The following is a 144179-nucleotide window of genomic DNA, read 5'->3' as shown; positions in this document are numbered from 1 at the left end:
AGGAGGGGAGTGTCTTCCATAATTGACTACAAACTCGCATTCAGGTCAGGCTCTATTCTGATATACTTTTTACAGTCCAATCAATTCCTGATGGATAAAAACAAGAGACTATTTAGCAGAGATAGGCCACTTCTATTAAAATGAATGGGAGACATTGGAATGCCGAAGAGATCTAAAAAGGAAGTCCCGCCTTACAGGTAGAAGAGCCAGTCACCTTTTTAATACAGACATTGCTGTCAATCAACCCGAGAACGTGCATGCGCTTTAGCTATAAAAGCCAGGAAAACTACGTTTTTTAGCATAATCTGAGGTTAAGAAGCACAATTTATGATTCCAGTGTTGTCAGATTTTACTGCTGATTTGAAATATGTTCTTTGATCATAATCTTGACCAACCGTTTTTGAGATTTCGGTCTTTCCATGCCTGGAAACAGCTTCCCGGGAGCATTCCAAAGATGGCCGCCAGTGGACTGACTTGCTTGAAAGAAAATCAAGTTCATGATCCACGTCAGGGAGTCAGCACCAGTGTTAATCGCCATTTTGAACACCACATGAAAGCATGCAAAAACATCTCATCCTGCGTTTTAGTGATAGTCAACACTTGACGTGCTTCTGTGGTAACTAAAATGTGCCTTAATTAGGCTGAAAAATACTCTAATCTTGTTTTGTACAACAAAGCGTTAAGAGTTCCTTTCCCCATCACTTTATCACTGACACTGGATCACTGCTATGTGTGTTGTGAAGTGTGCGTGAGAGTAATGACGATGAACACATCGCAAAGTTTCCACCCTCACAACCAGCGTTTATGCTGGTTTATGCTGTATTAAAAGTAATCGCGATTAAGAAAATCAACATTTTAAACTTTTGAAATGAATCGCATGCGTTAATGTGTTCATTTTGACAGCTCTAATTTTAAAACCTGAAAAAGTTGCATACTTTAAATATCTTGTTTAACTTGGAAATACAGTATGTCACATTGAGAAAGTAAAATGGGTTGCTAAGCTGTTACATGTTGACTTTTACATGATTAATGCTGATATAAAACTGAAATGTTCAGTCTTTTTTTTATTTTATTTTTTTTAACAATAGCACATAAGATATATAATTGCATAAAAATGATTAAAATTATTATTTTTTCTAAATCTTTTAGATAATCTTTCATAATAAGAGCTCATGTTTGGCAATGAATGTTTCCTTTTCTTCTGAAAGTTTAGTGTTATATTTAATCTTTGCCAGTCAGTGTAATGACTTGACCATTGCAGTTTTGGTGCTGTTGACTGTCGGTCTCGCACTCATATTGTGCTGTTTTTTCCATTACTCCATGGTGGCTCACATGGCCCGGGAGCATGTGAGAGGCAGCTGACAACAGCACGACCCAGGTAGAGGCATCTGTACACAGGCTTTTTCTGGAACATGCCGCGCCTGTGGCATTCTTCCTCCACTCGCTCAACATCTGTTTCATATAGAGGGACAAGAACAACGTCCTTGAGGAATATGTCCGTTGTATTCATTAATCTCTCTCTCTCTCTCTCTCTCTCTCTCTCTCTCTCTCTCTTTGTCTATCTCTCTCTCTCTATACAGGATATATATATATATATATATATATATATATATATATATACATACATATATATATATATTTTTCCCTCCACAAAAGCATCAGTCATTGTAATGTCAATTGTTACACTTGCCTTATAACATACTGTAGCAGATGTCTGGCTCATATGTGCACTCGTAATTAGACTTAAAGGAATAGTTCACCCAAATATAAAAATTGTGTCATCATTTACTCACCATCATGTGATTCCATACCTATATGACTTTCTTACTTCTGTGGAACACAAAAGGAGATGTTAGACAGAATGTTAGCCTCAGTTACCATTACCGTAACATTCATTGCATAATTTGTCCATGCAATGAAAAAATACAAAAATTGCTGTCTGCACACTGAATTAAGACACAGACTAGAAAAAAGGTCTAGCAATAATACGTTATTTATTACGTTTTCATTTGCATGGCGAAAAAGTGAAAAGTGCAAGTGAATTAAAAGCCAGACCAATAGGAGTAAACATTTCAGCAGTGCTCCACGCACCTGAAGTAATAAAAGTGAGACAATACGAGTTTGAGCGCAACAATACCCTCTACTTTCCATGCAGTTAAAGCAAATGGTGACTGAGGCTAACATTCTGCCTAACATTCCTTTAGTGTTTCACAGAAGGAAGAAAGTCATACAGGTTTGGAACGACATAAGGATGAGTAAATGATGGCAGAATTTTCATATTTGGGTGAACTATTAAGATGAAACATGGATTGTGACATTGCATGCAGCCTAGAATCACAACAGATCTATTAAAAGCCATAATACAACACTATAAGGTCATTCAAGGTCACAGTCACAGATTTTCAACCTAAAAACACAGTTTTGTATTAACACAATAACATGTTCTGTATGGGGAATATGCACACTTATGAAACTACTAAATCTTATTTGGTACCACTAAAGCTCTAATGCAATATTTCAGTGATCCTCTCAGCATATGGGGAGGCTGAGTCCATTCCAGCAGGTGCGTGAAAGGGAAAGCACTGCGATGGCTGGTGACGGGCGGTACTGCAACCGTATGTGCTGGAACCCAGCCAGCCTAATTGGAGCACCTGGATTAAGTCAACCCCCTCAACCTACCCATTAATGCTACTGCTCTGTTAATGCAAAGAACAGTTCTAAAATGAGATGATGAAGACTGAAACAGCAGGTTGAGCCATGAGACTATTATTCGGCTTGTCTGTTTAAGAACTAGAAGAGAAAAGAGGTGAGATGAGCTGGCATGTTTAAACATTTTGATTCACCTGAGTTCTTTTTATTTTAAACAACCCTGTAAATTTGCTAGACGAGCGCCTAGTTATGGTACAGCCATGAACCAATGATTTGCCACTTGCTAGTCGATGGCAAATGACATTATGGGGAGGAACATTCTCATTCTAGAGAGCATATTATTGGACAAAGATCTGTGTAATGCAAAATGAGTCATCAATATTTTTTGGTCCGTTTTCCCCAAAGAGTAGTTTTAAATGTGGATATCTGCTAAAATTTAGTTTTGTCAACTTTTAGGAGTACACTGGTAAATAGATGATCTAAAAGATAACACACAAGGACTAAAAGACACAAATGTTGCCTCTAATTTTGATTTAATGGATTTCTTTATTTAAGAGGGCTGAGGAATTGAATAAGTTCCAATGTTACAATTGTTTTGTCTGTTTTATTTATAGGCACCAAGGGGTAAAGGTTTGGCTGGTTAGCATAGTCCAGTTAGCCCCTGTTGGTTGCTGCCATAACTACACTGAAAAAAATACTGAAGTAAATATAGCAGAAAAAAGTAAGTACTTTCTACACTTTCTACACTGAATAAGTTAAAGCGTGAACTTGAAAATATTAAGCAATTTCGCATTTGTACTCAATTCAAACGTGTAAAAATGAATGCTGTAGCTTATACAATTAATGAGCTTGCAAGGTTTCACTGTTTGCAAGTTGATTTACACCATTTGTATTGTTGATTTTGTTGTTAGGGTTGGTAACTTCTTATTTGTGAAGCCTGAAGTTCATTTTCTACTCAAAATTACCCGTTCATGATCCAAAAAACTATCTGTTGATTGGTGACGTCATCGTGTTTTATGCACTAAGTGTTGAGGTCTGCATGCGCAGCTCTGAATCTTGTTTCTTTTACCATTAAAGCATGGTGATGTTGTCTAACAGACCACATAGTATGCATGAAACTTCTATGTGAAAGGCTTGTGTGTGTCATGACTAAGTACATTAAAAAGGCATTGTAATGCTAGTACACTTTTAAAAGCTTGGCTAATTCAAGGAAATTGTTTCCTAGGTTTTTTTTTAAGTAAACCCCAACTTTTTTTCTGTGTATGGCATGTGGCCATACAAAAAAGCTTTCTTTATTGACGACCATTCAAAAGTAATTGTGAATTCTGAACATATAGTATAAATTGCTAATATATCATTTTATTATATAGTAGAAGTTTCCTAAGTGCATAATTTTTAGATTTCTCTTAAAAGTATTACATTTGTTGTTTTTTTTTTCCATCTGCTGTCTTTGAAGTCTCAACTCAGGATAGTTGCTAGCTGGGGGGTGGGGTGGGGGGGAGGTAGCAGCATGAAACATTTACATGTGGGGGTGGGGGTTGTACTTGCATGTTTTGATTATTGCGGGGGGTTACCTCCACCCCCCCCGGAATCTACGCCCCTGGTCGCTAGTGAAGGGCATGGAATGGTGCACCTTCTTGTGGTGCCATCAGCCAATAAACATTGTCACAACATAATTTTCCTGCAACTCCAGAGTATTCAGTCTGTTGGCATTTAATGTTCCGGTTACTGGCTCAAAAGCATTTGTCCTTCCCGTGAGGAAAAATGGCAGATTTACAATTGCATACTTCTGGGGTGCCCAGTGCCAGCCGAGCAACTGCAGTTGAGATCAATGGAAATGCAAACAGATAGCTCTCTTTAGGTATTATACCTGTAGGTCTCCTCGATAGACCAGCCTGATCTCATTAATATACGTAGCTATATGTACATTAATATTTGTAACATTTAAATGTACATGCTTTTACACTTGAATAGACACTAAAAAGTTCAGTATAGATGTTTGAAAGCATCTAGAATGTAAACAATTTTACATATTTACAGCTTTAGAAATGTAAAATATTGAAAAAACCATTACAAATATATTTGAATACATGAATCTATTGTAAATATATTTGTAATTTTTTACTGTTTTATAGCTATTTTAGATCCCTTAACCCTACCCCAACCTCTAAACATAACCACTTTTCAACAATATAAAAAGATGTAACAAGTAGATTATTGTACAGTGACGACAAGTTTTGTTACAATATATTAATTAGTTTGGCTTGAAAAAGAACTGATCTACTATTTAAACTACTATTACTTCTTCTGAGACTAAATTTCTAACACTAACTCCTCCTACAGTTTTCAAGCTACATGCACCAAACTTTGCACAGATCATCAAAATGATCTGGAATAGTGTTATCTATCTTTTCTAATTGATCTGAATTATGGAATTCCCGAAGCAGACTTCCGAACAGGCCCAAATTCCCATTGACACCCATTCAAGTGTGAAAACTTTTCCTGTAATAACTCCTTTTGAGGATTTAAGCTACATCCACCAAGTTCATCACACCCCTTCAGGCTGTTCTGGCTTATGCTGTAAAGCAACATTCTAGCAACATGCTAAAACATGCTAGCAAAGCCTAGCTAAGTGCCAAAACATGCTAGCAATGCCTAGATAAGAGCTAAAACAGGGGTTGGGAACCTATGGCTCGCGAGCCACAAGTGGCTCTTTGTCAAAAATCAAGTTGCTTGCCGGGTGTTTCACTATTCCCCAACACATGATTGTTTAAATTTTTCTAGATATAATTTTCCTGAAGAAAGTGTAGGTGCGATTGCAAAGCTTGAAGTCAATGACACTGTTTTGATTTCCTTTCTCTCAAATTTGTCGTACAGCCTACTCCTTGTGAACAAGGTTTGAAATTAAATGTCAAATGCAGATTTTTCGTGCGCTGTGGTGAGTAATTCTGCTGATGTACCAGCCACTGTGGAGGGAGACCTGATAGATGTCTCGGAGTAATATATGTCAAGAAATTAGACACAAAGATGCGCATTTGAAGAACAAATGAAAGAAAAGCTGCCAATGCACGTCTGATTTCATATGTGTGCACAGCAGTGTTGTCACGGTACCACAATTTCAGTAGTCAGTACTGATACCAGTAAAATTTCACGGTTCTAGATACCAATTTTGGTACCACAGCACAAATATGGTAATATGACAATGTGCTATTGAACACACCCATTTAGCCTATTTAAAAAGTTAAATTTCAATGTAAATAATAAATTAAAAGAAATGCATGTTTCCTTCAAGTTTTTCTCAATCAAGGATGCACTGCTTAAGTGTTTTTAAGCAGCGCCCTACTGAAATCAGTTTTATTCTTTACCATATCATGTTTTTCTTTTTGTTATTATTATTATTATTATTATTATTTGCCAGAACTCCATGTTTTAGAGTTTAATTTAATTTCATCATCAAAATGGTGTCTAATCAATTCATTCTTAAAACTTTTAACAAGTGAAAATATTACTTTTCAACATGTCATTGCATTTTTTTGCCAAACTTTTATTCAACAGCAGTTTTGCTTATGATATACTGCTTAAATGTTGTTGTTATTATTATTATTATTATTATTATTATTATTATAATTACAGTGAATATTACATTTTACTATACAGTAAATTGTAAAATGAAAAAAAGTATTTCTGTCACAATTTCTTCAATTTGTGGGCTCTAGCTTATATTTTGAAACATGCTTTTATTATGACGTGAATTTTTTTTATCTGAAGCTTCACTTTCCAGATAAACAGTTTGCAACACAGAGGCTTTTAAGTCACGTCTGTAATCTCATCTCTTTACACTGGCCTTTAAGTCAGACAAATGAAATGTAGGTCACAGTTTTGGAGTGTTTGTATTTTGTGTTTTAGATTACTGGTGTTTGTGTTTGGTCATTTTCAAATTTTATGTTTTAAATTTTATTACTGTGAAGCACTTTGGTCAACTCTGTTGTTTTAAATGCAATATAAATAGTTGAGATTAAAGTGCAAATGCTGTGATTTAATTATATAAATATATAGTTTACATGTGCTGCGTGGTTCACAGTAGATTAGTGCTCTGCTCCGTCATCTGATACAATGTGTCATGAATGATTCTCAATATCTGTGGAGTTTCCAGTTTATGAGCGGTCGGATTTTCCACACTAAGATTCAGCCTTTAGCGGTTTAATAAATCACACTAGGATATGTCATGGTTTTAATTTGATTAATTATCCATTTCAGTGTAAAAGGAGTAACAGAGCACGCAATCAAAATGAGCATTTTAAAGCAGTCTTGTGTCAGTCATACTGCGCGCTGGTACCGTTGTTGTGAAAAATGTAGTCTCCCCTGAAAATAGGGTCACCCTCTGACGTCACAGCAATTCCATTGGCTGAGGGACCTATTAATGGGTTCTATATTCAATGCCTGTGTAGAAATCCTATAAAATCGTTTTATGATGTATGTCGATATAACTTTGTAAATACGATATTTAATGACTTTTAACTATAAGTTACTCATAATAGTATATAACTAAAGTTATAGATTGTGAAATTAAAGATGTCATTGTTTGTGTTTTTCATTTAACCTAAACTTCAATGACATGCTATCACGGTAACATTATGTTTTTGCTCACGCATTACAAACGGTGACCCCCATGGGGATTTTACCGGGTTATGTAATTTTGCCTCACAAAATTTGTATAGAAGCACCGGGCTTGAGCAATCCAATGGTAAAGTTGTTGCGGGGGCTCACGTAGGCGTACATGGACTGTTTGAGTTTAGAGGGATTGACGCCGGTTGGCGCTGTCGTGTGCGGGGTTAATGCACACATTTTTTCTTTTCTCTGTTTGTTTTGTTCGGGGGGAAGTTTGGGGTTTGATTGTTGCACTTATGGGGAACGTGGTCTGTGTAATTTTGTTTTTGACACACAATTTTTTCTTTTTTTTATTATATCAAAATGTCAAATGTTAATATGAGCGGATTGTCTCTCTCCACGTGGAATGTGAATGGGTTGGAGCATCCCATAAAAAGAAGAAAGGTTATTTCTTTTCTTAAGCGTAAGAAATATGATATAGTGTTTCTTCAAGAAACGCATCTTTCCCAGCAGGAAGCTGAAAAATTTGGAAAGATATGGGGTGGACATATTTTCTTTAGTGCTGGCTCCAGTAAGAGCAGGGGGGTCATTACATTGGTAAGTAAACACCTACAATTCAAATGTCTCAAACAGATTAAAGATAAATTAGGGAGAATCATTACTGTTTTAGGAGAAATTCAGGGGCAAAAGTTGATTTTGGCTAATATTTATGCACCTAATGCTGATGATCAGGGCTTTTTTATAGATCTCGAAGGGATGTTGCAAGCCGCTGGCACCCCTCATGATATAATATTGGGAGGAGACTTTAATCTTTTGATGGACTCAGTCCTTGATCATAGTGAAGCAAAAATGTGTAAGCCCACTAGAGCAACATTGACACTCCATAGGATGTGTAAAAATCTTGGTCTTGCTGATATCTGGCGACTTTTGAACCCATCTGGTATTGACTATAAATGTTTTTCACCAGTTCATAAGATTTATTCTAGAATAGAGTTTTTTTTATTTTTATATCTAAGTCTCTCATCTCATCTGTTGTTGATTGTTCAATTGGAAACATTTTAGTCTCAGATCATGCCCTGGTGAGTTTAGAGATATTGCCACATACGGAGAAAAAGAAATCATACAACTGGCACTTTAATGTATCCCTTTTGCAAAATCCTGATTTCCAACAGATGTTAAAGACTGAAATCAGTGTTTATATGGAAACCAACTGGTCCTCAGTTTCCTCCTTTGGCGTAGCCTGGGCGGCACTTAAGGCAGTTCTTTGGGGTCGGATCATACAGTATGCCTCATTCACCAAACAATCCAAAGCACAAGAACTCTTGGAGTTGGAAGAGAATATTAAAAGTGCAGAGGCAGAGCTGAAGTGCCAAATGTCATCTAATGGCCTCAGAAAATTGACTCGAAATACAGATATAATGCTATTTTGTCGCGGTGGAGTTTTGGTTATTCAGGGCAAGACAGTCATATTTTGAGTCAGGGGACAAAGCAGGGAAGCTTTTGGCTAGATATATAAAACAGAAAGAGTCTTTTTCTACCATTCCCTCAGTGAAATCTGCTGGTGGTGAAATATTTATCTCTGCTATCGATATTAATAATGCTTTTAAAGAATTCTATCTTGATCTCTATAGTTACATGTCTTTGTCTACTGATGAGGATATTAGAGACTTTGTGGAACCATTAAAACTCCCTAAACTGACAACGGATCAAAACAATTCTCTTGATTCTGAGATAACCTTGGAGGAGCTTGACGAGGTAATTAAAGCCTTGCCTACAGGCAAGGCTCCGGGGCCAGATGGTTTTGCCGCTGTATTTTTTAGATCTTATGCTACAGAACTGGCTCCACTTTTGTTGGAAGTTTATACGGAATCATTAAAGAATGGAAAGCTTCCTCCAACCATGATGCAACCCCGGATCAGTCTGATTAGTCTGACAAAAATCCAAGCGAGTGTAAGAGTTACCATCCAATTTCCCTGATCCAGCTAGATATAAAAATTTTGTCAAAAATTTGGGCTAACCAATTAAGTAAAGTTATGACATCTCTTATACATATAGATCAGGTAGGGTTTATTCGGGGCCGCAGCTCTTCTGACAACATTAGGTGTTTCATCAATATCATGTGGTCAGTAGCGAATGATCAGACTCCGGTCGCTGCCATCTCACTTGATGCCGAAAAGGCATTTGATATGGTAGATTATCTTTTTAAGATTTTGGAAATGTACGGGTTCGGGAATACTTTTATTGAATGGATTAAGTTACTTTATAGACACCCGGTAGCGGCGGTACAAACAAATGGACTAATTTCAGATTATTTTTCTCTGAGTAGTTGCACTCGGCACGGTTGCCCTCTTTCCCCATTATTGTTCTGTCTTGCCCTGGAACCATTAGCAGCCGCGATAAGAAGGGAAGATGATTTTCCAGGGGTGGTGGCGGGAGGTATGGGGCATAGACTTTTGCTTTACGCAGATGATATTTTATTATTCATCTCTGACCCCACTAGATCTATGCCTTGAGGTTTTCAGGATATAGAGTCAATTGGTCTAAATCCGAAGCTTTGGCTCTGACAGCGTACTGCCCAGTAACGGCTTTTCAGCCGGGTACTTTCCAGTGGCCCAAACAGGGCATTAAGTATTTGGGCATCTTATTCCCAGAAAAATTGTCTGATTTAGTTAGAGTTAATTTTGACCCCTTAATAAAACGGTTTTCGAGCGATGTGGACAGGTGGACTTCATTACATTTATCTATGATTGGGAAAGTTAATGTTATTAAAATGAATTGTATTCCAAAATTCAATTACTTGTTGCAGTCTCTCTCTGTAGATGTCCCCCTCTTTTATTTCAAGCAATTTGATAGCATAGCGAAGTCCTTCATTTGGAATGGTAAGCGTCCCAAATTACATTTCAATAAGTTACATAGGCCGATTGACATAGTTGGGCTAGGCCTACCCAAGATTTTATTTTATTATTATGCTTTCAGTCTCAGACATTTGGCTCAGACATTTGGCTCATTGGTCGCTTCCACCTGAGAGAGCACCTCCCTGGTTCTGTATAGAACAGGAAGTTCTTGCCCCTATTTCACCATTGCAGAGCCTCTCTATCAAATTAATCAGAGAAGTTACATCCCATTATCTCGCACTTGAACTCGGTATGTCCAGACTGTTTAATTCGGACACTTTTTTAAATGTTGCCTCGAGCATATGGCTGAACCCAAAATTATGCATTGTAGCAAATTAGCTTAAAAAGGGAATTATTTATAATTAATTATAACTGGTTATAATCAATAATAAATATTTAGATTGGATCTTAGAATCAACTGTAGCAGAATCGATATTACAATTATTTGATCTGTCCGTCCAATATAAATATGTAGCAAATTAGCTTAAAAAGGGAATTATTTATAATTAATTATAACTGGTTATAATTAATAACAAATATTTAGATTAGATCTTAGAATTAACTGTAGCAGAATCGATATTACAATTACTTGATCTGTCCGTCCACCGAGCAGACAGTATAATTATTTATCAATTCTAGGAAGATTACTTTCCTGGCCAAGGAACCATAGCCTTCCTACTTATACAGTGCTAGCAGTAGTTTAGCATGTAGCAAGGAGCAACATTCAGTGACTTTGAATTGTGAGCGGAACACAGAGACAATCAATTGTGAATATAAGGGATTTAATAAATGAAACTATAACTAACATACAAACAAACTAAGCAAAACATACATATATAGAATGAAGGAAAGTAAGGAAAGGAGAGAGAAAAGCACAGAATGGCAATATTTCACATCAGTTAACCACAACCTAAATGAGAATCATCAGAGGCACAATTCACCTTAAAAGGGGTTCAAACTTAAACGCGCAACTAATCAGTTGTAAATGGTTACTTGCATTGGTTTGTTGCTGAATAAGAGTCTTGATGCGGTAGACGAGGTTCTCGACGATTTCTTTAGGAGTGAGTTGAAGAAGTCCACAGGAAATCCACAAAGTTACTTGAAGGTAAACACTGCCAGAAGGTTAAACTCAAGAGGAGAGTTTTGGAGTGTGTTGGTCTCAAGAAGAAGAGTTTTGAGCGATGATTAGTCTGCGTTCTGGAGTTTTGATAGTTCATTGCCGCACCCATTTTGTGGGTGGAGTGGCCAATCAGAGGCATGCATTTTGAGCGGGAGAAACATCCTTTGTCTCCGTTTATGGCCCATTCGCATTTTATTGCTGATCTGGACCGCTAGTGCAGCTTTTAATTCAAAACATAGTAAGAATTGTTCGATGCATTTCACGATCACATGGTGTACATTATTGTGTGAGAAATAAAGGGAAGATCATTTTGATACCAAGAAGGTAACCTCCAGACGATATTAAAGCAGAGATACACTCATACACATGAATATAGGCGTTTAACGTCTAACTAATACAAGTAAAGGGTTTTAACCAAGTTAATATAATAGGGGAATATACATACAACACATGCATATAGCAGATACATTTATAACTGCTTACTATGGCCCAAATAGAGAAAATGTCTTTAGGTGTGTGTGTGACGTGTATTGGAATTACTGGAGACAGACAACTGCTCTGGTGCCTGGCACGGGGGTCACCCATTATGGTGTGAGAAATAAAGAGAAGATCATTTTGATACCAAGAAGGTAACCTCCAGACGATATTAAAGCAGAGATACACTCATACACATGAATATAGGCGTTTAACGTCTAACTAATACAAGTAAAGGGTTTTAACCAAGTTAATATAATAGGGGAATATACATACAACACATGCATATAGCAGATACATTTATAACTGCTTACTATGGCCCAAATAGAGAAAATGTCTTTAGGTGTGTGTGTGACGTGTATTGGAATTACTGGAGACAGACAACTGCTCTGGTGCCTGGCACGGGGGGTCACCCCCCTTTCTGTGGAATGTGTTTGAAGCTTGATGGAGACACTCCAGAGGCGACCTGTTTTAGCATCCTTTTGATAGTGATAAAGACCATCTGCAATTTAGCACCCATATAAATGTAAACGCGGAGGCCAGGTCAGTAATTTATATGCAAATGTCAAAAGGCTAAAAGGTTTTTTTTCAAACAAAGTGTAATTAGCCATCACTGATCTTACACAGACGTTACAGCATCAACAAGTCCCCTTTTTCTGGTCAGAGTGGATTGGGAGGGGGGTTACTACACTCGGTGACCTATATGAGAATGGAGTGTTGAGATCCTTTCAAAATTTTGTTAAACTTTTTGGGATTCCTAGATCTCAGTTCTATAAGTATTTACAGCTGCGCCACCTGCTCTGTACTGTATTTGGGAGTGGTTTACTCCCCCCTAAAGTGGCAGAGTGGTGGTTACTGCTTTTGGAAAAGGTCATGAGGCATCAGTGTATTACTCCCTACTAATTCAGAGTCTGGGGGATGGAACTTCAACTTCTCTTAAGAGATTATGGGAGAAAGATCTAAACTTGGGATTGGAGGAGGGAGTGTGGGCTAGGTTCTAAAAAATGTCAAATCTGCACTAGAGATGCAAGGGTTCGCCTTATGCAATTTAAGATTTTACATAGAGTCTATTGGACCCCCACTAGATTGCATAGGCTTGGTCTTAAAGACACACCCACCTTCTGGCGATGTCAATCAGAAGATGGAAACACAACCCATGTCTCTTGGGGATGTGTTAAAATTCAAGAATTTTGGTTGAGGGTCCAGAGTTTTATGGCGATGTATTAGGTACTCAAATTTCATTTTCCCCAAACTCTGTATTTTAGGTGAAGGGGCGGTCATTGATGTAGGGGATAAATACATGAAGAATTGGATCCTGGCTGGAGTTATGATAGGCAGACAGGTTATCCTTAGAGGATGGAAGTCAGCTGGAGCCCCTCCTTTCATGAGTGGTACGAGGAGATGGGCAGGGTAGTGGCTTTGGAGGAGTTGTCATATAGAAGGCTAGGCAACATGGATATGTTCATCAGGAGGTGGGGTGGCTATTTGGCCTTTTTGGAGGGGGGGGTTAATGTTCAGGAGGAAGGGTTGTAAATAATATAATGTGATTCTATATATTATTTTTATTTTTTTATTATTATTATATTTATATATGTTATATGGAATCAATAAAACTGTTAATAATAAAAAAGAGCTACTTTAACAGAAGACATTAAAAAATACAATTCATATAACTTAATTAATTTACAAAGTTAGCTGTAGTTTTATATCTTTGCAGTTGGTAGGCTACTGTCTTCAGCCTAAATAACTGCTATGGACTAAACCTGAGTAGTCTACCTGGGTCAGATGAACATTCAGGTAAGAACTGCAGCTGCCTCAAGCCTGAGGAAGTTTTTACTGATGCTTCATCCTCTTTTTCAGCTGACGATGTCTGTGGTGTTTGTGTTTGCTTTTTAAAAAACTGTCTGATATCAGAGGAGCAGGCAGAAACAAATCCACGCATACCTTTACCTGCAGGCTTTTGCGGGCGGGAGCAGGACAAAACGTGAAAGTTGCGGGCAGGAGCGGGAGAAGATAAGATATACTTTTTGTGGGAGCGGGCGGGAGCGGGACAGAATCTCGTGGGAGCGGGAAAATCCGTCCCGCGCAGGTCTCTACACCAGATTAAATCAGTGCTCGGTACTACCAGTACTGCAGAAACACTGTATTGTTACCTACTTTTTTTTTTTTTTTAGTATCGACTTGGTAACGAAGTACCGGTACTTTTGACAACACTAGTGCACAGTGAGCTCTGCTGCTCACGAGTGCATGCGAGCACTTCTCCAAGACAGGCACAACAGTTTGCAGAAATAGTGTTAAGAGAACACTGCAAATGATCTCAATCCATCTCAGAAAGTGTTTTGAGTTTAGTTTGCTTTATTTCTACAGAGAAGTTTGTGAATCAGAAGGCCTGGATGAAATTGAACTTGGCCACCTATGAACCGGATTACAAAGCTATCTGTAAGACCATGCAAAGCCATAAGTCACACCAGTTGTGAGTAGCCTTAATATAGGGAAGAAGGGCTGGGCGATAGGATGATATAATAGGACATTGAAAGACGATGATCGACATTATCGGGAAATGGCAAAGCCATGGATGTGGGAAGTCGGCAAATATATTAAACAGTAGCCCAAGGTGTGAAACTAGCACACGCCACCCGCCAAATGCGACGAGGCTCAATCCAGTTAGCAAGCTCCTCGTCCAAATGCAGGTATTTCATGCGCGGGTAATTTTGCTCATCTACCCGCAACAGGCAGGTGACCTGTAAGACATTTCTGTGTGACACATGATGTTAGACACAAAGACATGTGCTTGAAGAAATTTGATTATATTTATTATATAAGAACAGACAAAAGAAAAGCCATCATTGCTTGTGTCTGATTCGCTGTTTGTTCAGAAGCGTGCAGCGGGACCCTGTCTCGTGGAACACATGCATGTAAAGAGTCTCTTTTTTCTCTGTTTCATTCATCTGAAAATTGTTTGCAAGAATAATGTCATCTATTAGAATGCTACAAATGATCTCCAACCATCTCAGGAGGTGCTGTGAGTTTAGTTAGCTTTATTTCTATGGATCAGTTCGATCTTACGCATTGTGAACACAACTGTGCAGGTTCAATAATATATCATAATGTGTATATATATATATATATATATGTAGAAACAAAGTCGAAAGTGATAAAATTATAAAATAATTCAAGACATCTTGAACCTAAAATTAAGTTCTATTTTATTTTTTTTAGGCAGCATTAACTGTTTTACCAAAATGCAATACAAACACATTCGATAAGAACACACATTTGGCAGCATTTTTTTGGGAACACAAGGGAATTCATTAGGCTTATTTATTCTGATTATTATAATTGTCTTTACATTTATAATTGTCTTTAGTTCTTAATTTGTAGGCTATTAGTATTTTTTCACCTGTTGTCATTGACGGATGCTTGCGTGCTTGGGGAGGTGGTTACTGTATATATAAGATTTTTTGATCACTTCTTTATTTTAACTGCTTTTTTTGTATAGTTTAAAGTGCAATTTGAATTTAAAATGTCTTTTGCTTAAGTTTTTTTTGTTTCAATAAATGAATATGTAGGATTATCCATGAATGAAGCCATCAAATGAACACAACACCACATACCTTGTGACTTTAATGCATAAATCCACGGCCATATCAGGAAACGGAGACTCATGAAGACAGTCCCAAGGCCCGAAATCAACATAGACCTAAGACTGTGACATTTGTTTCTTCCCCCCGGGACACCTCCTCTAGATTAGTGTTAGATTAGTTTTATGTTTAGAAAAGCAATAAAGTTTGTCTGTATTCAAAGATAATTTGACTGTGGTATATTTTGATAAATAATCTCATCCCTGTTTTTAAAAGATTTTGTTTCAAAGCTATACTGCAGTATGTGTGATATTATTTTCAATAAGCCATGAGAATAATATTACTCAAATAAGTTAATTAATCATAAATCCCTTATTAAAGCTAATTCCTTACAATAGGAATTGTGAGCGGATACAACGAGACATTGTATTACGATTTTAATGGTGGAGAATTTTATTCAGACAAATAATCTAGTTATTTATCATTTATCTTATGTTAATCTTATGTTTGTTTTTGTGTAGTCTATGGGCATAATAAACACTTTATTTTATTGAAAAACTTAATTAGTTTTTGCTATGGCTCTTTCTAAAAAAATTCATCAACCAAAAATTAAAAAATTGGCTCCTTATTGAAAAAAGTTTCCCAACCCCTGTGCTAAAACATGCTGGCAATGCCTAGCTAAGATGCTAAAACATGCTAGCAATGCCCAGCTAAGTGCTAAAACATGCTAGCATATGCTAGAACTAAACTTTTTGTAAGAATATACGCATTCTCATGTGATCATGTTGGATAGACACAGTCAAGAGTTGACAGGAAATTATGGTGGGGAGGGATTGGGAAATGTCACAAAACAGATTCAAACTCCCACATGAGCACCATTGCTCAATGTGTTGCAGCACATACACCAACTACTAGGCCACAGTTCCTTTTACTCCTGATTGACAATTGCTGTAAATGCAAAGTGCAATAATGTGGAAGTTCATGACAAAGTGAAAAAGTTTGTATGCACATTGGTGATTAAAATGTGATCCAGATATCTGGACCTTGTATTCTTTATGTCTCCTGCTTCACTGGAATATCTTTGGACTAATCTTTTTCAGGTTTCTCCTGCCTACTTTAACAAACTGGCTTGGCATGGCAACCACTATATAACTGTCTGGAAAGGCTATCTAACTACAGTTGTGCTCAAAAATTTGCATAGCCTGGCAGAAATTGTGAAATTTTGGCATTGATTTTGAAAATATGACTGATCATGCAAAAAAAAAAAAAAAAAAAAAAAAACGTTTTATTTTTTATTTAAGGCTAGTGATCATATGAAGCCATTTATTATCACATATTAGTTTGGCTCCTTTTTAAATTATAATGATAACAGAAAACACCCAAATGGCCCTGTTCAAAAGTTTACATACCCTTGAATGTGTGGCCTTGTTACAGACACACAAGGTGACACACACAGGTTTAAATGACAGTTAAAGGTTAATTTCCCTCACCTGTGGCTTTTTAAATTGCAGTTAGTGTCTGTGTATGTGTAATCAATGAGTTTGTTAGCTCTCACGTGGATGCACTGAGCAGGCTAGATACTGAGACATGGGGAGCAGAAAAGAACTGTCAAAAGACCTGTTTTGGGGGTGTGTGAGCTCTAAAAGCATGGGGAATCTTGTGAAAATTGATGGCAAGATGAATGCAGCATGTTATCAGAAAATACTGGCAGACAATTTGCATTCTTCTGCACGAAAGCTGCGCATGGGACGCTCTTGGACTTTCCAGCATGACAATGACCCTAAGCACAAGGCCAAGTTGACACTCCAGCGGTTACAGCAGAAAAAGGTGAAGGTTCTGGAGTGGCCATCACAGTCTCCTGACCTTAATATCATCGAGCCACTCTGAGGAGATCTCAAACGTGCGGTTTATGCAAGACGATCAAAGACTTTGCATAACATGGAGGCATTTTGCCAAGACGAATGGGCAGCTATACCACCTGCAAGAATTTGGGGCCTCATAGACAAATATTACAAAAGACTGCACGCTGTCATTGATGCTAAAGGGGACAATACACAGTATTAAGAACTAAGGGTATGCAGACTTTTGTTTTTCTTTGTTGCCATGTTTTGTTTTATGATTGTGCTGTTCTTTATAACCTACAGTTGAATATGAATCCCATAAGAAATAAAATAAATGTGTTTTACCTGCTCACTCATGTATTGTTTTAAAATGGTACATATATTACCAATTCTCCAAAGGTATGCAAACTTTTGAGCACAACTGTATCTGTCACCCAGAATGTTCCAGTGCTTTATTCTTGGTGCATTCAACCCAGTCAAGGAGGCAGAAACCCTCGCCATAGTCAAATAAATCACTTGCTATGAGACAGAGGGAGACCATCTGTAAATATTTATCTGGAATCTATATAATTAAAGGGGCAAATGCATTCAGTCAAATGTGTCAGGTGCTTTGCAGAACTGAATAATACAGTGGAACAGCTTGGTCAAACATTTGTTTTAGATCTAGGTGGCATCACTCATTGTAGATGGATGACTGGGACAGAGGGTGAGGAAATTCAATGGGGTGGTTTTTACATTGCCAGCACTCCTCTGACTGAGCCCAACTTATCACTGCTAGAGGGAAGTTTAGGCTAGGAAAAACAAAGATGTATCATATTGAAGGAATTATTTTGTTGGCCATTTATCTTGTATCCATGGGGCAAAAGCTGAATATTGCAGATGAGTAACACTGCCCACATGTACTAAGTCAGATTTTCCACAGTATATTCTTGAATCTGCGTCACTTCCTGCCCAATAGGCATTCTGCTTTTGATCTACAAGAATATGTCTAATGCTTATGAGAAATTTAGATTTTTTGTTTTTCAATTACACTTTTACAGTAAGGTTCTATTTATTAACATTAGTGAATGCATTAGGCATCATCAATACATTTTTACAGCATTTATCAATTTCGGTTAACATTTACATTTACATTTATTCATTTGGCAGACGCTTTTATCCAAAGTGACTTACAAAAGAGGAATAATGCATCATAAGCGATTCATCTTAAGGAGACTGCAGCATAAAATGTGCTGCATTACAAAATTTCACTAGCATCAGAATAGTAGTATCCAATACAGATTAGAGTGCAACAAGAATATTTATAATTCTTTTTGTTCTTTTTTTCTTTTTTTATGAGTGCATGGTTAAGTGCTCATGGAAAAGATGTGTCTTTAGCCATTTTTGAAGACAGATTGTGAGTCTGCTTCACGGATGCCTTTTTGTATTTTAGGTGTGCTAGAGCAGATCCAGTGACTGTTCTGTATGCCAGCATCAGAGCCTTGAATTTGATATGTGCATCAACTGCCAGCCAGTGAAGAGACACAAGGAGTGGTGTAACATACGTTCTGTGGTGTAACATGCACTCTGTTTGTAACATGCGCTCTGCATTCTGGATCATTTGCAGGTGCCTAATTGCACATGCAGGGAGGCCTGCAAGAGAGCGTTACAGTAATCCAGTCTAGTTATGTGACTAAACAAGCAGTTGTGTGGCATGTTCAGAGAGGGAGGGTCTTATTTTCCTGATATTGTTGAGTGTAAATCTACATGATCTTGCTGTCTTTGAGATGTGGTCTGTGAAATTGAGTTTGGTTATCGATGGTTACCCCTAGATTTCTGACTGTTTTGGTTCATATTAATTTATAAATATATTACTGTATATTGTTAGTTCATGTTTGATCAACCTGCATTAACTAATGTTAACTTGTTCAACTTTTAATATTAAAAATGTATTAGTATAGGTTGCAATGAACAATAACCAAGATTAATAAATGCTGTAATGCTATTGTTCAACCTAGTCTTATTATAACTACATTTTTGCATGCCGCAAAAAGTTTTACGTGCCGCTTTCTACATTTTGCTGAAGTTTCCTGGTGAAATGAACACTAGAGGTGCTACAACAACTGTACGTTTTGTTCACTTTCACACAAATCATGGGTACTATGGCTGTTTATGACTTTATAAACACTTATTTTTCGCTCTATTATTCACACCCTATTTTATTATATCAAAACACTTTTACTCTAACGTATCATTTGAAAAACAATTGATTCAATTTCTAAATTAATTTTTATGCTATTTTAAAGACCCACCTACATTTACACACTTATTTCAGTGTCATTAACTTGCGCTGTAGCTCAATTGATAGAGTGTTAGTCTTTGGACTTGGAAACCAAGCTTCAAGCCCAGCCTAGGACACTCAAAGTAAAAGTGAAGTGAAAGTGTTATACAAGCAACACGAAATGACATGGTTGCTTCAGTAAATGTGCTTTTCATGTTGAATTAGCGTCATGGTTACTGGTGTAACCTCCGTTCCCTGATGGAGGGAACGAGACGTTGGTGTCGATGTAGTGACACTAGGGGTCACTCTTGGGAGCCCGAGACACCTCTGGTCTTTGATAAAAGGCCAATGAAAATTGGCGAGTGGTATTTGCATGCCACTCCCCCGAACATACGGGTATAAAAGGAGCTGGTATGCAACCACTCATTCAGGTTTTACGCTGAGGAGCCGATATAAGGTCCGGCCATTTCAGCGGGTAGTTCAGCGTTGTGGCAGGAGGGACCAACGTCTCGTTCCCTCCATCAGGGAACGGAGGTTACACCAGTAACCATGACGTTCCCTATCTGTCACTCACTCGACGTTGGTGTCGATGTAGTGACACTAGGGGTCCCTATACAAAACGACACAAGGCTGAACTGTGTTACGTGAACTGGCGGTGTGTGGTGGGCAGACTTGCTGTGTGCCTCATAGCCAGCACACCAGGTCGACACGTAACCTCCCCCAACACAGTTATGAGTGTCGAACGGCCCTTTTTGGGGACAAGTCGACTACCCAGAGATAGAGACAGGCTTAACCCAGTCATGGCCTCTTTCCCCTTCTCTTTTTCCACTCCCTAAAAAAGAAGGGGGATTATCCGACTGGGCCGCCAGGTCTAGTCAGGGGGTGTCCCTCCCAAGGGGAGGACACCGCGGAGACCACACCTCGCCCCAAGAGAGGGGGGGATATTTAAGTGGAAGAATACATCACATGGTCTTTCCAACCATGTGGAGAGCCTTCAAGGTAGATCCTACCCAATGGGGGAGGAGTTACTACAACATGGAGACTGAGGGGCTCTGCCCAAGGAAGACGCAGTTTGCCAGTAGGGAAACGAACTAGCGGAAGATATGGATCGCATGGGGTTAGACTTACAGGGAACCGCCACATGCGGAGCACCTACCCCAGAACCGGGCTCTTAGTTAGCGCGTGTACTGGGCCGGCAGCGAGTCTCTCCGAAAACTCGACTGCCATAGGGCTCGGAGGAAGTCAACCAGGGAACAACCTTTGTGAACACTACTGGGAATTAACAGCGCACGTCTTCAGCTCAAAAGGAGGTGGAAGGCGCTATGTGCAAGCGATACACCCGGCCGGCTATCCCGGGCTTATCCGCTTGTGTTGCGTGCCACTACCTGGGACGAAACCGGTTCCACCCGGAGGTTGTAGAACCTTGCAAAGGTGTTGGGTGCTGCCCAGCCCGCTGCTCTGCAATGTCTGTTAGAGAGGCACCTCTGGCCAGGGCCCAAGAAGCCACTACACCACGAGTAGAATGGGCTCGTAGCCCTACCGGGGGCGGCATGTTTTGGGCGAGACATGCCATAGTTATGGCGTCAATGAGCTAGTGGGCGATCCTCTGCTTGGAGACAGCGCTTCCTTTCCGCTGTGCACCGAAGCAGACAAAGAGCTGCTCAGAGAGTCTAAAGCTCTGCGTGCGATCCAAATAGATGTGCAAAGCGCGCACCGGACACAGCAACGCCAGGGCTGGGTCTGCCTCCTCCTGGGGCAGCGCTTGCAGGTTCACCACCTGGTCTCTAAAAGGAGTGGTGGGAACCTTGGGCACATAGCCCGGTCGGGGGTCTCAGGATCACGTGAGAATAGCCCGGACCGAACTCCAGGCACGTTTCGCTGACAGAGAACACTTGCAGGTCACCTACCCTCTTGATGGAAGTGAGCGCAGACAGGAGGGCAGTCTTCAAGGAGAGTGCCTTAAGCCCGGCTGACTGCAAACTCAAAGGGGGCTCTCTGTAGACCCTGAAAAACTACAGAGGTCCGATGAGGGAACAAGGCGTGGCCTGGAGGGATTCAGCCTCCTGGCGCCTCTTAGGAACCTGATGATCAGATCATGCTTCCCTAAGGACTCACCGTCGACTGCGTCATGGTGTGCTGCTATGGCAGCAACATACACCTTCAAGGTGGAAGGGGACAGCCTCCCTTCCAACCTCTCTTGCAGGAAGGAAAGCACTGATCTGACTGCGCACCTCTGGGGGTCTTCCTGATGGGAAGAACACCACTTAGCGAACAGACACCACTTAAAGGCATACAGGCGCCTCGTAGAGGGAGCCCTAGCCTGAGTGAATGTGTCTACCACCGCAGGTGGGAGACAGCTTAGGTCTTCCGCGTCCCGTCCAGGGGCCAGACATGGAGATTCCAGAGGTCTGGGCGCGGGTGCCGGATGGTGCCCCTTCCCTGAGAAAGAAGGGCCTTTCTCAGGGGAATTTGCCCGGGGGAGCTGTCACGAGGAGCGTGAGGTCCGAGCACCACGTCTGGGCGGGCCAGTAGGGTGCTTACCAGGACGACCTTCTCCTCGTCCTCCCTGACCTTGCACAGGGTCTGTGCGAGCAGGCTCACTGGGGAAAACGCATATTTGCGAATGCCAGGGGACCAGCTGTGTGCCAGCGCGTCTATGCCGAGGAAGGCCTCGGTGAGGGCGTACTAGAGCGGGCAGTGGGAGGATTCTTGGGAGGCGAACAGGTGCACCTGTGCCTGACTGAATCGACTCCAAATCAGCTGGACCACCTGAAGGTGGAGTCTCCACTCTCCCTTGAGGGTAACCTGTTGTTACGGCGCGTCCGCCGAAGTGTTGAGGTTGCCCGGGATGTGAGTGGCTTGCAGCGACTTGGTGCTGCTAACTCCGTTGGAGGAGACGGCGGGCGAGTTATGACATACAGCGGGAGCGCAGACCGCCTTGGCGGTTGACATATGCTACCGCTGCCGTGCTGTCTGTCCGAACTAGCACGTGCTTGCCCTGGATCAACGGCCGGAACCTCCGCAGGGCGAGCAGAATTGCCAGTAACTCGAGGCAGTTGATGTGCCAACGCAGCTGCGGACCCGTCTAGAGGCCGGCAGCTGCGTGCCCGTTGCCAACAGCGCCCCAGCCCATTTTGGAGGCATCTGTCGTGACCACGACGCGCCTGGAGACCAGTTCTAGCGGAACACCTGCTCGTGGAAATGAGAGGTCGGTCCAAGGGCTGAAAAGATGGTGACAGACCGACGTAATGGCCACGCGGTGTGTCCCGTTGCGCCATGCCCGTCTCGGGACTCGAGTCTGGAGCCAGTGCTGAAGCGGCCTCATATGCATCAACCCGAGCGGGGTGGCCACCGTCGAGGACGCCATATGCCCCAGGAGCCTCTGAAAATGTTTCAGTGGAACCGCTGTTTTCTGTTTGAACGCCTTCAAACAGGCCAGCACCGACTGGGCGCGCTCGTTCGTAAGGTGCGCCGTCAAGGAGACTGAGTCCAACTCCAAACCGAGAAAAGAGATGCTCTGAACCGGGAGGAGCTTGCTCTTTTCCCAGCTGACCCGAAGCCCTAGTCGGCTGAGGTGTGAGAGCACCAGGTCCCTGTGTGCGCACAACACGTCTCGAGAGTGAGCTAGGATTAGCCAGTCATCGAGATAGTTGAGAATGCGAATGCCCACCTCCCTTAACGGGGCAAGGGCAGCCTCTGCGATCTTCGTAAAGACGCGAGGAGACAGGGACAGGCCGAAAGGGAGGACTTGTACCGATACGCCTGACCCTCGAACGCAAACCGCAGGAAGGGTCTGTGTCGAGGAAGGATCGAGACGTGAAAGTACGCATCCTTCGGGTCTACCGCCGCGAACCAATCTTGATGCCGGACGCTCGCTAGAATGCATCTTTGCGTCAGCATCTTGAACGGGAGTCTGTGTAAGGCCCGGTTCAATACTCGCAGGTCCAAGATTGGCCGCAACCCACCGCCTTTTTTGAGTACAATGAAGTAGGGGCTGTAAAACCCCCTCTTCATCTCGGCTGGAGGGACAGGTTCTATCGCGTCCTTCCGTAGGAGGGTAGCGATCTCCGCGCAAGGTAGCAGCGTTTCCATCCTTCACCAAGGTGAAGTGGACACCGCTGGACCTGGGCGGATGCCCAGCAAAGTGAATCGTGCAGCCGAGTCGGACGGTCCGGACCAGCCCTCGCGACGGACTGGAAAGCGCAAGCCATGCACCCGAGTTCCGCGCAAGGGGGACCAAAGGGACAACGTCATCGGATGTACCGGCGGATGGGGCCTCGCAGCGGGGCGGAGCTTGAGGTGCCACACCACATCGTGGCCGTGCTGAGTCCGAGGACATCGAAGCACTTACCTGGCTCCTTGTGACCACCCCCGGAACAGCCTGGGACGGGGGAGGAAGAGGCCTGTCCTCATGACCCGTGGAGACTGTCACATCGGGGGCGGATTTGTGCCACAGCTGGGCGCTCAGGGCGGGAGACCGCCGCTGGAGCGCCAACCTGCCAAATGTAGTGGTGGACGGTGGTCGTGATGCCAGCCGTACACACCGAATATGTGACCCAGGGAACAAGGAAACTACTCTTGCGGAGCTCTTGAGTACTGCAGCCACTTGGGCATGCAGCGCAATTAAATGCAAAAGGTAACAAAAAGAAGATCTGCTTACCAGCTCCAGAGCAGAGGGTTTCGTTGTCCCTGGGTCGCCTGTCTCAGGGGCGCTTCGAAGACCTCCGTGGGTTCTTCGTGCCGGCTGTGAGACGGGTGGCGTCGGCTTCCTGCGGTGGGCTCCACGCCGGGGCCGGGCCGGAGGGGCGGGCGGTAGTCACCGCAGGGGGACGCCCTCGGCGATGAGTAGATGGGGGGATCTTGAGCCACGCCGGGGCAGGACAAGCCGGCTAGCATCCATCTACTGCTCTACCATCGAGAACTGCTGGGCAAAGTCCTCGACAGTGTCGCCGAATAGGCCCGCCTGGAAAATGGGGGCAGCAAGGAATCGTGTCCTGTCGGCCTCACCCATCTCGACCAGGTTGAGCCAAAGGTGGCGCTCCTGGACCACTAGTGTGGCCATCGTCCGCCCGGGAGACCGTGCCGTGACCTCCGTCGCTCGGAGAGCGAGGTCGGTCGCCGAGCGCAGTTCCTGCATCAATCCCGGGGCGGAACTACCCTCGTGCAGTTCCTTTAGCGCCTTGGCGGACTTGCAGGAGAGCCATGGCGTGCAGGGCGGAGGCGGCTTGTCCAGCAGCGCCGTAGGCTTTGACCGTCAGAGACGACGTAAACCTACAGGCCCTGGACGGGGGCTTTGGGCACCCACGCCAGGTGGCGGCGCTCTGCGGGCATAGGTGCACTGCGAGCGCCTTTATCCACCGGGGGATTGCCGAATAACCCTTGGCCGCCCCACCATCGAGGGTAGTGAGAGCGGGGAAGCTGAAAAGATCGGGACCGGGCAGTAAAAGGTGCCTCCCGCGATCTTGTCAGCTCTTCATGCACTTCCGGGAAGAAAGGAACGGGGCGGGGCGTGGCTTTGAGCGGTTCAGGGAAGAGCGGTGAAATCCACTCTAACCGACGCTCGCGGCTGTCCGGGAAAGCATGTCGTCATCTCTGCGTCAGCCTGTGACTGGGCGATCGACCCCGAAGGGAGGAGCCCAGCCGAGGCTTCCGACTGGACGAGCCCGCTCTCCGATGCTGCGCTCGAGAGCTCATCACTTTCGCGGGCTCCGAATAAGAGGTCGAACTCGCCGTGAGACGAGCCGGCGGACTCACCCGGAAGCCCGATCGGGGCAGACGAGCGTGCTGGGGAATGGGAGTTCCGCGGGGGGATACCCGGCGGAGGCGGTCCCATTGGGGTCCCCAAATCGCCCCCAGTGCTAGCCGCACTGGCCTCAAACCCGTGGGTAAAAGGACCGAGGCGGGAGCCTCTGGGGTGGCTCGCTTCTTTACGAAGGCGAGCCGCGACCGCAACGTTGCCATGGACACATTCTCGCAATGAGAATGTGACCATCCACGAACGCTGTCTCCGCGTGAGCCTTTTTTTTTTCGAAAGACAGTGATCGTGACCGTTAGAAGGCGAGAGATAATGAGCACAACCAGGAATAACACACAATCGGAAAAGCATCTTTAAAAAGACGCGTCTTTAAAAAGACGTTCCGTGTGTGCGCTCTTTTAGAGAAATATATACTCTTTTAGAGGGGAAAAATGCTCTTTCAGAAAATATACTCTCTAGTTTTTCTGCCGAAGCGCCCAGGGGCGTTCTCTGCAGTGCACCAGTGCAGAGGAGGGAGAAGCCGCTGAAATGCGCCGTCAGATCCAGCAGGTGAATGAACAGTAGTATTCAGCTCAATGAGCATGACCGTTCGGCTCCGAAGAGAAAATCTGAATGAGTGGTTGCATACCAGCTCCTTTTATACCCGTATGTTCGGGGGAGTGGCATGCAAATACCACTCGCCAATTTTCATTGGCCTTTTATCAAAGACCAGAGGTGTCTCGGGCTCCCAAGAGTGACCCCTAGTGTCACTACATCGACACCAACGTCGAGTGAGTGACAGATAGGGAACTTTTTTTATCAGTTAGGTTTTGGTGTTGGTTAAGGGTTCACCTCTCAATTATCTTTTTGAACACTATTGGTTAGGTTAAGGTTAAAGTTTTAGGTTAGGGAGGTACGGTTTACTCATTAAAACATCGATCTAATGTTCACCTTAAAAACCTCATCTGATTTAAACATCATTTCACTCTATTTTGGCGCCCCCCACTGGACATTTCACTGGGAAACTGCAACCAAACGTGTAATACAGCACGTAATTTTGGTTTACAAAAATGTTGCCTTTGTCATGTACATTTCTTGAGATCAGGCTGGTATTGCTCATTTTTGCTTCATATTAACTATTGTGATAACTAATGTTGATATATACAACCTTATTGTAAAGTGTTACATGTTTTTCAAAACCTCTAAAAAGGCATGTTCACACCAGCGCAATTTATGCTGCACAAATTTTAATTGCGAATGTTTAATGCAAAGGAAATTGTCATTTTTTTTTTAATAGAAACAATGGATTCAAATGGACCTAATCACATCATGGACGAAAATTCGCCTCCAGACAGACCAAAGTTCTTTTATTACTATAAATGAGACAAGTCCAATTTTTATTTATTTATTTGATGGATGACAAAAAAGACTGACCAATATGTCCAGCATCATTTGATAAAATGATGCTGGACAAAAAACAAACAAAAACAAAAAAAAAACAATAGACTCGAGCCTTATCAACGGACCAGAATGTCATAGAGACATACTGAGCACCACTCAGAACACCTTAGCAACCGCATAAAAATGTCCAGGCAACCATCCACCAATACCTTAGACGTATAATACAGTTGTGGCAGCAACTTTTGCACAGTAAATGTACTTTTGCACATTGTAAAAATCTACCAGTATTTGCTCTTTTGAGGTTCTGAAGTATTTGATCATTCATCTATCTATAAAGGTGAGGATGAAAAGACAATGGTGTGTGAGGATCTGTCTTATGAGGGGTTTGAGGTGTCATCTCTGCCACTGGATTGATCAGGGCAAGTGTGAATGGTGTCCCAATCTTGACAGGTCTTGCTCATCTGCTCCCGATGATCCTGCAGCTGGATTTAATTTGTTTTTGGACAGCTCAGAGCTCAGATACATACTTCAGCATGATTCCGAATCCTCTGAGAGCATTGGGTGGGATTCCCATTTGAAGATAAGTTGCCTTTTAAGTCTCAACCCTATTAACTGAAAAATCAATTACACATTCTGAGACATCGTCTGTCCATACATATCACATCTAACCAATGTTTGACTGAGGAAGGTGGTTTATTCAGAATCAGAATCAGCTTTATTGCCATGTATGCTTGCACATACAAGGAATTTGTCTTGGTGACAGGAGCTTCCAGTGTACAACAACACAAAAACAATACAAAAACAGCAGCAAGACATAGATAATAATAAAAAATAACAAATAATTATACACATACGTACACACACAGACACACACATACATAGTGCAAATCTAATATAAATCTGTTATCTGTTATGTACAGTGCAAATACAAATCTGTTATGTACAGTGCAAATGTTTTTTTGTTTTTTTCTTCAGAGGAATGAAATGGCCAACACATCCAAGAGGTTGGATGTGTTGGATAAATATAAAAAAGACTAAACTGTGTATTGCACATAGTTATTGCTCAATGGGGCAATTTAATTGTTTGTGAGATGGATAGCCTAAGGGAAAAAACTGTTCCTGTGCCTGACGGTTCTGGTGCTCAGAGCTCTGAAGCATCGGCCAGAAGGCAACAGTTCAAAAAGGTAATGGGCAGGGTGAGTGGGGTCCAGAGTTGATTTTTCCAGCCTTTTTCCTCACTCTGGAAGTGTATAGTTCTTGAAGGGAGGGCAGGGGGCAATCAATAATCCTCTCAGCAGTCTGAACTATCCTTTGTAGTCTTCAGACAGTTATTGAAGTGCAGAGGACAGACTCAATGACTGCTGAGTAGAACTGTATCAGCAGCACCTGTGGCAGGTTGAACTTCCTCAGCTGGCAAAGGAAGTACAACCTCTGCTAGGCCTTTTTCACAATGGAGTTAATGTGTGTCTCCCACTTCAGGTCCTGTGAGATGGTAGTGCCCAGGAACCTGAATGACTCCACTGCTGCCACAGTGCTGTTTAGAATGGTGAGGGGGGTCAGTGTTGGGGTGTTCCTCCTAAAGTCCACAATCATCTCCACCATTTTGAGCATGTTCAGCTCAAGGTTGTTTTGACTGCACCAGACAGCCAGCTATTGAACCTCCCTTCTGTATGCAGATTCATCATCATCTGATGACAGTGGTGTCATCTGCAAACTTCAGGAGCTTGACAGAGGGGTCCTTGGTGATGTAGACATAGCTGAAGAGGGAGAAGAGTAGTGGGGAGAGCACACATCTCTGGGGGGCACCAGTGCTGATTTTACAGGTGCTGGAAGTGAGTTTCCCCTGTCTCAAAAGCTGCTGCCTGTCCGTCAGAAAGCTGGTAATCCACTAACAGATAGACATGGGAACAGAGAGTTGGTGTAATTTATTCTGGAGTATAGCTGGGATGATGGTGTTGAAAGCCGAACTGAAGTCCACAGAAAGGATCCTTGCATATGACCCTGGTCTATCCAGATGTTGCAGGATATGATGCAATCCCATGTTGACTGCATCATCCACAGACCTGTTTGTTCGATAAGCAAATTGAAGGGGATCTAGAAAGGGTCCAGTGATGTTCTTCAGGTGGGCCAACACCAGTCTCTCAAATGATTTCATGACCACAGATGTCAGGGCGACAGGTATGTAGTCATTAAGTCCTGTGATTTTTGGTTTCTTTTGGACAGGAATAATGATTGAGCATTTGAAGCAGCATGGGACTTCACACTGCTCCAGTGATCTATTGAAGATCTGTGTGAAGATGGGGGCCAGCTGGTTAGCACAGGTTTGAAGACATGCTGGTGAGACGCCATCTGGGCCTGAAGCTTTCCTCGTCTTTTGTTTCCGAAAGACCCGGCTCACATCATCTTCACAGATCTTAAGTGCAGGTTGAGTAGCAGGAGGGGGAGGAGGGGGGTTGCAGGAGGTGTTGGTGTTTGTGTGAAGTGAAGGTCAGAGTGGGTGTGGTGTGTGAGATTGGGCCTTTCAAATCTGCAGTAGAACACATTCAGGTCGTCAGCCAGTTGTTGGTCCACCACAGGATTGGGGGTAGGAGTCCTGTAATTTGTGAGTTGTTTCATGCCACTCCACACTGATGCAGGTTTGTTAGCTGAAAATTTGTTTTTCAGCTTCTCAGAGTATCTTCTTTTAGCCACTCTGATTTCCTTGTTCAGTGTGTTCCTGGCCTGATTGTACAAGACTTTATCCCCACCCCTGTAAGCATCCTCTTTGGCCTGAAGAAGCTGCCTGAGCTCTTCTGTAAACCACGGCTTGTCATTGTTGAACTTTAAATAAGTCCTAGTAGGAATGCACATATCCTCACAGAAACTGATATATGATGTAACAGTATCTTTGAGCTCATCCAGGTCTGTGGCTGCAGCCTCAAAAACACTCCAATCTGTGCAACTGAAGCAGGCTTGTAGTTCCCACTCTGCTTCGTTGGTCCATCTCTTTACAGTCCTTACTACTGGCTTGGTTGATTTTAATTTCTGCCTGTAGGTTGGAAGAAGATGAACCAGACAGTGATCAGAGAGTCCCAAAGCTGCTTTAGTATGTATAGAAATCTCAGCCATGACACTTGTCAGTATGAAATATGATTTAGAGTGACTGATAAGGAGACTTTGAGAGGTTGCTATTTTTAATACAGCAGATGTGTGATGATTGCTGCATTTTGCACATATTTTTGTTAAATTTACAGTAAACATAGCAGCTGTGGTTGCCATAGCTTTACTGTATAAAAATACAGGAACAATGTTTAAGGCATTACAGAATGGCATGCTGGTGACTGTATATTTTACAGTTCATAATTGTACAGTATAATATGTGATTAAATTATATAATTTTAAAATGGCAACCTATTTGATCTATTAAAATCTGTTTGTTACTCTGAAATGGACTGATAATAGCGCAGGGGGTACAATAGAACGCTAAATGATGACTTAAAGTTCATCAAAAGAGGCCTTTCCCAACTGTCGTCAATAATAAAATAGACACTACAATAATGCAATAAACATTAATTAACTAACATTTAAAAGTAACATAAAACACTCCAATGTAGACAACTAATAACAAAAATAATGTATACAATTTAAACAAACCTGGTTCATGCAAAGACTTCTGGTTATGTCCCTTTCCTCATAAAATTTTAAGGCAATTTGTTTTGTAAATGTAATATAATTTTTACTGTATATGGTAAAGTAACTAACCTATAAACAATTTATTACTGCATAATTTTTTTTGCAGTGTAGAAGGCCAAGCAGCGTTTACCTGCAATGCTGCATTTGTTTTGTGTTTTTTTTTGTAGCTTTCTCTGCATCCAGTCTCCCTATAACACCTGCTGGGAGCTCTCTCTCACCAATCCTCCCTCTGTGGCCTGTGAGAGATGGATGGCTCGTCTCTCTCCCAGGCCCACGTCCAGGTGTGGAACAGCTGGGGAAGACCACGGTGGGGGGATGGCAGAAATGAGGATAGGAGGAGAGCGCGGCAGGAGCTATAAATTGTGCAGGAACTCTGGGTACTTAACACCGGCATGTCTCTCTAGCACTATTAATCATGTGCAGGAGCTCAGGTGTGTCCTGTCAATCCGCTGGCCATCAGCTGCACTTATTCACCTCCAATCCTTCTCCTTTTCCTCCTTTCTATCTTAGCTCGCTTTTGCTCTATATCTCTATTTTATTCCCTTCGTTCTTCATGCCATTACTCTGTGCGTTGGGGAGGCCAAACAAAGCCCTACTGATTTATGACCTCTCTCTGGTTGTTTATTTAGTAGAATGAAAGGTACATCACAAGCTTCACCACACTGAATTTCTCATGTCCTTCATCTTCGAAGTCAGTGTTTTCCTAGTTTCAGCCTCCAACCAAAACCACCCACAGTCTGTTCAGTGACTGTCTGATGCATATTGCACACAAAGATGGCAAGTGGTACCTTTCTTTAATCTATTTCAGATAACCCTGTCTCAAAATGCAGTGTAAAAATACGTTCAACTGTGATCGGATGCTTTATGCCTGTTCTTGGTGAGAAAAAGCTGCATTAATATAATATAATATAAAATAATATAATATCTATATAATATCATTTTGCATTGTCATTAATATTCTTAAAATGGTCTTAAAAGTTACTCACTTCTAAACTATAAATTAGGGCTGTCGATTTAAAGCATTCATTTAGTGTGATTAATAATATAAAAAATTGTGCATTAAAAAAGATTTATGCAATAAATCATGCCTCCGACCGTGCCAAATTCTGTAATAAGGAATGCCCCAACTGTTGGAAAAATTCAAGCTTGATGTACCATTTTAATGTTTTTTTATTTGTGCCAGTAGGAGGCAGTCAGCGCAACTCCAGCTGTACAGGTGTCATGCCTTGTCAAACCAAGGAGAGCATTCTGATAGAAAGACTTAAAGTGATAGTTCACCCACAAATGAAATTTTCTCATCATTTACTCACCTGTATGCCGCCTAAGATGTGTCTTTGTGACTTTCTATCTTCTGAAAAACACAAACAAAGATTTTTAGAAGAATATCTCAGCTCTTATATTATAATATTCTTCTAAAAATCTTAATTTGTGTTCAGCAGAAGAAAGAAAGTCATACACATCTGGGATGGCATCAGGTTAAGATAATAATGAGAGAATTTTCATTTTTGGGTGAACCATTCCTTTTTAACTGTGAATACATTTATCAATCAAATGTAAGTTTTAAAAAAGTAAAGTCATTTGCAGTCTTTTGGTGGTATTTAGGTGTTATTGAAGCTCAACAATTATGAAATATCACATACTGTACGAAAGAAAATAAGGTATTTATAGATCTTTAAAGATATGCACATACTGTATATTATGCAACAAATTGAATCCACACAAATTGAAAAAACACATGCACAAATTGTATGTTTCTGTTATTATAGGTTTATAGACTAAATAAAAGTAAAATCCTGCCAAGTATCCCTGGAGCCTGCTTAAGTACACACTGAGGTTCAAATATCACTGTTTGGGAATCACTGTACTACATGATCAGTGCAGTTTTGTGTGAGAGAGGAACAGGAAAGCTTGAGTACTGATCCAATCAGGAGGACGCATATGTCAGGGAGCACCTGACCCAGCTGCTCTGCCACATCTTTTCTCTCCCTGGCAAACCGAAAGACGCATTTGTTTGAGACCATTTATCAACATAACAAGCACTTGGAAAAACTGTGGATGGCATCTCTGTTTATTCTGAAACTGCCCCGCTGAGATCTGTTTAGCAGTATTTCACAAAACAGTTTACAAAACAGATTACAAAAATGTATCAGCTGTCTGCAATATTTTCATGATGGCAGCTCGGTTTGTGTTGGTGTGATATCTCACACGAAAAAGCCTCCATGGAGGACTTTATTAACAGAAAGATGGATATCACACAGTCCCACTCAATGAATTCTGACACGTTTCTAGTGCCAAAAACCAGGCGGGTTCACTGAACATTCCCTGCATCTAACTGGATCTATGATGAAAAATTGAAATCTGTAACATCTGAATCTGAATAACACTGAGCATTCCTGTATATGGTGGGTAGAATTCTTCCAGCTTAGGCTGGTCTACTCAGTTTTTCAGCTTTGTTTAGTCGTACATCCCTTGATATTACATATTTTGAAGTCATAGGATGAACCATGGGTTTGTTTTGTGGCTGCATTTGGTTCAAGACTTAGCCATTGACAGTATGCAGATCACATCCAGTAAGGTTTAAAAGTTGTTGGCCACATATGCCTTCTAAAGTTTTACTGTGCATTGGGCCGCTCTCATAAACACAAAGTTTGCATTGTGTTGCCCTGTGTGTTTAGAGCAAGCTGTTCCTGTGAAGAGGGGGCTCAGGAGCCATGAACAACATCAATCACGCTTTAAACACACAGTGGATAACAGTCAGCCTGGTCCTCACTCCACTCTCATTAGCCATCATTCATCTCAGCTGGGTAAGACCTGCAGCTCTTGGCTTTCTGGAGGTGTGCCAGTCAGCACTTTTCTAGCACCAGCACAAACCAGTACCAGTTTCAAGGGGGCCTGAGAATAATTCTCTTGTTCGGTTTTAATTTCTTCATTTCTCAAGATGTGCTCCCACTCATCATCATTATACTGCACACCCCAGATATGAGTCATGCTTCATGTGATGTTATCATATGTAGCACCTCCTCCGTAGTATATATGGAAATATGAACGGTGCCCTGAATTGGTTAACTGTAGGCTGATATACCCATTAGGCTTTTCACTTTGCTTACACCTTGTTATCGTCTTATTGATAATAATATTTGTTATCGTCTTTTTAAACCCCATGTTTAACCTCCAGTAAAGCAATGTTTCACACTTGTAATTTTAAAGAGGGCTAGCACCGCTTATAACACTGGGTTATGAAACCTTACAGAGCAGGGTTAGCACTGCTTTTGTAGGGTTAAACCCACATTGCGGTACCAAAGGTATACAATGTGAAATGATGGACTGTTAGAATGTTTCAGAAAGTTGTTTAGCAACAGACAACCAATCATAATGCCTCAGTGCTTACCTCATTTAATATTAATGCACTTTTTATACTAAAAAGGGATTTTTGCTGCTTGTTCTATTTCCTTAATTAAAATGAACTAAAGCAACACAACTTTTGCAGTTGTGCAAAAACAACTGTGTTCTATCCATTTAAATTTGTAAAATGGAAGTTTTCTTAATCCATTTGAGTTGGGACTACATAAATAATTTTGTTGTGTTAATGTAGCATTGATGAAACTGGGCAGAGGATTTCCATTTCCCAGCTGGATAGGGAAAACAAGTGTGGAAATTAAGTGTTATTTTATGCATTTGGAGATTTGTTAATATTCTGCTATATTGGTATTGGTTATGTTGGAGTTTTGGGGGTTACTTTTGTGGTGAAGATTGGTGCTTGTGCTTAGGTTGAGGATGGACTTTCACTCTCAAATGATACTTGATTTGAGTGCTGCTTGGCTCTGTAAGTAGTTTCACGGTAATTTCAACAGTTTCACGGTCCCTACACTTGCACACTTAACATATACTTATGATTAATCAAAAAAATAAGTTGGACCAATGTAAGAAAATTACTTAAATAAACCTTAGTAAACCAAATTAACCTAACCTAATGAGTTTGAGTTAAAATTGCTATAGTTCACATCTGTAGGTCATTTAGCTTCATTTTAATATACATTTTGTTATATTTTATTCTGTTATAACTGAACAATACAGTACTATTCATTAACATTAGTAAATGCATTCCTTTTTTTCTGTGCATTTTCACATTGAGAATCAATGGGTTCATCCAAAAGATGAAAAATGTTGCTTTCAGAGGCTTTATATAGAGTTGAGATAAAAATGAGGTGCATTTTGAACTGATCGGAGACCAGTGCAGACAGACAGCACACTGGAGGTTAAGTCATTCACTAAATAGGGAGCAAGGGAGCATCCAGCTGTCTATGCAGCTAAGTGCATTCACTCCTAAAATCTGACCAAAAGTTTTCAGGCTGACGATGATGTTTGGACCACTCAACATATTTGGCATAGATTCAGAATTTATAATGTATATTTTTATTTTAACATGGTTGGCAGTGATTGGATGATGCTGGCCATTACTTTGAATCAGAATTAATTTCTGTGACTAATTTGATGCCTCCAGGGCTGCACAAATAATTAAAATAAAAGTAAAATCACAATATGTTCCTATGTGACTAACAAAGTGCAAATGCTGCGATAGAAGAAGGTGCTTTTCAAACTGTTCTGAGACAGTGTTCCGCCAAAATAAAAGCTCCAGGTGAAGGTGAAGTTAACACAACAGAAATAAATCACTACTGTATAAAACAAATACTCAAAAAAATAATAATAATTCAGTATCATCTTATAATAATAAACTTGACTGGACAATAATAAATAATATTTAACTGGGTTCCAAAATATAAGTGAGTAAATTTGTGGTTTTTGCACACCCTGTTCATTCACAATTTATTTTTTTATATATTCGTTGGTAAATATAACTCTTTATTACTGTACTTTTTAATTGGGGCATATAAATTATATTTATTATATTATAAATTAAATACCATACCATTTGCCCTTGTGTTCTTTTAATGATAAACTTTGGAACACATGCCTTCATTATCTTTAGCTAGATTTTTATTTCATTAAACATTTTAAAACTGGCTTTTGGATAAAAAAATATGATTTAAAATCACTTTTATATAAATTCTGAGCAAATAAACAATTATCGAGATATATATTGAATATATATTGTCAACAGGCTGAAAAATATTGAGATATAATTTTTGGAGCCATATTGCCCCGACCTAGTCAGACAGCAAAAGGGGCCACGACTGGACTGTTGCTTGGGGCCTCGGAAATCGTAACCCCGCCCTGCGGAATAATTTAGGTTTTTGACAGTTTTGTATAATTTGCAACCTAAATGTACAATCTATTTACTCAACGTAGATCCTAGATTTACAAATATTTGAAACCAGACTTGTATGGCTACTATAATGGATTACACATTTTCTCAGTGTAGCTATTTTTAAGACAGTGCGTATGATTGATTTTATTTTTCACTGGATAAATATATGCTTTAGCTTTTTAGCCCCTGGAGATAAATGGTAGATCTCTTTCTCCTCTTTTTTTTTTTTCTTTCTTGCCCTGTTCATCAGCAGGGTGCCAGGGAACCATTAGGTGACATTTAAGCAGTGCTTTTCTTTCTCTCTCTCTATCTATAACTTTCTCTCCACATCATGGCCCATATCCTCTATTTAGGATAATGGAGGGTCGGCTACATACATCATTCAGGCCTGGGTGGAGATGCACTACTCCACTTCCTTAATAATGTCATTATGGTTGAATGGTATTAACAGATTATCCATGCCCAGGGCAGTGAGGCATGTGCTTGGGAAAGATAACCTTGTGTTTTGTAATTTAATCAAAAAAGATTTTCTCCACAGAGTCACTTTGCCCACACCATAACGGCCCTAATATGCTCTCATATCCCCTAGTTGTATTCCTCTGATGTTGGAGGAATCTTTCCCTCGAAGATTCCTGAACGAGGTGTTTCGAATCACTCAGCGCCTCATCCGTGGACATGGGAACATAAAAACAGGCTTAGATTATATCAGATTTAAATCCTCAAATTTAGCTAGGCTGCACATCAAACAGACCCTCTCGCTTAACTCTCAAAGGCAGAATGTTATTTTGTCCTCCGTCACTGTGGGCCTACAGTAATATTCCTCATGACATATTTGGTTAAAAAAAGCACGGTGAAATTCTGCGACACAGTTTGATTTAGAGGCAAAAAATGTAAACCATTTAGAGGTGAACTCTTTATGGAGTTTAATCCCGTGTTCCGTCCCCGCAAACCGAATTTATATCCTGCATTAGATATTGTCTCTCAGAGTATTGCTCCTTTCCTTCCGCAAGCATTCCAGCGCCAGACGGCGGCCCTATCACTCACAACCACATGCACACGCGAGCATTACCAGCTTATCTCATCTCGTGCAGCCCGCGCTACAACGCGACTTAGTCCTCCAGGCTACTTTACTAATAACCTTTTTCTTATCAGGCACTCTGCACCTCTGCCTGTGATCAAAGACCCAATTAATGGAGAGCGGAAAGGTGAGGCATTCAAATAAAAGAGACAGCTGTTTTTATCTGTTTAAGAAAGTCCATTTGTATTGTTATCAGTGGAGAACAGTTCTCTAGACCTCGCTTAATTGAGGGTCTGTCAATTCTTGCCACTTAATAAAAACGCTAAGAAAAAAGCAAAGCCAAAATGTGGATGGTGGTAAATGCTGGGAATATCAGAGTATTTTAACTCATTCTTAGCTTAATGATCTCTTAAATGGTATTAGAAGGAGATAAGGCGCAAAAGAGATTCACAAAAGACAGATCTTTGGCATACGAGTTTAGAAAGTGTTTTCGCGGCTGAGTGATCGTCGAATCAGAGGGTCAATTTTGGTGGTGTGGGGCCACAGCATCTAAACGTCGCATTTATAAAGTCTTTCGGCCAGGAGGAAGGTAATTGCTGTACTAAATGTGTTGCCTTGTCAATGTTGCTTTCACATTGCAGGAGGAAGTGGGCTGAATATTGGACATATTAACATTTCAACATTAGGTAAAATGTGTATTAAGTGACACTTTAAATATAGACCTTGCACTCTAATAGCTTCCTTTCATAAAGAGAATTCACTCTTTAATTCCAAAGGCCAATGATTTTGAGTGTAGAAGGCCTTTAAAATGGCCTTTCAAAACCTAATTTCACTTAAAGCTTTTCTTGATTCATGCATACATACATAGCGAATCACAATTTACTCAACCTTTAACAATATGTCTGTGTTACTGAGAATAGTTTTAGCAGTGCTTGGTAGATTCCTTCTCAATTATAATCTGGTTCTGATTACAAATTATCTGATTGATTTAAATTACTTTTGGATTACTTCTAAACTAATCCTTGTTTATTTGATATCACATGCATTTAAATAGGATAATCTAATACTGCTTAAATGCATTAAGGCAAACTAACAGTACTTAATGGATCAAAATATGAGAATTGATATATGTATATATCAGAGTTGGGAAGTAATTAATTACAACTACTCTCGTTACAGTACTTGAGTAAATCTGTCACATTTTTAAACTTTAAGTATAAATAAATAATAGTACTTTTATTTGAGTTGATTGAAAATGAAGTTTTCAACTTCGCTACAATTATTTTTCACCACAATTACAAAGTACCAAAAAATACATAATATTTCTGAATTTTTGGGAAGAAGAAGATTATAAACTCTAAATTTGTTTATAAACAAAAAAGCACTGTGCATGACATGAAGCGCATCAAGCGTGCATAAACTGCTGCCTTTGTCCTCTCTTCTCTAGCTTCTTCAAAACTTTCTGCCCTGTCACTATACAAGAACTGTAATATTATGGTTGTCTGCATATTTCATTTTTATTCTAGAAAGGAGCCGTTTATTCAGGTACGAGGGAACCGTCTGAACACGTTTAACCACTGATCAAACATCACTTGTTTTTAAAGTAGGCAATATTTTAACTGTCAAACATTAACATAGTGTAGTTTGACATGTATGTGGGGATATCTTGTTTACTTGCTACTATATGTCTAAAACAAACTTTTAAATACCTTAGAAAGATACAATGCCAATAGTGTTGGACATTAATGGGGACTGCAATTGACAGAACTAACACCAAAAATCTAAATATGGGGGCAAAAAATGCCCACGCAATGAGTTCCCATGTTTTTATTAATATCTGATATAGTTACAATTACATACATTGCCATCTTCTTTTGACCTTTCGCTGAACATTATATTTTTTTCCCGCCATCCGGTTCATTGCACTATTGCGTGCACAGACGAGCTATCCACTTCTGTCAATCCGCATCAGTTCAGTATTTTACTCCCACGTTAAATTCCGTAACCATTCGCCCCTCTTGTTGAAAATAAACTGTCCTAGCGGGTAACACTCTTGCTTATGGTGCTGTACTGTACTTCCCTGCCCTGTGCTGCTGTTTATCTATCTGAAAAGCCTCACACACTTGAGGCCAAAAGTGCACAAGGGATGGATGTTATATAAAGAAGATATGAGAAATCACAAAACATAATGTAACCAAATACTACAATTTACTTAATAATAATATCTCAATATGTTAAATAACCATAATGTTAATTAAGATTATATTATTAAAACTGTAATACAATAATACATATTCAGAATAGCCACTTTTAGTGTTTGAATCAATCATATCTCTCACTAAACACTGAGTGAAATGTTTATTTTTGCCTTATTTTATACAGTTGGCATGTAGGAGTTGATAACAGTTTGCTTAATAATCTCATTCCATATCTGGATAATTGCTCCAATATTATAGTGGATAAATTTCCTCATCTATGATATTGCATTACATTAGTTTTGTACAGTATGTTAACTTAATAGCCAAAATACTTGGACATACGTGAATGAGAATAAACCTGAAATAGGAATGTGTTTCAGTCACAATGCACATTATGTAGTTAAAAGACATTTCGAATGTTACAAATGGCTATTTCTATTTAAATAAATGTTGTATTCTTAAAAGTTTCTGTTTGTCCAATAATCCTCTTACAGCAATGCAGGTCTTTGGCATTTAGCTGCTAGTTTAGGACCTGTGAGGAGTCTGTTTCTCAAATTAGAGACTGTGATTTACTTGTCTTTTTGTTGTATATCTGGCTGTCCCTCTCTATCCTGGTTATAGATTCTTTTTCAAAACAGTAATGCATGGAATAGCCTTCGTCTCTCTAAAACAATAGACTTTAGGAGAAAATAGAATTTCAGGAGAAATGTGTTTCTTTTTGTCTATTTTTAAAACCAAATTTGACTTGCAAGTGTAAAGCAACTTGTAAGAACTCAGTACCTCAGCAAATGGGGAAAACACTGTATTGTGATTTCCGCATGGTAGCGCAACCATTTTCAATTGTTCTAATAATAAGAATTTTCTTGAGGACCAAATTAGCACTTCAGAATGCTTTCGTAAGGAATAGCTGACACAGTATAGGTTTGCCATCACGGGTAAAGAAAAAAATGGAATAAATATCACAACAATTATTTCAAACCATAATAATATTGGCAATTAATGATTTTGACAGTATTTTTGATCAATTTTATGCATCCTTGGTGAAAGGAAGCATAAGTTTCTTTCAAGAACAATAATGTCTTGGAAAAATGGAAGTGCGTATACTATATATAATATGTTTTTCATAAAGTAACTTGTAACGAAATTACTTGAGTAGTTTTTCGGCAAACTACTTATTTACTCTTACTTGAGTCATAATATTTCTTAGTACTTCTATTTGTACCCTTGTTATTAATGACACCTGTGGCCGTTAAGTGAACTGCAGCCTGTTGCTCGTGATCGTGCGCACACACTCCATAGGGATGCGAGCGAGCATCGGCAAAAAAAAGAGACTGAACGTGATTGACCGGCATCATGATGACAGATGAGGTAGCATAATTAAAATTACACAGTTATGATTGTTTTACTACAAACTTTGAGACTGTATAATATATTTGACTCTCCAGTGCTGGAACAGGGCTAAAAAATAGAGTTGTTATAGGTTTGACTATGCGAGACTGTAGTTTGAAGTAATCACTTTTCTTTGCATGATACATTGACTGCATTTATACGATAGCCTATGTCGGCGTTAGCTAGCTAGCCAGGTTTATCAATAGCTGTTTGTTAAATTTGGTGGATGATGACAGTAGCTGTTTATAAAATAGACTGTACATTATAAATATGTTGACACAATTCAGTATTGATGTGATTCCATCACAACTGTCATTTTGTTATATTGATGTGCTATTGTTTTATAATAATAAAATGTATATATTTTCTGTATAACCAAGTTAAGTTACACTAATGAATGGAGCTTTTTGCATTATCTTGAACAATGTCTAGCATTCATTTCATGTATTATTGTAGTTTACCTTGCTGAATAATTACAGATTAACATTGACATTAACCTGACTTTTAGTATAAAGAGAAGATTGTTGCAATTCGTCAGTGTTAGCAGGCAAGATTAAGTTAGCTTACACAGATCAATCCTTATGGCTTTGTGTAGGAGTCGGTGTTGTATTTGGAGCCGGCCGTTTGCTGGATTCCATCTCTAAGATAACGTTACATAGTGTTGCAGACTGTCTGTTGACACTGTTGAATAGCAGAAGAGAAGCACTGAGGCAAGGCTCTTGGGAGCGTGCAAAACATCACATCCTTTGGATTTTCCCGGCAAACGCGATCTGCTCCTTTCGCATGAAAATCAGTCTACAGGCTTTAATAGGCAACCTAGGAAGTCCAGGAAGGGCTCATTTTTGAAGTTGCGTTGCAAGCCGTTCACACATTGGCAAAAAAAAAAAAAGGCGAATATTACATGAAAAATGTTACATATTGCACCTTTAAGTAAAAAAAAAATCTGTACTTTTTCCACCACTGGTATATATATATATACAGGTATATATATAAAACATTTTGTGTGTGTGTTTTACTTGCTATTTGTGAGTGAATAAGGCAATTAAAATGTTCTTACTCCAGTACTTTTTTTAATTAAAAATGGCATCCATGTGTGGTAACAGATCAGTTATATTTGTGAATCAACATAGCAAAAAAAACAAAAAAGCATCATGAACATTTTTGTCACATGTACATTTTTGAAGTCGAGTACAAAAGCAATTCACGAAACTAAAACAAACTTTACTACACTAATGCAATCTGTTCAGCATTTATGTGTGCAGAAATATACCCCCAGGGGTGCCCGAGGGGGGGAATAAGTACCTCAGTCAGTAGTGACAATGACATCAGTAACTGGATGTAGGTGGATCCTTAAAGGTCTTGAAGCTCTCATCACCTGGGCCTGGATTAAGCCAGCAAAATCCAGGTCCCTGATTGTGAAGAGGGGGAAAGTGACAGATGAGTTTCACTTCTTCCTCAGAGGTGTCCAAATTCCTTCAGTTGTGAAGAAACCAGAAAAGAGCCTAGGCAAGGTCTTCAACGGCACACTGAATAACACCGCTTCACTGCAGGTGACCAGGGCTGAGATGGAAGGATGGGATCGTTAGAGCATATACTTAGCAGCTGTCCGAAGGCCCTAGGTGAGGGATGCTATCGCTAGCGCCATGACCAGGTCCTGAAGGCAATAGCTGATAGCATCTGCACAGGTCTCACTCAGAGTAAATAGGGAGTGGAGAAGCAGAAGATTGCCTTTGTAAGGGAGGCTGAGATGCCACAAGTGTGGCCAAAGCAACCAGCATGGCTCCTACCCACAAGATGGGACTGGCAGTTGACGGTTAACCTTGGGAGACAGCTAAAGTTCCCAGATACCATCGCAGTCACCACTCATGCCACACACGCCAGATATGGTGCTGGTGTCTGAAGTATCTTGGCATGTGGTTCTGCTGTAATTAAATGTGGCCTGGAAAGACCGGATAGAGGAAGCCATCCGCACACAAGCTGGAGCCTGATCAACCCTGGCTGGGTCGACTGGGCGAGGGTGCCTGATGTTGAAAGACCCGAAACATCCAATGACCTCAGGTAACCTCACTGATAATGTGTCCAAGTGCATCGCATGATGTGTTTGACCTGATGTGGATTGCCGCTCTATCTTCAGTGTAATTATAGCCACATGGATGATGGCACGTATCAGGTCTATGTATGCAATTCCACCTCTCCCCCCCCCCCCCAGAACAACACTAAAATACTTACCGATTAGCGGTAAACTCATTTAGAATGAAACATTTTAAATATTTAAAAAGAAGAATTAGAGGGATCAATAAATTATAGACATTTTAATACAGTCGCCAGATTAATATGTAATCATGTTATTCAAAATAAGTAACTGTAATCTGATTATGAGTATTTTAAAATGTAATTGAATCTAATTACAAGTACTTTTGTAATCTAGTTACTACCCAGCAATGAGTTATAGTTTCGGCCACATTTGTGGTTAAAGCACATCAGAATGAATTAAGCATGCAATACTGAAATTTCCATGATTTTGAAAAGGATAGTTCAATTCAAGATGAAAATTGTATGCTAACCCTCATGTTGTTCCAAACCCATATGTCTTCTGGAACACAAAAGAAGTTTAAAAGAATATGCTGCTCTCTTTCATACAATTAAAGTGGATGGGGACCAGGGGCTGTAAAGCTCCAAAAAGGACAAAAAAAAAAAAAAAAACACAATTCAACAAGTCATCCATTTGACTCATGCACAATATTTCAAGTCTACTGAAGCTATATGATAGCTTGGTGTGAATAACACTCAAAAGTCGATTATTTACTGAAAATCTTGCTTGACAATCAAAGTCACCTTTCAGTTTCATCATATGGAAAAGAGCAGCTTTGACATTCAGCTAAAAATAACTTCTTGGTGTTCCACAGAGGAAAGAAAGGAATAAGAGTTGAAAAATGATCATTTTGGGTTAAAGATCTGATTTAAAATGTTCTTAATTTCCATAAATCTTCCATGACTGTAGGAACCCTGTAAATAATTCAACAAATGGGCAGAGGTTTTTTTCATTCACTGGATCTTTTTTAAAGTTGCTGCAACAACAACAAACAGAAGCCAACAGTCACCAATGCAGGTATGAACATATTTATTACACAGTAAAGAGAACAACAATACAAGAATCATACTGCAAAGATTCACAGACTGACAGATCATGTACTACAGCCCCCGAAAATGAGAGAATAAAATAAAGAAAACAAATTAAACAAGAAACCACAGTTCTGACATCGTAGACTCAAAAAACCCTAGAGAATACTGAAAAAGTGTGATAAAGACCACACCCTCCCAGTCCACACCTTTAGTCTGTGGTTCATGTTTCAGTTTAGTATTGCACAACGACTTTCATGAGTTTTATTTTCACAATAAAAATTTCAAAGAACCCTATGACCGCCCTTCCCTAAACCCAACCCACACAATTAATTTCACTTTGTGTTTCCACTGTCCCTTTATAATCCCACAATTTTATTCACTTTACAAACGGGAAACGCAAGAACAAGAGGCATGCGCAAATTCACCAGCTGTTCCTTTTTGCTCATGTTCTGCATGAATCCCCCATAAACATGAACCTAAATGACATTAAACAGCCAAGCAGGTCTCACAACAGAGGACAAAAACAGGAGAAGAAGAGGGCAATAGGAATATATCATCTTTGACAATTTATTAAATTATAGTGTCAAATGGAGTCAACTCTCTAAAATCATCATATTATTTATTTTTTACTTTGAGTTGTGACACTCAAAGTGATCTTGTACGAGTGACAAACTTAAAGGAACGTAAAAAAGTTTTTTTTCCTGTTTTTTATCTTACGTATTATATTAATTCAGTTTTTTTTTTCTTTTCTCATGAGGTCTGCATTGTTACCAAGTAGTGATATGGTTTGCAGCTGTATGAGCTTTTACCTTTGGGTTAAAGTCCTGTTCTTTTGTGCCCATTTGGTTTGACTAGACCAGTGTCCGCTCAGCGACTGGTGCTCCTAACATGCTGTCAGAGGTAGAGTGAGACTTTTTGCCACCGAGGAAAAAGACTGTAGCAAAACAGACGTACTAGTAGTGGGGAAAGAGGAGAAAGAGCCTTTATTGAGTTTCTTAATGCTTTGCCCGTGCTTATTTTATTCAGGTTGCCCTGATCAAACTCACTACACTAACTGTATACATTTTTCAAAAATAGTACACTAGTGTTTCAAGACAGCTTAGCTGGCAGGTTCTGTGGAGTTGTGGACAGGTGTCTTACACCTTTGTTTTTGGATTATTTAACCATAGCATCCTAAGAGGTCAAATGTGCAGCATTTAGCACCATGGTTTGGGGATTGCGAGCCATAAGTATACAGCTGAGTGCTCATTTAGTCCCCTATTTTTCTTAACCATTAACAAGGTTGTTTTGTTTAGTTTGTTAACTTTAGTTTTAGAAACAACACATTTGTTTCTATCTTACATGGCTTTATATCATGAGCTGAAGGTTTGGTTATGCGTTGTTTATGAACACGAACAGCTTCGGTTGGGCTATTCCGAGTACAGCATTTTGGGGTGACACTCTTTCGAAGAATGATACGTAAAGAAAAACAACAAAGATGAAATTGTCGTAAAATATACTTCACAGAAAACCTTGCCCTGAAGGATCGAGATATCAGATCCACCTTCGATTATTGCTCAATCATTCAAGACCACATCATTCATACGTGAACCGTCTTTCAACAAGAACTGCTACATGGTTTTTAAGTGGCTTCTCCTCCCTATGAGCTGAAAAGGGCTGGTCTTGGCTCTGGACAGGGGAGAATTAAAGGTTTTCAAATGGAAACATTGCTCAATGTGGCTTCCCCTGATAAACACTTAAATAAAACAAGAATGCGTTTGAGTGAATATCTTTTGTCAGGTTTTGGTCCTTCGTGTCTGTCTTTGGCTGTCTTCCATGTTAATTCATTTGTAATACTGTGTATCCTGGTGCTCTGCAGTGTTAAAGCTGTCTGTTTGTAACCTCTGCATTTGGAAAGTTAGTTTCTTAGTCTTTTTTGTAAATTTTTCTAATTTTCTGTATAAAACAAATACAACATATACCATAGCGTTCAGTATGCATGTGCATGCACTATCCTTAACTATTCAAAGCAAAAGTTATGACTTTTTGCCATTATCTTTAGAAAAAAATGTAAACAAAAACAGACAGTGATACCTCTGTTTTGTATTTTTTTTTTCATTTTCTTCTTTTTTTCTTTTTCCTTTTTTTTTCTCCAATTTCTTTTTTACAAGAAATGAAAATCACAGACATGTAATGAAGCACTCCAAAGATAACCCATGAAGTGAGGCTCCCTACGGGATAAACTGCCAAAAAAAGCATGCCGTGAGAAACCGTGACAGTGCAAATACATTTATGTACGTCCCATGTACAAACACATTTATGTTAGCATTCCATGTAACATGCTAGATCTCAGAAAAAGATCTGAATGAGAATGAAGTAGCAGCTCTGAGAGATAGTGTTTGTATTCTTTTGAGGACAACGGGGAAAAAAAGCATTTGCCTTCTTTTTCGAAAACTACAAGGGGACTACCACAAACACATACGTATAGAAAAGCAGCTTGCGAGAGCGTTTGAGAGAAAGTGAGAAAACAAGAGAAAATATGTTGTTGCACCTAGAGAGTTTAGAAAGTTGTCACTGTGGTTTAAACTATTATGCATTGTTACAATTGTCCAGCACATTTACAATAAATAACCATTGGTGACGGCACAGGACACGAGTGTTTAACACTATGAGATCAAGTAAGAACTGATGGTAGGGTTAGAGATAGGCAGGATAGGAGAGGGGTCTAGACTGGCTCCAATGGCCAGGAACTCGCCTTTGATTTATGGATCTTTTTTTTTCCAGCGTCTGTCATAGTGAGGCTCTGACAGTCCTGCTCTGGCGGGCTGATGACTTCACTTCCTTTTTGGGCGCTGATGGAGTGCATTAGGGATCAGGGCTCAGAGCGCATCCTTCATTATGCTGTGTGGTACTCAATGTCCAACAAAGGCAGGCTCACATTCCTCCTTGCCCAATATATTCCTCAGTGAAACAGCTTTGTATTTCTCAGACCACTGACCTGGATATTATGTTGCAGAAGTATGATAAAAATAAATAAAAATAAAGCAAGAGGGATAAGCATCTGTATTTCTTTACAATCTGCTGCACATCTGCATGCTGTGTTGAAGGTCTGCAGAGTTCATCCATTGTCTACTCCACTATGTCCAACACAGATGCCCTTAATGGCATGTTTTTTTTTTTTTTGCAACAACCTTTTTTTTTTTGTCTTCTTTACAAGGAATCATATTTTGTGTCTTTGCTTACATCTGTTTGTATGAAGTATTTCCTTGGTTTTGTTGTTTGATAAAGTGTCTTTTAATGAGGTCAATAGCAACGTATAAAGAGCTTAGAGAACATAACAATACTCATCGAGAGGTCACAGCTGTCTACTCCATTTCTTTTTTCATCGTATTTACAAGAATCTACGAGAGCCACAACAATAAACAACATAACCAACAGTAATCGATAATAGCTGTAGTAACAATAAAGAACAATAAGCAATTAAAAACAAAGAATATATTTGCGTTCTCTATCATGGCAAGTCAATATGACCTGATATGGACCTCCTGTGGGTGATCGCTCTAAATACTTCTTTCTTTGTTAGCACGCCAGCATCAATATCTTTGAGCGAGTGAGGCAGGTGAGTCAGTCTGTGGTAGGCTTAAGCATCTGTTCTAGCGTGGTGTGGTCTCTATGGCAGAGGGCGTGCCGGGCGTGGCCGAGCGGGGAGTGGCGGTGGAGGGCGTATCCGCAGGGCTGCCGGCGCCACTGCTGGGGGTCGCTGAGGAGCTGACAGTGGCAGGGGTCTCACCCTGCTGCTGCGACTGAAGAGTCTGGCCACATACGTGGTGGTGCTTTTCCCAGTCCTTGTGCTGGCAGAAGGAACCACAGTAACGTGCTGTGTTGCACCCGCTGCAGGTCTCGCTCGCCTTGCGCCCGCAATTCCAGCAACTCTGCACAGAAAAATGGGGGGAGGTTTAGGTTACAAAAATAATTTAAAAAATCACCCCCTGAAGAGCACTTGAGTAGACATATGCATCAAAAGTGTCATAGAAACACCAATTGCTTCAGCAACTGCGTTTTTTGATGTGAAATTTGCTTTTTATGACACTTTTGGTTAGGTTTAGGTTTAAGGTTTAGGGTAGGGAGATGGGTAGGTTTTCTTGATTTAAAACTCGTTAGAGCATTAACCTTAAAAACCTCATCTGTTTTGGAATTACAGATTTTACCAATTTTTTTTTTAAATGCTTTTATCACCACTCAGTGGACATTTCACTTCACAACTGTCGCGATATGCGAAAAGGAGCCACGTAATATCACTTTGCAAAAATGTCACCACAGTCAAAAATTTCCAGCCTCCAAACAATTCCTCCCTCTCTCTCAATCTGTGTGCTCCTTTCCATGGGAATTATCACAATTAAGAAACAATAGATGTACAGACCTTTGAGACAACCAAGAGAAAGTCTCGGCTTATTAGCAGCAAACATTTCCCAATTGATTTCAAGTCTAAATAGAGAATTCTGGTTTATTTCTCTTTGGATATCTCTGCTTTCAAAACATGGAAATAATGAGCTAGCTGGGGAAAAAGTAACGTTAAATGGAGTCATTTTACTGAGCTCCACATGGCGCTGTGTGAGAACACATTTGTAACAGGTTAACTCCAAAACGTTCAAAGATCACACAGACACTCAGGTTACCACTGTGGCCTCTTTGTGTTTGTCTCCAGGCCAAATAATAGCAATTATCGCAAAGTCCTGAATGCGTACCATGAAACGGGAAGCCGGAGTTAGAAACAGCTACCAACGCAATCCTCCAGGGAGACGTGTGCATAAACATGGCTCGTGCAATTAAACTCAGATGCATGCCGCATTTCTCTGCTAACTGATTAAACGAGCCATCCCCCCGCTGTGCGCAGACAATCTGCGCTCCCTTCCCAATTTCCCTCATCCAAATCAGTACCACCTTAACTGTCCACATGTTTCATTTAAAGGGAAAGCACGTCTCTGCCTGAAGTGATAAATGCAACGCTATTCCTCTGCTCCACATGACACCGGCCTGCATGAGGAATTATCTGGGACACCCTTTGTCTTCCCCCTGTTCTTTTCCTAAGGATAGAGTTTAAGGAGATAAAAATATACCACAGGAATAAAACAACCAAACTTACTAAATCAAGATATGTTATCTAGAATGTAATAGACATGTACAGTGGCCACAAAAGCATTTGGACACTTATACCACACCTCTATAAAGTAAATGTATGAATGTCATTGCATTAGATAAGAAAATACCGAACCAAGTGGCATTTATTTTAAAGAAAGTTAGAACAAGCACACTTTTCAAGCAAACTATGTCACAAAAAAGTTTGTTAGGTTTTAAATAAAAAAATAAATAAAAAAACAAATAAAAAAAACAATAGACATACTGTTCAAAATTAAGATAAAAAAGTATTTTGACTTTTTTTTTTTTTTTTTTTTGTCAAACTTGTGGTTACTCTGCTAGGACATCCGTGTGAAATTACTGAATACATCAACTAAGTATTAACTTGAAACCAGTTTGTTAAAAGTAATTACAAAAATGGAAGTTAAAGTAGTTCTGAGCAGTGGCGAATTCTCAGGGCCAGCAAAGCCTTCTCTGCTGGCCTTACATGCCAAATAAATAAATATTTTTCATCCTTTCATTCTCAATCACCTTTTTGCCTATGTATTTTTAATCGCTTTCCACTCTTAATCTACAAACAAATAGAGAAAAACGAAAAGTTTATCCAGTCAGAATGTATTCATTGATGCTTACAAGCAAAGTGTGACAACTGTTTCACAAATCGCATTCCCGAAGCAGCACGTGAGTCTGTGCTCCACCCCCTCAGGCCTTCAGAATTTCCACAGAATCCCTCAACACTGCAAACGAATGGGCAACTAAAGTCAGACTGTCAGATTCATCAGCCAGATTTGTCAGATTTATTTGTTCTTGGTGGGTGTGATCTTTAGGATATGTCCCGGTCGAGGCCTTCTAGCTGGCCTTGAGTGACGCAATCACGCTTTAAGTGATGTACGTAATTTGAGAGCGAAAAGCGTAAGATCAAGCTGTCTGACGAGTCGGCTGCCATCACTGCTGGTATTGCCATTGAGAAAGAGATCCTTATGGATTTAAAAACACGAGATGTTCTGCATGACCGTGTGATTGCTTACTTTATTAAACAGGAAAGGAGGACTGATTTTCACTTCAAGTAAATTGGTAAGTGCTTTTTGCATTGTTATAGCAACATCAGGAGTAGTGTAAATTAGGCTGCTTGAGCATTCAGTGTCGGATCAAGTTTTGAAAAGTAGTGCTGCGTTCCATTCAACTTGGAAAAAACAACTTCCCACTAGGAAAAGTGCAATGGAATGCATCTTGAAGTCAGAATTACAATTTGTAGGCTCATGCAGAAATTCTCAACTCCGATTTCGCCAAGATGCAGGGGCATGATGTCACACAAACATGTCGACACTCAGGGAGATATACAAAGTGTTAAACATTCACTTCATTAAGTAATATCGATAAATGACTTAGTTTCCACATTACATGATATTAAAGCTTGTTTAATAAACGCCTGCAGAAACGGGTGTATAAAACATGGTAAATTATAATCTCTTTTGATAATCGTACACCTGTAGCTCAAATGCTAGCGCTGCAGCATTGTTTATCAGTTGGGTTGCTAGGAGACATCTCTAATGAGAGTCAAACCCCTGCTAAGCTAACGGGAGCGTTGCAGTTTTGTTCCCTTAAACGTCATCTTCCGAATATCGGGGAATGGAATGCATTTATGGTCGGAGATATCAAGTAGGAATATCCCACATCCATCTTGAATGGAATGCAGCATAACCGTGTACCCTGACAAAACGAAATTTATTGCAAGCAACATTTAAATTGCAAATATTATTAGATAGATTTTTCCAGGTATTATAGACCTCCTTGGTAGATTCATATGAAAAATTATGATTTTTGAAGAGACGTTCATTTCACAAAACAGTTATGCTGCAGTTAAAATTAGGCTTGCTTGAGCATTAAGTGTCGTTTAAAGTTCTGGCTTTAGTGCGTGGACGTGTTTTTAAAATGTCAATTGGTATTATTAGTTAGCTGCGACATAATGTATGATGCCCAAAGGCATACGGTGTCTTATTCATTGTGAAACTGTGTTTTCTTAATGGCATGAATCACACTGAAGGCCTAGACTTTAAATGCACGGCCCGCCACAGGTTCTGAGTAAAGCTCTTTAGCATAACTTCTTTGCAAATCCCACTAGGTTTTATATTTTGTTATTTTATGCAATTACATTCATACATTTTAATGTGTGACTTAAGTGTCCAAATACTTGTTGGGGCTGCTGTATATTTTTATATAAAGAAAATCCACCAAACCCCAAGACAATATGTAATCCAAAACAATAATAATAAATGGAATAAATTACCATCCAAATGAATCAATGTAGAGCGTCTGAATGTTACAGCTATTCAGTAATATAATGCAGTGAGCATACAAGCTGTTACCTCACTAGAGTCCTCCTGCTGGTTGATGACTGATAGCGCATCTTCCGCTGCTTGCCTCTTGGCCTCGGCCACCGTGCGTTCCATCTTGGCTCGCTCAGTGCTGATCATCTCATGAGCTTTGCGCTCGGCCTCTGACACGGCTTTCTGCAGCTCGGACATGGCCTGCCTCTTCACTTCATTAACAGCCTCTTCTGAAAGAAAGACTACAATGAATTTACAAGCCTCCCACATGATAATTTTTTTTTTTTTTTTTTTGTCTGGTAACCTAAAAATGTGAAAATATCTAAACGAACTGGTTTTATTTAAAGGTCAAGTGTGTAATTTTTTCCAGTGTTTCATATTTTCTTAATATGCAGAGACAACAATAAGTAACCCATTTATATGTTGATTCCCTGAAAAGTGTAAACACTGTGGCTCTGAGGCCCTATCAAAACATTGCTCTGTGTTTGAGCAATCTGACCAGTTTAACACAGCAACTTTGGCTCAACCAATGGTGTGAGTTATGGTGGGACTCTCTGTTTGTTTGACCAGTGGAAGACAGGGGGAGTGTTCAAATCATTATTTGTACAATTCTGTTTGGTGATTTAGTGGAGCAGAAATAACTTCAAATTTAAGTCAAAAACATGTAAAACATTAAGTTTGTCAATTACATGTTTGACAAAGTTTTGACAAGTTTGCCAAAGCTCTGAATTCAACATTTCAATTATCGGGGGGCCTGGGTAGCTCAGTGGTAAAGACGGTGGCTACCACCCCTGGAGTTCACTAGTTCGCTAGCTCGAATCCCAGTGCATGCTGAGTGACTCCAGCCAGGTCTCCTAAGCAACCAAATTGGCCTGGTTGCTAGGGAGGGTAGAGTCACATGGGGTAACCTCCTCATGATCACCATAATGTGGTTCATTCTCGGTGGGGTGCGTGGTGAGTTGAGCATGGCTGCCGCAGTGGATGGTGTGAAGCCTCCACACACACTATGTCTCCATGGCAACGCACTCAACAAGCCACATGATAAGATGCACAGGTTGACAATCTCAGATGCAGAGGCAACTGGGATTCGTCCTCCACCACCCAGACTGAGGCAAATCACTACACAACCACAAGGACTTAAAAGCACATTGGGAATTGGGCATTCCAAATTGGGAGGAAAAAAAGAACATTTCGATTATCAGCCATGCAATTTTAAAAGGTTAAAATTATCAGTTAAAAAAAAAATCATCTTTTTTTTAGATTTTTTTTTCTTCATCTATCCCTAATTTGCTAAAAAGAAAGTAACCAAATTGCTAATTATTGCACATTTTGAAAACTGCTTTGTTCAAAATCAGCTGAGAGATTAATCTGGGGATTCATTAGAAACATCAATTATTATTTGAATAGACTTGGATTATTTTCTGTGTTTGATGAACACATATAAACAAGCAAAAATGCTCCCCTCCCCCCCAAAAAAATCTGACTGTAGTGCACAAGACAGATTTCACGTAATCCTTGATATTTTTCCTTCTGAAGTAGAAATGTATTTCCTTGGACTCTTTATCTATACGCTTTACATTGTTATCCCATTAACCGTAAACACTTCTGGCTTGAAAACTCATCTCAAGAGCAGAGTAGGGCATTTTTTTGTGTTTGTTTGTTTTCATTGTTCAAGGCTGCAGCCTGACTAATTGCATATGCAAATCGGGCAATTTATATTTAAATTATGCTGTTCAATTGCACCCCCAAAGGCCCATGCAGATCAGGATATGGCACTGTGCAAGAAAAGGGCTTGAATATTCATCACCTACTGTACCCAAGATTTCTAAAAAAAGGACATTCACCTCTTATTGCATTGCTGCAGCTTACGAAGAGGCAATTCTGAATCTTTAGTGAAAATAAAAGCACCATTATTTTGCTCTTAGCTTGGGTTGTGTAACCAGCAAGGCTTAAAGGGATACAGTAGTTCCCCCCAAAAATGAAAATGCTAAAATTCTGTCATCATTTACTTACCCTTATGTTGTTCTAAACATGTATGACTTTCTTCCATGGAGCACTTTAATTGTATTGGACAAAGATGCAATGTAAATAAGTGGTGACTGAGGCTAACATTCAGCCTCGCATCTCTTTTTGTGTTCCATAGAAGACAATAAGTCATACAGTTTTGGAACAAAATCAGGGTGAGTAAATGATAACATAATTTTTATTTTTGGGTGAACTATTCCTTTTTTCTATTTAAGCATTTTAAATAGACCAAGCTGTTATGCCTGATAGTGCAGCACCCTGTTGTTATGAAAACATGGATGGTTGTGGTCACAAAACCCCTTCTCCCCTGTCTTAAATATAAAGGATTATAGAGCCAGGGACATTTTCATCAGGACTGGACTGAATTGTGAAACCATTGTGGTTTGGTACATAGAGTCTTCCTCTTGATGGGCTGAGGTTACGGAAAATGCACCGCGTTCCCTTATATGTTTAACTGCATTTATATTCCTCTATTCAGATGGAATTTCAATCTGCTGTGATTTGTTTAGGGTGGTACCGCCAATGTGTTGCAGTGGCAATACCTCATCTGAAACAAATGGTCTAAGAGCATCTTTTGTAGCAATTTTCATGGTGAAAGGTTTGTTTGCTCTTATACAGCCCTTAGGTAAGAGCACACAGACAAACTGTTTTAACAGATGCATCTGTCGCGTATTAGTGAGCAGAGGCCAAAGTAAACAATCTGCTATAATAGAATCCATCACATGTCATTTCACACAGATCAGCTGCTCTTTAAACAAAGCCTTTTAATATCTTTATCCGTCCTTTAACCAGCTCCTCTGCTATAAAAAAAAAAAAATTGCTGTGAAGGGCCAGCCAGTTCTTGTTGCACAGCTAATGGCGGGAGTGCTAAAGTGCTGTAAAGGCTGGGAGCACTTATATGTCCTGTTCAGCCAGAGCAATAAAAGAGCTTTATGATCTTACATTACTGTTGGAACGTGTAGAGGTGCTTCCAGTGAAACCCACTAACTGAACTGACCACTGTTGAGCTCAAAGAATATTATAGAACTCATAGAATGTTCTGCAAAAAAGACAAACAATTCAGAACTCATTCTAGAACTCAAAGAATATTCCTCAAAAAAAAAATAAACATTTCAAAGCTCATTCTTCAACTCAAAGGACATTCCACAATAAACAAACAAACCTTTCAAAACTTGTTCTAGAACTCAAAAAATATTAAGCAAAAACAAACCTTTCAAATCTCATTCTAGAACTCAAAGAATATTCCACAAAAACAAACAAATCTTTCTAGAACTCAAAGAATATTCTGCAAAAACAAACATTTCAAAGCTCTTTCTAGAATGTCATGGTTACTTGCGTAACCTCTGTTCCCTGATGGAGGGAACAAGACGTTGTGTCGATGTAGTGACACTAGAGGTCACTCTTGGGAGCCCGAGACACCTCTGGTCTTTGATAAAAGCCCAATGAAAATTGGTGAGTGTATTTGCATACCACTCCCCCGGACATACATGTACAAAAGGAGCTGGTATGCAACCACTCATTCAGGTTTTATGCTAAGGAGCCGAGACAAGGTCCCGGCCATTTTAGCAGGTAGTTCAGCGTCTCGTTCCCTCCATCAGGGAACGGAGGTTACGCAAGTAACCATGACGTTCGCTATCTGTCACTCACTTGATGTTGTGTCGATGTAGTGACACTAGGGTTCCCTATACAAAACGCCGCAACTGGCTTAACTGTGTTATGTGAACTGGCGTTGTGTGATGGGCAGACAACTGTGTGCCTCGTAGCCAGCGCACCAGGCCGGCATATAACTTCCCCAACACAGTTATGAGTGTCGACCGGCCCTTTGGGGACAAGTTGACAACCCAAAAGATAGAGACAGGCTAGCCCAGTCGTAGCCTCTTTTCCCCTTCTTTTTTTCCACTCCCTAAAAAAAAGGGGAATTATCCGACTGGGCCGACCAGGTCTAGTCGGGGGGCTATCCCTCCCAAGGGGAGGACACCGCGGAGACCAAACCTCGCCCAGAGAGAGGGGTGTATTTAAGTGGGAATACGTCACATGGTCTTGCTGAGCTATGTCAGAAGTATGTCATGTGGGGAAGTCTCATGGTAGGTCCTACCCAACAGGGGAGGAGTTACTACAAACATGGAGACTGTGGCAGAGGGGCCTCTGCCCAAGGAAGATGCAGTTTGCCAACAGGGAAACTAATTAGCGGAAGATATACATCGCATGGAGTTACCTACAGGGAACTGCCACATGCAGAGCACCTACCCCAGAACAGGGCTTTTAGTTAGCATGTGTACTGGGCAGGCAGCGAGTCTCTCTGAAAACTCGACTGCCACAGGGCTCGGAGGAAGTCAACCAGGGAACATAGTTTGTGAACACTACTGGGAGTTGATGGCGCACGTCTTCAGCTCAGGGGAGGTGAAAGGCGCTATGTGCAAGCGATACACCTGGCCGGCTATCCCGGACTTATCTGCTTGTATTGCGTGCCACTACACGGGACGAAACCGGTTCCATCCGGAGGTTGTAGAACCTCGCAAAGGTATTGGATGTTACCCAGCCCGCTGCTCTGCAAATGTCTGTTAGAGAGGCACCCCTGGCCAGGGCCCAGGAGGCCACTACACCCCTGGTAGAATGGGATCGTAGCCCTACCAGAGGCGGTACGTCCTGGGCGTGATATGCCATAACAATGGTGTCAATGAGCCAGTGGGCGATCCTCTGCTTGGAGACAGCGCTTCCTTTCCGCTGTGCACCAAAGCAGACAAAGAGCTGCTCAGAGACTCTAAAGCTCTGCGTGCAATCCAAATAGATGTGTAAAGCACGCACCGGACACAGCAATGACAGGGCTGGGTCTGCCTCCTCCTGGGGCAGCGCTTGCAGGTTCACCACATGGTCCCTAAAAGGGGTTGTGGGAACCTTGGGCACATAGCCCAGTCGGGATCTCAAGATCACGTGAGTGTAGCCCGGACCAAACTCCAGGCACGTTTCGCTGACAGAGAATGCTTGCAGGTCTCCTACCCTCTTGATGGAAGTGAGCGCAGTCAGGAGGACAGTCTTCAAGGAGAGTGCCTTAAGCTGACTGCAAAGGCTCAAAAGGGGCTCTCTGTAGACCCTGAAGAAGTACAGAGAGGTCCCATGAGGGAACGAGGCTCGGTTTGGAGGGATTCAGCCTCCTGGCGCCTCTCAGGAACCTGATGATCAGGTCATGCTAAGGACTTTGCTTCTCTAAGCACTTTACTGTCCACTGTGTCGTGGTGCACCACTACAGTGGGTACATACACCTTCAAGGTGGAAGGGGACAGCCGCCCTTCCCACCTCTCCTGCAGGAAGGAAAGCACCGATCCGACTGCGCATCTCTGGGGGTTTTCCCGTCGGGAAGAACACCACTTAGCGAACAGACACCACTTAAAGGCATACAGGCGCCTCGTAGAGAGGGCCCTAGCCTGAGTGATCATGTCTACCACTGCGGGTGGTAGACCGCTTAGGTTTTCCGCATCCCGTCCAGGGGCCAGACAAGGAAATTCCAGAGGTCTGGTCGCAGGTGCCAGATGGTGCCCCGTCCCTGAGAAAGAAGGTCCATCCTCAGGGGAATTCACCGGGGGGGCTGTCACGAGGAGCGTGAGGTCCGAGAACCACGTCTGGGTGGGCCAGTAGGGTGCTACCAGGATGACCTGCTCCTTGTCCTCCTTGACCTTGCACAGGGTCTGTGCAAGTAGGCTCACTGGGGGAAACGCATATTTGCGCAGTCCAGAGGGCCAGCTGTGTGCCAGCGCATCTATACCGAGAGGTGCCTTGGTCAGGGCATACCAGAGCGGGCAGTGGGAGGATTCCTGGGAAGCGAACATGTCTACCTGTGCCTACCCTAATCGACTCCAGATCAGCTGGACCACCTGAGGGTGGATTTTTCACTCTCCCCTGAGGGTAACCTGCCGTGACAGCGTGTCCGCTGCAGTGTTGAGGTCGCCCGGGATGTGAGTGGCTCGCAGTGTCTTGAGGTGCTGCTGACTCCAGAGGAGGAGATGGCGGGCGAGTTCTGACACACAACGGGAGCGCAGACCGCCTTGGCGGTTGACATGTGCTACCGTTGCCGTGTTGTCTGTCCGAGCTAACACGTGCTTGCCCTGGATCAATGGCCAGAACCTCCGCAGGCCGAGCAGAATTGCCAGCAACTTGAGGCAGTTGATGTGCCAACACAGCCGCGGGCCCGTCCATAAGCCGGCGGCTGCGTGCCCATTGGAAACAGCGCCCCAGCCCGTTTTGGAGGCGTCTGTCGTGACCACGACAAGCCTGGAGACCTGCTCTAGGGGAAGGCCTGCCCGTAGACATGTGAGGTTGGTCCAAGGGCTGAAGAGACGGTGACAGATCGGCGTGATGGCCACGCGATGTGTCCTGCGGTGCCATGCCCATTTCGGGACTCGAGTCTGAAGCCAGTGCTGAAGCGGTCTCGTATGCATCAACCTGAGCAGAGTGGCCACCGCTGAGGATGCCATATGCCCCAGGAGACTCTGAAAAAATGTCAGTGGAACCACTGTTTTATGTTTGAACGCCTTCAAACAGGTCAGCACCGACTGTGCGCGCCCGTTCGTGAGGAGCGCCGTCAAGGAGACTGAGTCCAACTCCAAACCGAGAAAAGAGATGCTCTGAACTGGGAGGAGCTTGCTCTTTTCGCAGTTGACCTGAGGCCCTAGTCGGCTGAGATGCAAGAGCACCAGGTCCCTGTGTGCACACAACACATCCTGAGAGTGAGCTAGGATTAGCCAACCGTCGGGATAGTTGAGGATGCGAATGCCCACTTCCCTTAGCGGGGCAAGGGCTGCCTCTGCGACCTTCGTGAAGACGCGAGGGAACAAGGACAGACCGAAAGGGAGGACCTGGTACTGATATTCCCAACCCTCGAATGCAAACCGCAGGAAGGGTGTGTGTCAAGGTGGAATCGAGACGTGGAAGTACGCGCCCTTCAGGTCTACTGCCGCGAACCAATTTTGATGCCGGGCGCTCGCTAGAGTGCGTCTTGGACGGGAGTCTGTGTAAAGCCCAGTTCAGTACTCGCAGGTCCAAGATTGGTTGCAACCCACCACCTTTTTTCGGTACAATGGAGTAGGGGCTGTAAAACCCCTTCTTCATCTCGGCCAGAGGGACAATCTCGTCAGACGTACCGGCGGGTGGGGCCTCGCGGCGGGGCGGAGCCTGAGGTGCCACACCGTGTCGTGGCCTTTCTGAGTTCAGGGACATCGAAGTACTTACCTAGCTCCTTGTGACCACCCCCGGAACAGCCTGGGATGGGGGAGGAAGAGGCCTGTCCTCGTGACCCGTGGAGCCTGTCACATCGGGGATGGATTTGTGCCACAGCTGGGCGCTCAGGGGCGGAGAGACCGCCGCTGGAGCGCCAAACCTGCCAAATAGAGTGGTGGACGGTGGTCGTGATGATGGCCGTGCACACCGGATATGTGACCCAGGGAACAAGGAAACCGCTCTTGCTTAACTCTTGGGTACTGCAGCCACTTGGGCATGCAGAGCAATTAAATGCAAAGGTAACAAAAGATTATCCTCCCTTCCCTCGACCGGGGGATGGAGTGGTCTGCTTACCAGCTCCAGAGCAGCAGGTTTCGTCATCCCTGGGTCGCCCGTCTCAGGGGCGCCTCGAAGCCTTTCGCGGGTTCTTGGCGGCCGTGAGATGGGTGGCGTCTGCTTCCTGCGGTGGGCTCCACGCTGGGGCCGGGCCACAGGGGCGGGCTGTGGCAGAGCCGGTGCAGTCACCGCAGGGGGACGCCCTTGGCGACGAGCAGACGGGTGCGGGATCTTAAGCCGCGCCGGGGCAGGATGTTCTGGATAACCTCTGTCTGCTGCTTCACCGCTGAGAACTGCTGGGCAAAGTCCTCGGTGTCGCCGGACTGGCCAACTTGGGAAATGGGGGCAGCAAGGAACCGTGCCTTGTCGGCCTCTCCCATCTCGACCAGGTTGAGCCAAAGGTGGCGCTCCTGGACCAGCAAGGTGGACATCGCCCGCCCGAGAGACCACGTCGTGACCTTCATCGCCCGGAGAGCGAGGTCAGTCGCCGAGTACAGCTCCTGCATCAATCCCGGGGCGGAACTACCCTCGTGCAGTTCCTTTAGTGCCTTGGCGGACTTGCAGTAGAGCCATGGCATGCAGGGCGGAGGCGGCTTGTCCAGCGGCACCGTAGGCCTTGGCCGTCAGAGACGACGTAAACCTACAGGACTTGGACGGGAGCTTTGGGCGCCTGCGCAAGGTGGCGGTGCTCTGCGGGCATGGGTGCACCGTGAGTGCCTTTATCCACCGGGGGGATTGCCGAATAGCCCTTGGCTGCCCCACCATCGAGGGTAGTGAGGGCAGGGAAGCTGAAAGATCGGGACCGGGCAGTAAAAAGTGCCTCCCACGACCTTGTCAGCTCTTCATGCACTTCCGGGAAGAAAGGAACGGGGGCGGGGCGTGGCTTTGAGCGGCGCCGCGAGCCCAGGAACCAATCATCGAGCCACGAGGGTTCAGGGGAGAGCAGAGGGTTCGACACTAGCCTGACGCTCGCGGCTGCCCGGGAAAGCATGTCGTCATCTCTGCGTCAGCCTGTGAAGGGAGGAGCCCAGCTGAGGCTTCCGCATCCGACTGGAGGAGCCCGCTCTCTGATGCTGCACTCGAGAGCTCATCACCTTCGCAGGCTCCGAATAAGAGGCCGAACTCACCGTGAGACAAGCCGGTGGACTCATCCGGAAGCCCGATCAGGGCAGACGAGCGTGCTGGGGAATGGGAGGTCCGTGGGGGGATACCCGGCGGAGGTGGTCCCACTGGGGTCCCCAAATCGCTCCCAGTGCTAGCCGCGCTGGCCTCATACCTGTGGGTAGAAGGACCGAGGCGGGGAGCCTCTGGGATGGCTTGCTTTCTTACGATGGTAAGCCGCGACCGCATCGTTGCCATGGACATGTTCTCGCAATGAGTACATGACCCATCCACGAATGCTGTCTCCGCGTGAGCAGTGCCCAGACACGAAAGACAGTGATCGTGACCGTAAGAAGGGGAGAGATAACGAGCGCAACCAGGAATAACACACAAAGGAAAGGCATCTTTAAAAGACGCGTCTTTAAAAAGATGTTCTGTGTGTGCCGCTCTTTTAGAGATATATACTCTTTTAGGAAATTATACTCTTTTAGAGAAATATACTCTTTTATTTCTGCCGAAGCGCCCAGGGGCGTTCTCTGCAGTGCACCAGTGCAGAGGGGGGAGAAGCCGCTGAAATGCGCCGTCAGATCCAGCAGAGGTGAATGAACAGTCGTGGGAATCCAGCTCAGTGAGCATGACCGAAGAGAAATGCATGTGGTTGCATTCCAGCTCCTTTTATACCCGTATGTCCGGGGGAGTGGTATGCAAATACCACTCGCCAATTTTCATTGGCCTTTTATCAAAGACCAGAGGTGTCTCGGGCTCCCAAGAGTGACCCCTAGTGTCACTACATCGACACAACGTCGAATGAGTGCCAGATAGGGAACTCAAAGAATATTCCACAAAAACAAACAAACATTTCAAAACGCATTCTGGAACTCAAAGAATATTCCACAAAAACACACAAACATTTCAAAATGCATTCTAAAACTCAAAGAATATTCTGCAAAAAACAAACATTTCATAGCTTGCTAAGGCAAGCATTAGGCCTACTACAACTATTGCTATAGTTAGATTTATAGACATGAATAATTAAAATCGTATGGCTTATTGGGAGATTGGATTTACGTTCCATTTTTGTCTGCTGGACAATAAAACATGCAATAAAATTCCATAAACTTACATTAAAGGTCAGACCCGAGCAATATCAAGGAATGAGAAGATCATAGAGATTTGAAGGTAGGTTCTTTTGACTTTGAGTAGATCAACACCTAGCAATGCTCTAGCAAGCACCCAGAACACCCTAGCAACCACATTGCAATGCCCTGCCAACCGCCCACTACCATCTAATGTTGTGGTGACGAGACTATATATTGTTCTGATCACAAGACTTTTCACAAGAAAAATAAGTTGTGACCTCGGTACATGGAATTACTTGTCAAGAAAGTTGTGAAAAAATAAGTTGTGATCTTGAGAAAACCTCCATTATGTCAATATCAAAAGAAAGTTGTGATCTTGAGACAACAAAACAAAAAATAATATGCGACATGGACATGGCCTTTGTGGGCTTCTACACACCTCAAAATGCAGGGATCCTTTTGAACCAAGCAAGCAACAATACCAAGATGCACAGAATATTCTAGGACCTCAGATTAATAATACGCCAGAGTTTGGTGTGACACTGACCAAGTTCTCACCTGACTCTGCAGTCCTGCATACAAATAGCTAACTGACTGATTGAATTTCAGAGAGCTTTTAAATCACAGACAGGCTTTGAAAATGCTCTGTCTGAATACATTTGCTTTGATTTTCCACCTGCGCTTCTGAGTGTGTTTTGTGCATGTTTTAAAAAATGGGACATAAAGAGCATGCTAACCAGCTTTCTTCCAGATCTCTTCTGGTACGTATCCAGACGCTGGCCTGTGAAGGAGCTCTCTATGGATGTCTGGAGGAGAGAGAAGAAAGGTTACTTCATTTAAAATGAACTAAACTCAATAAATTGTACAACAAATATTTCCACATAAATTAACTGACTTAGCCTCAAAAACCTGATAGCACACATCTATTGCCAAGATGTTTATTTAATGAATGTGTTTTCATTCAGACCAGGGGTTCTCAACCTTTTTTGTTACTTGAACCCCTGTGACCTAAATGTACTTGAAGTAACCTACTGAGATTTCAAGAAATGTTGATAAAATGTAAGAAAAATATTGTTTATGTATATAAAATCAGAGTAATGTGCCAAAATTTGATTAGTTTTAATGTTACACATTTTATATAAAAATGCACTTTTATTCAATTAAATTTGGTATTGGCCCCCCAAAGCCTAAGGGTTCACTGTTTATGTGTTGTTAGAATGTTTGTGAATCTACTCTTTTTAATGATTATAGAACAAAATGCTTTTACAGACGTTTTGGAAACGTACATGTACTTACATGAGAAGTTTGTTATGTATCCCATCTTATTTTAATTCTGTGCTGCAGTAATAAATGACACAGTGCATATGCTGAGTGTGTTATATACAGTACCTAAAGCATTGTTGTCCGGGCCGGCGGGGCTCTGCTGTCTGGACTGACTGCTGCTAGAGCTGCTGGTCTTCTTAAGGTCCTCTGCATCACTGTAACGACGGATCCAGTAGTTGAGCTCCTCCCGGTCAGCCTCCTGGCACCTCCGCAACACCGTCAGGGAGCGACGTGTCTTCTCCACCATGTCCATGATGCAGTTCAGCAGCTGGGGAGGAGACAAAGACAGAGTGTGACCAAAATCACTCTGAATAGAATTTACCAATATAAATATAAAATACAGAACTCACTCGCACTCATTATACAGTATTGTACAAAAGTTTTAGGCACTTGTGAAAAATGTTGAGGACGTCTTCAAAAATAATGACAAATCATTTTAATTTATCACTTAATGTCATACAAAATCAAGTAAACATAAAAAAAGCTAAATCAATATTTGGTGTGACCAACTTTGCCTTTAAAACAGCACCAATTCTCCTAGGGACACCTGGACACAGTTTTTCTATCTTGGAGAATTCGCCACAGTTCTTCTATCAATTTAGGTTGTCTCAATTGCTTCTGTCTCTTCATGTAATCTCAGACTGACATGATGTTCAGTGGGGGGCTTTGTGGGGGCAATGCCATCTCTCGCAGGGCTCCCTGTTCTTCTGTTCTAATCTTTTCTATTTGCAAAGGTAATGTTTGGGAGTCTAACATTTATATTTCCTATTGACACACTAAAGCTGAAGATATAAATAACCATCTTAAGACAAATGCTTTTGTGAAACATCTTATGTGCCTAATACTTTTGCACAGTACTGTATATTTAAAGTTACTAAAACACTAATACCAACCCAGAGAAAAATTGTAATGCTCAGGGATTGCTCTTTTTTTTTAGCTTTAAAAAATAGCTCTAAAAAGATCACTCATTTTATATCTCTAGGGCACTCAGTCGAGTTCTTAGTTATGTTTCTTTCAACTATATTTTGTCTCAGATGTTTGTCCTAAAACACCTTGGGAGAAATAAAAATGATGACACAAATGAGATTAATGTTGACATACAGTAAGTGTATAGTGTTATAAAATGTAGAAAACAGATAATTTGTTCTTGGAAGAATTAAATGAGAAATGTTTGAGTTTATTTTGAAATATCTGACTTTTAATTTCAGACTTTGGCATCTTGACATATCTGAGCAAAATTTGTGATATTGTTGAGATCTCTTCTGAAACACTAGAGAAGACACGTGAGATTACCGGGGTGTTTTTCTCAGGAGCAAAATCTGAAAAGTGGGAGACTTGAGCGAAAGTCCCCATTTAATCTCATGGCTGCCTAGGAGAAACAATCGAGATATTACAGAGATCTCCTTTTTTATTTTTCTTTCCTAAGACAATAAACATGCAAACACAGAAATGTAATAGCAAACACACTTTTCATGTTATATTCTCTCTCTCTCATTCTCTCTCTCTCTCTCTCTCTCCCTCTCTCACTTGCTCGCACACACAAACACACATATTCTTTGGATAGTAATAAAAATGTTATTACTTTTCTTACATGGTCAAGGTGCTTCCACTCTTCTGCCCATTCTCTGTCTGTGAGTCTGTGATCTATGACCTCCTCCTGGCGTGTGCTGCCGTGCATCCCTGAAACACAGACAGCAAGAGAGAGAGAGAGAGTGTTAAACGTGTTACTATTTGGGTCCCGGTTTCTCCATTTCTCTTGCTTGCCCTCATGGTGTGTCGTGCCCGTCTGTTTCACAGCCATAGCTCACCAGCTTCCTGACACCATCCATCACTCACACACTCTTCATTCCTCACACGCTCTCATTGCTCACTCCGCTTTCCCGAACAGCCTGCGGGCACACTTTCTCTCCATGCCGCACCAGACAGAGCTGCCAGGCTCGTACATATCTTGTGCATATATCACCGACTAATGCGCTTCAGTATTTTTAGCAAATTTAAGCCTGTTATGCCGAGTTGGTTTTATGTAAACCTCAAATCATTTTTAAAGGAGTTTATGTTCCTGAGGCTTGCCTGATTTAACTTCTAAGAGACTGAGTGGCACACAAAAGACTTGAGTGGACTTGAGGCACTGAAGAACATGGCTTTGTATGTGTTTTTCCTCTCAATCATGTTTTCCATGCAGAAAACATGTATTTTTCTCCTCAATCAAATTCATTTGCCCCATGATATAATTTGTATTTAATTATTCATTTATAAAGATATAATGTATGAATATATAAATTATTTGATATTTTATAATATATTTATTATATATTATTTTATTGTAATAATATATATAAAAACAATTATATTAATAATATTTTTATATAAATACTTAAAAATTATAATAATAATATTTAATACCCTTCCAAAAAAATACAATATTAAATAAATAAATAACATTCTGACATAATATATTCCAAACAACAACTGTATGACTTTATTTATTCCATGAAACACAAAAAAGGAGCTGTTAAGGCAGAATGTTAGCCTAAGCCACAACTAACTTTCATTGCATCTTTTTTTCATACAATAAAAATTAATGGTGACTGAGGCTGTCAGTCCCTAACATTTTGCCTGTATTCCACGGAAGAAAAAATGTCATACGGGTATGCAGCAACAAGAGAGTGTGTAAATGATGACAGAATTTTAATTTTTCAGTTAAGTAGCCCTTTAAACTTTTTTTATTACTTTCCAAATATATCATATTTATTTAAAACTTGAAGATCTGAGCCATTGACGACCACAGCGATGGAGAAAATAACTCATATTTCTTGTCTGCGGCTCAAATAATCATTCACAGCAGAGTAACACTTTCATTAATGATACTTATGTAATGTGCCCTCTCTTACCCAGAGGCCGAGGGCGGTCGCGGAGCTCACGGTGATTGGGGTTGCGGTATGAGTCTCTGTAGTGGTGCGCAATGGCCATATCATCCAGGCGGTAGTGCTGTGGAGGGGGCTGAGTAGGGTGCGGTAGGCCGTTGGGCTGGTAGGAGAGCCCATTGGAGGGGCTGAAGCGCTGGCCTGGGCTGATAGTGCACGGCCTTTTACTGGGATGCTCGGGGTGGAGTGGCTCCCGCTCAAAGCCGTTCTCTTTGGTTCTGGAAAGAAAGAGAAGAATCCAGAGTGAGGAACATAAAGAAACGAGGAGGAAAAAACCTTTTCAATGCCATCTCCATCATGTTTTTCATGCTCCAAACATGTCTTTGTTTTCAGTTTCCTCAATCAAATTAATTTCCTGTAATGACATAATTAGTATTATTTACTTTTGTTTATGTCATTTACATTTTTACTAAAGTAAAATAAAATGTAATATTTTATTACACAGCTCTCCAGAATAATTTATTCTGATTGGAGGGGCTCTGGCTGACATTGAGAACGGCATCTTTCAGGAAAGTACGCTAATGCTTGTAATGTAGTGATGCCTGATTCGGCAAACTGTTTGTAAATCACTCAGCTGAAAGTGAGAACTTGGTGTGGGAGTAAAACTGTGAGGTTAGTGAACCATTAGAACCATAAACAACACAGGTTTAGATGCAATCTATATAATATATTTAAAAATCGTGGAAAATTCTACAAAAATGAAATGTGGGAATTCTGGGAACTCTTTTGAGTGATGACTCAAATGAATCTGTGAATTGTTTTGTTGAAAAAGTTCATTGAATTGAACCTTCCAAACAAACTTAATTTAAAACATAGATTTTTTTTTTTTTTTTTTAAATACACATGTATGTTACTACAAAAATGTAACTGAAAATACTGCACAGGGACTTCTGGGAACACTTCTGAGTGATGACTGAAATGAATCAGTGAATAATTTTTTCCCCCATTGAAATAAACCATCCAAACGATCAGATTCTCTAAGCACTCAAATGAATCTCTTTAACCTAAAAAGAAAACACAGCAACAAATAGCAAATACATAACTAAAAATATATTAAAATACAAAAATGAAACATATGGGTATATGCCATATGGGGATTTCTGGGAACACTTCTGAGTGATGACTCAAATAATTTAGTGAATTGTTTGGTTGTTTGGTTTATTTTGGTTTAAACATTTTTTAAAACCTATTTGAAAACATAGTGAACTATTGCAATATTTAAATAAGCATGCATGTTCCCACAAAAATGAAACATAAAATGCTGCACAGGGACATCTTAACTGTCCAAACGAACAGATTATAAGCACTCAAAGCAATCTCTATAACCTAAATCAAACACATCGCAAAAAATAGCAATAACTTCAAATTTGTTTGTCTACAAAAATGAAACCCTTCTAAATGGGAACACTTCTGAGTAATGTCTCAAATGAATCTGCAAATTGTTTGTTGAACAAGTTCATTGAATGGAATCATCCAAACAAACTGAATCTCTAAAATGAATCAGACTTCCCAATGCTACTGTAATGTACTTTCTTCTGCTATGGGAGTGAAACTACTCCTGGGGCATTAAGACACTGTCATCTCATGTGCTAAGTACAAAAGCAGTTATGACGCCTCCATCAAGTATGGTGTTGTCAGTAAAGGGAGGTCTTGACAGAGCACACATGATGACCATAAGAGATGTACTTTACACAACTCAGTCAGTGCACCCAACCCCTGGGGCTCTCACACTGTTCTGTCCTTCACTTTCATGTGTCATGGGTCCAGGTGTTCACAGATGCTGGTACTCGAGTGCGTGTGTGTGTGTATGTGCGTCTGCCTTGGAAACCTCTGAAAGAGACTGAACTTCCTAATGAGTTCATGAGCTGCTAATGCGCATCCATCACCGTCCATATGCTCCTCGAAGAAACCACTCTCCTCCACCCACACCTCCAAAACACAACTACCTTTATTTTACCCCAGTCTCATGCATTTTAATACCAATTCTAATTCTATCCACTTTTGCAAAATAAACCCCTTAGGCATTTTTGCACATTTTGTAATAATGACTTACTGACTGTACTGGAAAAAGAGGTATTCTAAAAAATATGCTTCAGGTGGTAACATCTAAATTGGTTTCATTCAAGTCAAAATATTTAATTCAAGTCATAATATTATTCTGACTCAAGTCATAATATTCAAGTCTGACTCAACTTGAATATATTAGGTTACACCAAAAATACTAGTTTTAAGGGTTAGATCAAGTAGAAATAGCTCAGGGTAACAATTGCAGGTTCCCACTTTTTAGTGTACATATCCCTACTTAAATTCACTATTTCCTCCAAAAAAGCCTCTTTTACCTCAACTATCAAAATGTTTGGGGTACCCTGAGAATCATAAGTTGAATTGAATCCTCATTTTTATTCACCATTTTATTTCTCTTTGCAAAAATATACTGTAGGGGTTGTGCAGCACAATGGAATATTTTATTCAAATAAGCCTCTGCACACATTTCTCTTCTAAATGAGGGGAACGCTACTAAGCATGCATTCTCAGGTTCGCTCCTCTCAATAGCCATAGCTTCCCGATCCTTTGATATTAATCAGACTGAAGTGACCCTACAATGTGCTCCGTGATTAAGGACAGCAAAGCTCCCTTTCAAATTCCAATATTGCTTTCTTTCTCAGTCTCTTTCACCTCCTCATTCTGACAGCAGTGAAGCCGAGCTTAGCAGAAACAGAAGCGCTTAGCCAGCTGTATCTGAGCTAAGTCTCATCTGTATGTGTTATCAGCCATGTCCCCAGGCTCACCTAGCATTGCTTTAGAGCTCATGCAAAATATGCAGGTAGTACATTAAAAATAAAATATCGAAAGAGAGAAAAAAAGAAGACTGTATACTCGCCTCTAATAACCACAAGTATCTGAGCTGATATGTATTAATATAAGGTCCTATACTCAAAAATTATATTTCCTCACTGAAAAGGGGAATGCAGAGCTCTTGGGAATGAGTCTTGTTCCAAAGAAGACATGTAGCTTTGGGCCGGAGGCTTTCTCTTGTCTTATGGTTCTAACCCTCACTTGTGTTCAGGCCCAGACAGAATCTGCAGACATTTTTGCATTTTCTGTGCTGATTTTAGGGAGAAATCTGTGCAATTCTGTGGAATGGATTTACAGTACATATGGTCAATACGACAACATTTAATTAAACAAATTAAGCAAAAAATTTAATAAAACATGCAAAAGGAGGGAGGTGTAGATATTTCTGAATGACTGGTTTTCGAATTCTGTGGAAATCCACTGAGCTTTCTGCGGAATTCTGAGGGTGTAGATTCCGTGTGGGCCTACTCATGTCCATTTCAGTTGACTGAGTACCAAATGTCTACAAGAACAGGTTTATAATTCCCTCTCTTTCTTCCTCTGTCTCCAAAGTATTTATCTGCATTCTCCAGATGTGTCTGGTTCTTTCAGGTTCTGCTCCATTTAAAGAACCGCGGAGAATCCAAATGACGCATGACAATATAGACACTCATAACCTGCTGACAAATTTCCATTAGCCCTCCAGCTGTTTTAAAACTATCTATTCCTAAAGTTTGAATGCACCTACTTAATCATTATTATTACTATTTTCCACATTATAGAATAATAGTAAAGTCAGCAAAACTATTAAATAACACAAATGAAAATATATAGTCCAAGTCATTGAAAAATGTCAATCAAATCAAAACTCCAAGTACCCCTTATTTGCCTAGATTACAGCTCTGCGCACTATGGGTATTCTCTCAACTAACTGAAGCATCATGAATTATCCTCCTGAGATGCCCCCCCCCCCAATTTAGAGTGCCCAATTCCCAATGAGCTCTAGGTCCTCGTGGTAGCATAGTGATTCGCCTCAGTCTGGGTGGCGGAGGACGAATCTCAGTTGCCTCCGCATCTGAGACCGTCAATCTGCGCATGTGGAAGCACACTATTCTCTGCAGCATCCACGCACAACTCACCACGCGCCCCACTGAGAGCGAGAACCACATTATACCAACCACGAGGAGGTTACCCCATGTGACTCTACCCTCCCTAGTAACCGGGCCAAATTGATTGCTTAGGAGACCTGGCTGGAGTCACTCAGCACGCCTTCCTGAGATGCTTTTTAAACAGTATTAAAGGAGTTCCCATGTATGCTGGATACTTATTGGCTAATTTTATTCCACTATCCAGTATAACTCACCCACTAAAAAATATAAAAAATAAAATTGTACTTTTATGAAGAAATTTATACGTAGGCACAATCTACATTTGTCTACAAAACTAATTTCAAGCATTTAAGCATATGCATTTAGATAAAGTTGTTAAGATCATAAAAAACAAATTCAGTCAAGTGTGTCCAAACCCTTAACTGGTAGTGAATGATGCGTTAGTGAACATTTATCGCTAACCTCATCTGAGAATTTAACTACTATGAGCTCTTGTTTGACTAGCAGTTATTTGATCCAGCTAATTACCCACCAAATGTAAATCAATACCGATTGTTAATACCATGAATGTTCAGTTCACACTCACCTGTCCGGCGTCCTCCTCTTGCCATTCTCATTGACGTCCATTAAGAGTTCGGATGAGTCGACGGGTGAGGTGGTGCTGGTGTCTAGCAGGAGCTGCTCATGTTGGGCAAGATACTGTGCCGGGTTCTGCTTGGCCAGCCGTGCACAGTGCACCAGCTCCCTCTGCAGTAGTGGCAGGTTGGCCTGTAGGGGGAGATAGAGGTCAGGCTGTGCTAAGTAAGTGCACAACTACAAAGTTGTCGAAGCATAAGTGGCTCTAAACACCGTTTTTTGTTTACTTATTGTTATCATTACAGGTACATTCTTCCGAAATAAAGACACTCTTGCACTGTTTCGAGCAGCACTTTATTGTGACCCGAAACATGCATTAGTGCCCTGGGCCCTTGATATGAGCAATCATGGTCAACATGGAAAGTGACATCTTCAGAGCAGATGGTTTAGGGGAGGAAGCAACGTTCGCTTTCATTCTCTCTCATTTCCCTCTTCGTCTCACTCGTGATTACTAGCTGGCCTGGCTTTCTCCGAAAGCACTTGGAGGCCTCTGTACTTCAAAGACACACTGAGGAGCATTTTCATGGCAGATGAAAGGTTTTTGTGAATCCCCATGCAGCAACAGTCGGACTACTGCAGCATCTAAACAGCGAAAGGTGTTAGTGGCGGCCTATTTTCTCTCTCTGTGCTTTTCTTTCTCTGTCTCTTTGTTTTCTTTCTTTCTGCCTGAACCTGTGACTCTGATCTAAGACTATAATCAGACATCTTTTCAGCTCTGGAATATTCTTTAGTCCGCTCCCACAGTGTGCCATTTCAGTGATGTAATGGCTAAAATTAGAAGCAGTGTGTTGTTTGAATATCGAATGAAAGCAGAACTAAAGCACGAACATTCTTAAAGTGTGGCAAAAACATTTGCCACTGGTTATGAACAAAAAAAAAAATAAATAAAAATATTTTAGATTTTGATCAATTTTAATGATGATAATGAGGGTTGTTTAAAAAAAGGACCTCCTGGTTGCCAGCTGTATGATGTAATGGAAAGTGAAATTGCTTTGACCCCCAGTGACCTCAGAATATTGGGTATGCCCAATTCCCAGTGTGCTCTCGGTCCTCGTGGTGGCATAGTGACTCGCCTCAATCCGGGTGGCGGAGGACGAATCTCAGTTGACTCCGCGTCTGAGACCGTCAATCCCCACACGCCCCACCGAGAGCGAGAACCTCATTATAGCAACCATGAGGAGGTTAACCCAACGTGACTCTACCCACCCTAGAAACCAGGCCAATTGGTTGCTTAGGAAGCCTGACTGGAGTCACTCAGCACGCCCTGTATTCGAATTTGCGAATCCAGGTGTCAAATCAAATAAAAAAACATCAAATCAAATCCCTTTATTGTCACTCAACCATATACACAAGTGCAACAGTGGGTGAAAGTCTTGGGTGCAGTTCCAAGCAGCATAGCAGTCATGACAGTGATGAGACATATACCAATTTACAATAAACATCAGATTTACCCAACACAATTTACATAACTAATATATACATAATTACACACAACACAATATACAAATAATAATATACAATGTACAGTATACAATACACACAATATAGAATACACATTCACACAATATAGAATACACAGTATACAATAAAAATAGTATACATAAAATATAGAGTAGGTTGTATGTGCTGTATTGACATTCAGGCTGTCGGTTGATAGTCAGTTGCCAGTGTGTTGTTAAGAGAGAATATAATTTATGACAGTCCAGTGTAAGATTAATAAAGTGCTGTGCTGATGTATATTGATCATGAGAGATCAAGAGTTCAAAAGTCTGATTGCTTGGGGGACGAAGCTGTCATGACGTCGGCTGGTGTGGGTCCTGATGCTGCGATACCGTCTGCCTGATGGTAGCAGTGAGAGCAGCCCATGGCTCGGGTGGCTGGAGTCTCTCATGATCCTCCGAGCTTTTTTCACACACCGCCTGGTATATATGTCCTGGAGGGAGGGAAGCTCACCTCCGATGTTGTGTCAAGCAGTTCGCATCACCCTTTGCAGGGCTTTGCGGTTGAGGGTGGTGCTATTGCCGTACCAGGCAGTGATGCAGCCAGTCAGGATGCTCTCTACAGTGCTGGTGTAGAACCATGTGAGGATGTGGTGTCTGAATGTGGTGGAAGAAGAGGCGCTGGTGAGCCTTCTTCACAATTGTGGACGGACCATGTGAGTTCCTCAGTGATGTGGACACCGAGGAACTTGAAGCTGCTGACTCTCTCCACCCATGCTCCATGGATGGTGATGGGGCTCTTTTCTCCTGATGTCCACCACAAGCTCTTTGGTCTTACTGACGTTGAGGGAGAGGTTGTGCTCCTGACACCAGCGTGTCAGAGTGTGCACCTCCTCTCTGTAGGCTGTTTCATCATTGTCAGTGATCAGACCTAACACCGTCATATCGTCAGCAAACTTAATGATGACATTGGAGCTATGTGTTGCCACACATTCATGTGTGTACAGGGAATACAGTAGTGGGCTGAGAACACAGCCCTGCGGGGCTCCAGTGTTGAGGGTCAGTGATGAGGAGATGTTGCTGCCCATTCTAACAACCTGGCGTCTGCTTGACTGGAAGTCCAGGATCCAGCTGCACAGCGAGCTGTTTAAGCCCAGAGCCCAGAGTTTCTCATCAAGCTTGGAGGGCACTATGGTGTTGAATGCTGAGCTGTAGTCTACAAACAGCATTCTCACATATGTGTTCCTTTTTTCCAGGTGGGAGAGAGCAGTGTGTAGTGTAGATGCAATGGCATCATCAGTGGAGCGGTTGTTGCGGTAAGCAAAGTACAGAGCAGATGTAATCAGATGATTAGTCTCTCAAAGCATTTGCTGATGATGGGGGTCAGAGCAACAGGATGCCAGTCATTTAAGCAAGTAATTTTGGATTGCTTTGGTACAGGCACAATGGTGGATGTTTTAAAGCATGTGGGAACTACAGACAAAGAGAGGGAAAGGTTGAAAATGTCCGTAAAAACACCAGCCAGTTGGTTCATGCACGCTCTGATGACGCGGTCCGGAATGCCGTCTGGACCCGCGGATTTACGGGTATTCACGCATCAGAAGGATCGGGTTACATCCACTACAGAGACGGAGAGTGAACTAACCTCTGTAGCTTCGGCCACGAGAGCTCTCTCCATGAAGGCGGTGTTATTTCCCTCGAAACGAGCATAAAAAGTATTAAGCTCATCTGGGAGAGATGCAGTGGTGTTCACGGCGGAGTTTTTATTCCCTTTGAAGTCCGTGATGATATTAATTCCCTGCCACATGCTTCTAGAGTAAGTGGTGTTGAACTGTCCTTCAATCTTGTCCCTGTGCTGGCGTTTGGCTGCTCTGATATTTTTGCAGAGGACATGACTGGCTTGTTTATGCTCCTCAGCATTCCTAGAATTAAAAGCGGAGGTCCGCGCATTAAGTGCCGCATGAACATCGCTATTAATCCATGGTTTCTGGTTGGGGTAGATCCGTATTGTTTTGGTTGGTACAACATCCTCTACGCACTTCCTGATGAAACGCGTTACAATATCAGCGTAGACCTCGATGTCGTCATCAGAGGCGGACCAGAACATCTCCCAGTCCGCGTGATCAAAACAGTCTTGTAGCATAGAATCTGACTGGTCTGACCAGCACTGGATCGTTCTGAGGTGCTTCCTGTTTCAGTTTCTACCTGTAAACGGGCAGAAGGAGAATGGAAGAGTGGTCTGATTTGCCAAATGGTGGGCGGGGGAGGGATTTGTAGACATCCCGGAAGGGAGAGTAGCAATGGTCCAAAACCCGGTCCCCTCGTGTGTTGAAACTGATGTGTGGTAGTCAATGTCTTTACTTGCTGAGCTACACAGGCCCCCGTGACCTCCGAATTTAATTAAATGGACGTCCTCGTAGTTATTGACAGTTCACATATAGCGGCTGCTCATATGGTTAACAATGTACTGTAGATATTCAAGATAATTCATGCAAAACGCTTATTTATTAAACTGGAAAAGCTAGCGCAATGTAAAACAATCCAATTTAGGTTGTTCATAACCATTCTTACATCAATTTTTATATTCAATTCCATTTGACAATTTACAGTACATATAATGCTTTTACAAACAATACATAGAAATTCATTCTGCTTGTGCTTCATGAAGGAGGTCTTATATATTTTTTTGTTATAAAATTCCATAAACAAATACTAGGGGTATGCCTTGTGGTGTGACACTATAATCCATCTAAAAACATTTTAAACAGCATTTTGCTAATTCTTTTATAATTATTACACATTCAGCTTTTGATCTTATGCTAAATGTTAACTGAGAGACTATATGGAATATATTCACAGAGCAGGGCCACATTAAGTGAACTAGTCAGGGCATAAAGTTGAATAAAATGGTGAAAAACATAGTTAAATTATACATTATATATATATATATATATATATATATATATATATATATATATAGAGAGAGAGAGAGAGAGAGAGAGAGAGAGAGAGAGAGAGAGAGAGAGAGAGGGAGAGAGAGAGAGAGAGAGATATTAGGAATGTCAAAAAAATATAGATATATCGATTATTGTTTGGAACGTTATTATGTCTATATATTTTTGATGCATTGAGATATTAAAATTAGCCGACATTTAAATTAGAAGCCTACTTTGCGTGCTTTCCAATTCACTCAGATGGTCTTCTGTTTATGTAGTATGGCGTAATAGAGCTGGGAGACCACAAGGGGGTGATATACCATTTACTGACGCAGGTAGGAAAGGCACAGGTACAGTATCACACAAACTGTATTGTAGAGCTCCTTGACGCACACAGGACGAGCTGATGGGGTGCAGCAGATGGCAGTCCAAAGTTACAAAGGTTTTTGTACTTCTCCAAGAATGAACAAAGTGACGTAAATGAGTTTGCAGGTCAGTGTATGAAACTGGTGTAACTGTGCAAACTGAACGATTAGAAAAGTTGATGTTAATTACTCTGTATGTAGTATTGAATAGGTCTTTCATTCAAGCTGTCAAACCACAAAACTACTTACTTGTAACAGAAAATACATTGTGTAGGCTATATGACAGATATATAGACACAATATCATCCAGTGATGGCTAGAGTAAATAATCTTTGACCTTTGATAATGATTTGGGTCGAATTTAATGGAAAACTATGTGAGTTGCACTCTGTGGCGCTGCAGAATTTTGAAGCTGAGCATTGGCGGTGTGCACACCTTTGTAGAAAATAATTGTTATGAAATTCAGAACACGCCATGTCATCCACCAGAAATGTCTAGTAAGCAACCCACTTTAATTAACCCTGCAGCTCACACTTTATCAAAGTTGTGTTGAGAAATATGTTTGAAAAGACAAAGACTATTGTGCAACGAGCAACCCTATTTATATCTGAAAAAAATCCCAATAAATTATATATCGATAATCATCAGGAAAATATTCCAATTATCGATGCGTGAAAAAGACAGCGATCTCAAGCCTAATGGATATACATATATAGTTAGTTTCCCTTACACATTGATATAAAGTTTAACTTAAAAGCTTGATAAAATATTGATAAAAAAAGTCCATGGATGGTTGTGTGTCAACTACCATAAATTTATGCAATGACTTGACAATTGTACAGAGCAGTTGATTTGGTAATGTCAACATGCATTCTCCAGCCCTTTGTTCCTGTGTGGTCCATTAGCGCACAGCTAGTTGGAAAGTTATCAAACACAAGCCGCAAAGTAGTTTGCCACGTATATGTAAACCTTACTTCCTCTGCACGGCTAACATGTGGTGAAGCACCGACTATGTCATGCTGAGTACGACTCTGAGCAATGAGGCACAGAGCCATAGAGGAACGCATGTGCTTACAGGCTTTATGGAGCCTGCTCAACAAAACTGGTGAAATATTCAAAATGTATCTGACCAGAAATCCATTTAGAAATCTTAAACAAAAGACATCAACACAAAGGCGTTGAGTCCGGATTACATCATTAGCATGGCACACACTGCCCTTCCTGTAAACACTTCCCCGCAAACCCAACTCTGATGGGAGAGTTGCTAGACAATATTAGCCTAATGAAAAAACGCTGCTAATGCATATTGTTGCAGCTGCGCTTCTGCACACTTACAAAAGCTCCTGTTCCCACACCATATGGTATTTGTCATTAAAGGCTCCTTGGAGGAAAACCACTAAAATTAGACAAGAGGTAGAGAGGGAGTGAGAGAGGCAAAAAAACACAAGTTGCATCTTTGATACCACCCCTCCTGGCTGGATGAAACAGTAACCATATGGCGCAGAGCTGCGAGAGAGAAAGCCAGGGAAGTGTCCCAGTATGCTTCTCTGTATCTGTCAGCGGCTGCCACAAGCCCTAATGGGACTAATTTCTGCAATGCATAGCCGCCTAGGACAAGCAGTGGACAAGATGAAATGCCTGAGAATGCCAGTCCGTGAGAACGGGGCCACATTCAGACCACATAAACTGGAGACACCTCATTCCATCATGTTCTAATGGAGTAAACAACACAGATTTTATCCATCTACACTGGTCGCTTATTTCATTATTATGGCAAGGAAGACAGAGAGAGTAAGAGATGGGGGGGGGGGGATGTTAAACAAAGAGGGAGGGGAACGCTGTCATTTATAAGCAGATGAAAATGAATGGCGAACAATTGAGGGTGGATGGATACACAAGTCACCATATAGGCTCAAGAGAATTTAATCTATTTGCTACATAGGTCAAAAATTTACTATACATTCAGTGTGCAGGCTACAATCATTTTAATCTCAAACAAGATGATGTGATACAAAAATATACCATGTATAATTCAAGTATAATTCCCTTAGTTGAAATAATAAAATGCGGTTGTTTACTTGAAGGATCCGTGTTAAGTGCTCCAACATAAATAAGCCCAGAGACACATATTTAACTGTAATGAAATAAGGGCCACAGTGACAAATGGGCAACAGAGAGGGCAAAGGTCGATACTCTCCCAGACAACTACAACAGCTCCTCTTACTGGTTTCAGATGTGCCCTGCCCTCCGGAATTTAGGCGTCCATCAATGCGTATGAATAAATAGAGATGTTGTGCTGTAGGACGGGCCTGTACAGCGCTGTTATACTGAACAGGGTTATGAGGGTCCACGTCATGTTCCCACAAAAGATAAATAAATAAAAAAACTGAATTAAATATGGTCCCAATAAACAGGAAACCTGATGCCTCGCTGCTCATGAGGAAACCAATGTATCCATTTAGGGCATGCCTGTGCTTTAGAAGTCGAGGGCTGGGAGAAATATGCACATCTGTGCCTCAGTTGTTTAAATGCTTTCCAGATCGCTTTGTTTGTGCAATACCTTCAGAAACGGGATGACAAAAGGTCGGAGCGGGAAGTTGGTCGCTTCTTGCAGTTTGGAGTGGAATTCCTCAATGGTTAAAGTGGAGTTCTGTGGGGAGAGGGAAAAAAAAGATAGTACACCCATGAATACATGTGGAAAACTTTATGTGATAGTATTACTTATTGGAAGCAAAACTATATCCTGCAGGAGATTGAATGATTTGAAGACTTTAATAGGCTGCATATGGACGACTGTGGTAAAAGGCCACGTTTGGGGAAGTTTGATCTGGTGGCTTTTACATGTGCCAAAGCTGACCGCATCATCACAAATACAAACAAACACACACACACACACACACACACACACACACACACAGACACACACACACAGACACACACACACACACACACACAAATGCATACACAATTACAGCTCAAGTATTACACCACACAGCTTGCTGTGTGAGATAAAACATGGCATAAACATCATAACACATACATATCAAATGCAAAGCACATGATGACGGAAGATATTCAGCTTGATCGGTTTAAAAAACATTTCTTGTTCGCTACCGAACTGGCATGTACAGTGTCTCACCCCCTTTAAACTCAGCACGTCTCTGGCAGTGTAAACAAATTTCTGTCTACCCTCCTCCCTGCTCCATCAACTTTTAACAGACTGATTTGATGGTGACACTATTTTAAATTTTCTAGATGTTATTTCCAAGAGAGCTAGTGAGGAAAAGAGAGCGGGGAGTCATATATTTGAGAAAAAATACACAGCCTTTTTTTCTCCCCTCATTTCCCAGACCTGAATTTTGTTACATTAGGCTTACATCTGTTCGTCCAGATTGCGGCGGACTGTTTTGACAGCCAGAAAGCCTCCTGAGCTTTTCTCCAGCATCGGCGGTGCTAATTAAGTGTGTCACTCTTTTCAATAAAGCAGAGTTGGGAGCGAATTAAAGAGAGCCATGGAAGCCAAGGGGACACAAAAAAGCCTCTGCAGTAGACACAGCAAAAAATAAACAAATGCCCACCTAAAAAAAAAAACCTTTCCTTTCGAATGGCTAATTAAAGCAGCCCTCTTCTAGTACAGGCAGGTATTTTGCCATTGTTTATTCCATAACTACATAGTAATGCTTTTACAGCTCATGCTGCATGTCTTGTTGGTTGGATTTTATTTTCAATGCAGGTTATGTCTCAGCTACAGATGTGTTTCTTTTGATTTATTGTTGTTGTACAAGCCTTTATTCTCACCAACAGCTTTTTGATGAAGACCAAACAAGATCCTTTTTGGTGGTCAGAAAGCAAAACAAATTCATTTCTACTGTCTGTATGGGGAGCAACTTTATAGGAGAAACAATAATCACTTGTCTCCTGGCAGAGACAACCGTTTTTTCTAGCCAATTTTGAGTCAGAATACTTTAATGCTAGGATCTCCTTCCCCTTTCCAATTAAAAAGATAAAGGTAATTTGCAACAAAGGTCAATGAACCTAAACGTACAATTAAGGTGGGAAAAAATGACAAAGATTTTAAATTTTCATCACAGATTAATTGATAACAGACTTACCACAAGCCCCAACACCAGCGTGCGCACTCGTTCTCCTATCTCAGGTGAGATGTCATTGCCGAACTGCTGTAACGTCGTGAGGAAGCGTTTAAGCTTGCTGAGCTGCCTTGCGCCACATGCCGGTGGGAGCTGCTGATTGGCCAGTGAGGAAGAAGAGGAAGATGAAGGTCCATTGCTGAAGCCATTGGGTGGAGATGGAGCTCCGTTTAGTGCGGTGGGAGAGTGACTGGTGCCGTTCGTTACTGAAAAGCAGAAAATAAGTTATTTTATTTACCATGAAGGATTCATCACCATTGGGAATTATTTTTAAAGGAATGTTTCGTGTTCAGTACAAGCTAAACTCAATTAAAGCATTTGTGGTATAATGTTGATTTCTACAAAAAAATGACTTGTCCCTCCTTTACTTACAAAAGTGGTTACAGTAAGGCACTTACCATGGACCCCACTGAAAAGACCAGCTTAACCAGCATGCAATTCCCATGCTGGTCTAGGCTGGTTTATGCTGGTGGTTAGTGCTGGTTTGGTGCTGGTCTAGCTGGTTGACCAGCATAGCCATGCTTTTAACCATCTAAACCTTGCTGGTGAAGCTTGTTGACCAGCATGGTCTTTCTGATTAAGCTGGGGGGGGGGCCGGGGGGGACACCAGCACACCAGCACACCAGCATTCCATGCTGGGGGACCAGCACCCAAAACACAACATAAGCTAGTGACCAGCAATGCTGGTCTTTCAGCAGGGGAAGTGAATGTGGCTAGTCCATAAACACTGACACATCGTTTCAGAAGTACACCACAAGACGAATGATTTTAGTGTGATTAAATCACTTACTGACCTTATCTGTATTAAGTTATAGCCAATATTGCAACTTTGTTATCATGACAATGAAACCCTATAATTCCGTTACTGGACAAAACTTAACACAGATAATGTTTTTTTATATGTTTATATATGCTTTGCTTTAATTGGCATGCTCACAGTGTGCTTTGCTTTAGTTGTAAGATAGCTAGCATTGTAAAATGCTCTCGGAAAAGTTGTATCTTTAAATTAATTTCCTATTGCATTTTTAAGATGCAATGAAAAAAAAAATTGTTGTATTTTTAAAAACGTATCACAAGACCTCTGCATTCTGTTCCATGCTATTGGGCTCCGTCTAGCCCAACACCACCTAGGAAACACGTCCAGTCAGTTTCCGATGAAACCAGCCTAATTATCTTATATAAATGATTATGATTTGTTGACTCATCATTAAGGCAACCCAACAACTAGTCGATTTTGAAAATCTGTAGTTTTGCAGATAGTGTATGTATTTACAGTGAATCATTTAAATCCCAAATATCTCTATAATGCACTGCCAGGAAAAGCCCTCAAAATAAGCAGCAAATGGAGCCTTTGTCAAAAATGACATTGCTGTTCTCTGTGCGGCTGTGAATGACAGTACTCGAATGAGGCTCTTGTGACAGTCGAACATTTGTTTTGAATCAGCCATGGCAGCTTTGAGAAGGAAGCTGTGCATTCTTGCTTCCATACATCAGACAACTTAAGTCCAGAGAAGAAGAATACATGTGGTCGAGTGCGCCCCGTGCCACGATGAGAAATATACGTGGTGGAGGGATGCAGCTTGGAATCAACGTCTCTCTAATGAAATTAGGCTGCGTAATAGCCTAGTTTGCCTGGCGTCCCTCCAACAGAACAGAAACGAGATACTTGAGCTGCATCTGGTAACAATTACATGGAGGGTAAATCAAAGCACTTGCTTTGTTAAACCTTCAGAATGTATAATTAGAGCGTGCCTTTAAAAAAAGGCTCCGGATTGCTTCAGACTTGTTTTTTGTCTTTTTTTTTCCATAAGCGCTAATTGCAGAGTCCAACTGATCTGTTTTTAGGGATGTAACATCAGAGAGAGGAATGTGTTACTGCTGTTGACAGCACACCAATGCTCAATTACACAGACATGTTGCTGGGAGGCTGTTGCACGGATGGCTTTGATACTGAGCCACTCTAGATGTCTGCTGAGTTGGCATGTGTGATGCTCTTGGAAGCATTAGCCAGTGGGCATACAGAAAAATCTGCAGGTTAGAGAGAATAGTGCCCAGCAGAACAACAATAGGAATGTTAGGCATGTTGACTGTAATTAGGGATGGGTAAAACTATATATTTTCAGAATCAAGTTTTAAAGTTTATATTCTGGGTTCAATATTTGTGTCATAATGTTGATTACCACAAAACATAATTTCAGCTCGTCGAGTTAAACTCATGTATCATGTGAGCTGTAAAGTTTAAATCAGTGTTTTTCAACTGGTGGGCCACAGGTCTGTTCAGATAGGGTCACGGACAGCAGGGAAAGAACAATGCCAGGGTTATCCCTCCAATGGAAATTTTCCGGCACTTTATACATGCTAAATATGCTTCTCATCTGTAATGCGTTATTTTCGGGGTGCGATTGAAGTCTGGTTTTTGTGCACATGGGTGCACAAAAGTAAAAGTCAGTACAGAACCACTTGCAGCAATGATCTGCTCTGCTCTGAACCTACTGTATCTGTGGAGCGCATGTGAATCAACTGCCTTGCCTCGATGTCACAGCGCAGATCACAAAACTGATGCGACCCATTTGAATTCTAGTGAGAATTTTGGAGGAAGTCAAACCTCTCAAACAGTAGACATCCCAGTACTGAAAAGAAAAAGATACAACTCTGTGCCATGTGCAAAAATAAAGTTTTTTTACAAATTACACATAATCATCCTTACATATATATATCACAATTTTACAGTAGTGATATATAATTTTTACTATGTTGGGTTGCCACTTTATGTCCAATGTGAAATCTGGGTCCCGAAGCAAAATCTACTAAAAATAAAGTAAACCACTACTTTAAATCATCATTTTAGGGTTTTAGGGTTTACAGTGTTACTTCATCATGGCAGCAAAATTTTAAAATTGGATAGAAATTTACACAGAAAAGGTTATTAAGTAATTACGTAAACACACATTAAGTAAGTAAAACACACATATTGTTTATGTCTTGTGGTTTATCTTTAAAACAGTGAGTATTTTAATGTTTACGGATCGCCCCATTTACTTCCATTGTAAAAAAAAAAAAATATTTTTTTGTGGTATTTTACCCTCATGTTGTTCCAAACCGCATGACTTTCTTTCTTTTGTAGAACACAAAATGAGTTGTTAGGCAGAATGTTAGTGCCACTATTCACTTTCACATCACAAAGTCAGCCATACAGTACAGGGTGAGTGAATGATGACAGGATTATTATTTTTGGGCAAACTATCCCTTTAAAGCTGAAAACTGGTTTACATATTCTTCTCTTGCAGTGTTTTTTAAAGTGTAGGCCTACGTTTGATGTGTACTTACATGCGGTGGGGGTGAAGGAGCTGGTCCGGGGAGCTCCCTGTGTGGTGGGGGGAGGAGGCATGGTGGGTGGAGTTAACCTGGACTGTGTTTTCACATCAGCAGGTGAGTCGGGCATGGTGGAGCGCTTCTCAGTGCGATCTGTAGGTGAAAAAGTAGAACAATTCTTGTGAGACCTCAGTGATATCCCAACAGCTGCCTTTTCTACAGCAACTGAGCTCCTTTAACATTTAAACTCACATACCTACATACACCATATATGCCTTTAGAGAGTTCATAGATCATAACAGTGGTCAAATTCCAGCTGTCATCACCTTTTCCCTAATAATCAAAGACACCAGCAGAACTCTCATTATGAACATTTCACAAATACAGAGTAACACCGTAGAGATAGAGAGCTTCTTCCACTATGTATGTAGGAAAATGTGAGTGCTTGCCTGTGCAAAAAGATGCTAGGGTGTTGTAGGTGGGTGCCAGGGTGTTTTGTTTTCAGCTCGATGCTATGCAGTTGCAAGGGTGTTTTGGGTGGTTGCTACATGGTTGCTAAGTGGCCCAAGTCAAAGGAGCAAACAGCAATCCCCCAAGTTTCTGTAATATTCTGGTGCCTTGATATGGCTCAGGTCCCTTTATCAAAGATTTTTTATTTATTTTTTTTGCCCATTTTATCGCAGTTGAAAATCGTAAAGGAATATTCCATGTTCAATACAAGTTAAGCTCAAATGACAGCATTTGTGGCATAATATTGATTACCAAAAAATATATATTTCCACTTGTCCCTCCTTTTCTTAAAAAAAAAAGAAGCTAAAATTTGGGTTACAGTGAGGCACTTACAATGAAAGTGTATGGGGCCAATCAGTAAACGTTATAATACTTACTATTTCAAAAGTATAGCTACAAGGCGTAAACAATATGTGTTAACATGATGTATGTGTGATAAAATTGCTTACAAACCTTTTCTGTGTAAAGTTATATTAAATTTTAACATTTTGTTGCCATGATGACATAACGCCGTAAAGTATGATTTAAACAACTTTACAGCTAAAATAATACACAAGTTTTTACAGAAGAATTAATGTACATTAAGTGCTTTTATAAAATTATATGCTTCACATTTCTGCCTTTAAACTCTCCACAAACTGGCCCCATTCACTTCCATTCTAAGTAACTTACTGTAACCTGGATTTTTGCTTTTTTTAAAGAAGAGAAGGGAGGGGGTAAGACAGGAGCCCCTACTGCTATCAGAGTCAAGGGACACCCAGGACAGCTGTAATCAGGAAAGTCAGGGTACACATCCCAGACACAGGGCGGCTGTTCCCCCGAAACACAATGTTCCCACAGCTGGTACAACGTGTACATGTCTGTCTGTGTGTAAGAAACAGAGAAATTGGGGATGGGTATGGTAAATTACAATGTTGTGTCAGACATCTAAAGTGTACTAGGGTGATTGTGCTGTTGAAAGTAATTGTGCTATTGTAAGTCTGTTAGATTAGCAGGGATTTTAGAAGCTCACCGTGAAAGCAGCTAAAGGACAATGTGACCCTGACCCCTGTCTTAGTCATGACCTTCTGGAGCAAACCCTATCTAGATGTCATGTTGTGTGCTGTCATATCTATGGTTTGACCCTGCTCTTGACCTCTGAGTCAACTCTGACCCTTTTCTTTAAGCAATTAGTGAGATGTGGGCACATCACCGCACTAGACTAAATTTGAAGAAAGTATTACAGATGAGTTACCTCTTACAGACCTTACCATATTCAACAACAGGCACTTTGCTAGAACAGAGATGATGATCAGGAGATTAGTAATCAGACACAAGGTCGATAGCATTAATAACTGGGTTAAAACCCAGCTAATTTAAAACAGCATATTACATATTTAATTGTTTTATCTCCTTTTAATTACTATTATATGTGTTTTATGCATTTTATTTCTTTGAACTTTTCTTCTATTTTTTAAACTTAATTTTTAACAATTATCTTATTTTTAGTGTTTAATTTATTCTAAGTATATGATATTTATGTTTTTATGTTTTCTGAAAAGCACTTCGTTTTAAAAGGCGCTATACTATCCAACTAAAGCTTTACTTACTTTTCTAGATTCTTTAACCAAAGACTTCTAGTAGATTATATAACAGTATAATATCAATAAATAATCAACTTGTTACTAAATATTTACATTCTAAATATTCCTAACCCTGTAGTAAAAGGAAAAATGTTTTCTGAATGGAGAAATACCAGTAATAACTAAAAAATGGGTGGTGAGTGTTATTTACCCAATTGATCACTTGTTTTATCATCTGCCAGGTGAAAAAATAATAAGTCTAATTGCTTAGAATAGCACACCTCTTCTTCAAGCACGATTTGAGGCAACATTCATGTCTGCAGCACAAACGGTGCAGGGCAAGTTATGTGTCAAAGTTCAATACAAAGGATTTGTTTAGATATGAGCAATAGTAATGGTAATGCTAGCCTAAGCAAACACCTCAAATTAATGTTCTCTGGCATGTATGTTCAGTGGTGGTCTTAAACTAAAGAAGATCTCAGTTTGACAGAGGTCCGAGTACAGAGCCCTGGGGGATACCCACAAAAACTTTCTTGAAGAAAGGTGGTTCCCCTTTGACAACCAGAGTCTGACCAGGGAAGCAGAAGAGATAAAGTAGGGTGGGAATATCAGCTCTGTATGGCACCCATTCCCTAGGCACCTCTGTGGCTGTGAGTGTGTAAGTAAAAGATCCTAAACATACAGTATGTGTCGGTGCAGGCTCAATCTGAGCCATACGCGCTCGCCATGCACTCTCAATCCTCTCCCCACTTGATAACAGACTCAAACGGGCAGCCAGCGCTCAGATTAAAAACCTTATACAGTACACAGCCACAGAGCCATCCAGTCCTGCCTGAGGAAGCTATTTTATCAGAGGTATAAATGACAGAATAATCAGTGGGAGTCTTTAATCTTACACCTTTACTGATCAACCATTCTATATCTTCACTGTCAAAAAAGGCCTTTAAATAAAGAATGGTAAGATGATGGAATATGGACCAGACCGAAAAACAAAAAACAAAACAATGCTGGTAATTTCAATGTGACATATAATTATTTCTGTGCAAAAAAATAGTCACAAGACAACACTGTTTTCTGCTTATGATATTCAATCAAGAATACAATGATTTATTTATTTATTTTTAAAGAGCTGGTGTAAGTGACCTTGTTTCAATATTAAATTCTCAGTATGGGGCCGGTTATTACCTTTGAAATGTTAACAATGTGACAAGTCCAGGCACTATAATTCACAAGAGCCACAGCAAGAGACTGAAATTAATAAAATAGTTCAAGTCCTCCATTAGGATCTTTCAGCACAGATGGGCAGGCATGCCATATCCATTATGTTCGATATTTCCCTCACTGCATTCAGCTGTAATATTACACATCAGACAAATTAAAAGCATTGCATTTCCACAGAGCATGTCATCCTGTGTTAGAGTGAAAAAATAATCACCATAATACATCTCAATTTTATACTAGCAGGCAGCATGAATTCCATACAAAATAAAATTAACGGTTGTAAAAAACCCAAGAAAAAAAATAAATAAATAAAAAATGAAAGAATATATTAAATTGTTCTCTACTCTTTATATTGTAATTTCACTTTATTGCCAGTATTTCACTTCATAGACTAGAAGTTTCTGAATAACAACTAGGTATTACAGACATGGTATGGAGAGTAGAGTGCAGATGCTCAGTCAAACTTTTATGTATTTTATTTTCTATCAGCCAAGGCTAAAGGATAACCAATAAATGACATCATACCAGGGCATTAAACCCACCTAAAAGTGGTAGAATGCATGAATATGTTGTGGAAAGAAAGCAATGCATAACTCAATTCAAATGAGTTCACTCTTGCAGAAAAAGGTGCAATTTTGCATTTTTTAAACAGGCTCAAAAAAACATACTAGAGTGCACATCCATCCTGCCCTGAATTCGTAAATTTAATCGGTGCAGTTAATGCACAGAGTGCATTTCGGTTACCTTGCCTTTCAGTACGGGAAATTGGTGGAGGAGCGGCACAGATGAATATTAGGTGGGTCACCATGGATATTGATGCAGCAAGATATTTAATGTGGCTCCCAGGAAGGACGATGAAGTGCTTTCCATTTTCCTGTTGGGCAAGGTCTTTTATTGCTTTTCAAAAGAGCTCTAGAGAAATATGGATCGCCATTAAATGGCACGTCAAACTGAGCATTAGAAAGCACAGACTCGCTCATCTTCACTCCACGCCTGGTCATTTTTCATGACCTGACAGTGGCAGTGAATACCTTGTCATGATGTGACTGGCACTCCTACTTGCTCTCCTTATATTTGTTTTCCTTATATCGGCAATATGCATGCCTAGACACAGCGGAAGTCAAGGAGGAATTTTAAACTTTCACACTATTTTTAATGAGACCACCAAATCAGAAGCAGCAGAACTTGTGTAGTACTGAGTCACACCCTCACATTTATGGTCAAGTTAGTTAGCCTCTAAAATCAAAACAGTTAGTCATGTATGCTGTTAACATAAGATTTTTTTTCTTTTTCTGGTAAGGTGAATCAAAGAGCAGCTCGGAGGTTAGCTAGTTATTGATCCTCCAAGTAGCACTTCTGTTGAATTATATGTACAGCATGGCCACTTTTTATGAACCAATCAATTCCAGATAGATAAAATCTGCATTTTGTTTAACATTTAATATACTTCTGTCACATTACAACAGTAAAATGGTTTGAAAATGGTAAAATTATTATTATTATTTTTTTTATTTTTATTTTGTATAAATATTGTGCATAAATATTGTGCATTGTGTGTGGTTAATTTAATTTCTGCAATTCTGTTTGCTTGGCTTACATATCCCTTACATCACTCACTGCACAGGCGGCAATGTTCAGCTCATTCTTGGGTGGTGAAAATAGGCATCTGTGTGTACACAAGCTGCACATGAGAAAAAGGTCAGAAATAATATATTTCATTTTCTTTTTGCGAATTACAATCCCTGTAGGATGTTTCTGAAGAAACTCTCCCCACATACAAATGCATTATGAATTTAATATCAGGATCTCTCCAGTGCATCTTTGCCTTTGTGTCATTGTGAGATGATAAAGCTGAAACTCGATTCATCCTCCTACACAGCAGATAGAGTTTCTAGTTGAGTTAGTTTAGGAGAAGCTTTGTGAAATCTAATCTGCTGTGATAATTCAGCCTTATATCAGACCCAATGATTTCAGACTATACCTGTAACGCCTGTGGTAATGCAGAAATCCACACAGTTATTTGACTGCAGGATTTTCAGTTAGCTGAAAAGACCAACATGGCATATGTTGTATTTTGGATGCTGGTCCCCAAATTGGGATGCTGGTATACTGTGAAAGTGAACAGTGAGTGAGTCATTCTGCCTTACTATTCCTTTAATATCTTATGTAATTTTGTTTCTCAAGTCTATTTATCTTGTTTTTAAAGATATTTTGATATTTTTACTGGAAAACAAGACAAAAATACTAAGACATTTTTTTGCAGTCCACCAGAAAGACCATGGTCAACCAGCTTTACCAGCTACATTTTGTTATTTCACTGGCTAGACCAGAACCAAACCAGCATTAATCAGCACATTAGTCCACCTGGACAAGCATGGAATTCATGCTAGTGTCAATTCACAAACACATAGGAATGTGCTTTGGAGTGAAGAAGTAGATGCTCTGCTCTTTAGAGAATAGCTGTGCCCACTAATGTGACGCATGATGTGCCAAAGCCACAGGAAGCCAATCAGCTGCATGCTAATGCTGAAAAGACAGCTGCTTTTAGCCTGCTTCCCTCATAGGCGGCTGAGACTCTTCATTCGCTTATCAGACTGAGGGTCATGAGGTGATGGAAGCAAGATAGAGTGCACCTTTCACGTGAAGCCATCTCACGGGACAGACAGTGGCGTGAAACGTGAATGCTATGCAATATTGAGCTAAGAAAATCTAAACGCAGCACAATGAATGGAACAGAATGCAGGTGTCTTAAGGCGCATTATTAAAACTTTAAGTTCTGCGCGAGGTGCCGAATAAACAGTGACATGTAGCACAATTGTCAAAGACATCCGTCCAGCACGTTAACATTGATAAACAATGGAAAACAGCACAGATGGACACAAACACGTGTTAAGTGTGAACGGCCCGTTAGTAATGTGGCGAGTAAGAGACAACATTGTCTCTTTGGATAATTGGAATTCAGATGCCGTCGCAGGTATCCGAGGCTGAGGGTGAACAGGGGGAAGAGGGGGAGAGAGCATTGCATCGGCATGAATACATTATGAACTTGTGCGCGCCGATGCACCATGCAATCATCTCCGCCAGATGGAATGGTGCATGGAGCGTGGCCCATCAAACCCCGCTTGCTTGTCAGGGAAGATGTATGGATGCCCCCACCCTCCTGGAACTCATTTCCAGCACTTATTCTGCTCATTCTCCCTGCAACACAGCCTGTCCCTTTGGACTGCTATTTTACTCTCCGTCTCATTCTCTCCCTCGCTCACTCTCCCCCCCCAGCCCTCAGTTTTCAAGGTCTCTCCCCAGGCGCAGTTGTTTTCCGGGCCTCACTTGGCCGGTGCCAGGTGGTGTGCCAACGTTCCATTCCATTCCATCAAATGATGCGCGTGCTGAAGGGACCTGCATCAGTCTGTGCTCACTCAAGAGTTACCAACCCACCCACCCACCAACCGCTGCTGTGCACAGCAACCTGTGCAATCTGATATTTAAAGAGATTGCTCTTTTCAATCAGCTCTTTCCTCACCATCATTCCCCATCTTAAAAGTATCCATAAATTACATTTTAGGTTACCAACAGTGTTATAGTCAAGATTAGACTCTCCAAGATCCAAACCAATACCAGACCCCCTAAGAGCCAGATCCAGACCAAGACTAGACCCTTCAAGACCCCTCAGGCTAATCAACAAGAAAACAAGACACAATTTGCTAATGGGGTAAGAAAAATAAACTTAATTCAAAGAGAAAACAAGTTTATTTGTCTTACCACATTGGAAAATTGTTTTTTTCTTGTTTTAAGCATAATCATCACAAAATTGGCCAGATTCCTCTGAAAATAAGACTTAATATCATGTTGCTTGTCAAGTATATAAATTTTGTTTTAAGGATGTTTAGATATTTTTACTGGAAAACAAGACAAAAAAAATTTTTGTATTGTGCTTCAAAATGGATTTATATTAATGTCTTGTTTAAACATCTAAAATAAGGCCCTATTGGCATAAGGCCATCAAGACCAGCCCCTTTAAGATGCAGACCAATACTAGACCACCTAAAACCCATATACCCATATAGTCCAAGACTAGACCATTCAAGGCGCAGATGCATACAAAGATCTAATCCAGAGACCCAGACCCAGATCAAGACCAGAAATGAGTCCACAACTCTTGTTACCAACAGTGGTAACCTTTAAAAGAAAGTAATTTCACACTATAGCTACCCACTTTGATAACAGTTGTGTTGGTCTAAGTGGATACTGTTACTTTTACAGTTTGCCATTAATGTGGTATAACACGTTCCCAGTGTACGCATACAAAACATTTCAGCAGTAAATACGGTGGACTGGGAGCCATCTGCTGATCAATTTCAAAATATGGTCTTGCGTCAAGAAAGAAGACTGACCAATAAAACAGATGCAGTGTTTAAGAGTGAAGACTCTTTTTTCCTCTTCTCCTTCAAAATGGATTTATCTTAATGTCTGTTTTAACCATCTGTTGAAATAAGGCCCCGTCAGCATGAAGAACAGAAGAAGAAAACAAGTGTAGAGGAACAATAAAAGTGATTCACTACTGCTGTTATGCATCCGTTCAAATCGCACAGATTTGTGCTGTATCTTTTTGCCAGTATTAAAAAAATAAAATAAAAAATAAATAAATGCTGTGAGAGAGTAAGACCTCATATGGGATCTCACATAAATGAAAATTTTAAAAAGCACTTGTAATCTCCACTCCTGCCTCAACTACAAACAGATGATCATAATTGAAATAGGAACAATGAAGGTTTTGCAATTACACTATGAGCATAACTGCAATTTCCAGCATCTTTTGAACAAACAGTAAATCATTATTTACTAACTTCTTATCTAGAGAGGCAGAATTACAGCATTTTTCAATAAAAGGCCTATTATACTGAGATTAGTGCTCTCAAGCGCTAGTATGAAGCTCTTCCAACTCTCAAGTCAATGACTCACTCAGCTTCCTGGCATGAGCAGATGCCAGCTGAAAAGTGGGGAGAAAGAGAGAGAGGAATAGAGAAAGATGCAATATGGCTCAGCACCTAGACACATGGCATTAACTGGCTATTCACCAACACGTCTGTGTTTTTTTCACTGTGTCCCTCATTAGCAGCGTGTAGGTTAAAGTCACATATCCTCATGAGATTTGCACAAGGTTTACAAGAAGCACTTTGTCATTGAATAAAGTTTGTTTGGTGAAAACAACAGCACATAAATAGAATGTAACATGGCCAGAAAAAGAAGCCATTAACTAGGGATGCACCAATCGATTGGCCACCGATCGCAATCGGCTGATCTTCGTCTTAATTCTGTGATCGGCGATCGTGCCTAGATTTTAATTGACGGATGCACAAATTCACACTTTGGGCAAATTCCAATCGAAGTTATCATCCCTATGCCCTACTCACTCCAACAGACAGAGCTCTTAATGTGGGCGCTCTGAAGAGAGCATGGCATTACTTTATGAATGCGCCCTTCGTTAACGGTCTTGTGGAAGGGCCCTTCGAGAAAAAATGTCATTTGGAACGACACTTCGAGTGGCGTGCACTTCCTGCAGTGCCCTTCAAGGGTGCAAAAATGCTATTTGGAAAACGCCCATACACTGCTACTCTAATAAATGAGCATTTGCTCATTTAACAATGTTAAAATATCGATGATCTGTATCGATCTAAAATTTCCTGATCAGTGCATCACAGAGCCCCAGAATGCTTTAATTTAAAAAACAATAATTTAAAATCTAGTATTCATTGGAGAGAGTCTGGAACACTTTGTGTGCGTTCATATGCGGTTTCGTAAGATATCATCTTGTGAGTTCTTCAATTACATCTTTCGAGATGAGCTTGCTGCAACAAACACAGAGCGAGCCATGATATTCGATTCATGAACAAATGACTCTTTTGAACTGGGTCTTTTTAATAAATCACCAGAAAAGTTTCATGAAAAAAGGTTTGAACTCAGGAGCTCAGTTTGAATTAGAGTCACTTTTCCAGTATGGGTTGCTGAGTTCAGAATGGCATACTATCAATACTACGCTTACTACTTTTGCCATATCATCTATGGCAGAAATAGTAAGAGTAGTATGGCAGTATGCCATTCCGAACTCGGCCAGTGAATCAGCCGTCAGTGAATCAGACATCGAGTTATCAACTTGGAGCACCTGGGAGGGCAGACATTTCAAAATAAGAGTCCCCAGTGTATTTCAGGCTTATTTATATTTAAAAGACATTATGTACCTAATTTTTTTTTTCTAGTTATTATTGGGATTTCATTTAATTTGGACTCTTGTAGTCTCCGTGTCTGGGCTGCCCCATCACAGTAACAAAACACTAATAAAGTTTTTAACACATTTTATATAATAATAATAAATATATACACTCACTAGTTACTTTATTAGGAACACCTGTACACCTACATATTTATGCGATTATCTAATAAACCAATTGTGTGGCAGCAGTGCAATGCATACAATCATGCAGATACGGGTCAGGAGCTTCAGTTAATGTTCACATCAACCATCAGAATGGGGAAAAAATGTGATCTCAGTGATTTCGACCATGGCATGATTGTTAGTGCCAGGCAGGCTGGTTTGAGTATTTCTGTAACTGCTGATCTCCTGGGATTTTCCACTGGCCATTCTCCTTTGACCTCTGTCATTAACAAGGTGTTTCCCTCCGCAGAACTGCCGCTCACTAGATGTTTTTTTGTTTTTGGCACCATTCTGAGTAAACTTGAGAGACTGTTGTGTGTGAAAATCCCAGGAGATCAGCAGTTACACAAATACTCAAACCAGCCCATCTGGCACCAACAATCATGCCACAGTCGAAATAACTAAGATCACATTTTTGATGTGAACATTAACTGAAGCTCCTGACCCATATCTGTATGATTTTCTGCATTGCACTGCTGCCACACAATTGGTTGATTAGATAATCACATAAATAAGTAGGTGTACAGGTGGTCCTAATAAAGTGGCCGGTGAGTGTATGTTTATGTGTCTATATTTATATATATACATACTGTATATACACACACTGCATATACTGTATATAATATAGGTGACCTGCTCCATCATTTTGGGTCACTTTGACCCAGAAACACGTTTTGAGTTTTGTGATCTTTAGTCAGAAGGAAGGTCTAAGCTTTCTAGTGATATAATTATTATGTTTCTACTCCAAACCGCTTATGAGATTTATAATTTAAATGCTTTCCTTTTCACTTTTGTGCATAAAACTCAAAATGTGTTTCTGGGATAAAGTGACTCAAAATGATGGAGCAGGTCACATACATAGATTTTTTAAAACCATCGGTGCATTAATCAGTTATCAGCTGTCTTTTTTTCTTCTTCGACTTTCTATCTAGCTTCTGAAAAGCCCTCTAAATTTATCAACTCTGTAATTTGGCAACTAAAAACAGCCATTTGGCTCCTAAATATTTCAGTTTAGGAGCAGAGGTTTTTCCTAAAATTCCTTAAGAGAAATAAAATAGGCACAAATGACACAGTTGTTGACATACAGAAAGATTACAAAGCAATACAATGAATGGATAGGATAGCTCAGATACTTTGGTCTTGGAAAAATTTGATGTCAAATCAAATTCATTTTTAAATCTCTGACTTTTGATCACAGACAGATCAAGTATCTTGGCAGATTTGAGCACAGTTTGAGACATTTCAGTTTAGCAATTTTGTGTACATCTCACTTGCCATCATTAAATTGTATATACAGTATATCAGTCACTTTCCACCCTGTTCTCTTTTTTAAAAAAAAGAAAGAAAAAAGCCCATATCGGTCAAGCACTAATAACACACACATAAAAGTCGAAAAGTTGAAAACCCTTGAAAGATCCCACATCACAACGTACTCATGAGAATACTGAGAATCATTTGAATTCAAATGTCAAGTTATTCTACCATCACGAGAAGCAACAATAAACCCGAGTGAACAGAAAGAACATACATTAGATACTTCAACCATATCCATATACAGCTCCTGTCCTCTCCTCCACCTCAAGCAGACTGCAATTACCTCTGCTCTCTGCTCATTGCCCTTAGCACCACTCAAACCTGCAAATTGCAGGCCTTTGTCCATTTATTCACTTTATTCATTTCAGCCACTTATTCTCACTGGCTGTGGCAGCTATGAATAGACGTCTCTCCACGCTTGGCAACAATCGCTTGGCGAAGTATCTGATGCTAGGACGAGACGAGCCCACGGCGATGGATGCCAAATCAATTTTCAGCAGATAATAAAGAGGCTCATGTTTTACAATAACATAACGCTGTTTTACTACACTCAAAAATTTAAGCTAATAATATATTGCTCTCGCTAACTGAAAACACAGCTATGTGATAAAGGAATAACTGACAGGCAACGATGAGGGGGGCAGGTGGGCTCGAGAAAAAGACAGACCTGGCAGCAAGATGACAGTTTATTTCTGCTGGGACCTCTGTCTGCAGTGTACGGCTGCCCCCGACCAAAGATTTTCCTAGTCGACTAGTAGGAGTTAATTTAAGCCATTAGTCGACTAGTTTATGATATTCATTTAATTACTTGAATATATTTTTTGAGGGGCATCAGAAAATGGTTTGAGTTCCAGGGCTGAGAAAGAATGTTATAAGTAACATTGCAAACACTGTTCTACATTACAGAAAAATACTCAACCGTAATAAAGAGCCTTTAAAATATACATTTTACAAGCGCACGCATGAAGCGAGCCACAGCAACACCAGCAAAAGCGGTAATGATTCTAAATGTGTCAGAAAAACCAGCAAGGAGACTGTCTGAACATTTTGTTAATTTATAGAGAGAAATGCACATTAGGGTTGTGCCGACAGACGATGTCTCGGGGATCGATGGACGATGGTCAGTGTGATCGCCAATAGCTGATGCCTTTAACAATGTCAAGACAATATTTGGCTCGTTTTTTTATTTTCCCATGCATTAAATTATTATTATTATTATTAGGCTACTATTATTATCAAATTAATATGAAGAAACACACTTTATTATATTATTAAGAAAAGATGACAGAAAAGCTGTCTATGCGCATGTATGACGCGCTGTTGGTACGGAGGCGTGCAGTCTCGTGGAACACGCATGTAAAAGGTTCTCACTCTTTCTTTGTTTCTGTCTTCTGATTTTTTTTTATTTTATTTTTATTTTTTTGCAAGAACAGTATCGTCCATAAGTGCTGTAAATGACCTCAGACACCTCAGCTCAGGAGGTGCTTTGAGTTCAGTTCACTTTATTTCCACAGAGCAGTTCATTGTGACCACAACTCTGCAGCCTATACATCTGTGATTAAATCATAAAATAATACAAAACCATGTTCACCCCGAACCATGATTTATATTTCAGTGATTATTATCATCATTATAATTATTATTTTTACATTTATAATTGTTTTTATGTCTTCATTTGTGTAAGTAATTGATGTTAAGATGGATTCTTGCCTGACGGTAAATGGAAAGGTGTATATATATATATACAGGTGCATCTCAATAAATTAGAATGTCGTGGAAAAGTTCATTTATTTCAGTAATTCAACTCAAATTGTGAAACTCGTGTATTAAATAAATACAATGCACACAGACTGAAGTAGTTTAAGTCTTTGGTTCTTTTAATTGTGATGATTTTGGCTCACATTTAACAAAAACCCACCAATTCACTATCTCAAAAAATTAGAATACATCATAAGACCAATAAAAAAAATTTTTTTAGTGAATTGTTGGCCTTCTAGAAAGTATGTTCATTTACTGTATATGTACTCAATACTTGGTAGGGGCTCCTTTTGCTTTAATTACTGCCTCAATTCGGCGTGGCATGGAGGTGATCAGTTTGTGGCACTGCTGTGGTGGTATGGAAGCCCAGGTTTCTTTGACAGTGGCCTTCAGCTCATCTGCATTTTTTGGTCTCTTGTTTCTCATTTTCCTCTTGACAATACCCCATAGATTCTCTATGGGGTTCAGGTCTGATGAGTTTGCTGGCCAGTCAAGCACACCAACACCATGGTCATTTAAACAACTTTTGGTGCTTTTGACAGTGTGGGCAGGTGCCAAATCCTGCTGGAAAATGAAATCAGCATCTTTAAAAAGCTGGTCAGCAGAAGGAAGCATGAAGTGCTCCAAACTTTCTTGGTAAACGGGTGCAGTGACTTTGCTTTTCAAAAAACACAATGGACCAACACCAGCAGATGACATTGCACCCCAAATCATCACAGACTGTGGAAACTTAACACTGGACTTCAAGCAACTTGGGCTATGAGCTTCTCCACCCTTCCTTCAGACTCTAGGACCTTGGTTTCAAAATGAAATACAAAACTTGCTCTCATCTGAAAAGAGGACTTTGGAACACTGGGCAACAGTCCAGTTCTTCTTCTCCTTAGCCCAGGTAAGACGCCTCTGACGTTGTCTGTGGTTCAGGAGTGGCTTAACAAGAGGAATACGACAACTGTAGCCAAATTCCTTGACACGTCTGTGTGTGGTGGCTCTTGATGCCTTGACCCCAGCCTCAGTCCATTCCTTGTGAAGTTCACCCAAATTCTTGAATCGATTTTGCTGGACAATCATAAGGCTGCGGTTCTCTCGGTTGGTTGTGCATCTTTTTCTTCCACACTTTTTCCTTCCACTCAACTTTCTGTTAACATGCTTGGATACAGCACTCTGTGAACAGCCAGCTTCTTTGGCAATGAATGTTTGTGGCTTACCCTCCTTGTGAAGGGTGTCAATGATTGTCTTCTGGACAACTGTCAGATCAGCAGTCTTCCCCATGATTGTGTAGCCTAGTGAACCAAACTGAGAGACCATTTTGAAGGCTCAGGAAACCTTTGCAGGTGTTTTGAGTTGATTAGCTGATTGGCATGTCACCATATTCTAATTTTTTGAGATAGTGAATTGGTGGGTTTTTGTTAAATGTGAGCCAAAATCATCACAATTAAAAGAACCAAAGACTTAAACTACTTCAGTCTGTGTGCATTGAATTTATTTAATACACGAGTTTCACAATTTGAGCTGAGTTACTGAAATAAATGAACTTTTCCACGACATTCTAATTTATTGAGATGCACCTGTATATATATATATATATATATATATATATATATATATATATATATTATTATTCTTTTATCACTTCATTATTTTAATTGCTTTTTCATTTCATTGGAGTGCAATTTAAATTTAGAAATGTATTTGATTTAAGTTTTTCGTTTTTTAAATAAATGAATTTAATTTTCAATGCAAAAACACTGAAGCAAGAATATTCACCGATCCCTCAGCCTGGGGGTTGCCGATGTAATTGGATATTGCAATATATATATATATATAATATAAATTAGGGGTGTAACTGTACATGTATTCGTCCCGAACCATCACAGTACTGACATCACGGTTCAGTGCATGCAGGCAGATGAAGAATACAGTCAGTCACAGGCGATCCACTCCAATCCAGAAGGGGGCGCACGTGGTAATGCAACACTGTTTGCTAACCACCACAACAGAAAGAGCAGAAGAAGAAGACACCATCTATGCCAGGGTTCCTCAATAGGCGAGACAACTGTTTGGTCCGCGCCAAAGGCCTTATTACACCAAATCTGTGACGATTTTGCGAGACGAACCTCCAACGAAACACTCACAGAGTCCGTGAAAAATAAAAACCAAACACAATTTCACCCTCGTACAGTAGGCGGCGTTGTTGCTGTTCTACAAACATTTTCCCAGTCTCCTGCCCTGCCCAGCTGTGAATACTAGATGAATGCTGTTAAGGCATTTATTTACCTATTTTGGCATAACTGTTTCATTATGTTCTTTCCATGGTGTTGACGCATGTTGCATAAATATCATCCTGTTTATATTTGAACATGTATTTTGCCACGAGTAAAGGGGTCCCGAACCCAACTACTCTTTTTATAATGTCTGGATTAATGCCTGGATAATATAACACAAGGTTCTGTGATACAAATACACATGCACAATAGTGCACATTAAGAATAACATGTATAGTACAGCACAAAATACGATGCATAGGACTAATATTACAAATAAGAAATCACTGGCTCACGGTCTTTACTTTTTTGAAATTATTGCAATACTTTGTTATATTTTCCTCGCAATAAAAATAGCAGTGTGGTTCTGAAGTTCATTTGTGTACAGTAAAATATTGCATGTAAAGATTCTTTTTATGGGATATTTTTACTACGAACTTAGTGCAAATGAATTGCCGAACCTCTCTGCTATTTTTAATGCCAGGAGAATATGATATACATTAAATAATGTATATTAAGACAAAACACCATAAGCAGCCTTTCAAAAACAGACCAGGTGTTTGCAGTACAAACAGTTCAATTATATAATTTTCGGGGGTGCCAGCTGCACCTACATCTGTGTCATCGTTTTCTATAATGAATATCATCAAGAACCAGGATAGTGCACATCTTAATCAGTGTCTCAGGATTGCTACAGCAGAGTAAAGTCCCAACATCAGAGGTTGCTTCAGCCCGTCGCTGTCACTTCTCTCATTGAATGGGGAGTATATGTCAATTAATACAGGTACAGTTTGACCCCCATTAATCAAAGGAAGAACAATAACAATATTAATGCTAACAGGTCTAATAACTGAATTTGCAATTAGGGAAAGTGCAGGGAGTAGGTCCCGTTTGGAGATGAGCAGGAACGGTTCCATGGAGAACATGGAGATCCAGATTGTTCATTAAAGTTTTTCATTTTTATTATTAAAATTTTTTTCAACAGGCAAAGTTGTGTAGTTTTGTTTTTCTGTATACAAACAAAATGTTCATAATTGTTTGAATAAATAAAACAGGCTACTAATACTGAGAAAAAACGTATAAAAAAAACAGGATCTTTATGTCACGACTCTTTTAACAAAAACAATCAAAACAACAATAGTAATAATAATAATATTAGCAGCAGCACAAACATGTTTTCATAACATTGAGGGCGGTGGCCCTTGGCTTTGTATTGTTGACAGAATATGGCCCTTGGTGAAAACTAATTGGGGAACCCTGATCTATGCACCAACCCAAAACAAGAATGGCTTCTCCTAATGCACAAGTTTAATTTTTCATTATTCTATTTATTTTGTACAAGAGATGCTTTTCAGTTTTTTAGCTGATTGTAACCAAATACCTTTTGTTTTTTATCAACCCTACAAAAAAATATGGCCTATGCAAGAGTGCATTCTGTTTACTGCTTAGTGCTTAATACACTAAAGGAGGCTGTCATTGTATATCTTGGCACAGCATTTGGACATTACCATATAAATATGTTATTTCTAATAAAGTAAAATAAATAATTTACAAAATTATTCATAGATGTTATCCTGTAAATGCAGCCATTAGTAGATATATTCATACTGTTTGTGACAAATATACTTTTTGTAACACATCTTTTGAAGATATTGAACATTAATTTTTTTATTGCCCTTTTTCTATTTCTTTTTGGACTGACTTTAAAATAGATATGACAAAAAAAAATTAAGCAAAACTCTTAATTTAGAACCTTATTTTACTTTGTTTTCAAAACCCATATTGTTCTGAAAAACAAAATTACATTATTAATCTTTTAATTATTTTGGCAAAGTTTTATATTCATAAGACAAAAATAACTCAAAAGAAACCCTCATATATTACCTTTTGTAATTCTGATTTCACAATATACTTTGAAACCCTTTCAAACATGAGATCACAAAACAAAAAGCTTATAAAAACAATAAAAATGTTAAAGCTTTTCAAATTCATGTAACTGCCCTAATATTATATAGCACTATTTTATCCCAGAACATATTTTTACATATATGTTCATTTTATGTTTTAGTTGTTGTTGTTATTCTCTGTTTCACATACTCTGAACTGTACCACAATGCCTTATATTTGCCTTGTACTTTTTGCATTGTACTTGTCTGTAATTGAACTAAAAAAAAAAAAAAAAAACTAAAGGAGGCTGTACTGTACCAACTACCCCAGGGGGTACTAAATGCCACTAGGTGGAACAAACTGTAATTTGCACTACTGTCTGTTCAAAATAAATGAAAAGAACCTAGCATTTGGGATTTGTTGCTTTTTCCTGTTATACTGAACTCGTATCGAACCGTGACCCCAAAACCGAGGTACGTACCGAACCGTGACTTCTGTGTACCGTTATACCCCTAATATATGTATATATACACACACTACCGGTCAAACGTTTTGAAACACTTACTCATTCTTTATTATAATTATTATAATTGTTTTTTTTTTTTTTTTTTCACATTTTAGAATAATAGTAAAGTCATCAAAACTATGGAATAACATAAATGGAACTATGGGAATTATGTTGTGACTAAACAAAATCCAAAATAAATCAAAACTGTGTTATATTTTAGCATCTTCAAAGTAGTCACCCTTTGCCTAGAATTTGCAGAAATGTACTCTTGACATTTTCTCAACCAACTTCTTGAGGTATCACCCTGGGATGCTTTTTAAACAGTATTGAAGGAGTTCCCATCTATGTTGGGCACTTATTGGCTGCTATTCTTAATTATTCGGTCTAAGTCATCAATTTCAAAAACTTTTTTTTTTAAATGAAGGAACAAAACGAATTTATTCACACACATGATGTATTTTCCCGGATAACGAAATACAGAATACCGGTAGAGAATGCACAGATGAAGTAGGTTCTTTGCCAGAGAGATGTTGCCCTTCACAACTGTTGTAAAAGCATCTTTCAAAAAGTTGAACAACACACATTTTAATAGCACTTATTTTTTACCAGTTATTTACACCAATTTGAATTTTTAGTTAAAATAAATAAAAAATAAAGTTCTAAGTTTGAAATCAATGTGTCTTGCTTTATTGTGTAGGCTTAACCCTAACCCTAACCCTGCTTAACGAAAATTACCCCATAGTACCACCCACAGTCCAACCAGTGGTAATACCGGTGTTCGTAATTTTTATGTGGAGATTTGTCTGCGACCAACCGACCAATCAAAACTTGGTCGACCAAGACCCTTCTCATCGACTAACCTTTGGTCGACTATCAGGGGGCAGCCCTACTGCAGTGTTTTGAAAATATCACATGACAGAAGCCATGTGTTCAAAATTAGAGTGAGTTAAGTCCACTGCGCAGAAAAATATGTCGATAATTTATGAAACACAGTTCTGGATAGAGATTTACTAAGTAGAACCAGATTTAAAAAACAACTAGCCTAAGCCTTCCCCTTCCCAATTACTGTGCAGATACACAAAACTCTCTCTCTCTTTCTCCCTTCCCCTCTGAGAGACCTTAAAAATGATTTGAGTCACATCTGGCAGGCAGGAGATGCAGGAGTTAGTGGTGAATGACCTAACATCAGGGCACTTCCACCCTTTCTCTGTGTGTGTGTGTGCATTATTGTGGCACTGGCCGCAGTTTGCTAATGGCTTTCAGTACAGGGAACTGAGGCGTAGCTCCAGGCAATGACTGCACCCTCAACTGACTGGCTGCCATCACTGAGTGGCTCCTTAATGACTAAATACACTCTGGAGAGGCTGTCTTTAATGCTTAAACTTAGGTCAAAAGGTTTCCATACTACCCAAGAGAACAACCTTTATTCTTGTTACAGTAAAATAAGCTGCAAATGAAATGCAGATAGATAAACACAGAGTTAGAAACATGGTGTTTGAAAACATTCTCAGTAACAAAACTACAGGCTGAGAGACTTATTTCCATACAGTAATACCCAAGAAAACAACAATAAAGTAGCATAATCTGCAAACAACATATTGCGAACTTAAGATGCGTTAAAAACGTATTGTACGAAAATAGCTACTCTCCTTAACAAGCATGCAACAAAACAAAAGACGGAGAGCCTTGCTTCCATACTGCTCAAGAGAATGACCTTTATCTCGTTACAGTAGCATAACCTGCAAGCGAAATATTGTGAACGGAGAAAGTGCGTTAGAAATGTATCGTTCGATAACACTCACCCAAAAAAAAAGTGACAAACTACAGACGGAGAGGAACGAGCCAAGCTCTGCTCTGCGTCGAGAGCTCCAGTCCCTGCCACAGATGGACGGCACAGTGTTTGGCACGCTGCCAGCGAGTGAACAGATTGTCTGTGGCGGCTGCCTGGAGGAATGGTAGCTCCAGTGAAGATGGGTGTCCGAAATAACCCAGTGTCAGTTCTGCTCAAGTGTCCCTGACCTGGCACACGCGTCTGCTTATAGCTGCTTCTTCCACAGCTTCCCAGAACAATTCTACACATACACAATGTATGAACACAAACTTTACACAAAGCCACATATTAACAAACATGTTTTAAGCACCCATTTGAAAAGTAAACATTGTGAAACCAGACCACCACCACAACTTTCAGTTAGAAACATGTACTGAAGAAACAAAAATTAAAACTGTCATCATTTACTCACCCTCATGTTGGGAAAGGCGAAATGTTAGGGACTGACAACCTCAGTCACCATTCACTTTCAAGGCATCTTTTTTCCATACAATGAAAGTAAACTGTTATTTTGTCCATCATCTCCTTTTTGTGTTCTATGGAATTCATAAGGGTTTTGAACAACATAAGGGTAAGTAAATGATGACAGAAATTAAATTTGGGTGAACTATAACTTTAACACATAGGGAGCACAAATTCAGAACTGAAGAACTTACAGTAAAAGTAACAGGTTGAAATGAAACAACAGTAGCATTGTTCCATACACAACAAACAATGTTACACTTGTAAATTTAGATGCAAACAGAAAGAGAAACAAGGAGTGGATGGATGGAGAGGGGAAGACGGAGAGCTGGGCTCCAGACGGGTAGGCTGGCAGAGAGGTAGTGGCCAAGGCACACAGGAGAGCAGCAGTGCCAACAGAGCTTGCCTCACAACACCATCTGTGAAGAGGAGCACTGCAGCCTGCACACACACAGCACGCCAGCTGCCCTCTGCAACTCTTCTCTCATTCTTTCTCTCTTTCAGTCTGTTTTCTTCACTCCTGTGTTTCTCTACTGTTATTTTATTCTTCCAAAAACAGACCTCTGATGTTCCTTAGAAACCACTTAACAGGTAGACAGGTAGAGACTGCGTGCCTCTAGCATATCAGAGAGAGGCCTCAGCTGTATATGGAGCCTTAACATGAAATACTTTTGGGAATGTTTACATGTGTGACATGCTAAATTCCACCTAAAAGTATTTTAAACAGCATTTTACATTTTGTTTATGACCTCATATTAAAGCAACTGAAAGTCTACATGGAATATTTGTTCTTAAAAAATTTTTTTGTACATTTAAAATGACCTATGCAAGGCAAAAAGGTGATTAAAAATGGTAATAAAAAAGAAGTGCATGGTGACCAGTTACAGGTCCTAAATTATACATGTTCCCTTATACATTTGTATACAAATTAAACTAACATCTTGATATGGATTAAAAAGAAAGTTCATGGACATGTTATGTGTCAACTACCCATATACAAAACTTCAGCAGATCTCACATAACTCATAATCAAATCACAAATGCAAACAAGGAAATACAACAACAACAATAAAACAGCACATTATTTGAATATGTTTTGTGCAGATTTGTTTCTTTTTCCCATCAGCAGCCAACAAAGGCAACAACAGCAGCCAACAAAGGCAACAACAGCATTAAGAGCTGTAACAATGTTCATTTGGTTCAGCATTTAACACTGTATAGTATTATTTTGTACTTCCACATACTTGCATCTAAACATACACATGCACAGTTTTCCTCAGTCTTACCCATTCAAAGCTTTCCAATCTCACCTGGCATAGATGATGGGACCAAACTGGATATCACAGAATTCCGGTTATTCTCTCTATTTCTGCCTGTTTCCGTGTAACCTCGTCTTTTTCCGTCTTTCTCTGCTATGTGACCAAATCAAAGTGTGGGAGAAAGTCAAATTGCCTGTCTGCCTGCCTTGAGAGCCTGAGAGGGGCCAGATGGAGACCTGCCTCTCGCTCTGCTCTGCTTCCAGGGATGCCCTGCACTAACGAGGGCACGTGTGGCCACTGGGGCCTCGCGCTATCCTGCACACACTTACTCACAGAGCCCGTGGACTGAGACAATGACAGCTAGAGCTCACGCAAACGTGCACACACGCTCTACGCCTCCTCCACTGACTCCTCCCAGCCGACGTGCGGCAGCCACACACAACACAGCACGCATGAGAGAGCAAGAGGGTTCGGAGGTTAGACAGACAGACAGACAGACAGATAGATAGATAGATGTATGATACAGGTCAATGTGCTATGAATGTGTCTCGTCTCATATGTTCTGAATTAAGAGTGCTCTTGCAAAAACAACTCACTTCTGGTCACCCAGCCAATCTGAGTTCAAACACATCTGTTTCTGCTTAACCAGATTCAGTTCTTACTTTACTACTACATTTAGATCAAATGAGAAAATATAGATCTGAGGTTAACAGTGTGTTTGCTCATGTTTGAGATTATCAGCTTCACTTAACAACCTCCTAATTTATCTATCTAAACATTCACCACGTTGATGCTCGAATGCTTTAGATTCATCCAAAATAATGGCATCCGGTAGCCCTGCCTGCATCCATCACCCTCCCTCCAGCCTCTTTGTGCAAGAAGCAGCAGGAACAACCTCATTAAAAACAATAAAAATCAATTTGGAGAATCCAACAAAGGTATGCATCTGTGCTGCTGCGTTTTAAGTCTCTAGAGTAGCGATCTTCCCCCTCCCCACTCTCACACTAGTTCTTTTTCTGCTGTCTTTCTCAGATTTGCTGTTTCTCTCTCCCCTCCCAGACTGCCATCACTGCATTTGACTAACATATGTCTGGGCTTTCAGGCCCTGTCAGGTTGGTGGCATTTCTCCCAGCCTCCTTAAACAGCAGATGAGCTCCATGTGGAGGAAACACTTCGGAGAGTGAAAGGAGGATGAGAACAAGGGGTGGAGAGACAGATTTTCCCTCTTTCTTTAATGGCATACCTTCTCTATGTTTCTGCATCTGCCACCCACCCATCTATCCACACTGGGGGCTGGACTAAGTGTGGCTTTAAGATAAAAAGCGTTCGCGAAGATGCATTTTGTCTCACAGAGATGGACAATAACACAATACTCAGGATAATTGTACATTAAATGTTCAATCACTGACAAAAAAAGATTGTCTACCTTCAATAAAGAATTCTTACCGGTTCTGTGTCAAACAAAGTTGATTTGTTTAAAATGGCAGCAGTTGCATTCACTTTTAAATTACGAAAGTTACCAAATCTCTAACAATGCAAAATTTTCTCATTAGCTTTCTTCCTGCAGCTTTAAAAACTGAAGTTAAATGCAGTGTAGTTATCGAAATTATAAAAGTTAAATTAAGCTACAAGGTGTGTAAGGACAAAAACTCTGATACTTTCAAAAACATCTTGTTTGCCCTGCTACAAAGACCAGGCTGGTCTAGACTGGTTTATGCTGGTTAGTGCTGGTTTGGTGCAGGTCTAGCTGGTAGACCAGCATAGCCATGCTTTTCGCCAGCAAAACCTAGCTGGTGAAGCTAGTTTAAAAGCCTGTTAGGGTCATCACCAGAGCAGCATCCCTTGCTGGGGGACAAGCACCCAAAACCCAACATAAGCTGGTGATCAGCAATGCTGGTCTTTTCAGCAGAGTTCTGCTCACTATTCTTTCAAGAGCATAAACATAATTGAACAATTCCAGAACTATCACTAAAGGCTCAGGCCACATCACACTAATCCATTTTCATCTGAAAACGTTTTGGATTCCTAACGTCATTGTTTTCCAAAGTATGCGTTTTTGGAGAGCGTTTCCAAATGTTTCAATGGAGGAAAACAACGTTCTAGTGTCAATGAGGTGGAGTAAATGTAACAAAATGTTTGTGTCTTCAAACAAAAACATTTTAGCGTGGACGTGGCCTCAGTCACATTTATCTTTGCACAGCGAAATTACACAGGTGAGATACAGTCATCTTAATGGGAGTCTGTACGATCAGGAATTTCGCCTGATGGGCTTTCGGTGGGGAAAAATTTCCCTACGCAAATTTTATGTGGTGTTCAAGTTTGGTGAACTCTGACATGCAAATTTGCAGCGCTGACCAATAGTAATTGCTTGGCTTGGCAGTGACCTCTGTGTTGGCAGTGTTATGTAGCTACACTGAATATTCGCAATGGATGAGCAGATCATTGTAGCGATGAGGTTCTTTGTAACTTGACTCTTCCATTGTATAAAGTGCAGAATAAAAAAGAGGCTGCTTAACAAGTAGTTTTTGAGGGTTTCCTGCAGTGACGTGTGAGAATATTTCCTCCCTACTTCCTTTTGTCAGCACTTACACATCTTCAACTCGACTCCACATAAAGCCAGTCCCATCCATTCCCCTTGCATCTCCAAAGAGCTGCTACATCAATGATTTTATTGAGAGGCATACAGCAAACTAAATATTCAGGCTTTTCTGGGACTCTTTTCCATCCCCTCCCTCCTCTTAAACCAATCTGACAAACCTTTCAGAGTCAGTGTGAAGAGAATATATTTTCATCCAGGCCTGATAAAGGCTTGCTTTAAGAGTTGGCTGCATTAACTGACTGAAAGAGTCAAAAGAAGACAATGCGAAAGAGCGAGTTGAGGGGATTCCATTGGAACAACTGTTTTTGTTTAGCATTGGAGGAGCAAGCAAAGGAGCTAGCCAGTAGCACCAGACTTTGTGACATCTTCGAAAGCTCCATGAAAAGCTAATAATCTGCAGGTATGACTTCAGCAGGGTCTTTTCCTGCAAGGTGAAGGTCCCGATGGGAAGGGCAACAGAGTTGCAGACATGTAGTGTCCCCACACACTCAGCACTTTGACCTATTCTGGGGGTTGACACTGGGGGAAGCAGTCTTTTTTAGTACACTGATGCAGAAAAAAAAAGCTCAAATTAGTCTTGTTTTTCTTGTGCATTGTCTAATCCTCAACCCAACCTAAAGGGCTTGATTTTTCACACAGCTGGAAGCCATTAGAGCTCTCTGATGATCAGTTCATACGCAGGGTGGCTGAGCTGCAGAGGCAGAAATGAGACAGAAAAATAGAAAGAGAGAGGGAGAGAGAGGCAGAACGAGGACACAAAGGAACTGTGGAAGGAGAGATGGTCATTAGACCAGCCAGTATGTTGCTGTCTCTCACAGAAACCCCAAAGGGCACGACTGCCCAGTAAGAGGGTACGAATGGATAGAGCAAATGGTTCAATTTCTGTCATAGCTGCAACACACTCAGACAGCAGAAAACACATGAAGATAGTCAATTCAGGAATGAAACACAGGAAACATGCAGCGTTCAGAGGTGAAACACTCTGATTTAATCATATTTAGTCTGTTTGATATGAAAGTGGTTACAGTACGTTTTCATCTCATGTTGACTGTACTTGTTGTCAACATGCCAGAATCCTCCATGGTTACTTCCTCATCTTGGGGCTATTCGTAAACCGGGTAAATTTACTCAGAATGAGTGGTAGGGATGTCAGAAGTACCAGTACTTCGGTTCCAAGTAGATCCTAAAATAAAAAAGATGTCACAATACCAGTGTTTATACAGTACCAGTAGTCCTGTGCACCGAGTCAATTCGGTACCCGCGTGATGTCTGACAGACACATGACTACTTTCAAAAGCTTACATGCGTATTTGAAATATTTGGGTTAAAATGTATGCACCATTAATCTAATTGAAATTGTGATAGGTCCTAGTGTGACTATCAAACCACAAAAAAATATGATTTAATTAAATATACTGTCTGCATGTGCTTTGCGCTTTACAGTGAATGTGTGAAGCCGCTCATATGCTAAAATTACTGCATTAAAATCATCAGTCTTGCTGTGGGTGTTGTAACAGGTTACAGAACAGAGCCCTTATTCACTGTGAATTGCGTAGTGCATGCAGATTATGTTTATATAATTAAATCGCAGCAATTTCCACGTTGATAATCACTGGTCCATTTGAACAACTGCTTATCTGGAGGTGTGAAGCTACCATCAAAAACACACAAAAAAACTGAAAAGCCTTCATTTCAAAACAAAAGCTTGATTTAACTTGTGACAGAAATACAGTATGCTAATACTGTATAGTAAAATGTATTATTCACTAAAAAGTATATTTACAATGATAATCATTATAATAATAATAATGTTTAAGCGGTTTCTCAAAAGCAAGAGTGCTGTTGAACTAAATAAAAGTTCCCTATCTGTCACTCACTTGACCTTGTGTCGATGTAGTGACAATAGGGGTCACTCTTGGGAGCCCCAAACACCTCTGATCTTTGAGAAAAGGCCAATGGGAAATGGCGAGTGGAATTTGCATGCCACTCCCCCGGACATACGTGCATTAAAGGAGCTGGCTCGCAACCACTCATTCAGATTTTCTCTTCAGAGCTGAGCGGTTCTATTCATTGAGCTGAATTCATCCGCCAAGTTCATTCACCTTATCTGCTGGATTTATGGTGTATTTCAGCGGCTTCTCCCCCTCTGCACCGGTGGAGTGTAGAGAACGCCCCTGGGCGCTTCGGCAGGCTAAAAGAGTATATTCTTTCTCTAAAAGAGTATATTTTCTTCAACTAAAAAAGTGGCACTTACGGGAGCGTCTTTTTAAAGATGCCTTTCCGTTTGTGTATAATTCCTGGTTGCGGTCGTTACCTCTCCGCTTCTGACGGCCACGACCGCTGCCTTACGTGTTTGGGCGCCGCCCATGCGGAGACATCGTTCATGGACGGGTCATGTCCTTATTGCGAAACATGACTATGGCAACGTTGCGGTCGCGGCTTTCTTTCGTATGAAGTCTTCTTATTTTGTGTATACTGTATATTGTATATTATTAGGTGTATACTGTGTTGTGTAACAGATGTGTAAACCGTGTTATGTGTAAATCAGATGTTTATTGTAATTGTCATACTGCTATGTTGCTCGGAACTGCACCCAAGACTTTCACCCACTGTTGCACTTGTGAATATGGCTGAGTGACAATAAAGGGATTTGATTGATTTGATGTGAACTACCTTTGAGTTAAAGAGACAGAGACTGTTATACAATATATTGACAAATACTGTATTCATTAAAATGCTCAAATGCTGTAAAAATCATGGGCTCTATTTTCATGAGCGTGCAAACCCCCATCTTCCAGGTTGGCCTGTTCGCAAAACACTGTCGAGGACTTTGCCCAGCAGTTCTCGGCGGTGAAACAGCAGACGGAGGCTATTCAGCACATCCTGCCTCGGCGTGGTTGAAGACCCCGCACCCTGTCTGCTCATCGCCAAGGGCGTCCTCCTGCTGCAACAGCACCGGCTCCGCTGCAGCCCGGCCCCACAGCCCGGCCCCGGCGTGGAGCCACCCGCAGGAAGCAGACGCCACCTGTCTCACAGCCGGCCGCTAAGAACCCCAGGAAGGCTTCGAAGTGCCCCTGAGACAGGCGACCCAGGGATGAGGAGACCCGCTGCTCTGGAGCTGGTGGACAGACCACTCCATCCACTGGTGGAGGGCCAGGAGGAGAATCTTTTGTAGATAGACCAGGGGCATGGCCACAGGGTCGGGGCTCGAGCCCCTTCGACATGGCGCCTCAGGCTCTGCCCCGTCACGAGGCCCCACCCGCCGGTACGTCCGACGTGATTGTCCCCTTGGTCCCCCTCGCCCGGAGTTTGGACGTGTGGCTCGCACTCTCCAACCCGTCACGATGGCTGACCCGGACCGTCCGACTCGGCTACGCGATTCAGTTCGCCAGGTGCCCGCCCAGGTTCAGCGGCGTCCGCTTCATCCCGGTCAAGGGCGAGAATGCCGCTGCTTTGCGTGCCGAGATCGCTCCCCTTCTGCTGAAGGATAAAGCCTGTCCCTCCAGCCGAGATGAAGAAGGGGTCTACAGCCCCTACTTCATCGTACCGAAGAAAGGCGGTGGGTTGAGGCCAATCTTGGACCTGCGAGTACTGAACCGGGCTTTGCACAGACTCCCGTTCAAAATGCTGACGCAAAAACGCATTTTAGCGAGCGTCCGGCATCAAGATTGGTTCGTGGTGGTAGAGCTGAAGGACGTGTACTTCCACGTCTCAGTTTTGGCTCAACACAGACTCTTCCTGTGGTTTGCTTTCGAGGGCTGGGCGTACCAGTACAAAGTCCTCCCCTTCGGCCTGTCCTTGTCCCCTCGCGTCTTCACGAAAGTCGCAGAGGCAGCCCTTGCCCCGCTAATCCTAGCTCACTCTCTGGATTTGTTATGTGCGCACAGGGACCTGGTGCTCAGGCACCTCAGCCGGCTGGGGCTTTGGGTCAACTGGGAAAAGAGCAAGCTCTCCCCGGTTCAAAGCATCTCTTTTCTCGGTTTGGAGTTGGACTCAGTCTCAAGCGAGCGCACGCAGTCGGTGCTGAACTGTCTGAAAGCATTCAGACAGAAAACGGCGGTTCCACGAAACTTTTTCAGAGGCTCATGGGGCATATGGCGGCCTCAGCGGTGTTGATGCATATGAGACCGCTTCAGCACCGGCTTCAGACTCGAGTCCCGAGATGGGCATGGCGCCGCGGGACACATCGTGTGGTCGTCACACTGATCTGTCGCCGCCTCTTCAGCCCTTGGTCAGACCTGGCGTTTCTACAGGCTGGAGTTCCCCTAGAGTAGGTCTCCAGGACAGGCTGTGGCACCGTATGCAACGGGACCAGCACGCGACTGCGTTGGCACATCATCTGCCTCAAGTATGCGTTTCCCCCAGTGAGCCTACTCGCACAGACCCAGTGCAAGGTCAGGGAGGACGAGGAGCAGGTCATCCTAGTAGCACCCTACTGGCCCACCCAGACTTGGTTCTCGGACCTCACACTCCTCGCAACAACCCCGCCCCCGGCGAATTCCCCTGAGGAAGGACCTTCTATCTCAGGGACGGGGCACCATCTGGCACCCACGACCAGACCTCTGGAATCTCCACATCTGGCCCCTGGATGGGATGCGGAAGACCTAAGTGGCCTACCACCCGCGATGGTAGACATGATCCCTCAGGCTAGATCCCCCTCTATGAGGTGCCTGTATGCCTTGAAGTGGCGTCTGTTCGCTAAGTGGTGTTCTTCCCGACGCAAGGACCCCCAGAGATGCGCAGTCAGATTGGTGCTTTCCTTCCTGCAGGAGAGGCTGGAGGGGCGGCTGTCCCCCTCCACCTTGAAGGTGTATGTAGCCGCTATATCGGCACATCACGATGCAGCAGACGGTAAGTATTTGGGGAAACACGACTTGATCATCAGGTTCCTGAGAGGACCTCTGGTTTTACAATATATGTACATAATTCAATATTATTTAGTGGCTTGAGCAAAAACCAATTGGCACACGTAATTTTTTTGGCCTCTTCCCCCGTTTCATGTTGCATGTAAACTTTACCAGTGTTGTATCAAATTGTGTTCCCCGTCGGAATCTGTTTCCCCCTAGCCCCAATAGGGTATGGGGTTATGGTTATGGTTAGTGTAGGTACGGTAGTGTAGGTTAGGATTAGGGTAGGTAGGGTACAGTAGGGTAGGGAAGGGTTAGGCTTAGGTTTATGCATGGGGGAATGCATTCTGACAGCGGAGAATGTTACCGTCAGACACTGTTCCCCCTATACAGATCTGCTGGGGGTAAACAGATCCCAACGGGGAAACAGAGTTCAACACAACATTGGTGTTATTACCGGCATATAACATGTGCGCAGTGTTGTGCTCATACCGGTTACATTTCGACGTCAAAACCAGAGAATAATAAGTCTCATGTAATCGCGGGTTTCTTACATTGTCAGATTTTTGAATAAGCTTGTTTTTGTTACTTCTGAGCATTTTGCTCAGTTTCATGCTCTGTGACGTCTGGGAGAGGCTTGATGTTAAATGCAACTTTGCTGCTGCTGTTTCTGAATCGCAAATCCACCGATTTGTGCGATGATGTCAGAGTAAATAAAACGACTTGTTTGATGTACTGTAGCGCCGGGACATATGACACCGTTGTTTGGCAAATTCGGCACGCTGTAACTCTACTTGCCGTTTGCCATCTATCTTCTCGCCTATGTACTGTAAGTGTGTTGCTCTGTTTTTCCTGTGAGTGCTCAGTACCACCTCACTGCGGAGATTGATGACAACTGTGGGAGATCCTACCTATAACTGAAAGAGGGTCTATTAAAACAAAACACCTTCAGCAACTGTGGGAAATGGAAGATGATATGATGCTAAGTTTTTAGAAACCCAAATGTTAAACTGGGTACATCAAATGGTATTAAAAATAAAAGAACTGTGGGAAAATAAAAGCACAGTACATGGCAAAATACCAGAAAAATTAACCTTAAAATAAAAAAAATAATGTAAACCTATCTAGGCTTTTATTATAATATTAATAGAATATGAATTTTAATACCTATTATGAAGTGCAAACAAATAACATAATGGCCGACCTATTAAACATTAATGTGGGTGAGAGAGGTCTAATATAAATGTTGAATTGGGCTTTTACATGTACTGTAAAATTTTGTATAGTTTTATGTATTTAAAAACTCACTCATTGATTCAGTATGCTTTCCGTCAAACAAACTCTCAGCCCTAAACTGATGCAGCCCTTATCACTATTACGAGTGAAGACAACTTTATAATGCTCATTGGAAGTCATTTTAAACTTCAAGTTCTGCGTAACTGCAATATTTCTTCTTAAAGTCTGTTTCAATGGTGACTCGTGGATTCCGCCATCTGCTGAGAATGCCTTTCTGAGTGAATGCACACAAACTTTGAGTTTCAAACTCAGGGTTGAGTGAACTAACCCAAAACTGGTATTCTGGAACCAATAACCGCAAACCAATAATCAATGCTTGGTTTAATCGACCTAGAGTTCAGAGTTTGTGTCAGGATAAGCTAAACTTGCTTTCTGGAACTTCTGCTCAACATCTTAGAGAATTTCTTCTTGCCACTGTTGCCTTTATTTTGTAAGGCACTATTCTTTCAAAAGCAGCTCTGGAACAATGTATTCTGTAAAGTGCTATAAAAATAAAAAGAAAACAATTATGGTGATGTGTGTAATTCTATGGTATTAGCATCACCAAATGAAATTGCAAAAATAAACATTGTTTCCTAATACACCCTCCATCTGCCATTGGTTGCTCAAACAGATAGTCCCACCCCAAACTCACACTATGGGTTAAGTCAATGGTGCTTTGTTGAGTTGGCCGGGATCACTCAAACAAACAGATCAATGATTAAAAGTGCCACAGTGCCACAGTGTTTATAATTTTTGGGGAAATCTACCTATGAATGGTTTACTTCTAGTAGTCTCTCCATATTAAGGAATAGGAAAATTTATTTTAACATAGAAAAAATTACACACATTAGCTTTAAAATGAACACAAATATGGCCAGGCGAGTTACAAGAGCAATTTGCCAATTGTGAGAGCTCAAAACTCAACAGAAATGTCTCTGTTGATTAATTACTCCCACTCGTGATTAATGTTTGTACATGTAATCTAAAGCCATTGTGAAATCTTCCATATACTGGAGACAGCAAAGTAAGAGTATGTTGTATGATTATAAATGGACATGTATGTGGAAATAGGGTTATGCATAAGTTAATGTTCCATCCGGTTTTCTGTATGTGAACCAATACTTTGTGTGTTTTAATATTTGTACCAAATGGTGCATGTAGGCGCCATCGCTTTTGAACTACCTTAGTGTTGTAGGTCTGCATCAAAGTAGAAAAGAAAAAAGCAAAGCAAGAGTGTGTGTGAGTGTGTGTATGTGTGTCCAATCCTGAGCCATCTGTCCATTCTGCTGTCCCTGAGTCCCAGAGCAAGCTGTGGCTGAGGCCGAGGCCAGATCTGTGTACCGCAGCTATTCATGACTTTCCCACTTCACCTTTTCAGCATGGCTGCTCCACACAGTACATGCCAATCAAGCTCAACGGTGCCCCTTCGAGCCCCCCATGATGGCAAAATGATCCCCCTCTCCAAAGACCAGACCTGACGTCCTTTAAAGGGTGTAACTATCATCCGTAGTGGTCCACCTCTATGTTATTTTTAATAGCTAATCTATAGAGCAGGGTGGCCAGTGGCCAATACAATGCCAATATAGGCTATATAATACAATTTAATGACAGCAATTAAGATTTATTTATTTATTTAAATAAACATGAATTTATTTATCTGATAAACTGTCTTTGACATTGACATTGCTGTTGGTAGATTTGGAACTGACCACTTTTATTAATTGGCCACTGGGATACAGTTATGCCAATAATGTCAAATGGACAAATAACGGCCAATTAATTGGCCTGGCTAATACTGTATATCGATCTATAACTGAATTTGTGGCTTGTTTGAATTGTATTGCAGTATAAAGTGACACAGGCAGTTGTGCTGATTCATGAAAAGCATGTTGTCACTTACAAATCAGCCCTTTCATTTGGACCAGTGCCAAGCTTTGCTCTCAGCCCGGTCCACCAGCTGTCTGACAGCCAAGCTGCTTTTCCTCACTGCAGAACAGAGCATGTTTCATCAGGAGCACTGCATACTGTAAAGTTTGATGTTATTTTTAATTCTGTATAATCTCATGAATAAAACAGAGATGGATGTGAAGATGTTGGTGCTTGGCCCATCCCTTAGTTTTTGCACACTAGGTGGTGCTAGTAATACATACTTCAGTTATTACACCCTAACACATGCAAAATACAAAAACACATAGAGAGTGACAGATTCATTGTGTCTGTCTGGTTAGACATTTCGATAACGAACAAGAACTCTCGCACACCTACGTCTCTGTCTAGCACGTTTCTAAATCCTGATCAGGAGCTGTTCAAATTTCAGAAGAAAGTCCAGATGCTCAAACTGACAGATCCAACAGCAAACACTGAAGAAAAAAAAGATGTTTCTACTTTAGAAGGGTTTTGTCTCCTTTTTCAAAAGGGAGGACACCAGCTGTCCCAGCATATGTTAGATTATGTAATGCAAACATATTGTAGATACAAGAAAATAAAAAATAAAAATGTATTTGCATTTCCTCAAGGAAATACTAGTGCTTGCAAGTCTGGAAAAATATGGGTCCCACTTTACATAAGGTGTCTTTAACTACTATATACTAACATTAAAATACATACAATACAATTTACTTAATGTGTAACTTCATGTTGTTCTGCAAAATTCTTACAAGATTCACATTTTCTGCCACTGAGGCTGAGGAACGGGTAGATTTAGGGGTAGGGTAAGGGTTTATATTAGGGTTAGGGTTAAGGGTAAGGGTTGGGGTAGGGTTAGGTTTAGGATTAGGGGTAAATGCAGGTACTTTAAATGTAAGTACAATGCAACAGCACATATGTACATAATAAGTACATTGCATCAAATGCTTAAGTACATAGTAGTTAAAGACACCTAATATAAAGTGTATCCAATTTATGTTCACATTTTAGGTAAATTTACCACCTCTGGAGTCGCAAGTTTGAATCCAGGGCATGCTGAGTGACTCCAGCCAGGTCTCCTAAGCAACCAAATTGGCCTGGTTGCTAGGGAGGGTAGAGTCACACGGTGTAACCTCCTCGTGGTCCCTATAATGTGGTTCTCGCTCTCGGTGGGGCACGTGGTGAGTAGTGCATGGATGCCGCGGAGAATAGCATGAAGCTTCCACACGCGCTACGTCTCCGCAATAGTCACTATGCAGTGTAAAGGCAGCTATAAATGTTTATATACATTTTTTCAAACTTAGATTTTCAAACTATCTTAAGTGCCTTAAAGAGTATAATGTTTACAAAAAAAAAAAAAAAAAAAATAGATAACACACCAAAGGATAAAATTATCTACAGAACAAAGTTTGAATGGAGTCTGTACAGTATGTTAACTGGTTTAGGCTGAATTAACTGCAGAAGTTTAATTCTTCTGCATGTATTAAACTTATAGGGGTTTAGATCAATCCCTAACCAGAATGTTTGAGAAATATACCAATTCTGTGCTGCCTTGCAAGCATGATAAAAACAATGCAAACTCTCCTCAATTTTGTTGTTACTTTTGGTATACTTATGACTGAATAGTACAAAGAGAGAGAGAGAGAGAGAGGGAGAGAGCGAGAGAGAGAGAGAGAGAGAGAGAGAGAGAGAGAGAGCAAAACAAAACAGGAGGAATCTGTCAGTGGGACCGGAGCTGGCTGAGCGAGAGATCGAGCCCAACAGGAACCAGTCATTCCTGGCCCAGCCCTTTTCCACACAATGGCCTTTAGAATGGAAGGAACCATGGGCCCGGCAGAGATAGCCCACTGTCAGGAACAAGGACGGACAGGGCCCGGCCTCCCCGGGCAGGATGTCGCTGCCACGGTGCCTTTGCGGCCCTGATATCCCACGTTCACACACTCTCCCCCCTCCAGCGGGCCGTGATGTTTTGCTCCTCAGGTAATTAAAATCAGAAGCCCTTAGGGTAGACAAGAGGTAGATCAGACGATTATTTAATAATCGTGACAGGCCTAGCTGATACCAATGCTGATATGAAGAGAGCAGGGTGGCCACTGGCCAATATAATACAGACTTATATATTAACATATATCAGGGTTCCCATACACTTGGAACAATGAATTTCCATTACTTTTCCAAGATTTCTCCCCTTTTTGCTTGTGATTACTTTATAAGGATTTTTGAAAATAATTTTTAGAGATTGCACTCACAGAGAGCAATCTGTAGTCAATGAAATGTATTAAAGCTGAGCAGAATCAGAAAACATTTGATTAATACAGAAATTTCATGATTTTCTTTCATGACTTTTTAAGATTTTATTAATTTCCATGACTTTTCTAAGCCCAAAATCTGGAATTCTGACATATAATAAAAATGTTGTGATGGCACATGAGACACACACACAAAATCACTGAAATTAAATGTAAAAATTTATTAACTCAAAATTCACACATTTTTTTAAACAAAGCATGTGCACTCTGAAGACCAGACTGACCAACCAGGCACTCACAAGGTCACAGGAAGTCTTCTAAATACCACTTACATCTGTCTTCTAAACAATACACAGTCCCTGGAGGAGTTGAGCATGGATTTCACAAATGTCATGCTGTTAATGAAGCCACACTCTACAGATTAAGTGGATAAAACACTTCCAGCATCCTCATGAAATATTCACTCGCCCTGGCGGAGGAGAAAGGTGAGGACGGACAGAGCTGTGATCCTTTGATCCTCTGACACTGGGTGTCCCAGGTAGACCCCAAGCATCATTCTGGTCAGCACTGCTCTACTTCAGCACACCTTCGACCACCGAGTACCACCAGCAGCCCGCTGCAGTTGCCATGACAACGGGCACTGCAGATATGTTTTGAGGTGAGCAGCCCCATCAAACCGCAGAGGCGCTCAGAGCAGAACACATTGTGTGTGTACTACATGCTAAATAAAGTTACCATCACTACCAGAAAGAGAAAAAATAGAGAGGACAGCATAGACAGAAGAGAAAGAGAGACTCTTTGCTGTTAATAAAATATATAGCGAGCTGCTATATATAGCGCTGGATGAATTATGTTCAGCCTTTCCTGAATCAAAATGGTCTCATGTCAGAGTCGTAAAACTAAAACAGTCCTCTGGCATATGTGCACTATTAACATCACTTGTCCATTGCTCAGAAAGCCTCTTAGCCACTAAATCAAACCCACATATGGCATAAAGGCTGAGTCTGGAAAGGAGACGGGTTGAAATGAGAGAGGGGGCTAAGAGACCACGCTACTCAATTCAGGTTTCACATTCTCCTCTCAGCTGAAGGAAGCCAGCGATATAACACCCTTTGTCAATGGACAAAAGAAATGCAAATAATCAAATAAAAAAAATAAAAAAAGGGAGAGCGCTTTTTCTCACTTTGTATATTTACTGCAGGTCACAATTTTGCAATAACAAGGCAGGTTCTTGCTCCCACTAACTAGTAATAGACCAATATATATTCTATATATAACAGGCTAATTAATCAATTAACAGAAGTGGTAATTTCCCCTTATGTTATTTCCAAAATCTACCAACAGCATTATGAATCAGTAATCAGATAATATAATTTTAGGGATGCACTGATATGGAATTTCTGGCCCGATACCGATAACTGATAATTCACAGCTCATTGTGGCCGAGACCCGATATAAAAAAACAAACAAAAAAAATGTTTTAATTTTTAATCCTTTAACCTGGAACTGCTAGCTAATTTATTAAAAGCTTCTCATTTGAAAAATATGTGTCATTTAAAAGCTAGGAATTTGGACTTGCTGCTATTTAAGGTTTGGCACATGTAACATGAACCAGAAATGTGCCTATAAAACAAATGTATGATGATTTGAATTAGAAATAAATGAAAATACACTTGCATAAATTGTATGGTGCCTATTTATATGAGTGTTTCCAGTAGGGATGGGCACGAGTACTCGATTACTCAGGTACTCGGACGTGGCAGCAATGATCGATCGTGAAAACGATGATCGATGGTGATCATGCATGATGTGATTTTTCACTTAATTCAGTGACAATTACCTTACAACTAAACACAAACGTGTCAAAGAGGGAGATTATTTTTAATTTTGAGATTGATTATGTTGTGATTTTGAGGGTACATTGATTGTCAGAAACGTCTCATAGCAACCAAACTGACACAACACTGCAATGCTATCGTTCGATTATCAAAAGAGAGTGTAATTAACTGTGTTTTGAACACCTGTCTCTGCAAAACATTTACTAAACACGTTTTATTATCGTTTCATGTAAGAACTTTGACTCGTTAATGGATATTATTTAATAAAAGTGAATGTCTGTCACTGACTGTAATCCTCCCTGCCCTGGGTGCTGAAATATTGCGTGACGTAACACACACCTGCATCTTGATTAAATGAATGAAGATTTCTGCACGAGTTTCCAAGTTAGAAGTCCGACATAAAGTGTCATTCCGTTGCACTTTCCTCGTTGCGGAAATAATAGAGTTAAAAAAAGCATGGGAATTTTTTGTGCAAATCTTCTGTAAATTTTCGTTTGGGCATTGTTTCCACTCAGCTGTCATTTGCTGCTACTGTCAAGCAACTGTTTGATGCCGAACACAACAGCGCTTTGCGCGTTCGCGGAGAAATTGACAGGCAGGAATTTGGCCAATAGTTGCTGCAAGCCTCTTATAATCGACCAATTGGTGTGCGAGAAGGCGGGACTTACAAAGAGGGGTTAAAACAATGCAAATATGCGCGCACACACAATGAAGTATTAGACCAGATGCACATCATAATGCAACTAAAGCCGAATAATTTTTCTCAATTTTCTCAAATTTAGAAATCCCGGCCGGATGCTTTTTTAAGGTCCGAAAAAGAGAACATGTCCGGGAAAAAGAGGACGTATGATCACCCTAGTCAAAATGCCCATCCCTAGTGTCCGGTAATCCTGATGACTCTCTAACAAAGAGAGAAAAATGAACTTCAAACAGCTGTGATAATGCATTAAACCAAACTGAGGCGAAAAACAGCGTGTAACAAAAATTAAACAACAAAACACACAATACAAACCCTAAACTCTGTATACATGGTGTAATAATATTGACAACAGCCAGACTGTGTGTGCAGCAGTGTTTTGTGTGTGGACTGTAAGCGCATTCACTGATGCTTACAGCGCTCATCTGTGACATTTCCACTGTATTATTTATGAAACATGTACACAGCAATCATAATGGGAATAGGTAACATCATACAAATCGAAGAGTCACGAGTCAATGTTAGAAAAGTGTAAAATACAACTTGTAAAATACAACAAACAGATTCGTTTCACTCACAAACTAATGTTTTTAGCCATCTCAAACACTCTGTTACATTTTTTTTCAAGATCTATGAACTGTGTTAGGTTGTTTTGAGGCTTGTTTTAATCGCAATGCTTTGTTGCAAGTATTGATGTGTAATGTAATAAGCGAAAATGATTGCCCCCAAGTAACATACATACATGTTTTTGTTGTGTTTTTGTTTATTGCCTCATGAAACATAAACAGAATATGGGAAATGGCATGTCGTTACTTGCAGCAGATGATCCCGAATTAAAACCAGACCCAAATCAACATAACAAGGTGCAGAGATGTTAAAATAATCCACACAGAGCAACATGAGCTTGGCTTTCATTCACACAGACACGCTGTGTGTGCACACGCGCACTGTCGCTTGCGGCTGTCTGAGTCCCTGCCTGAATGAAAAACATGCAGTCAGAGATTCTCAGCCCGCAAGCAAATAAACTTTAACAAATTATCTGTGAAAATATCGGTGGTAATTCCATTATCGGTGAGATAATAATATTTTGATTTTCCAGGCTATCGGTCAATAATATATCGGCTGACGATATATCATGCATCCCTAATTTAATTTATAATCCAATAACCATTGGAAAACGTATCAGAAAAAATATATCAGAAAACATATTTTTCGCCAATATGTGGTTTTATCAGATAATAATAATTTAAAATTTAATCACCATTGGGGCTACATTGAAAAACGTAATTTGCGCCAAAATGTGGTTTCAACAGATTACATTTCCAGCGATTCTGTGATTTGGCAACAAAAAAAATTTTTTGGCTCCTAAATGTTTCATATACTTTTGTAATTTTTTTGGTCTGGTGCACAGCTCTAAAAAAACAAAAAAACAAAAAAAAACAATAACATATCGATAGACCACTAAAACAGACAATTGTAAATCGTGGGTATCTTATTCGACAGGACACATTAAAAATTGTAGGGGGGCCACTCCTCGTATTACATAAAGGAAAAAAAAAAATAACAAAAAACAAAAATATACAGTACATCAAACTTGCTTTCTTTTACACACACTGTGCTGAACCTTAAGAGATCAAAATGCAGAAAGCAGATCAATGACACTGCCAGATGGGGCTGCAACTTACGATTATTTTGATAATCGATTCATCAAACGGAAAAAAAAAAACCTTTTTATTAAGCTTTATTCAGTCAAGAAATTCACTGAAAATCATCCTATTGTTATCAAGTGTTTTTGTCTTGTTTTCCATTTAAAATGGTCTAAAAATCCTTAAAACAAGATACATTTACTTGAGAAGCAACATATAAGATATTTAGACTTGCTTTAAAAGAATGTATCTTAAATATAAATATATTTTGTATATAAGTGTATTTTTTTACTTGGTTATACTTCTGCGAGTGCAGTAAAGACTAAATATACTTATATTCAAGATCTGTTCTCTAAAAGCAATCTTATCTTATATGCTGCTTCTCAGGTGAATGCATCTTTTTAAAAGGATTTTTAGATATTTTAAAATCTTTTTATTTTTAATATTATATTCAACAAACTCAGATAAAAAAAAAAAAAATTCTGCAGTATAGCTGGTAAAGAAAATGTACGTTATTTTAAAGGAGTTTTAGATATTTATATTGGAAAACAAGCCAAAACAAAAACAAATCAAGAACGTATTTTGTTGCAGTGTATAATGGGGCGAAGACTACCCTCTCTCACCTTTCTGTTCACTTCAATCCATCTTTAACTCACAAAAAAACAAACTCTCTCTTATTAATAAAGCTGCATATTGCCAATTTTCTTCACGATAAGAAGTGCACAGTGACATATATTATGATTCAATAAGTCGCAAGCCATCACATTATAATCTAGCTGCATTAAGTGTGCACGCTCGAGGGACGAGCATCCCCGCGACAGAGTGTGCCTCAGCCGAGTGCAGTTTCAATCTCTCCCCCTTAGATCGGGACACTTCATGCAGCTCATAGAAGAGGTGCTGACCGCACAGGGACATGCCAGTTTTGGAGTTTGTAGTTATTTACATGATCTGCTTCCGTATTATTTGAACTTTATTAAAGTTATAACGCATTAAATAGAACTGCATTTAAGATGTAACACCAAGGTGTTTCCTTTAAAGAGCGTTGGCTCTGCTTATTCCACAACGAGAGTGCTTCTGTTTTTACTTTTATATTTTTGTATAATTCCCTCATACTTTGCGATCTACATCACCTGAAGCTGTGAAAGTTTAGAGTGCATCTGGACTGTGAGCTGTGTAATTCTTCCTCTCCTCAGTCAGGCGCGAGCTGCAGTGCTGCTCTTGTGTGTCATCATTAGAGTTTAATGTGATCTCATGTTACAATAAATGAGATCAAACGACTATTCGACAACGAAAATTTTTGTCAACAATTTTTTTACTGTCGACGTTGTCAATAACGTCAACTAATCGTTTCAGCCCTACTGCCAGAAATTCCGCATTTGAAATGAATGGCATTCAGACACAGATGCCTTTGAACAAGTAAGATCTGCGAGAATGAGAACAGCAGGAGTTAATCAAACTCAAGAAAAGCCTCCAGCTATGCAGCATTACTGCAAATGTTACATTTCAACCATGAATGTTCAGTTCTACTAAAATCCTTTGCGCTATTTTGCACCTTCACACTAATATCTAATGATAAAAAGAGGATATGAATGATGTTATTATGTTGTATAACATTATCGTCTGCATTATCCATGAATGAGGCAATCTGATAATACCATTATTCCAAACCCCATCATAAATAAAGCTGGTGATTATGGGCGAACAAGCCCAACCTCATCTACGCAGCAAATCCACATATTAAAACATGATAGTTGTATATGATCTTTTGGAATCTGCTGCAATTTAGACCAAGGAATGAAATGGGAGGACCATTTCATTCCTTCTTTTCCTCTTTCACTTCTTCCTGCTTCTATATTTTGTGGCATGTGGCACAGAGTCTGTATGTCTGTTCAAAAGTTCTGTGCTTCAATCTCTCTCACAGAAACACTCACAATTTTTTCTCTCTCCCTTCTCTTACGGGGCTCCCTGCTCTTCTCCTCCCTCTGGTTTCCTCTGCTGTGTCCAGACCTGGTCCTGCTCAATGCTGATATAGTCTTGGCCTGCAGCCCTACCCATCAATCCTCAACCTGTGGCATCAAAAGGACAGAGGAACACCCCACCCTGACAAATGCCTGTGAAAAGTTTATTCCATCCCAGTCCTGTTCTCTTTGTTAACATCTCTCTCCTTCAATCTCAGGATGGACAGGGCCTTTAGGTCAGCTGTTGCCCCGGCTGGGATAGTTCACCCAAAATGAAGATTCTGTCATCACTTATTCACCCTCATGTTGTTCTAAACCTGTGTGACTTTTATGTTCAACAGGAGAAACAACATGAAGGTGACAAAGTGATGACAGAGCTTTTATTTTTGAGTAAACTATCCCTTTAAAACTCATCTTGGTGCCATCCGATTCCGTCAGATCAATCAGACAAACGGCAAAAACGTGCCGAGGCATATTCAATAACTTAGCAAACTGTGAGTTTAGCATTGGAATCCTGGTCTATTTTCATTCCTTTTCACTGTCCGCCTCTTATCGACCTTCTGTATTATCCATAATCCACTCTATGGCTTAACTCCATTTTCATCTCATCATGACTTCCCAGCAAATTCCCAGAGGCCCTCAGGTTGTGTTGGGAAAAAAAAAAAAACACTTTTGTTTTCATGGCTCTGGATACCACCCCTCCCTCCCCCTGCGATCAACACCCACCTCCGCCTCTCCCCTTCCTCCCCCCTCTCATAATGTGGATAAATAATTGAAAACAAGTGCAGGGATTTGCCAGATTGTAAGCTTCCTTTCATATGTTAATTATTCACAAACAGTTGTTTTGAATAAAGGCATTCTCCTCTCTCTCCTCCTCTTTGGGCTCCAAATCCTGCATGGAGAGAAATATGGTGCCAATCACAGATAAATCCAACTCTCTGTTTATAGCAATAATCCATCTTGTGCACACACATACATACACACAAATAGACGCCTCAAGCACTCAGCTGATGCAAGGGGCCTTTTAAGAGAGTCGTACTTGGCGCAGAGTGATGGGGAGCACCAGACGGGAGCCAAAAGTGAGATCTGAATAAGCATGCTGTGTGTGTACATGCTCTCTAATGAGCAGAAGACTTTTTCGTTTACACTGTCATTAAAAGCAATAGCCAGAGGCCGTGCATGATAAATCATCTCTTTGGCAATAAGTGCTTTGGGAGGCTGCGTCCAAAAGGACTTCCTTGTCAGCGATGAGTGCTATTTTCATTGCTTCATACCCAGGAACTCTACGGATGCTATTGTCCAAAATACGGTTCAGTACGATTGCAAACCGTTTCCAGCCCGAATTTCTCAGCATGGTTAGCTAACTGTACTCAAATGTGCTGGTGGAACACGTGGCGATTCACAACTGGTCACTTGCTCAGTCCGTCCATTTCATCCAAATCTGATTTCGCAGCCTCATGTTGGAAAAAAGAAACCATAACCAGCAAGCCCGGATCGATCAGAACTGCATGTTTCTGCAATGAGAATCGTTTAGCCTGATGGTGGAGAAATGGCTTTAGACTATGATCTCTCCTGTGACGGATGAGGTTAGCTCAATTATCCACAGATTAACAGAAAACTAAGAGTGACTATTTGATAATACATAATTGGCTGAACAATCAAAATGCTTTAAAGCCATTTTTCTCAGTTTCAGTGTTGGAGTAGTTACTGCATTTTGGCTTTGTAGGACAGTGTAGATGGGTGAGCGTACAGATTCTAGCTGCAATTAGGTCTTCAGGGGACTGAGATATTTGGAATTATGTGTCTCAGGGTGAATGAAACCATGACAAGCTCCAAATCCCTCAACTGAGACAGCACACCACACCGTCAGTCACTGCAACACAATCTAGCCATCGATATGGCTTTGACTGCACACATCACTTACCATATCCGACGCACAAACCCCCTTCATTCAACTGTAGCGACATCTCCCATATGGTGCCGGGAGGTGGGGGTGGAGAGAGAGACAGAAAGACAGACAGAAAAAACAGTTAAAATTCCAAAACATAAAATTGCAGCTGCACCATTATGTTTGATCCCAGTGCTGCTGTGAATTATTATGTGGACAATTTAATACTGCCAAAGAGGAAATAGCAGATTAAGATCATATCTTTGCATCGCTGCCAAAGTGTGCGCCATTCCTGAGCCCCAATTCTCAGAGGAGGGGAATGGTTCATTACAGACGCATCTCCTTTCATGTGCCAAACGAGACGGCTAGAAGATGTCTCTCTCTCTCTCTCACTTTCTCTGTTTGCAAGGTATGTATGGAGGTGCAGACAGGACTGAGCTTTAGGGGATGAGCCATTCCTGTTTCATTCATGCACCCCGAACAGCCTGCGAGCCAGCAATTTGTCCAGTCACCAGGGGAACATTAAAACCAGACCGAAATAATTCCTAACAGTTATGGAAAAAGTGAAGAGAAGAAGAAAAACAGTCACATCTTTCCCCCTGAAAAGTTATTACATTTTGTGAATGGTATGGAATAATGACAAGCATATGTGGAGCTGTAGTCAAGGCTAAGCTAATCGTGCTAGCAGGACTGGGAACCCTTGACACATAACGGAGCCTAGTTACAAAAGTATAGCTTACAAAACCAGATGTTGATAAAGACACATAAAGACAGATGGGAGAGCAATTACTGGCACGCACAACTGTCCTGAAACAACTTAAAACATTTCTGACCTTATAAGGCAAGCTGGATTTATAAGCACTGCCATTTTATTGCTCCATGAGACCCCTTCCCATTTGGGGATTGGTCTCAATCCTGCCATAGCCATAGCTGCGCTGTTCGCCACAATGTACAGCTATTTAAAACACTGGCACTGAAGTGTATTTTGGAAAGAAATATATCAAAAAGAGACCACAGTGCCATAAAATACCACATGGTTCCATTCCAATCCTTATGTCCCCCTTAATAAAGTTGGATACACTGGTCAGCAACATTTCAAAGAGCCAATGGTCCTGCAAAACTGAAAAATGCCAAAAAGCACCACTTTATCTGGACTTTTTACAGCATGGTCCCATTACAAGCCTTTAAACATCTTTCAGTCATTATTGCCAATTTTAGTTATCGACTGATATGAGTTTGTTCAATGGCCAATGCCAGCACCAGTATCTACAGACCAGGGTGGCCAATGACAAAACTTATGTTAAAATATAGACATTAGTAGACATTTGCTGATTAATTAAATGAAAACACAAAATTAAATGAAATTTGTTTACAAAATATTTACAAAAAATGAAAATGGAAATAGTATATACATTGACGAGGCTGTCGGTACATTGACACGGGGGGAAACATCTCTGTTATCTATTGAAAAATAGCCAAATATCCAACGATTAATAAGCCTGGCTGATGTATCAGTCAATCACTAGTTAATTTTATTATCCACCCATGTACAAATCTCTCCAAATTGTTGGATGTTCTTTCAATACAGGCAGCAGACAGAACCTCAGGTCTTTAATGGCTATGCCATGTGCATAAAGGTTAATGATACACAAATACTCTCACAAATCGAAGTGGCATGGATCACTGCCCGCCTCTCTCAAGCCCCTCAACTCACACCCTACAGTACTGATCCATAATGATCCACTTTTGCACACCATAAAACACAGAAACAAGTCACGTAATAACCATGAGTGCTGTTTCACCTAGCCGTAACCTTACATTAGACAGGAGAAGATGTGCTCTGATGACCTTTTGTAGACTTCTGTATTTCATTTCGGAGGGGGTTAAGAATGTAACTGATAGACTTGAAAGAAAAGCAGAGACATGTTGGAGGTCTGTGGCAACTGAGGCAAGTGCCCATCTGTGAGTTCAGTCTCTGGTCATATGTGTACAGTGGAGCCGTTCTGCTAATGGCAGAAGTCCAGAGTGACCAAGAATGGCTCCTGGCAGGGTGAATTCCTTCGTTTAAACAATACGCTCACATTCATATTGAAATAAACAGGATCTGAGACAAGGTTAATTCTTACTTTACAGATTCTACGAAGTCTGTATACAAGTACGGATTCTTATCAATGGTACCTCATTTGTCAGGAAATGTCCACTGGTTATAACTCGCTTACCTGCCGTAATTCAGCATTAGTGGTTGACTGATAAATCGCTGAGGCAGATAAATCAGACGATATTCTGACTTTTTCATTATTGGCATTGGCCGATACATTTTCCCGTTTGGCAGATTTTTTTCTTGAGGGTGCTGAAAATCGCCTGCTTGCATGTGAAGCAACTGAGAAATGTAAACGACCAGTCACAGTTCATTTTGTTGTTATGTGCCTGTAACAGTTAAAGGATGGGCAAGGAGGAGGTGGGAACTGGCTGAACATTCAACGTAAAGTTCAATGGTAAACTCAGCATAAAACAAACATAAACAAACACACGCACATGCAGCGCGGCCGCGTGCGTCTCTCTCTCTCCCGAACTAGTGTCTCCGGCTGCCGTTTATCTCACTCTCCCACTGATCAGCTGATTCAGCACCGGCCGTGCTCCATCACGGCCCGGCCACGCCCTCCTCATCACACTCCTCCCCCGCCCGATTCAGGCCGGGTTGCCACTGGTCTGACTAACTCCCCCCCATCTCTGGAAGGGAGACGCTGCCCTTCCGGCCACTCTGTCAGCCGGTGGTCCACCCCGCCTCCTGCGAAACTGGGGGAGAGACGAGGGGAGGCGTGGGGAGATGGAAAGGGTGAGCGGAGACACACAGAGAGCGAGAGAAAGAGATAGAGAGAGAGGAGAGAGAGAGAAAAACTTGCTCGCCGGCTCCCAGACGTGCTGTCACCCATTCCTCAACCGCTCCTCCGCCATTTGGCGGATGCCAGTTCGCTCCTCCCGTGGCGGACGGCAGCAAGTCCTCCAGCCCCTGGTGGATGGAACCGCTCTTCCCCTCTCGGCAGACAGCCGCGGTTCCTCCAGCTCTCAGCAGCCGGCAGCGACCCCTCCGTCCCCAGGCAGACGGCCATGGCTGCTCCCCTGGCGGGTGGCAGCGGCGAGGACTCCGCGACAGCGCATCACTCCTCCCTCCTGGGTTTCGGCACCACTGTAACAGTTAAAGGATGGGCAAGGAGGAGGTGGGAACTGGCTGAACAGTCAACGTTAAGTTTAATGGTAAACTCAACATAAAACAAACATAAAGAAACACACACACATGCAGCGCGGCCACGTGCGTCTCTCACTCTCCCGAACCAGTGTCTCCGGCTGCCCTTTACCTCGCTCTCCCGCTGATCAGCTGATTCAGTGCCGGCCATGCTACATCATGGCCCGGCCACACCCTCCTCCTCGTCACAGTGCCTTTGTGTTACTTCAATAATAGATCAGTGTGCAACACAGTGTCATTTAAAAGATCTGCATATCAGAGCCGGAGAAGACGTGTTTGAGCTCATAATGTTAAAGTGCTCGCCTGTTTCATTCTCCCTCTCTCTCCTCAGCAGTTCCCCGTAACTTTAACTGTCTTGTCAAGTGAGAAAAAGGCAAATATCAATAAAACTAATATCATATATACCGTCTGCAAATATGCGCTTATCTCATTTAAACAGATGTAATAAACCAACCTCACACAACTTCAGCAGATCTAGCATCCTGTGGAGCGCTCATAAATCTTCCTCTGAAGTATGTATTCTAACAGTCTATCTTCAACAGTTCCCTGTATATTTTCTAATGATAAAAAGCAAATATCAATAAAACTTGCATTATATACTGTTTGCAAATATGCAGATATCTCATTTAAACAGATGTAATTCACGAACCTTACGGAAATCCAGCTTTTTATTCCCATCAAGCACTCATCTAATATCTTCCTCTGAAGCACATATTCCAACAGCCAGAATCAAAAACTTCAGGATCAGGATAAAAGTTCCTCTCATTCACAAATCATGATGGTCACTCCGTGACAATCCAAGTAGGTGATCCAGACTGTTTACACTGTCAGGAGATTGAGGCTCGCGTTAGATCCACACGAGCGCATGAGTGCAACTTCAAGGCTGCATCCGAAACCAGGAAAATGCTGCCACCAGAGGCTGTATACAGAGGTACAATGAAAATAAGGTGCTTTTCAAACTGTTCGGAGACCAGTTTCCTTAAGAGTTCCATTCATTCAAAACAGATGTCAGTTAAGCCATTAACTGATTAGGCAGCAAGGTAGCAAGTCAGCTGCCTACGTTTTCGGATGCAGCCCAAGGTAAAAGTGTGTCACGTGTGCTATAAGTAAATGTCTTATTCACTATGCACTGTATGTACAATTGGTTTAATTCTATATTTTTTTAGTAAATGCGATTGCTAACGTAGGCATCCCATCCATGGTTGCTGGACTACTGTGTGTACTGTTATTTCCTTCTTCCTAATATATTAACAATTTCTTCATGAGCAAATAAATTACTAAAATTTGATGACTAAACAGAAATCTGAAGAAACTGCTATCTACCATTTAAAATACAATATTATTTTTTAGTTTTGTGTGAAATTTAGTAAATATAGTGCTAAATAAGTGTTTATTATTATTTTTTTAGCAATTTTATGTTTGTTATTCACTATATTAAATTGTGTGATATATCGGTATTGTATTGGCCTATCGGCCACCCTGCTCTCTGGATATCGGCATCGGCCATTAAAAAACCCATATCGGTCGACCACTATTCAGCATTGGACAAAAAATTGTTTAAAAAAGCAACTTAGTAATCAGTGCATCATCATTGTGTTTTTCGGTGTGTTTGTGTTCATATATTTGTATATTTTTAGTTTTGTATTCAAATGTTTCCTTTAGTCTTTCCAGTGGTAATGATGGTAACATGGGGAGATCCTGTCAAGTAATTCAGTGCAAATTAAACGAAAGTTCAGGAGAACCTGGCTCATCTAATCTGCCAATCAACCTGCAGGCTGCTGAGTATATAAACCACCGCTTACCTCACTCTAGCGACAGTCTTTCCGGCTTTTGGCCCGGCCCACCCACGACCATCCATGCAATGTCCTATTACTCCGCTTTAAGCACTCGTCCTCCTTATCAGATAAGCTGTTTTATCACTATCGTTATGTTATTCAATGGAAGCTGCCGCAACTGCTCACTATTTGCATACATCGTGATAATGGCGGCTGCCACTTTAACTGTAGTGTTCTCACCAAAGCAGATCCTACTGCGTTGAGGCTGCCTCCGCAAGACCGGCCAATGCTTCGCCGTATACCAGTGCTACCGCTTCATATGGCCGTGCACAGGTTCTTTCATCTTAACTGTCTACATTTTATTCCCAAGTGCTTGATTGTTTTAATCCCGTTCTAGCGCACAGGTGGTTCCTCTTAGCTTAATTGCAGCACTTCAGCAGTCTCCTCTCTCACACTCTCGTAACTCCTGAGAAAACTCCTCATGCACTGGAGCTTGAGAAGCCCAGTGTTAAAGCTGGAGGAGCTGAAAGAGCAGTGCCAGCTGAAGCCTGGGCTCTGTGAAGTATCTCCTCCTCATAAAACTATTGCAATGCAGATGCATCACCCAAGTAAGATGTATATTGTACAGTAGGTGGCGGTCATACTCCTAAGGAGTGAATGGCCACAAGCGAATCCTTCAATAATGATCGCAAGTCCATTTCTCCTGCATTTCCGTATGCAGTGCAGAGCTAAAGCTCTTTTATTTCTCAGATTATTTTATGCTGTTGTTCACATTGTTTCTAAAGCTTTATTTCCCAGCAAGACCATTTCTCCTTCATTTCCATATGCAGTGCAGAGCTGCAGCTCTTTTATTTCTCAGATTATTTTATGCTGTTGTTCACATTGCTTCTAAAGCTGTACAGTATTTCCCGGGAAGACCATTTCTCCTGCATTTCCATATGCAGTGCAGAGCTGCAGCTCTCTTTATTCCTAGATAATTTTATGCTGTTGGTCACATTATTGTTTCTAAATGTCACTAATATTTATTTTATCTTCTCTCTAGACTTATGTCCCTGAAACGTCGACTGCTTTCCCCTCAAATAAGCATTAGCAGTCTACATGTTTTCCCTCTACTGGCGCAAGAGCAGCCCACTCTCCAGTGGCCATGGATCTAACTTTTCACAGATTATTTCTTATTTCACAGGGTTGTGAAATGTCTTCCTAGTATAAGTTTCACCTAAATATGACTATTTTGTCTTTTCTACCGCAACACCTGAAATTGCGCCATCCACAGGGGTTTCACTAATATTACTTCCAGCAGGTCTCCCGTTCGAATCGCAGTGTGGGCCCTCCCGTTCGATCGTAATGCAGGCTCTCCCGTTCGAATCGCAGGGTGGGCTCTCCCATTCTAATGCAGTGTGAGATTTCATGTCATTCACTCCGTGGGCTCTCCCATCCAAAATGCAGTATGAGCTCTCCCATTCGAGTGCAGTGGTGGTACAGTAATATTAAGAGCCTTTTAGCATTTCCCGTTAGCCTTCGCATTAGCATTTCTTTCACTCTTGGTTAAAATGAGCCCAACACATAATAAATAGAGCTTGATTTAACCTCCAAAATAATCTATTGCTTTTCTTACAGGTGTGTATAAATGTAAAAAAGCCATGTGTGCCCCACTTGATACTGCCACAGCAATGCCCCACTTGGTACTGCCGCAGCAGTTCTCCACTTGATACTGTGCTGCAGCATCCGCCCACGCTCGATACTGCCACAGCAGTATCCCTTTCGCGTTTTGATACTGCAGCTGTAGTGCCCCACATGACAAATGTAATAAAGTTACATAATCTTAACTAACCTTTTGCTTTCCTTACAGGAGTGTATAAATGTAAAAAAAGTTATTTTTATTTTACCTTTATTTTACCAGGAAGTCCCATTGAGATCAAAAATCTATTTTACAAGAGAGACCTGGCCAAGGTAGCAGCCATACAATCTCACAACATATTAAAATGTAACCTATAAACATCAACATGAACAGCTATTTAAACACAGTGGTCTCTCACGAAAAACAGTCACATGCCTCCTTCACCATATTCTTTATGATGCCCTTAAATTCATCAATGGATATAAAAAAAGTTTCATTTGAGATCTTTCTGTAGATTATTCCATGTCCAAGGAGCATAGTAGGAAAATTATTTTCTCCAGATCTGTCACAACCCATGGTACATTAAAAAGCAACCACTTGGAAGAGTGCAGTTGGAAATAACCAATGCTGAGGCAGAGAAGGGTACAGAGGTAGGCTGGAAGTTTACGTAGTATAGCTTTATAGATCAAAATATACCAATACTGTGGTCTGCGATTGGTCAATGATGCCCAACCCACTAAATCATAAAGAGTACAATGGTGAGTAAGAGACTTTGCATTTGTAATGAAACGTAGAGATGCATGGTAATAAATTTACGTATTCCTAACTAACCATTTGCTTCCCCTACAGGGGTTTATAAATGTAATAAAGTCATCTGTGCCCTACTTGATACCGCCGCAACAGTGCCCCACCTGATACTGCCACAGCAGTGCCCCGCCCATGCCAAATGTAATAAAGTTATGTATTACTAACTAAACATTTGCTTCCCCTACAGGCATTTACAAACCTAATTGTCATGTTTTTCCTAACTAACCTTTTGCTTCCCTTGCACGTGTTTATAAATGTAATGGTTATGTTTTCTTAACTAACATTTTGCTTCCCTTACAGGTGTGTACACAGAGTTATTTCTATTTTCTCCACAGGTGCTTTCAATTTCTAAGTTCCATGCTTTTATAAAAGTGCATCTACAGCAATGGAAACACGGCAGCGGTCCCACACTATGCCCCCAAACTCAATCCACTGCCGCAGCAGTACTTTAAACTCTGCTTCCGCAGGAGCACCCCTTTTTTAATATTCCATCTCATCTACTCCACTGCCACAGCAGTGCCTTAAACTCTGCCCCCCGCAGGAGGCCCACTTTACTCTACTGCCGCAGCAGTTTTACCATGCTTCTGCTGAAGCCCTTTGTCTTCTCTTCAAAGCAGCTGTAACGAGCATTACAGCTGTGGTCACCATCTCCTCCTGTTCATTTCAAGCACCATATTTCCCTGTCTCTGGGTAGACCATTGAGTGAGGCTACCTCCACAAGCCAGCTGATCTGACAGTATACCTATGGTGCAACTCCCTATGGTCGTACACAGTTCCTTTAATCTAAACCTTACACCCGGATCGGGCCCTTACATGAGGCTGCCTCCGCAAGCCAGCTGCTTCAATGCAGTTTACCAAGATCTAGCACTTCAGTTAGCCTTTAATTTGGTGTTTCTTTCACCCATTTTGGGGGGGGTTAAACATTGCGCTTAATAAACGGTTCTACTACAGCATTATTTGTCATGGTCGCATACATGTCAAAGGATACAATAATCTATAAAGTATTCATGATTTATCCATGTGCTCGATGTTCTTTATTCTAAGCATCTTTTGGGGGGGTAAATTTAGAGCTCGAGTCGAGCCTCTTCCTCGAGCCCCTCCTTTGCGGAGAGCAAGCCACATACGCTCACCCTTTATCGTTCAAAGATTATATGGGCAGATGAACTCATGAAATGGTGTTACTAAACGAAAGTTTGGAAGGAGCTCATCTTGGCTCATCTGCCAATCAACCTGCAGGCTCCTGAGTATATAAACCGCTGCTTACCTCACTCTAGTGACCGTGTTTCCGGCATCCCTCCACCGCCCCATCTCCTTCCTCAATCTTCTAAGAGTTACTGCCCATAGTTTCCTCTATATATAAAGTAGTACCATGGGGGGGGGTAAATGTAGAGCTCGAGTTGAGCCTCTTCCTCGAGCCCCTCCTTTGCGGACAGCAAGCCACGTATGCTTACCCTTTATCACTCAAAGATTATATGGGCATGCGAACTCGTGAATTCTCAATTCGTTTTGCAGCTACAAACACTTTTAATGCGCCAGGGGTGCCCCCTCCATTCATTGGTAACAAAAGCTTAGATGCAGCGGACGTTTAACAAAATGACTCTTTTATGCAAAGCCGCATAGAAAACGAGAGGTTCATCCACCCCAACCCACGCTATTCTTTACCTGCTCCCCCACATCCTGTCTTCCTCCTCTCAAACACTTTAGCCCTGTCTTATGAATGACCTCTTCTAGACATAACTGACACTGAGCGTTTATCTTTAAGGCACCTGCTGATCATTCAGCTACAACACAATCATCTAGTGTGCTACACCACTAATGTCCCACCACAGTGTCTGTGACACTAACTGCCAACATAGGAAGCCCAAACTATAGCCTCAATACAATTTAAACTAATCCAGAGACAAGAATAAAACACACACACACACACACAAATGCTTTTTGAAATAGTCTATATACTCAGTTTATGAAGAAGCTATTGAATACCAGGTGTTATTTTCTCTAGCGCTGTAAGAATCTATAGACTCTATAATGAATGGATGCCATATGGCATTGTGTGCTTTGGATAGTCACTGTTTTACAAAATTATACACTACCTTATTTTTCATTTATTCAGACGGTGTGTGAGACGAGTACAATTTCATTAATCCATCTTGTTCTCACCATCTTTATGCTTGCTTGCTCACTCCTCTTCTCAGGAGCTCTAATTGACTGAGCGTGTCAATATGTGTAGTGTATACACAGGGGTCTTCTGTCTCTGACTATTGATCCATAGCTCTTGAAGGAGTTAATTACACTCCTCTTTACTGGGCCATGAGACTGCACTCCAGTGGGTGCCCTTTTCATAAATACATATCAGAATCCATAAATCAAAACTAATGGGCGTGTGCGGCCCATGAATCAAACATTAGTGACTGAACAGATACGGCTGACAGATTCACATTCTGATCCCATAAATTATGGGGAAAAAATGTAACCATCCTAAGTGCATCTGTGTGCCATGTAAAATGTGAAAGCAGTTATAGCTGTAAATACAGCTAGGCATTATGACAACATAGGTACAGTGCAATGGTAGAGATTTTGCTATACTGTTTATACTGTGGTTAAAACTTTCAATGGACAGGACAGCTCTTCGTTATTTTCATGCATTTTCACTTTTGCAAAGTTGCAATGTTGGAGCATAATTATAGAATTCAACATTTGTGTGGGCACAAGTGTTTGTATCTCATATCTAGCTATTTTACATAGGCTCCAAACTTGGCTCATCCAATCAGAATAGAAAGTCGGAACTTTTCATTTATATTGTTTTATTTAGGTGTTTTTGCACTGATGCCAGACTCATCATCATTTAATTGTTATGAATCATATCTTTTAGTTTGCGTCCATCAAGTAACAAATAAAAAGTGAATTTAACAGTGTTTCCTGCATCGCTTGCCAGCGCCGCTACTGAATCCACAGCAAAATAAATGATTTTGTAAATACATTTTATTCGTAACCTTGCAGTCTATATTTAATGCAATGGGATAAAAAAGGTGTGTACTGCAAAATATTGGCAAGAATTCTTTCTATTTAGGGCTCTCGGGCTGCACTCAAAAACAGTGCAATCATTCTAGTCAGATCCATGAGCAAATAATTCTTTTAAAACCGGTTCTTTTAATGAATAGTTTAAAAGACTCATGAACTCACACGTTACCAACTTACCAGTTTGAATCATCTTCGCTGAATAACTCACTGAATTAGTCAGAGCAGTTACTGAAACAACATTTGGCTCACTAACTGAAGTTATCATTACTTTCAGAAATGAGCCAAGAGCTGTTTTGTATACTTAAGATTTGTGTTAGTTAAATCAGTAACATTACTGACATGTTCATATGACAACTTGTAGTTTAAAAAACAGTAATTAATTTTTTTTTGTAATAAATAATATTTTAATTTAAATATATTCAGTTATATAGTTTTTTATTATAAAATATAATGTACAGTATATATATATATATATATATACACACACACACACACACACAGGCAGCAAAAAGTTTGGAATAATGTACAGACTTTGCTGTTTCAGAAGGAAATTGGTACTTTATTTCACCAAAGTTGCATTCAACTGATCACAAAGTTTAGTCAGGACATTACTGATGTAAAAAAAAAACACTATTTGTAACCATCACTATTTGAAAAAAAGTAATTTTTGATGAAATCTAGACAGGCCCCATTTCCAGCAGCCATCACTCCAACACCTTATCCTTGAGTAATCATGCTAAATTGCTAATTTGGTACTAGAAAATCACTTGCCATTATATCAAACACAGTTGAAAGCTATTTGGTTCGTTTAAAGCTTAACATTGTCTTTGTGTTTGTTTTTGAGTTGCCACAGTATGCAATAGACTGGCATGTCTTAAGGTCAATATTAGGTCAATAATGGCAAAAAAGAAACAGCTTTCTCTAGAAACTCATCAGTCAATCATTGTTTTGAGGAATGAAGGCTATACAATGCTTGAAACTGCAAAAGAAGATTTCATACAAAGGTGTCTTTGTATGACACCTACATCTACAGTCTTCAAAGACAAAGGACAACTGAACTGGCTCTAAAAAGGACAGAAAGAGATGTGAAAGGCTGATATATAGGAATGTATACACACACACACACACACACACACACACAGAGGCGGCTAAAAGTTTGGAATAATGTACAGATTTTGCTCTTATGGAAAGAAATTGGTACTTTTATTCACTAAATTGGCATTCAACTGATCACAATGTATAGTCAGGACATTAATAACATGAAAAAATTTCAGAACTTCTTAAACTACTTCAAAGATTTCTCATCAAAAGAACTCATCAAAAAATCCTCCATGTGCAGCAATGACAGCTTTGCAGATCCTTGGCATTATAGCTGTCAGTTTCTCCAGATACTCAGGTGACATTTCACCCCACGCTTCCTGTAGCATTTACCATAGATGTGGCTGTCTTGTCGGGCACTTCTCATGCACCTTACAGTCTAGCTGATCCCACAAAAGCTCAATGGGGTTAAGATCCATAACAATCTTTTCCAATTATCTGTTGTCCAGTGTCTGTGTTTCCTTGCCCACTCTAAACTTTTCTTTTTGTTTTTCTGTTTCAAAAGTGTCTTTTTCTTTGCAAACCCCTGAGTCTTCTCTTTACTGTTGTGCATGAAACTGGTGTTGAGCAGGTAGAATTCAGTGAAGCTGTCAGCTGAGGACATGTGAGGGATCTATTTCTCAAACTAGAGACTCTGGTGTACTTATCCTCGTTTAGTTGTACATCTGGCCTTCCACATCTCTTTCTATCCTTGTTAGAGCCAGTTGTCCTTTGTCTTTGAAGACTGTATTGTACCTATGTATGAAATCTTCGTTTTTTTGGCAATTTCAAGCATTGCATAGCCTTCATTCCTCAAAACAATGATTGACTGAAGAGTTTCTAGAGAAAGCTGTTTCTTTTTTTGCCATTTTTGACCTAATATTGACCTTAAGACATGGCAGTCTATTGCATACTGTGACAACACAAAAACAAACTCAAAGACAATGTTAAGCTTCATTTAACAAACCGAATAGCTTTCAACTGTGTTTGATATAATGGCAAGTGATTTTCTAGTACCAAATTAGCATGATTATTAAAGGATACGGTGTTGGAGTGATGGCTGCTGGAAATAGGACCTGTCTAGATTTGATCAAAAATGACTTTTTTCAAATAGTGATGGTGCTGTTTTTTACATCAGTAATGTCCTGACTATACTTTGGGATCAGTTGAATGCCACTTTGGTGAAATAAAGTACCAATTTCCCTCTGAAACAGCAAAATCTGTACATTATTCCAAACTTTTGGCTGCCAGTGTGTGTATATATATATATATATATAAGGCTGTAGGAAACACTGGAATATAATCAAATCATATGAATCATTTGTACCTGTCAGTTATTACGTTTTTAATCCACTATCCAATAATAGGCATTGCCACATGAATATTTTATATATAAACACTTTTTTTTATTCCAAGCAAAAATAATCAGTACATACGGAATTACTGTTATATAAAATTACTTTTACTTTGATATAGGATTTTGTCAAACCACCCATCCCTAACTGCAAGCGATTGCAAATTAAATGAAAGGGAGATAAACGTCATTCAAAATGAATTTACTTTTGTCTCTTTTGCAGTTCATCACTGACTGTTGCACAAGCACAATAACACTTGTTTTATGGAGGAGTTTTATAGACTTCTTGCAAGGGCCGAGTCCATTCCTCAGCAATTGTTACCTCATAAAGAGAAGTAAATCCTAATGAAGCCATTACACAGTCCATATTCCCCATCAATCATGCCTTTACACTGATATGTCAATACACAGTGTTGGTCATATGCCATTCTCACCTTCTCCTTGGCAAAAGCAATGCCTGAATCCACAGACAAAACCCAATTACAGATAACAATGTGCTAATCTCTGTTCCCAGGGTGCAGAGAGTCGGCCTGGAGAGAGATAGTGCTGCCGCGAGGCTGAAATTCAGACCAGATACAGCCTATGACAGACCTTTTTTTTTTCTTCTTCTTCTTCTTTTTCTTCTTCACTTCTTCCTGCTAAAGTCTTGCTCCCTTCCTCTTTCCACACACACACACACACACACACACACACACACACGTGCACACACATCTTCACACCTTCACCACCCTAAATCTTTTACCCTAATACTGCTAATCTTTAAATGTAAATTCTGTGATGGGAAAATAGAGGTGGCGCAAGATAACAGGTTACATCTTCACTCCTGCGCCGCTATCATCTTATGCATCACTGAAAAGCACCTATTCAATAAGATTATCTTCTGGCAGAGTGCACGGCGACACACCGCGAAATACACTTTGTATTCATTAAACACACATCCTTGGCTTATCTGAAATATAAAGGGGCTTGTCAGGATGGCATATTGTGTGTGTGACTAAGGGGAAGGCAACATGCATTAGGGCGATTACAATATCAGCCTGGTCCAGATGTAGGCAGGAAAATAAACAGAGGGAGAAAGAGAGAGAGAGAGAGCAGAGCGAGAAAGAGACACAAGACTGAGAGGTAGTTTAGTGTGTGCGTGACTCTGTGTGTGTGGCTGATGGATATGTGTCAAAAGGAGTGTGTGTTGGAGTAAGACGGGGAGAGAAAAATAAGATAATTGGCAACTGAATCTTAAATTAACAGAGAAAGAAAGCGAAAGTGAAAGAGAAAGACAGATAGAGAGAGAGGTAGACAGATAGTGCGCAAGGCTGCATGGCGGACTGGACGCCTGTCAGCTGGAGCTGTGCTTTGTTTAGGTAACCCTGGACCACATTGACTGCTCACGGTCAGATAGATCCCTTTAACCACCAGCAAGTTCTGATCCATACTAACTAAATTTATAGAAATACTTGTGAAACTGAAGATGTCTCATACTGAATATTTGGTTTCATATTCATATTTCAGTGATTTGAATAAGGGTATTTGCATGGCAGGCACCAAGTAATTTCCCTAGCAGCAGAATATTCAACAAATATTCTTGCTAATTATCTCATTTTTAATTCTAAATCTTTTATAATCTTTAAAGTAATGTAATAAACTTCATGGTTTACAGTAGTATAAAAATATGTCTTGGGTAAAGACAATGTAAATTCTTACACATCCCCCCTTCACATTATATTGCCTCTTGTATTCAGCCCCACTACACAATAAAACCACTCATCCTCTCCTCTCACATTATACTTTCATGATTTATGAAATCCAATAACCACAAGCTAAATTCCTCTCATTGAAAAATTTGTAGCTATTATGCCCCCTATCGATCTCAAGTACGGATTCTCAGAGATGGCGGTCGTCTCAATCATTCATGGCCTGCCCTCCGCAGAGTCTCACGTCTAGTCAAATCAAATCTATAGCCCTCGCAAATAAGGGGCTTTCTACCCCCTGACAACTAACGTTGCTTATTTACGGCCCAAGATCGAGTGTGTCAGCAAGTCCAACAGTAGCCCTTAATGAATATAAAGAGCCTTATACATGATATAGCTGTTAAGATAGATGCAAGTAAAATAACACGAATGTATTTTGGGAATGTGCCCCTTAAGAGTTGAAACATTAAGAGTGCATATAATACACTTGGCTGATGTCATTATTACTCGATTTTCTTCCCTTTTGTTCCCTTTCTTGAACCTTTTTGCGCACACAAGCAAATGGTTGCTCACTGCAGAATTTACAATATGTGTTCCTGTATCCTTGTGCACAAAGGGTGTGTTTTTGATTTAAACACGCATAAAGAGAAATGTTGGGTATTTGTGCAAGTGTCTGGTGAGAATATCTGTCAGTTTATTTATGGGGTTAATGACATCACTAATGAAATGAGTTACACACTGTCACGATTAAACACTTGGCTTTCAGCCAGAGCGTCTGCTGTTCATCATTTAAAATACACAATAAGCACTTCACTACAAATGTTTTTACGGTGCTCTGCATATCAGGTAAATGTGAAACACATTTACCATTAAAAGAACATTTGTCTTTCATGAATGTGACACAAACAGATTAATATTTTCCCTTGCATGGTTGTTAGAATGTCATGGTTAATTTCTAGTGATGCATGACCTAAAATGAGCATTGAAATGTATAGATAATTCTTAAAACTGACAGTATATTGTTATTAAAATGAAAGCAGAAAGCAATATAAGTAAATTTCCTACATGGGAAATTAATAATGGGAAAATGTAGAACACCTTCTCTGATATACTCGAAAAATAATGATTGTATATTTCCATATCTCTCTCTCTCTCTGGTGGGGGCAGCCGAGTCATCTCTTCATTATGCTGTGGCAGTGTCTGGTTTCATGCGTTTGACCCGCGTGAGGCCAGTGGGAGTGGAGGATAGGGGAACAGGTGTGAGGCAGGCAGGCTGGTGGCTGTGCAGATGGCCTCAGCCAGAGAATGCTGCTGCCTGCTAATGTTGGTTTCACACATACACACACAAACAAAGTGCTTATCGCTCACCGAACCCTCACCTCCAGTCATCATGCACCATGTTTGCCTTTAATCAAGGTACACTCACTGCCTGCACTGTCCCTTGGTCTCCAGTTCGAATCTCATGTTGACAGGAGCAGTGAGCAAATACTTTAATGAGGTGATGACCAGATCACACTGGAGCAAGGCCGGCCCGTGGGTTTGTGAGGCCCTAGGCGAAATCATGAAAATGGGCCCCCCGGTGTGAAAACTGTCATAACTTTAAAACATCCATAGAACCACTGCAAACGGGATGAGCAGATATATATATATATATATATATATATATATATATATATATATATATATATATATATATATATATATATATATATATTTTTTTTTTTTTTTTTTCAGATAGAAAGCACTAAAAAAAGAAGAACTATTCTGTATAGCTCGGTAGATGACAAATAACATGTCCAATAGCTTTTCTTTTCCAAAATGAAGATGTTAGGTTAACATGCATTCGTAAGGAAATATGTGTATTTTAGGTGCTGTGAGAAGTCACCATTTTATCACCTTATTTTGATCGCCTTTCAACTTTTTTCTAGAAGTACAAATAAACTAATGTCTCAATTAATATGAGGTCATGGAAACTGCAAGTAAGATAATTACTGGGTAACATTTTACAACAAGGTTTCCATTAGGTATCATTAACAATGTATAATAACATTTTCCAGCATTTATTAATCTTGGCTAATGTCAATTGATAATGCTTTGCGTTATGAATAAATTATACAGATTAGTGTTTACAGCTTAGCTTTATTTCTTGTCAATTTTAGATATAATGCTGTTATTTTTTTTATTGCAACTTTCAGTTATTTGTCTTTTGGTGATTATTCAGAGCTCATTTTACACGTAATATGATGTTTTTAGTTTTCAGCATCATTGTGATTTGTATTTTAAATGATCAGGTCCACGCGTATTGCACGCTCTCCTGCATGTGTGTGGGACAGAGACAATTGGACTGTGGAAAATTTCAAATTAAAAGTCATCGATGTTTCTTGAACTTATGACTTGTTCATAAACTTTGCACAACGTTCTCAAGCCGTGAGAACGAGCATCTTTCGACAGAGAACAGCAATTCTCCAAAATCCTAAGTTTTTTATTTTTTTATTTTTTTATTATTATTATTATTATTATTATTTTATGCCTGAAAATCACACATTGACAGCCACTGAAAGCAAAGACCCATAAAGAAATAAAAATCGACCCTTTACTTTCGGCCTTAACCCTCTGAAAATTCTCACTTAAACTTTAAAGACCCAACTCTTCTGTCACGAGGTAATTTAAGCATCGAGAATAAACATCAAGATGTCTTTGATAAGATGCATTTCACAATTGTGCCAGGTGCAACTTGTCACAATTGTCCAAAGCATCTTCTCATTTCATGTTGATGTAACTACTGTCAATGCAGCTTCTCAATCCATCGTGATGTCACAAGCACAACTGTTAAACGCATCTTCTTAATCCGATGTGACATAAGAATTATAAAATCTTCTCCATCCACAGTGGAGTCACAATTGCATTGCCTCACACCTTGTTTACCTTATCTCGAAAGTGTAAATTTGTTCCATTAAAACAAAAATTAATAAAAATGAACTTGTTAGAAAGCTCACAAACTGGCCAACAACAATTCCCATGCCCATTAGAGCCGTTTCTGTCCGTTATTGTGTATTTATAGACTGAGGTGACATTATACAGCAGCTGACATGCAGACAATGTTAATATTTGACTTTTAAAACGAGTCGGTTGACTTTTATGACGAATACCAATTACAGTACAAATAATGTCCATTAAGGAAAAATATTGTTCACTATAAATAAATCAAAAGATGAATTATATAGAGACTGAGAGGCTGAATTGTTGTATTGGATTGTCAAGACTATTGATTTATGATAGTGAATTTACTTGACACAGTAGATGCAGAATAATCCGGACTAATTTATATGTGGACTACAATCCATATAAGAAATTAATGTGCACTTATTTTTCTTTAGTTAGAGGAAAATAATACATAAAAAAAATAAAAATAAAAGGTTTTGAAATTATATAATCATAGTACATTAATGCGCAGTCAAATATTCCTTGGTGTCAAAGTTATTTTTGCATTGTTTACAAATTAGGGAGATAAATATCGTGAAAGCATGGACTAAATTTTGTTAAGCGGTACAGCAGTAAACCATTTCAGCAATAAGTGAGCAATTTACTGACTATGATTAAATGTAAAACCAGCATATAGTAAAATCTTGGGAAATATATTTTTTAAACAACCTATTGTTGGTGATATTTGCTTTATATTGTGAATAAAGAATTTAATTCTGCAATAGGCAATAAGTTATAGTAGACGTAGGCTATGCGTGTTTGTCATTTGCCTAAATGTGTAATAAAACATCCTTATATTACTGAACATGTTTAAAATGTACGGACAACTAAGTATGCATCTAATGTAAGGAGAAAACAAGTAAAGATAGTAACTGAGCGACTTACACTGAAAAGAGGTAGAAATTCCCACCATGCGTAACGGCGTTGTGTGAGAAAAAATAATTTCCTGTCCTCGACTCCGGTCGAATCGATATATTAGTGCTGTTTCTCAGTCCTATACGTGTACTTCCAAGAAGAAGAATTAAAATGTGTCCATCAATCTCCAGTGCACAGCTCTAAAAAGGCTCCAGTCTGCTGAAGGGCAGACAGCTTTAGGCTCGGATGAAGCTCAACCTGACAAGAGGATGCTGTGCGCGTCTCGCGCTCAACTCATTTAGCGCGGTGTTTCCTTTAAATGTCAAAGTAAATGAATACGAAAGACACTGAAATGCTCGATCCAGGTGTGTTGCGACAGTTAGAAACGTTTAGTGAAACTAGAATTAGTAATAAAACTGTTTCCTTCCAAGAGCCTCTAACGTCCGTCTGCTACTCGAAGCTGTGGTACTTTGCCTCTAGTCGGCGAGCTTCGGCGGGAAACCCAGGTGCAGAGTGGGCGGGTCTTTCTCTAGCGGTGGGCGGAGACTAAGATAAGAGGCATCTGGACAGGTTTGTGGAATAAACTCTAAATGAGAAAAATGAGATTGTGTGAGAAGACGGGGACGGTTTGTCGTGGCGCTTTAGTGCTTTGCTTTGCGCTCTCTCTCTCTCTCTCTCTCTCTCTCTCTCAGCCTGCAGCAACTCAAGGCAAACACTTCCACGACCATCTGGACTTCATCTCGGCCAGCGGAGCCATGAAAAGCAGAAGCATCGTTTACAGCCCCATGATAACAGCCTCTATCACACAGACGCCGTTCATGAAGTTAATGCGTCGCAGACTCCCTCTCTCAAATCTCACTTTTAACCCCAACTCGACCCATAAATTGTATGCTTAAAGTGAGATAATATATAGGGGTTTGCATCAAGATTATGAAATCATTCTGGCAACCAACATTAACTTGGCCACATTCCAAATATGATGTCAAATACTGTACTTGGTTTAACAATATTTTCCTTTTGTTTCGGGGGTTCAAATGAGGATTTGTGTAATTGCGACGATTGAGCGTATTTCTGCGTATTTATTTTCTCATTTGAGTGCTAGCCAATTATGGTTTCTCCGAAACCATGAAGAAAACCTATCTCAGACTCTCTCTCTCCATAGTTCTTGATGTGCAGGTCAGACTCTTTGTTCCTCTCAGACAAAGACTCCTCTCAAACTCTGTGAGACTCCTCTCAATTTGGGAGCCTGCAAGCTGCTGGCTGAATGGAACACGCTCGCGTCAGATCAGCACAAACAGGCACATCCCTCTGTTATCACAAGGACTCAATTCGATCTCTTTTGTGCCCAGCATGCGTTAGAGAAAAGCTTCTTGTGGCAATCACAGGGCAACATCTTGACACCGGAGGCAAAAGGATGGTGGTTTAGGAAACCTGCAGGGGCACGAGCGGGTGTCGTGTCCACTGATAACAGCACAAGAGACCAGGAAACACACAGTGCTGTTTTTGCCGCCGAGGTTCCTGAAAGTCGGCCGCCCTGGGCGATGGGCCGCACACACACAGGATACCTCGCCTCTGCTGAGGGAAAAACATGCTGGGTCTCACACACACACACATACGGCCACACAGACTTCCTGCATTTCCCCACCTACCGGTCAGCCACCTGTGGCATGCATGCAAACACACACACAATTAAGCCACTGTGTAGGAGTTCTAAAAAAACTGCAAAAAACAGCCACTAATGGGGTGTGTTGACAAAAATTGTAACTCGTATAAAGAAGTCCTTCATTAGACCAATTACAGTTGCACTGCATTGAACACAAGTTCATATCATATGCCTTTAACATTTAAAGGGATAGTTCACCTAAAAATGAAAATGATGTCACAATGTACTCCCCCTTATGTTGTTCCCATATGACTTTCTTTTTTTCAGCGGAACACAAAAAGGAGATTTTAGACAAAATTTTTGCATCAGTCACCATTCACTTTCCTATAAAAAGATCAGAAGTGGGTAGTAACACGCTACATTTACTCCGTTACATTTACTTGAGTAACTTTTTGGGAAAAAAATTTACTTTTAGAGTAGGTTTAAAAGTGGGTACTTTTTACTCTCACTCAAGTAAATTTCTAATGAACATTTTTTACTTTTACTCCGTTACAATGGACGGCGTTCCTGTCGTTACATTACTGGGTTTCATTTGAATTAATGTGTAATTTATTGAGATATTACTGAATGGGACTTTTACGACAGTGGATGTTCACACAGCTGCGCGTACTATCACAAACTGTCACTCAAGACGAGCCCATCACTGCTGCAGCGTCAAACTCTTCTAACTAAGTGAAACACTTTCTTCGCTCCACACAGTGAAAAAAGAAGTTTCATCATGCAATGCCTTCAAGACAAGAC

The 144179-nt window shown here is 40.7% G+C and overlaps 1 protein-coding gene across 5 annotated transcripts; it reads right to left on the bottom strand.

The window, feature by feature from the left end:
• Positions 1-43209: 43209 nt before the first annotated feature.
• On the bottom strand, positions 43210-142230 carry LOC127424823 (protein CBFA2T1-like). 5 transcript variants are annotated; one of them, XM_051670276.1, is made up of 11 exons: positions 141806-142230; positions 81465-81602; positions 78102-78343; positions 76550-76639; positions 69200-69381; positions 64637-64887; positions 63328-63425; positions 61812-62013; positions 61160-61228; positions 50710-50900; positions 43210-47139 (listed from the first exon to the last, which is right to left on the bottom strand). In XM_051670276.1, exons 1-11 carry the CDS (start codon positions 141831-141833, stop codon positions 46861-46863), a joined length of 1770 nt encoding a protein of 589 aa, XP_051526236.1. In that variant the 5' UTR covers positions 141834-142230; the 3' UTR covers positions 43210-46860. The 5 variants fall into 5 exon arrangements, with proteins under 5 accessions (XP_051526236.1, XP_051526234.1, XP_051526232.1 ...); XM_051670274.1 differs by lacking the exon at positions 141806-142230 and adding an exon at positions 123394-123461 and having other exon boundaries at positions 50710-50897; XM_051670272.1 differs by lacking the exon at positions 141806-142230 and adding an exon at positions 123394-123460.
• Between the last annotated feature and the right edge of the window lie 1949 nt (positions 142231-144179).

This window comes from Myxocyprinus asiaticus, chromosome 34 (genome assembly GCF_019703515.2).
Source record: "Myxocyprinus asiaticus isolate MX2 ecotype Aquarium Trade chromosome 34, UBuf_Myxa_2, whole genome shotgun sequence".
NCBI classification, from domain to species: Eukaryota; Metazoa; Chordata; class Actinopteri; order Cypriniformes; family Catostomidae; genus Myxocyprinus; species Myxocyprinus asiaticus.
This window is presented reverse-complemented; position numbering and strand designations above follow the sequence as displayed.

Coding starts and splice junctions, on each gene's coding strand:
- LOC127424823 (XM_051670272.1), bottom strand. CDS start 123,436: ATGTCGCTACAGTTGAATGAAGGGGGTTTGTGCGTCGGATATG. Junction 78,344..81,464: donor CTCCTTCACCCCCACCGCAT/GTAAGTACACAT, acceptor TCTGCTTTTCAG/TAACGAACGGCACCAGTCAC. Junction 62,014..63,327: donor ACCTTGACCATGTAAGAAAA/GTAATAACATTT, acceptor TCTCCTCCCCAG/CTGCTGAACTGCATCATGGA.